General features: G+C 49.7%; 1 protein-coding gene across 1 annotated transcript; it reads left to right on the top strand.

The window, feature by feature from the left end:
* Positions 1 to 63,446: 63,446 nt before the first annotated feature.
* DISP3 (dispatched RND transporter family member 3) lies at positions 63,447 to 121,608 on the top strand. Its single transcript, XM_061161225.1, has 21 exons — positions 63,447 to 63,624; positions 84,401 to 85,502; positions 86,423 to 86,642; positions 100,687 to 100,823; positions 102,053 to 102,187; positions 102,596 to 102,756; positions 103,907 to 104,046; positions 105,631 to 105,779; positions 106,016 to 106,177; positions 107,052 to 107,213; positions 109,415 to 109,528; positions 110,495 to 110,631; positions 111,811 to 111,995; positions 114,474 to 114,604; positions 114,682 to 114,854; positions 115,855 to 115,981; positions 116,702 to 116,847; positions 118,860 to 119,019; positions 119,624 to 119,737; positions 120,160 to 120,326; positions 121,246 to 121,608. The coding sequence occupies exons 2-21, from the start codon at positions 84,404 to 84,406 to the stop codon at positions 121,606 to 121,608; spliced, it is 4,182 nt and encodes a 1,393-aa protein (XP_061017208.1). The 5' UTR covers positions 63,447 to 63,624; positions 84,401 to 84,403.
* Positions 121,609 to 143,215: the final 21,607 nt, after the last annotated feature.

The following is a 143,215-nucleotide window of genomic DNA, read 5'->3' as shown; positions in this document are numbered from 1 at the left end:
CCCTCTCCTGCCTTTCCCCTTTGGTAACCACAAGTTATGAGAAATAAATAAGAATTATTTATTCTTATTTGATAATCTCTCTGTCTCTGTCTGTCTCTTTTGATACATGTGTATCTCTTATAGGGTCTATTTCTCTAGAGTTGTTATTTAGTCACTCAGTCATATCCCACTCTTTGCTACCCCATGGACTGCAGCACGCCAGGCTTCCCTACCCTTCACCATCTCCCGGAATTTTCTCAAGCTCATGTCCATTGAGTTGGTGATGCCATCCAACCATCTCATCCTCTGTTGCCCTTTTCTCCTCTTGCCCTTAATCTTTCCCAGCTCTAGGGTACCCTAAATACATCCCTCTGAACTTTTATTTTGAAAGATTTCAAATTTATTATGTTAAGATGCAAATACAGTTGTGGTGAGTTGATCTCATTAATGACACTCACCTCTCCACATCACCCTCTTTGGAACTGTCTTCCAGCGCTGACTCTGGGCTTGGCCGTTGTCTGTTTTGATCAATAGGCCACCAGTACCACTGATATGAGCAGCTGCTTGGAGGCATGCGATCCGTTTTTCCTTTCTCTCTTGGACTCCTGCTACCACCATGAGGACACTTCTGGGCCAGCCTGCTTGCAGTCCACAGGAGACTGGTAGAGGAGGGCTGAGTTCTGTAAACCCCAGACCAGCCAGGCTGCAGCCCACTCATCAGCTGGTAACAGACTCCTGGGCATGCCCAGCGGGATCTTCGGAACCGCCTAGTCAATGACCAGTGGGCTTGCAAAAAATTACAACTAGCTGCTGCTTTAAGTTTGGGTGTGGTTTGTTAACACAAAGAACAGATACAACAATAAACATTTATCCTTTACCTGGATTTACCTCTTAACATTTTGCCATATTTGCATTATTGTTCTTTTTATACTTCTTCCCAGGAAATATTTGAAAGTTGCAGACCTCATGACTCTTTCACTCCACTTACTTTATTTTTTTTTTTTTTTTATTTTTTTTTACATTTACATAGCTTTTATTATAGTATATAGTTATAGTTGTTCTATTTGATTATTAGCTACTGTTGTTAATCTCAGAGTACTTAATTTATAAATTAAATTTTATCTTAAATATGTATATACAGGAAAAAAACAATATATTTGGGGTCTAGCACTACCTGCAGTTTTACCACACCACACAGCATATGGGATCTTAGTTCCCTGACCAGGGTTTGAACCCATTCCCCCTGCAGTGGAAGCAGAGAGTCTTAATCACTGGACCACTAGGGAAGTCCCTCACTCTAACTACTTTAACGTCTGTCTCCTAAGAACAGGCCATCTTCCTGCATAACCATACAACCACCGAGGCAGTTTATATTATTACAGTAATATCATCTAACATAGAGCCCATATTCAAATTTCCCCCAGTAGTCCTTTATAGCTACTTTATTTATTATTTTAGATTCAGGGTGTAATTAAGACCATCCTAGTGCACTGCCCGCTTCCACAATCTGGTCCCTGTACATGGATGTTGGTATGCCTGGCCCAGCATCCAGCCACGAGGTCAGAGGCGGGGCAGACACAGTGTCTGGGTTCAGATCCCTGTATTGCTACTTCCCAGCTGTATGATCTCAGAAAGCTGCTTCACATTCCTTAGCCTTGGGCGCTGCATCTGCAAAACAAGCGTGTTACTATCATCCACCTCTTAGGGTTCTTGTAAGTATCAAATAAATTACACACAGAGGGGGCTGAAATGGTAAGTCACTGTGTGTGTGTTCACTGCCTTCTCCCCTCTCTCCCTTCCTCCTCCTTCCTTCTTTCAATTTAATTGATTGAAGCTTTCCCCCCTCCATTCCATTTTTTTCCCCATCCCTTTGGAAGTTATAATACATTGCTATTTCTATTCTCTTGTAATTACCCTAGAAAATTTAACCTGCGTATTTAGGTTATAATTGTCATCTCTAATTTTTATCTTCACTCTCCTCCCACACAATTCCAAGACCTTAAAAAGCTTTAACTCTGGTTGCCCTGTAATTTTGAGTTTCTCTTGTTTGTTCGTTTTAACTCTATGAGTTAAACATCTTAAGTCGTCAATGTTTGTTTCAATTTACCCAGATGTCTGCCATTTCTTTTTTTTGCCCACTATTCTTTCTTGCATTTCATACCTTCCTGCTGGGTTCTTTTTCTTTGTTCCTGAAGTTTATTCTTTACAACATCCCTTAGAGAGGGCCTTGGTTGTAAACTCTTGACGGTTTTTGTTGGCCTGAAAATGTCTTTATTTTGTTCTCATTCTTGAAAAATAGTTTCAGAGGTTATAGAATTCTCAGATGACAGTTCTTTTCTCTCCTTTTGGAAGGTGTTACTCTACTGCCTTCCTGCTTCCAGAGTTTCTTTGAGAACTTCTACATCAGTCTATTTGATGTTCCTTTTTAGGTAATCTCTTTTATCTTGGGCTGCTTTTAAAGTTTTCTTTTAGTCTATGATATGCTGTAGTTTCCCTATGGTGTGTTCAGGTGGACATTTCTATTCATCTTGCTTGGGGTTCTCTGAGCTGCCTGAATCTGAGGAATAGTGTCTTTCACAGTTCTGGAAAACTCTTAGCTATTTTCTCCCTGAATTTGATTTTCTATTAGTCTTTCTAACACCTCCTTCTGGAACTTTGATTAGAAACGTGTTAGACCTTCTCATTTTATCTCCCCATATGTCTTAATCTCTTTAAAAAATATTTACAGTTCTTTGTTTCTCTGCTATCTTCTGGGAAAGGTAGTCTTATCCTTTTTCCAGGTTACCAATTCTCTTTTCAGCTGTGTCTCATCGTCTGTTTTACCTACCAATCAAGTTTCTAATTTCAGTTATTAGGCTTCTCACTTCTAGATATTTTATTGATTCTTCGTCAAATCAGCCTGGTAGTTTTTCATCAACTCATTTTCCTTTTTCATACCTTATTTCCTTCTACATTTTAAACAGGCTTACATATTTATTTTATATTCTATATCTGATAACCCCAACATCTGCCTTCTTTGTAGGCCTGATTTGTAGCTGTTTTTGCTGACCCTTGCTAATAGTGGCCTACTTCCTTTTGTGTTTTGACTTTTTAAAAAATTGTGCACCCATATTTCTTAGAACTTCTTTTTGATAGGAATTCTCTGAGGCCTGGGTTTAGAGGTGTCTATTCAGAGATTTGTGCCAGGTGCCACTACCAATGGTGGGCCAATTTTCTGTTTGTGTGGGCTCCTTTTTGAACTCAGATTTTTAAAAATTAACTAATTTAGCTGTGTCATGTCTTAGTTGAGGCATGGGGAACCCTCATCTCATCACTTGGGCTGTCTCGTTGCAGCACACAGACTCTAGTTGTGGTGCCTGGGCTTAGTTGCCCCATGGCCTGTAGGTAGGATCTTAGGTCCCCAACCTGGGATTGAACCCACATGCCCTGCATTGCACAACAGATTCTTAACCACTGAACCACCAGAGAAGTCCCTGCTTGTGTTTTTTTTAGGCCACATGAGTAGAATGAATTCTGGCCCCAAGCCCAAATGAGGGTGAACTTGTGGGTGCAAATTTTCACAGAGAGAGTTTTGTTCCTCTGTATTTTCCCCTTCCTGCCAGAGCGAAGGCAAGTTTTACTTAGTTCTTGTTGGGAAGATCCCACTTTACACAGGGGTGGGAAGACTGAATTCCCAACTTGCCTTGCTCACGCTTTCTCTCCTGTCCCCCTAACACAGTGGGTCAATGTCCAGGCTTTGTTTGACCAGATATCCCCTGGAAAAAACACTCACTTGCTCTTATGGAATTGCATTTCTTGTCCACTCTGAATTCTGAAGGTTATCTTTACTTTCCCACAGATCCATTCATGCATTAAAACTATTTTAAATAATTCATCCTGTAATTTTAAGTTTTCTATATTGGGAAGATAGCTTGAGATTAAAAGTCAGCCATATGGCCCAGTTTTAGTTATTCTTCATTCATTCACTTATTCATGCAACTAATATTTTCTTGAGTACCCAGCCAAGTCCTGGTTTAGGTAAAGGGACTACGGAGATCAATAAGACACATTTCCTGCTTTTGGGAGCTCACCATAATGTAAAGTCCCTTAAAAAGTTAATTGAATGGTGTTTGGAGAAATAATTCAAATTACACAAATAATTTTGCCATTTATTGAGCTCCTAGACTGTCCAGGCACTGTGCCAAGTACTCCATATGAATCATTTCATTGACTGCTCTTGACAACCCCATAGGGGAGGCAGCATTAGGAATCCACTGATGGGGAAAACTGAGGCTCAGAGAGGTTAATTAACTTTCCTGAGGTCACAGTTGCAAGATAGTAGAGCTGTACTTGGAAATCAGGTTGTCTGGATTGGGAGTTGAATCTTAACCTTCATGCTAAGGGATGGTCCCCACCATTCTTCCCTCTTTCCTTAATGACATCCCCTTCCCCATCCTTGCCTCTTCCCTCAACCACCTGGCTCAATAGTGACTTTCTGGCCCTGCCATGAAATCTGGGCCAGATATATGCTGGGGCATGACTCTCTCCCAGGCAGTCCTTAGAAAGACATCTTTCCTGCCAAGAAGCAGCTCTATAAAAGGATACGGTGAGGGCAGCCTCATTAATATTCTTTCCTTCTGTCATTTTGGCAGGAAGAAGTGAGAAACCACGGCAGGAGGGCTGTGTACCTGGCAAGAGGAAGGGTCTGGTAGCTGATTTTGCCCAGCAGAGGGGTCAGACTGGGTGGAAGAATCAGAGCCATTCTCAGAAGGGGGTCCCCAAAGGATGGGAAGATGCCTGGAATAGATGAAGGGTGGGGGGCTGGGTACTCACCCCAGGGGGTCAGAAGCAGGGCCACCTCCCAGCTGGGTCTGACTCCTTAGGACCCACAGGGCTGGGGTGGGGAATATTCTTTATGACCAGCCTGACCCATCCTGTGCTGTGTGCTCATGTCTTTCTCTTATACACGCTCACACAATTGTGCATACCCTAAGGAGGGACCCGGCTTCCTGAGCATGTGTTTGTCCCCAGCACACTTAGCTAAGAGCCTGGCTCCCAACTATAAATATCTGCTGAATGGATCATGACGACAGGCATTTGAAATTTTCTAAAAAAAATTATGTGTATTATACATGAATAAATGCTCATTGTGTGATTAAGCACTAAAGAAGCATAATATGCAAAAAAAATAAATAAATAAAAGGAAAATCCAACCCCTTCTCTTCCCCTCACAAAACCACTGATAGCAATTTGGTGTGTCTCCTGCCAGATGGTTTTCCAGAATGCTTGAATTTGTTCTGTCTCTCTCTCTTTCACACACACACACCACATACACACACAGATGTGTGGGCCCTCTCCACCCCCATCTTTGTTGAGGCACCCACAGATCTTGAAAGACCCCCCCCCTATTCCCACCACTCCCTCTTGCTTGGTCAGGCTGCCTCCAGACCCCTCCAAGGTCCTGGGCTCAGCTGAGATCCTGAGCCAGATGGTGCATGCTGCCCCATTCACAGCCCTCCTCTTCTGCTAAGAGGAAAGGATGAGCCAGGGGAGGCTGGGGAGTGTGGGAGAGGTCCCCAGGAGGGGGTCCCCCAAAGGAGAGGGAGAGAAAACAGAGTGTCCACATTTTCAAAGAAAACCTCTTCTGGGAGGCCTCTTCTCCTTCCCTTTCTCCCTCCTCCTCCTTCTTATCAGCCCTCCCACCCTTTACCCCTACAGGGTCCCAGCCTCTCATCGCCCGCTCTGATCTGGAACCCTGTGCGCGGAGGTCTCGGCTTGCTCTGAAGGCTTGTCATGTCTGCGTTTAATGAAGCTTAATTATCTTCTAAGATTCAATGAATAATTATAAATCTTTTCAAGATGCAATCACACGGGTTCATGCTTCATTAACGGTGGAAAATCAATTGTAATTCGCGTAATTCTTCTGGAGATCAGTCTGTTTGTACACGCTCCCCCTTCTCACCCCGCTTTGTGTCCCCAAGAAGTACATCAGATGCCTGGCTTTTTCCTTCAGAATTGATGACTCCTGGGGGTGGGGGTGCAGAGAGCAAGGCCCAAGGGAAGGAGGAGGGAGGAGAAAGAGAAGGATGGTGCTAGTGGGACATACAGTAGATATTTATATTATTTTAAGAAGTTGGGAGAGGGGCAGGGAGGAGGGAAGTTCTCTCCAAGTCCACGAGAAAGCAGAGTGTTTCTTTACCTTTTTGTTGGGGAGGAGGTATCATCAAAATGTGAAAATCTGATGAAAGCACTGACACCAACCGAAAGACACACAGGCAGAGTGGCCCTAATGGGCCTATTAGGGGTGGGAAGAACTAGGGCAGTCTGCAAGGAATCAGCCAGACCAGTGGAGGGAGCCAAGGGAAATCTTGCAGAGATCCAGGCCCCTCAAAGTGATCAGAGGATGAGGGCTCCACAATCCTCCACTGCTGGTCCACTCTCCTCCCCTGAGATGTAGTTTGAAGTCAGTAGCACTGTTAATGCATTTTTCTGTAATGATGGCAATGTTTTCTCTCACACTGTCCAAGACAGCAGCCACCAGCCTTTTGCGGCTCTTTAAATTTAATTGGGCTTCCCTGGTTGCTCAGATGGTAAAGAATCTGCCTGCAATGCCTGGGTGCGCTCCCTGGGTTGGGAAGATCCCCTGGAGAAGGAAATGGCAACCCATTCCAGTATTCTGGCTTGGAGAATCCCATGGACAGAAGACCCTGGCAGACTACAGTCTATGGGGTCGCGCTGTCGGACACGACTGAACGACTTTCACTTCCCTGGTGGCTCAGATAGTAAAGAATCTGCCTGCAATGTGGGAGACCCAGGTTCGATCCCTGGGTCGGGAAGATCCCCTGGAGAAGAATACAGCAACCTGTTTCAGCATTTTTGCCTGGAGAATTCGTGGACAGAGGAGCCTGGCAGGCTACAGTCCATGGAGTCGCAAACTGTCAGAGATGACTGAATGACTAACACTTTCCACTTGCATTAAAAGAACAATACAGTTTCTCAGCTGCATCAGCCCCGTGTCAAGTGCTCAACCACCATGCATGGTTAAGTGGCAGGCAATTGGGCAACACAAATACAGAGCATTTCCATCTTCACAGAAATTTCTACTGGATGCAGCAGACCTAGGGTCCTCAAGTGTGTTAGCACCCCATTAGCTATCACAAGCTGCCACTAGATTTTATTTTAAACATCTCTGATTTGGCCCTTTATTAGGATTTTATTGTCACTGTAATAAATTACCACAAATTTAGTGGCTTTAAGGAGCACAAATTTCTTATAGTTTGGGGGTTCAGAAGTCTGACATGGATCTCACTGGGCTAAAATCAAGGTGTTGACACAACTGTGTACTTTTCTGGAGGCGTGGGGGGCGGGAGGTGGCAGAAATTTGTTTTCTCATCTTTTCCAGCTATTAGAGGTTGCCAGCATTCCTTGGCAGATGGTGCCCTCCTCCCAACTTTCAGCTTCAAAGTCACCAACATCATGTCTCTCTTGGCACTGCTAGAAAAGGGTCTTTTTAAAGGACTCGTGTGATTAGATTGGGTCCACCCAGATAACCTAGAATAATCTCTCCATCTCAAGATTCTTAATCATATCTGCAGAAACTCTTTTTCTATGTAAGGTAATATATTCATAGGTTCTGGGGGTTAGACATGGACATCTTTTGGGGACCATTATTCTGCCCATCTCAGGTCCCAAACTTTATTTTCCATATGGGAACCCTGAGATCCAAAGAGGAGAGGGCCCCTCTCCAAGGTGACACAGTGTTGTGGGTACTGTGGTGTCTGTCCAGACCCCCTCCTCTGGAGCACAGACCCGCCCCCAGGTGACAGGATTATGAGCTCTGACAACTCACAGCTGTGTCCCTCACGCAGCATTGCCCTTGGTCATAGGGAACTGCCTTGATCAAGGTTACACTCTGTGCCAGTGACTTTCTGATGTGGAGATAATAAAAAGTCTGTCTCCTTGACTGCTTTCAGGACCATTCTAAGGGACCAGACCAGGTCCAGACCCCATGGGATCAGCCCGAGTGTCACTTGCTACTGCATCGTGGGTCGGCTTCTCCCTCTGGCCAGCCCTGCCGTCCTCACTGCCCTTCAGGTGCATCTCCTGAAAGATGCTGTGATCTCTGTCTGCAAAAGTCCATGGGACAAAGCCCAGCTTGGTTCATAACACACTTTATGATCTGGCCCCTGCTGATCCCTCAGCTTCAGCAACTCACATCCGCCCCCCTGCCACATGCTCAAGCCCTGATTAGTCACTTTTAATTTCCCAAATGTCCCAGAACTTTTCTGCCTCTAAACCTTTCCCCATGCCGGTCCTGCTACTTGAGATGCCCTTCACCTCTCAGCCCACTCCTCCTTACTCTTCAGGAGTCAGCTATTATGTCACCTCCTCCTTGAAGCCTTCTCAGATCTCCCTCTCTCCTCCAGTCTCCTCTGCTAAGCTCCCATGGCTCCCTGGATCCACTGCTTGCGTGGCTTTCACCGAAGTCTGCAGAGGGCCCTGTGTCTTATTACTTTCTGTATCTTCAGACACAGCATCTTGCCCAGAGTTGGGGCTCACGAATACGTGTTGACTGACTCTTTGTGATCATTGCTGATCCTGTGAGGGGTGTCCTACTATCCCTAGTTACAGAGAAGGAAAGTGTGGTTGAGAAAGGAGTGAGATCCAGGACACAGCTCCCTCCTTGAGACTTGTTTTTCCAAGAAAAGATGTCCTGGCAGCTTCTCAGACTCCAGCAGGCCATGGCTGGGGGTGGAGCTGCCCACGGATGCCTGGGTATCTGAGTTAGACAAACAGAAGATGTAGCTCCTGCCTATTGAGCGATTGTCTTCCACACATATGTTTCTGGTAATCAATTGATGCATCATTAGCCCAGGGCAGTGGTCTCAGCTCCAAATGAAATGCAAATGTAATTGGTTTCCTTAGGCCTGGTGGGCAGGTCCCTGCCGCATGCAGACTTCCCTCCCAGGAGGGGGCCAGGCTGCCTCTCCCAGACTTGAGAAGGCTCATAATTGCAGGGCTTGCCCAGTGCACTGGCGGGAGGCAGGACCAGGCTTGGGAGAAGTGAAATAATGGGCTCCTGATCACCCAGTGGTTGCGGGCAAGGTGCTGACTCCAAGCTGGGGATTTGTGGAGTGGGGAGGCAGGGAGGACAGCAGTCCTCATTTGCTGCTGGCTTGGGCAGAGATGGGGCCAGGGGGCCTTTGGTGCCTGGGGAGGCCCACTTCCTACCACAAAGCTCACTGGGACCCCTGCTTGCCTCACAAAGAGACAACATGGGCCCATGGCGTCTGGGATCCTCTCCCATCCCCACACCGTCTGCCAGCCGCACCCCTCAGAGCCTCACTTTGTACCAGGGAAGCAACATCATCTACCTTACAGGGAAGTTGTACAGATGATATACGATGTGCCTGCGATGCCCTGTTCAGAGTTGAAATTTCACAAACAGATGTTATGGTGTGGTGATGATAATTGCTCACATTTACTAGGTACTTACCTGTGTCATTGGAAAAGACCCTGATCCTAGGAAAGAGTGAAGGCAAAAGGAGAAGGTAGTGGCAGAAAATGAGATGATTAGGTAGCATCATGGATTCAGTGGACTTGCATTTGGACAAACTCTGGGAGATAGTGAAGAACAGAGGAGCCTGGCGTGCTGTAGTCCATGGGGTCACAAAGAGTCAAACATGATTTAGGGATGGAAAAACAAAAATACCTGTATCAGGCCATGTTCTCTTGTGCATCCATTATTTCATTCCATCCTCATAAAGATACTGTGAATAGATGCTATTATCCTCATTTTACAGATGAGGATAGTGAAGCACAGAGGAATTTGTTTACCTAAGGTCACACAGCAGTAGGCAGTGGTGCCAGGATTAAGGCCCAGGTTGTCTGTCTACACAGTCTGTATTTGTCATCTTTGCTAAGGTACACTGTCTCTGACTGTGGATCCTTGCTCTGGTCCTCCCTAAATATCCCTGCTTACTCTCTGAGACCAACCAGGCTGAAACTTTCTCAGGTCTGTTAACTGCCCTCTGGGAAACAGATTTGACCTTCCCTACCTCTGGAGTCTGGGGAGCTGGCCCCATAAGGGCAGCTTGTTGGTGGGTCACATGGTCTGAATATCAGTCATTTGATTGGTAGAATCTAATTTGTCCCCAGAATCCTAGCTGCAAGGGAGTCTGGAAAATACAGTTTGGGTTGTACAGCTTCTACAGTTCAGAATCTCACACTACAAAGAGGTGGAACCTTGCTTTTGGTTCATCTTATGCAAAGGAACAAAGAATCTCTGCTCCCTCCAGGCTCCTTGACTCTTTGGCTTTCTCTGGCCCTGCCCTACCCCAGCTCTTGGACTTTGAGACTGAGTGTTGCATAGCCAGAGTTCAATCCTGGTTGGCTCTCCCTCTTTCTATCTGTGTGGTGTTGAACAAGTCACCTAACCTCTCTGACCTCATTATTCTTCTCTGTGAAGTGGCAATAATAGTATCCTCCTGGAAGATGTTGTTGTGAAGACTGAATGAGATGTTGTAATGTGAAGGGCCTCCATCAGAGCCAGTCCAAAGCCTGCACATGTGGGTAACCCATGGGTAAACTGGAGAGAGCTTTGAACTGTTTCTGGAGCTGAATTATTAAGTTTTTTACATTTTTTAAATTTAATTTTTAAATTTACTTTTGACCCTTCTAGGTCTTCATTGTTGTGTGTGGGCTTTCTATAGCTGTGGTGACTGGGGGCTACCCTGTAATTGCAGTGCACGGATTTCTTATTTCAGTGACTTCTGTTGTTGTGGAGCATGGTAGAGCTGAATTATTACATGCTTCCCAAGTGGTAACTGTGGATTGAATGAATTCTCTCTCTGCCCCAAGCCTTTCCCCTGGGTGGCTCTTCTACAGGGCAGGGGACAGTGGCAGAATCTATGATGGTTTGGGGAAGGGTAAAAAGTCAGAGCTCTCTGGAATTACTGGCAGTGTGGATCCTTGAAGAAGCTTGGTCCCTAGAGAAGAAGAAGGTTGTTCTGGCTGGTTTAGCAGGTGTTAAAACAAGACAAATTCAATCAGTCTATCTGCTCAGGTGTTTGCTAAGCAACAAACAGAAACACGGATTCTTTCCTCTCTACCTGTCCAAAGTTTTCCTGTCTTCAGGGTTCACCTGAGGGACTGCCTCCTACAGGAAGTCCCACTTGACTGCCCAAACTCATCTCAGGTTTTTGTCTTATTGTCTTGTTTCCTCTAACTAGCACTGCAGTTGGCTTTCCACCTCAGTATGTGGTTTTATTGTGAGTGCATACAAGCAATGTGTCACTAACAACCATGGAAATATCAACCCCTGTGAGTAATTTGCTTTTAAAAAAAATCTAATAGAGTAGATTTAATGTTATCTCTCTAATGAGGTCGCTGTCACTCATCCCTTGTGCTTCCTTGCAGGGAGGCAAGCAGAGGCGTTATATCTGGGAACAGCATGGCCCCCAGGGCTGTCTCATCTCTGCAGCAGCCCAAGGGTCATAAACGGTCAGGGCAATTGTGAGTGATCGTGGGGCATGTGCATTGCGATTTTATAGCTACATCCATTTCCTTTTACAGGCCGGATTTTATTAAACTCTGGGTGAGCTCGGATAGGGGAATTATTGGACTGTTATAATGAGGATGGTTAACCCCTCTGGGGCACTTTCTCACTTGTCCCAGATGCTGCGTTCAGAACTCTGCGTGCACAATTATCTTCTTAATCCTCCCGCAAGCCTTTAAAGCAGGTTCTATTATTCTCCTCATTTTAGAAAGGAAAACCAAAACTCGGAGTGGTTGAGAAACTTGCTCAAGGTCACCCAGCTGGGTGGCAGAGCAAGGATTTGAACCGAGGTTTGACTGAGTCCAGAGTCTGCTTTTTAAAAATTCTTTCAAGATGTCCATTGGGTCCCTTTGTATCCGTTCATTCACCCACCAAGTGAAGGCCAGGCATCATGCTGGGTGCTCAGGAACATCAGAAGAGAGGCTGAGGGGGCCAAGCCCAGTAGCCCCAGGGTTCCCAGTAGCCCCAGGGTTCCCGGCATCCCTGGGAAAAAGTTGCTACCCATCCGATGCCCTGGGGTCCCATCCTTTCTCCCCACTCAAGGTCAGAGCTCCAGTGATTCTCCCATCCCACCCTCTCCTGCATCACCTATTTCCCCTCTCCACTGGGTCATTCCCAACACCATAAAGCGTGCTATTATTTTTCCCATCTTAAGAAAAGAATCTTCTCTATACCACGTCTTTCTCTTCCCTGGCTCCCTATTTCTCTTTCCCTGTACAGCAAAACTCCTTGAAAGAGTTATCATGCTGTCTCCACTTCCTTTCCTCCAGTGCCTTTTGAGTCCACCCCATCAGGCTCTCGCCCCCATCACTCCATCAAAATTGTTCTTGTCACAGTCAGCTGTGACCTCCTTATTGCTGAATTCAATGGTCAATTCTTAACCCTCTTTGTACTTGTCATATGTGCTGTCTTTGACCCCAGCTGTTCCCTTCTCTTTGGACCTGATCTCTTAGCTTCCAAGATACCTCCTCTCCCAGCTCTCCTCCTATTTATCCCTGTTTGCTCACTCTGCCTCTTTTGCTGGTCCCTCCTCGTCAGCCTGACCTGAGTGTGCCAGCACTCCACTTTTAGACTTCTCTTCTCTATTCACACACACTCCCTAGATACTCTCATCCAAGCTCCTAGCATCAAACACCATATAAATGCAGATGCCACCCAAATGTCTATTTCCAGTTCCAATTTGTCCACTGAACTCCTGACTCATATATCCAGCTGCCCACACGACATCATTGCTCAGATGCTAAAAGACACCTCAGATGTAACATACACAAAACTAAGCTTCTGATCTTTTCTTCAAACCTACTCCGCCTCCTTCTTCTTCATCCCCAGCTGATATTAACTGCATCCTTCCAGTTTTCCCAGGCCAAAAATTTTGGAGTCGCTCTCGACTCCTCTCTTTCCCTCACCCTCCATATCCAGTCCATCAGCAAATCTTGTCTGCTTTGCTTCCAAAATATGTCCAGGATTCAGTCTCTTCTTACCACCTCCACGGTTACAACTCTTCGAGCACCCATCATCATTCTCCTAGTTATTGCGGTGGTTTCCTGACCTGTCTCTCTGCTTCTGTTCTTGCCCTTCGCTGTATTCTCTGCTCAACAGCCAGAGGGATCCTGTTAAAACATAGCTCAAATCGTGTGACTTCTAAAAACCCCTCCCATGGCTTCTCATCTCACTCAGAATAAAAGTCAAAGATTCATTATGACCTGTGAGGTTTCACATGACCTGGTCCCTCATTTCTTCTCTGACCACATCTCCTCCCACTTGGCCCTTGTTAGCTCCACACCTGCTTCCTGCTGACCCTCAAACACCCTACACACGCTCCTGCCCCAGGGCCTTTGCACTTGCTGCTCCTGGTGCTTGTTCCCTTTCTCAGAAACCCACTGGTTCCATTCCCTCCCTTCTTTACATTTCTTACTAAATGCTTCTCTTCAGTGAAGCCTTCCCTAGCTTCCTAAAGTGCCCACCCCCACGATCACTCCCATCCTTCATCCATGCTCTACTTTTTTTCTTAGCACTCATCACTAACCCAACACACATGTTGCTTACTTGTGTGCTGACTGCATCTCCCACTGGCATATCATCTCCATGAGAGCAGAGGCTTCGGTGCTTTTTAAAAACACTGCCGTACCCGAGTCTCTGGTACACAGATAAAGTTTAATGAATGAATGAGTGAATGCCCTCTCCTGTCCATCTGAATAGATCCAACTATCCACAGCATCCATGACACTCCCCCGTGGTGTGGGGGTTGCAGAAGAGTATCCCCAGACAGCATGTGGGCCCTGAATACAATGGGATTCTCTAGTTTCTTGAGGAGAACATTAAACAATTTTGCTGGGCCTACTTGAATTTGTATTTTCTTATGCCATTGGACGAAGTGATCAAATATCTGCTTTATAGATCAGTATTTACAAATCAATATTTGATTAGTTTAGTTAAATGCATATATTTAAAAGCATGTATCTAAAACAGGTGCTGGGACTTCCCTGGTGGTTCCAGTGGCTAAGACTCTGTACTCCCAAAGCAGGGGGCATGGGTTCAATCCCTGGTTAGGGAACTAGATCTCACATACTGCAGCTAAAGATTCCACACAAGGCAACAATGATCAAATATCCAGAGTGCTGCAACTAAATAAATAAATACTAAAAAAAAAAAATTTTAAATAAAAAAAATAAGGTGTTAATTCAGAACTGTGGGTTTTTCCATTCAGTGTGTTCCATGAAATTAGTGAATTGCAGCTCCTCTCCAGGGCCCCCCTACCCTTGTCAGGACTGGGGAGTTGCCAGAGCCCTGATCTCAGGGCTCTTCAGAAGGCAGACTTTGCTTCCATCTGGAGTGTCTGAGATCTGATACCTTCTGAGTCTTTGTGTGTTGCTGTCACTGAAATTTTAGCTCAAGTTATAGGCGCCTAATCCCTTCAGAATAAGAAAGTAATTTTGTCATTCATCCACTGGGTGATCACGGCCGGTAATCTGTAGGGAAGATGACTGACCCAACTTGCCTGGACCTTTTAGTCCCAGGAAAACCAGCCCAAGTTGGTCACAATCAATAAAGGGCTAGTTCACAGCCATGTTCTTGCAGTTCCAAGGTCACAGGAACAGGGAATACATTTGGGTTAATTTACCTTCCTGATTTTTATAAGCTGATCCACCAGGAGACTCTGTAAGCATCCCAAGCTAGCTTTGATCAAGGCTAATGTGCTTTTCCTAAAAAGTATTGTGTGGTCTGAGATAAAGAATTGAGAGGGGACTCCAAAATGAGGCTGTTATTTTCATATGACCAATAGCCAGGCGTTCTTAGGGTTGTTGTGGCTTCAACAGTGGGGATTTCCCCATCTCCCACCTCCTTCCCCACTCCCATCCATCCAACGGGATTTAGAGTACATCACTCACTACCCTAGAATGCCCACCCGAGCAAGGGGCAAGAATAATAGCTGCTATGTGTCAGGCTCTGAACATGGTTTCTGCTCCTTAGAGTGACTTATCTCCCTTTCAGAGATGGGAAAAGTGAGGTTCTGAGACTTAGTCAAGGCCCTTTATCTAGTTCATTTGCTGCTCTGCAACTCTGGTGTGGAACTCATGTAAGAGACTCTCCCCACCCCACCGGCCACTGTGTGGGTGACTCAAAGCTTGTCTAGATATACCCTCCAGCTGGCACAAAGCTAAGGTTTTTTCCTAGACGTTTGGCCCTTGGTGTGCGGGCTGTGACCTAACCTCGGACCCTTTACCTTGGGGATCTAGCTCCAGAGGTCCCTGCTTCTGAAAGTCCCATCAAAGAGCAGGGCAGAATAGATAGACGATCTTCATTTAGCTTCTAGTCTCCTGGTCTTTTTTAAGTTTTTGGTTGCACCCCGTGGCATGTGGGACCTTAGTTTCCTGACCAGGGATCAGACCCACATCCCCTACATTGGAAGGCAGAACCTTAGCCACCGGACCGCTAGGAAAGTCCCAGCCTCCCGTTTTCCTAACTGATTCTTGAGTTGTAACTCTCAGCTCCGTGCTTTATATCCACAGCTCACTGGGTCCCTTCTGCCTGGGAGGAGCTGAGAATGGAGAGTCTGGCCCAGCAGCCCCGGGGGGGTGGGGCTGGGGGCTTGAGAACACAGGTGTGCCTGCAAGCCTTTTTTGAGCTCCTAGTGTTTGCCCAGCACTGGCGGGTGACGTAGCAGGAAACAGACATGGACCCCTTCTCCCTCACTCACTCCAGGCAGAAATCCGGGCTCTGTGAGCCTGGGAGGGGCATGAGTACCCCACGCCGCATCCTCCACAGGCCTGATCCTGTTTCTATGCTTTCTCCCTCCCTTGCTGACTCAAATTCTTCCTGCATTTCAAATCCCACCTCCCCAGGAAGCCCTCCCTGACTGACCCAGCTCACAATTCTCCCTCTTGCATCCCTACCACATGATTGGGCAATGAACCAGAGACAGCAGGGGCTCCTGGAGGTGGGGGCTGGTTCACTTCTTCCCTTTATCCCCAGAAGCAACAAGCCTAGGTCTCTGACATAAACAAATTCGATAACCAAAGAATGTCCTTGTTGTTGTTGTTCAGTTGCCAGGTCGTGTCCGACACTTTGCGACCCCATGGACTGCAGCATGCCCGGCTCCTCTGTCGTCCACTATCTCTCGGAGTTTGCTCAAATTCATGTCCATTCAGTCGGTGGTGTCCTAGATGAAGGGAAAAACTGAAGGTCAGAGAGGGGCAGTAACTTGCCCAAGTTCACACAGCAGATTAGCAGCAGAACTAGGACTAAAATCTTCTCTCTAGAGTCCTTTCTGCCTGTTTTGATAATACCCGATCTTTCTTGTGGGGCTTGCCAGGTGGCTCAGTGGTAAAAAATCGGCCTGTGAATGCATGAGATGTGGGTTGGGAAGATCGCCTGGAGGAGGAAATGGCAAACCACTCCAGTATTCTTGCCTGGGAAATTCCACGGACAGAGGAGCCTGGTGGGCTACAGTCCACAGAGGTCACAAAAGAGTTGGACATGCCTTAGTGACTACACAAACAACAGACAGTCGAAACCTTTCTTGTGCACTTTTATTTGTCTGGACCTGTCTAAGCACTAAGACACATGGTCTCATCCAGGCTCTCAACAGTTTTTCAAGAAAAGTACTAATATGATCATCCCCTCCCTGCCTAAAAACACACTATCTGAGGCCCGGAAAGCTCCAGAGTTGGACTTCAGATCCTCCATAGTCAGTCAGTGACGGATCACCATGCCAACCCACGGGAATCATCAAATCCATGCTCTTCACTGCTGCGTCATATTAGTCATATCACAGATTCAAAGTTCATCAGCGGGAGCTGGATAGGCCCTGGGGGGCTGTGACTCTCTGAAAGTGCTTGTGTGTGCATTTTGAGGAGGAGAAAATCCATGGATTTTATCAGATTCTCAAAAAAGTCTAAACCCCCCAAACTAAGTCTCACTCTTGATGTAATATTAGTTGCATGACTACGCATTAGGATGGGGCTGTGTGTTAGTCCCTCAGTTGTGTTCGACTCTTTGGGACCCCATGGACTGTAGCCTGTCAGGCTCCTCTGTCCTTGGAATTCTCTAGGCAAGAATGCTGGAGTGGGTTGCCATTCCATTTTCCAGGGGATCTTTCCAACCCAGGGATCGAACCTGGATCTCCTGCATTGCAGGCAGACTCTTTAGCTTCTGGTAGCGGGGTAAAGAGGTGTGTGTGTGAGAGAGAGTGAGTGAGAGAGAGCTAGGATGAAGGTGGGGGACAGGCGCCCGCTCTCTCTATTTTCTTGTCTTTGTCCCCAGTGTTCCCTATCAAGGGGCCCTCCTGGGCCAGCAGTCTGTGGGTACTGCAGGGCCAGGCTGGGCACACGCGTGTGCTCCCACACACAGGGGTTACACTCAGCGCCCATTTCCACGCCATGTTTCATTTCCCTTCTGCCCATCAGCTGGGCCTCCCCGGGGCCTGATCTCCATGGTTGCTTTATGGAAGATGTCAGCTCTCGGCTCCACTCTCCGGCCTGATGTAGTTATTAGGAACAGTGGCAAGAGGAGACAAAACACCAGGCAAGAAGGCGGGGCCCGGGGTCCCGGAGCAGCTGCCGGGATAGTGTAATCCCTCATTCCCCATGTCGCTGGCACTGACTCCCCACTCCTGCCATCACTTCCTATTTAGAACTGCATAATAACTAGGAGGTGTATCTTGAAACAATTGAAAATAAGCTGCCAGCATGTGGCTAATTTTGCTGGGCCTCAGTGATATCTGGAGGAAGGGGAGAAGGTGGGAGGCAGCCGTGTGAATCATCAGGACCCAAGTGGCTTCTGGCTTGGCTGGTGGTCTTGACCTGAGGCCTCCAGCTTCTCACTGGCCTGGGTCCTGGGCCTGGTGGAGGCACAGAGGGCTCGAGTCACCAACCAAGGCCCTTGGTGGTCTGCTGGCAGGCGGGCTGGACCGGAGGACTCACCTCTTTCAGTGGTTCCCCAAAGCTGAGTCCGTGAACACCCTCCACCTATCCTTGGGCAGTTCCCCTGCCCCTGAATTTCCTGGGGTTCCTGCTGAGTTGGCAGTTGTCTGTTGTTCCAGGACATCGTATACACACAGGAATTGTGCTTCATGAACCATGGAGGTCCTGAGTTTGAATCTTGTCTCTGCCTCCAATTGCCTGGGTGGCCTCAGCTGAATTCCTTTCCTTCTGTTTCCATCACTCTCTCTCTCTGCTGCTCCAGACACAAGAAGATTTCAGCTGTGACCCCAGACAGAGTTGGTTCAAATTTTAGTTCTGCAACTCACTGGCTCTATTATTTTGAGCAAGCCTCAGTTTCCTCATCTGCAAAATGGGGATAATAGTGCCTACCTTTTAGGGGCTCAGAAGCCATTTGTGGATAAACCAATGAAAGCTCGCGATGCTGGGTTGTGCTGCAGAGGCCAGGGGGACAGAATGCCCCCCTTCCCCTGTGCCCTAGGAGCTCATCATGTGGGGAGGGGCAGCCTCTCCACCAGATGTTTGCTCTGTTCCCCTCTCCTGGGGATACATGGTCCAAGGGTGCAGAGAAGGATCTTCATCTTCTTTAGCCGGGATGTCAGGGGCATTTTCTATTGCCCTGCCCTGCAGCCATAGTCGGGTCTACACAGTTAATAAGATGTGACCCAGGAGGGCAGCTGTGCTGTCTTGCTCTGTTGTGTCCTCATGCTCAGCACCTCCTTGGTTCTCAGCAGAGACTTGCTAAGTGAATGAATGGCTCGTCTTTGCCCTGACCTGAGACAACACGAAGGGGCCAATCAAGAGGAGGTGGAGTATTGGCCCAGAACGCAAGTTCTCAGCCTGTAAACCCAGTATGCCCAGGGGGAGGGGCCCATGTGAGCCCTCTGCCCCAGGTGTAAGATGGGCTGACAGGGACTCTGTCGATGTGTATCAGCAGCGAATCCCCCTGAGAACCAGCTGATGTCCCCATTGGAGGGGACAGACCCTTAGACTTGGCTGACCCCAGGGCCAGTTGCCCACTCCACCATGGAGGTGGCCATCCACACTGTACTACCTGGCTGGCAAGTGCCACCCCTGCGGGGAGGTCCCCCTGGGGGCTTTGGGGCTCGTCTGCACAGGTGAGGATGCTCTGCTAATGACTGCTGAGTCAGAAGCAGCAGACTGAAAGGCATGTCATCCACCACGGGCTCAACCTCTCACTCAGGAACACACACATCACCACGTCATCTGTCATCCCCTCTGCCACCTGCAGCTGCCAGCTGCATCCACTCTTCGGGGACCTTCTCCTGTAACTCATAGAGGCAGGTGAGGGGAGCCTATTTCAGCACCCCCCCAGGGAGCAGAGAGGAATTTCCTGGTGGCTCAGTGGTAAAAAAATCTGCCTGACAATGTAGGAGGTATGTGTTCGATTCCTGGGTTGGGAAGATCCCCTGGAAAAGCAAATGGAAACCCACTCCAGTATTCTTGCCTGGACGATCCTGTGGAGAGGAGCCTGGAGGGCTACAGTCCATAGGCTTGCAGAGTCAGACATAGCGACTGAGCACAAACTCGAGCACAAAGGAGCAGAGAGCACATGGCTGGCTGGGATGGCGCAATGATGCTCCCTACGGCTGCCCATCGAGGGCGCTTCCTCTGTCCCTGCCCTGGCCCCCAGCTGACACTGAAGCTGGAGAAGACTGAGGCAACCCCAGCTACCTGCAGCACTGAGCCCAGAGGTCAAGTGCCGGACCACAGTCCCCCTGGGGAGCAGCTGAGCAGGGATCCTGGCTTTCCTCCCAAACAGCTGCAGGCTAAGAGTCTGTCTCCCACACGGAGCCCCCCTCCCCACCTGGCTCCAAGCAGCAGGTGGTCTTTTCTCTGGGCAAGTGGGGCCTGAAGATCACACTAGGCTCTCTTGACACCATTGCCATCATCTGTCCTGCCCTCAAGCGGGGCCTGGCTCTGTGTCTCCCACAGGCAGGCAGGATGTGAAGCTTCCCACCACCCGCCCCAGCCCGGCAGGCTCCTCAAAGGCAATAATTGTCAGGAGAAATTTGCCAGCAGAGTGAAATAAAAAGCCTTGAAGGTATAAAGAGTTGGAGCTGCCGCTAAGAAGCTGTTTTATATAGACTTTCATTCCCCAGATCAGAATGAGAACATGAGTTTTTTTTTTTTTTTTCATCTGTGCCGAAGCCTGTATGCACCAAGAAGGCCAGTTTGGGTGCAAGCGAGACTGACGGTGGGGCAGGCAGGGGCAGAGGGGTCCAGCTCCCCAAGGCGCCCATGGTGGCTGGAGGACTTCCTCTGGGTCAGCTCTGGGCCGTCCTGTGGCTCAGGGCCTCCTGTTCCCCTGCTGCCCTGGATGTACCCCTCCTTGTGTCCACCTCCTCCTGCCCAGTTCCTGAACTGGGGGTTCGGGGCCAGGCAGGCCCAGGGACTCCTCTCCTGCTGCTGCCCCCAGCAGGACATGAGGGATGGAGAGTGATATTCTCTACTGATGCCCTGTGGACCTCTCTTCTTCTCCACCTTGAGGCCCACCTCCTTTTATATAACTTGGCTTAAGTGATATATTCATGGTAGAATACTGAGAGAAAAGATGAGCACAGAGAGAAAAATAGCCTGTGAACCCCATCCCTATGTATTGTGTACTGTGGCTTTCTGGTCCTTTCTCCTTCTGTGTTTGTAAACAGGAGCTCCTACTGTTTATGTTTTTTTTTGTGAGTTGCCTTCTCTCCCATCCCCCCACCTAAGAGTATATCATGAACACATTCTGTGAAGCCTCTTGGTTCAAGGTCCATCCAGTCAACAGGGTCCCACCCGACACTGGCTGTGCTTTTCCACTTGTTGGTTGAGAGCATTCCAGGTGACAACAAGCAACCATGGATCCTTCCAAAGCACACACATGACTTTATCCTTAATCAATCAAGACAGCATCTTTATACCCTTGAAAAGGGTCTTGTGCAGATGGGCAAAATATTTAATCTGTAGGCAACCTGTGAATGTGTATGGACCCTTGTAATCAATCTGTGGTCCCTTAGGGGTCCACAGCTGTCTTGGGTGGGGAGGAGCCGGTAAGCACACCCAGGGGTGTGTGTTGGAGTTCAGAGAGAGACGGGTTTGGACTTACACTGTATCCCACATGTAGACTGAGTCAGTGGAGATGTGATTTGTGATTTGCTGTGTTTGCTTTCAGATCCCCTCTCCCCTTAGAGTCACTTCCTTAGGTTTAGTGCTACCTCTGGATCTCCTGGCACCCCCATCTTCTCCACTCCTTGAGTGACTGGGGCAGGTAACCCATTAACCCCTTGAAGTCCACCTACTTAGGCATCAGCAGAGATGAGTTGCTTAATTAGTTGGCTGGGTATCAAGGAGGTGGCTCACAGGCAATGTCAGTTTTGATGAGTGACAGAGGTGGAAAAGACTCACAGAGGACTGAGGAAGGTCAGCTAGAATGGGGCTCACAGAGGCCACTAAAGTGGGGGCAGCAGGAGAAACTCTAAAGTGAAAGGAGACTTCCCAGATGAAAATTCCCAGCCAGAAATAGAGGTAAGGAAAGCTATGACAAACCTGGACAGTATATTAAAAATCAAAGACATCACTTGGCTGTCAAAGCTATGGTTTTTTTCATATACTCAAAGCTATGATTTTTTCAGTAGTCATGTACAGATGTGAGAGTAGGACCATAAAGAAGGCTGAACGCCAAAGAACTGATGCTTTCAAATTGTGGTGCTGGAGGAGACTCTTGAGAGTCCCTTGGACTGCAAGATCAAACCAGTCAATCCTAAAGGAAATCAACCCTGAATATTCATTGGAAGGACTGATACTGAAGCTGAAGCTCCAATACTTTGGCCACATGATGCAAACAGCTGACTTATTGCATTATTATTCCCAGCTGATGCTGGGAAAGATTGAAAGCAAGAGAAGAAGGGGACAGCAGAGGATGAGATGGTTAGATAGCTTCACTAACTCAGTGGACATGAATCTGAGTAAACTCTGGGAGATAGTGAAGGACAGGGAAGCCTGGTGTGCTGTAGTCCATGGGGCTGCAAAGAGTCAGACACGACTTAACTACTGAGCAACAATAGAGGTGTAAAGATACAGAGGTCAAGCCTTCTTCAATATTTGACCAGGAACCAGCAAGAATAGTAATGCTGTGCTTACTAATATCAACACTTTCCTAGAGAAAAACAAACAAACAAAACTTCTGTGGCCCCAACAGGGAACTGTCCAGCTGGTGATGAAGGATCTTTCTAAAACATAAATCAGACCTTTATCTCCCATTCAATAGCTTCTACAACTCTTGGGCTCAGAAAAACTCTGAACAATAGTTCACAAAACCCTATGAGATCTGCCCTGCCTTCCTCTTCCACTTCATTTTGTACATCTTTCACCTCCCTTTCACCACCCAGCCCCAGGGTCACCTGTCGTTCCTCCAACACACCAGTCTCTCCCCTGCCTCTGGGCCTTTGCACTGGCTGTTCCCTCTGCATTTGCTCTTTCCCCAAATCTTTGCATGGCTACTTTCTTCCTAGTATTCAGATTTCTCCTTACATGTCACCACCTTAAAGAGGCCTGCCCTGTCCAGCCAAAGTAAAGCAGCCAACTGATTTCTTTTGCTCCCATCAGTCTACATTTTCATCTGCTTCACTTTTCACCACCTGAGATATTCTTGCTTTTTAATTTGTTTATATCTTTACCATCCATCTCTCTTCTTACTATAAGAGCTGCTGTGACTGCTCTCTCCCTAAAACTGTGCCTGGCATACTGTAGGTGCTCGGTGAATACCTGTTGACTGAATGAACAAGGATGGAATTCTTATGCCCAAGCAAGGCAGCCCATTACATCTTGGGAAACTTCTATTTGTTAGAACTGACCAGAGATGGTCGGGGAAGGTTTCATTTCATGTATCAGGGCCAACTGATTGGCAGTGGCTGCCTGGAGCACTGGGTTGAGAAAAAGTTTGAAGTCACCTTTGACCTCTGTAGGAGAGAGCAAGAGAACTGTGATTGATTAGTAATGTCTAACATGGTTCTAATGGTAAGACTAGTGGTATGTATGTCACATATCAGCCACCTCTGGATTAGACTAGAAGTCAGCCCCCCTTGAAAGAAGGTGGGGCCTCTTATTCTCTTTTGCAGCCCCCCAGTACCTGGCACACGCTAGGTGCTTGGTCAAGTCTGAGGCTTGCTGGACTGCCAAAAGGGATCATTCAGCTTTGAGGCCCAGGCTGCTAAAGAGATAGGAGAAAACATCTAAGCCAATGGTTTTCAATATACTTTTTTAAACTGCAGTGTTCTTTCTTCAAAGAATGTCTTACAGGAAGCCTGTTCTCTATTAGCAGATGAAAGTAAAGTTGCTCTGGCTGAATCTGGGTTTGGAGTTCAAAGCCACCTCCTTGCACCTTCACTGCCAGGGACACCCCTGAGACATCTTTCGAAAACCTCAATGAGAAAAACCTAGGTCCAGAGAGAGAAAGTGACTTACCCAAGGTCACACAGCAACTAAGAACTGACAAGTTGCCAGTCCCAGGACTCCCAGTTCAGTGCTCTTCCTGCTACATCTCCAGGGTTCCCATGGGGCAGGTGTCCTTAGCTTTGGGCTGGTCTTAAAGCCAGGAAAGGACATTCTCCACCTCCGTGGGGCAGATAGACACCTGAGCAGCCAGCGCAGCCCAGCCCCTGGGAGGGCAGCCTTGGCCCCTCTTGGCATCAGCACTGAGCTGCTGGCTTCTGCTTTGTTTATCTTGCCTTCGGAGCCCCGGGGCACAGCAGCAGAAAGCAGCTCCCTCTCCCTGGCTGTGCTTTATTAATTAAAGCATTTCCCCTCTTTGGTAGCAGCTGCTTCGAAAGAGCTCAGTGAATGTTTAATTCATTGGTTCAGAGCTTGTCCCCCCACCTACCCCCCCAACACCTCCTTCCTTCAAAGTGCTTTCCCGGGAAACCCTCCCGGCATGAGAGCTGTTTCCCAGCTTCACCGCGAAGCTGAGCTGCCTTCCCTGCCGCTCTGCTCCGCTAGCTGAAGATGAGCTGTTATTCTGCTTGAGAACTCTGTGAGGAGTGATCCGGGCTGGGTGCGAGCCTGGGCTCTCCTCCTGGAGATGGTTTAAAAGGCCGCGATGTGTCGAATTACTACATGAGTATTTAATGATTATCTTCCTCGGCCGTTTAGAGGCAAAAAATGAGGGTATTGATTACCCACTGATGCTGACTAAAGGCCTGGTTCCCCAAGGTCTTGTTGTGTATGTGGGGGGGGTTGCTGCTGGTATGAGGTTGTCTCTGAGAGGGGACCGGGGAAGCAACATCTAGGGGACTCTGTCCTCTTTATAGCTGTGTTAGGTAGGACAGAAGGGCCCTGCCGCCCATGGTCTGATGGCAGGCTCACCTCCAATGGGGCCAGAGGGGCCCAGTGTAGGGACGACTTCCTTAGGTGTGACATTTCAGCTCACCGGCCCTTCAGTCCCCAAAGATGGACTTGTCTGCTCATCTGCACACACGCTGCAGCCCCCACCCCACCCCGATTTCCTGACCTCTTGAAAGATCCTGTTTGACCTCGGTGGTTGGATGTATATGAACCCTCCCAAGACTGGAGGAGTGAGCCCCCTGTCCTCCTGCCTGTTAGGCTTGAGAAGAGGAGAGATGTGTATGGCCTGGTTCAGCCCTCCCCTCCTTTGACCCCTCTTCCAGTCCCCTGGGGGCTTCCTGATGGTTTAGAAGAAAAGAATCCACCTGCAATGCAGGAGACGAAGGAGACTCAGGTTTGATCCCTGGGTCGGGAAGATCCCCTGGAGGAGGGCATGGCAACTCACTCCAGTATTCTTAGAGCCTGCTGGGCTACAGTCCATGGGGTTGCAAAGAGCTGAACACAACTGAGCGACTGAGCACGCATGAGCACCACCCACCCCCTGAGATCATGGCTCCATGCACTCCCCCTTCCACAGGTATGTCCCTGGGTTATGTCCAATTTCCCATTCTCTTCCACTCAGGGAAGCACAGCAGATGCGGGGGGAACGTCATAATACCAACCGCGTTTATAACAAGAAGCACATTCTGTGCAAAGCTGGGATCTTGACGGTGTTAGTAGTAGGCTACCTGGGTCACACCTCACTAAGTACAGGGACACAGCAGAGGCCTCCACCTTGGGGTTGGACCCTCTGAATCAGTGGGGCTGGCCCATGGCCCCATGGTCAACACACAAGCTCCCCAGTCAGTCCATTTGATCTATCCACTGGCTGGGCAGGTAGCCTGGCACGGTGGCCCTGCCACCTTTGAAACACTGGGAATTTTTATTAAACATCTTAGAAATGGTCATTTAGTAACTAGATCACCAACAAGGACCTACTGCAGAGGACAGGGAGCAATACTCTGTACAGCAAACTGGACTCTGTACAGCAAAGTATTGAAGTATATGCAACACCCTGTAATAACCTCATGGGAAAATAATCTGGAAAAGAATAGATACTTGGACATGTATGACTGAATCACTCTGCTGTACACCTGAAACTAACACATTGTTAATCAACCACTAGTCAGTTCAATTCAGTCGCTCAGTCGTGTCCGACTCTGCGACCCCATGAATCGCAGCATGCCAGGCCTCCCTGTCCATCACCAACTCCCAGAGTTCACCCAAACTCATGTGCATCAAGTCGGTGATGCCATCCAGCCATCTCATCCTCTGTTGTCCCCTTCTCCTCCTGCCCCCAATCCCTCCCAGCATCAGGGTCTTTTCCAATGAGTCAGCTCTTTGCATCAGGTGGCCAAAGTATTGGAGTCTCAGCTTCAGCACCAGTCCTTCCAATGAACACCCAGGACTGATCTCCTTTAGGATGGACTGGTTGGATCTCCTTGCAGTCCAAGGGACTCTCAAGAGTCTTCTCCAGCACCACAGTTCAAAAGCATCAATTCTTCGGCACTCAGCTTTCTTCACAGTCCAACTCTCACATCTGTACATGACCACTGGAAAAACCATAGCCTTGACTAGATGGACCTTTGTTGGCAAAGTAATGTCTCTGCTTTTTAATATGCTATCTAGGTTGGTCATAACTTTCCTTCCAAGGAGTAAGCGTCTTTTAATTTCACGTCTGCAATCACCATCTGCAGTGATTTTGGAGCCCCAAAAAATAAAGTCTGACACTGTTTCCACTGTTTTCCCATCTATTTCCCATGAAGTGATGAGACCAGATGCCATGATCTTAGTTTTCTGAATGTTGAGCTTTAAGCCAACTTTTTCACTCTCCTCTTTCACTTCCATCAAGAGGCTTTTTAGTTCCTCTTCACTTTCTGCCATAAGGGTGGTGTCATCTGCATATCTGAGGTTATTGATATTTCTCCCAGCAATCTTGCTTCCAGCTTGTGCTTCTTCCAGCCCAGCGTTTCTCATGATGTACTCTGCATATACATTAAATAAGCAGGGTGACAATATACAGCCTTGACGTACTTCTTTTCCTATTTGGAACCAGTCTGTTGTTCCATGTCCAGTTCTAACTGTTGCTTCCTGACCTGCATATAGGTTTCCCAAGAGGCAGGTCAGGTGGTCTGGTATTCCCATTTCTTTCAGAATTTTCTAGTTTATTGTGATCCACACAGTCAAGGCTTTGGCATAGTCAATAAAGCAGAAAGAGATGTTTTTCTGGAACTCTCTTGCTTTTTCGATGATCCAGCAGATGTTGGCAATTTGATCTCTGGTTCCACTATGCTCCCATATAAAACAAAATTTTTATAAAAAAGAAACAATCATTTACTGAACACTTGGCACACATCGGCACTGTGTCGGCTTAGACACATTAGCTCACTGATGGTCACCCTGCTCTAGGAGGCAGGCCATCTCACAGATGAGTAGACTAAGGCAAGTTGAGACTATGTAACTGCTCAGACTCACTCAGCATTAGGAGGTAAGTCTGGGTTTGCACCAGGCCTGAGCCCACACCCACACCACTGACAGGGTTTGCTTCATCACACCTGGCAGGGCCAGGTACGTCACCTTCAGCCAGTGGAGTGGGACCCCGGCTTGTCGTTCCCGGGTGGCGTCAGGCCGAGTGAGAGCACAGGTCTGGGATCAGATTCTGGACGTGTTGCCTAACACCTGTGTGGCTCCTGGGGGGATGCCAAACCTCCTTCTGCCTCAGTTTTTTTGTCAGTAAAGTGATGATAATGATACGGCTTACCTCTGAAGGTCATTGTGAAGATTCCTTTCGGGAGACGATAAACATAGGAGCGCCTCCTTGGTATCAGGGTGGGAGATACACAGATAGAGGGAGTTAATGCTCTGGTGTGTTTAGAGGACAAGAGACAGAAGTGGAGGATAAGAAAGCTCCCGACGGTGGGAGGCAGGGATGGTGTGTGTGTGTGTGTATGTGTGCGTGTGTATGGGTATGTATGTGTGCACATACAGAGAGGCATGCACCCTGGAGCAGCAGGCTGCAGGTTAATGGTGGACGGGGGTCAGGGAATGCTGCATGAAGGGGATGGAGCAAAGTGGGCCAAGCCAGCGTTCAAGGTTAGAAGCATTCTGCAGTCAGAACAACACTGGCTGGGGGAATGCCTGATGTCAGAGGAAGGGCGGAGTGCGTGTTGGCATGGGGGTAGCAGAGACAGTGGGAGGAGGCGTCCTAGGAAGTGTGGGCAGACCCCGTGGCATTGCCGTGATATTCATAGGGACCCTGGCTTTCCTCTAAGCAGAACAGAGGGCCAGTGAGAAATCCAGGTGAATCACTGAGTGCAGGCCCTGGCACACGTAGTGCCTGCTAAATAGAAGGCATTCTTTGTTATTCCTTTTAAAATAATCCTCTTTTCTGGTAACGGGGCTGAGTGGGGTCCAGGTGCAGCCTCGGCAAGAAGCTTCCCACCTTTCGTGTCCCTGGAAACAAATAATCTAATTAGAAGTTTCCCCATTACGAGGGAACTTCTTTTCCTGTCTGTTTGATGAGACTGGCTCCTTTGTCTTGCTTCCAATGGGGGAATGAGTAGATTCAGCCAAGTGAGGGCTCCCTGTGCTGGGGTACCTGTGGGCAGGAATGGGCTGGCAAGAGGGTGAACGGAGGAAGGACAGAAAGAGGAGAAGAAAGAGAAAGAAGAGGAAGGAGGGGAAGGAGGAAGGGGAGGAAGGAGGGCACCCCAGTACAGGGTCAGAATGTCATTCAGCCCTCAGCCAGCCAGGGGGATCCCCGCATGGCTCCCTCCCAGCGGGGCCCTGCCAGAGTCTCAAAGAGGTGGTTATTTTGGGTGGCAGCATGATTGGGAGCTTGAAAAGCAGGAAATTGAGTGGTGATTAAGGTTGTAATAAGTTGACAACATCAAATATCATTACCCCTAGAACATGCAAATGATCCTGTTTTTACCTGGGATTTGCCATGCAAATACCAATTAGCAGAAAAAGTATTTGCCTTGATAGAGGGAGCTGGTTCTTCCAATGCCTCCCTCCTGCCCCGCAGAGGGTAAACAATCAGAAGGGGTATGGTGGCAGGGCAGAGGGGGCTGTGCTTGAATGTCTCAGCCGAGGACAGGGGGTCCACAGGGTGACCGCTGATTTTGTGAAAGGCTGCCAGAAACTCTCACTTCCTTGATAGCTCAGTTGGTAAAGAATCCACTTGCAAGGCAGGAGACCTCTGTTCAATTCCTGGGTTGGGAAGACCCCCTCGAGAAAGGATAAGCTACCCATTCCAGTATTCTGGCCTAGAGAATTTCATGGACTGTATAGTCCATGGGGTTGCAAAGAGTCAGACACAACTGAGTGACTTTCACTTTCAGACCTCCCTGCCACAACCTCTGCCTTTTTCAGGGGCCTCAGAGATTGCTAGAAGTTTCTTGAACCAGCCCCTGGGACAGCAGGTTTCTGCCCCATGTATGTCCCAGCTGGGAGCTGACCTGTGCAGTCTTGCAACCTGGACATCCTTACACCATCAAAAAATTCTTTTCTGCCACTGGGAGCTACATAGCTGATGATGTCCCGCGGAGAAGGTGTCTGCAATGAGCCACTCTGGGTGGTTTTAGGGCCATGGCCCCAGAGCACCGGCACTACTGTGTCTTAGGCATTGACCTTGGAAGTGTCCAGGGCAGATGGCTGAGAGTCACTGAATAGGCCTCTGGCTTTTCCTTTCCTTAGCCATATATTTACTCCCTGCCCCCAGTCAGCTGGTACCGTGGAGGTACTGCCGCTCATACTAAGGAATGTAGCATAGTGTCTACCCTCAAAGAACTTCTGGTTCCATTTGGCAGGTAGAAGTAACTGTTGCCAGAGACGGCAGATAGTGAACAGAAGGTGATCAGCACCAACAGGAGCATCCTAGGCTGTCTGAGAGAGAACTTGTCTTTTGCTGTGATGGCATGAGAAGATGGTACTGAGTCTGGGCTGAGCCTCGAAGGAGGAGGAAGAGAAGCGAGGAAGGAGAGGGAGGGAGTTCTTGGTGGGAAGAAGCGCAAAGCCAACATTTAGAGGTTGGAAAATACATGTTGTGCTCTAGGGACAGTGAGCCTGCCATTTATCCTATCTAACCACCCAGAGTTCCTTCGACCACAAGGAGATCAACTCAGTCAATCCTAAAGGAAATCAGTCCTGAATATTCATTGGAAGGACTGATGCTGAGGTTGAAACTCCAATACTATGGCCACCTGATGCGAAGAACTGACTCATCTGAAAAGACCCTGATGCTGGGAAAGATTGAGGGCAGGCAGAGAAGGGGACGACAGAGGATGAGAAGGTTGAATGGCATCACCAACTTGATGGACATGAGTTTGAGCAAGCTCTGGGAGCTGGTAATGGACAGGGAGGCCTGGCGTGCTGCAGTCCATGGGATCGCAGAGTCGGACATGACTGAGCAACTGAACTGAACTGAACCACCCAACTCTCCAGCCCTAATCTCTCCATCCAAACCATTAAAGTAACACCAACCCATCACCAACCACCTCTCCATGCACCACTCAACTCCCCAGACTAACTGACCCATCCAAGTCACCAGTCCCCCCAACCCCAAATCCGTCCACTCATCACCCAACCTCCCACCCCATAGGTCAATTCACTTCACCATCATGAACCAACTTACGCGCCCACCACCCAACCTACCAGCCCAGGTGAAGATCATAAACTCTGGAGCAGCTGGCCAGGGTTCTTTTAAAGGGGGTGGTGATTAGATAGGGGTTTTTGGAGGAGTCCATGTCGCCTTGGGCTAAGGTAGGTTTAAGGCTTAGCCCAGTGTCTGGATTTAACAAGCAGCCCGTGCATGGCAGAACTTACTATTTAGGTGCATGTGATTTATTCCAAAGCCAACAGGTCTGACTAGTCAGGGGAGCACTGAGGTTGAGCTGAGCTGGAGAAAGTTTAGCCTGCAGGGAGATATAAGTGGGATCAGAGAGGGAAGACCACAGAGCTGGGTGCTCAGCAGGCCATTTGTCCAGACCTAGATCTGGTGTGGGGGGGGGGGGGTGCGGGAGGGATGCTGGGGGCCCTCCCTCCATCTCACCCCTCCATCCTGCCTCAGGCAGGGACCCATTTGGGAAACTGGCACCCCAGAGTTGTCAGCAGGGAACTTGTTCTTATGCTCAACCTTCATGTCTGAAGCTTTTGCTCATGGGCACTTCCCAGCAAGCTGGCCCAGGCCCAGCAGCAGGGAACAGGCTGTAGAACTATAGATCTTGTTGCTCTCTGGAGTCCCCAACTGGTCCATTCCCTGATCCATCCTCCATCCCACCAGGTTCCCTGCAGAGAGAAAGGAAAGCTTCCTGCAGCCTTCATCCATCTAGAAGCTTCCAGTGGCTTCCATACGGCTACCTCCAGAAACACTTTTGATCATCTAAATCCAGGTTGTGTTAATTTACCAGATCCCTTAAACTCGCAGGCCTGTTCTCTGAGGTCTAATGGAAGTTCTGTCCCCAGCTTCTTGGAGCATCATGGAGCCACTTGGGGCACAGGAGGTGGGTGAACATGAAAGCAGCTTCTCAGGCAGAAACTGGCCACCCTCACCATGGCACTTCTGCACTGGGCCCAGCAGCGCAGTTCAGGGATTGGGCTGCCCACCCCGCAGCACCTGGGTGGGTCAGGGCTGACCTGGTGGGTTATTAGCCCCTGGTCGCCGGCTGGCAGAGCTATTACAAGGCACACTGCAATTTCATGCCCTGTTTCCTCCTTCCTTGGTCTGCAGTTTCTGCTCTATTTGTCCAAAATGAACAGAGATGAAGTGAAATGAATTACAGTCTCCTCCTCCCCCCATCTCTGCCCGCTCCTCTCTTTTCCTCCTCGGTATTCCCCAGCCGGCCCCTCAACCTCCATGCCAGCTCCTAGGTCCGGTTTTTCTTCCGCCTTCCGCTTGTGCTGTCTTAGGCTCTGCCTCCCCGCTCTGTGCCTGCCCTGCTCTGTTAAAATCTGCAACTCCATCCTGCTCTTATTCATGCGGACACTCATTAAGCACCAGCTGTATACCTTGGGAATGCGCCCCTGTGCCATTTGTCTGGCTCCCACCATCCTTTCCTTGCCGCTGCCCTGCCTGGGCATGGAGATGTCTCCCCCTCTATATCTCCAGGAGCCCCCAGGAACCCCATTCACTCACTTGGAATAACCTGGAAGGAGGGGTTACATTCTCTAGCTCCGAGTGTCACATCACTGTTTCAGTTCAGATGGTTATGACTGGACAGCTGGCCCTAGGGTACCCCTTAAATGTCAGGATGACTGCCAGCCAAATGTCAGCATCATTTCCAGTGCCAACCGCTTGCCTGGGGACTAACTCCGACCCCAGCCACAGCCTCACAAGGCCTTGGAGGAGATGTGGCCTGGGACTGGTTCAGCCCAGCCTTCTTCAGTGAGAAGTGGACTGTCACCTGGGAGCTCATCCCTGTGTCACATGCTGCCCAGCTACCTGGGGGGAGGGGCAAACCCAGGGTGTGGGTGATGGTCCAGGCTGGGCCCCAAGCAGCCCCCGGCAGAGGTTTGGAGTCGGAACCCAGGTGATTGTACTCAGTCTCTGATGAGCAGACACTTGAACTAGATGTGGGGTGGCCTTGGTGACCACCCCAGGACAAAGGGAGGGCTGGTCTGCAGAGAACAGGAGAAGAACCAAGGGGACCTGCAGAGAGGCGCCCAAGAGCTGGTCCTGCAAGCCGACAACAGGCAGGAGAGCATGAGACAGAGAAGAAAGAGAGACAGACTGATGTCAGGAGAGGCCAGGGAGCAGAGAGAGACACACAGAGAGGAAAGAAGACAGACAGGAGCAGAGACAGACAGAGACTGAAAGACAGAGCCATGAAGGACAGCAAAAGGGACAATGAGGGACAGGCCGATATATATATGGGAAAAGTCACAGGGGAAGTCCCTCAAGTCCTATCATTCAGCCCACGCCCACCTCTCCTGCCCTTGGGTACTACAAGGCCCCTTTCAGACTGTACAATAAAATTCCCCTTTTTGCACAGGTCAGCAGGAGGAGGTGTCTTGATGTGAACCTGATTCCTGCGGACTTGTGCTGGGAAGGCAGCCCAGCTCCTGCTCCCAGGGCCCCTCTGCTGCTCTCCTCCTGTCCTGCTGTCCCCCTGGGGTCCCTCCTCTTATTCTTACCCTACCCCACCCCCACCGCAGCCTCAGCCCTCTCCTCCCCCTCCCCGGGGGTTCTCAGGTTCATGAACCTTTATTCTTCTAAATTCATTTCCACAGGTCCTGTCCAGCATCTTCTGAGGATCTGTCCAGTGAAGAATATGCTGAGCCTGGGGCTTAATTTATTCTTCCCATCATCCCTGTGAAGCTGGCATCATTCCTCTCATTTGCAGAAGAAGAAAATCTGTTCAGGAAGGTTATGTAACTTACCGGAGCTCATACGCTGGTAAGAGGAGAAGCGGGTTTGCTTGTCTTCTCACTCCAACTCCAGAGCTTTTCTCTGTTGTGCTCAAGTTAAGCCCCCACTATAGACGGCACACTGTACAGGACACCACAGCGTCCCTTTATTAGGAAAGCTTTGGGCAACGATCCCCCTCTGAGCTACCTCACCGCAGCCTCAGCCCTGGGTGGAGTTGGGGTCATGGAGCCAGGTGGGAAAATTTGTCCAGAAAGGCAGAAGCTCAGAGGGACACAAGACCTGTCCAAGGTCATCCAGCGTCATCCATCCCCTTTCCAGGGGTCACGGCTCTTGGCTCTTACTCCAGGCTGGAAGGGAGGAAAGTTTGGGGGTGATGGTGGTGGTGGGCAGTCAGGAACCAAATTACTCATGAAAATGTCCAGCAAGACCCAAACATCCCCCCTCATCCTTACACAGTGGCCTCTGGGGCTCTGGCTTAATTTCTGGACAAGTGTGCTTTCAGAGTCAGCTTAATGGGTTGGGTCTTCCCCACCTAGGAAGTGGGTCTGTGGGCAGAACAGGGGATGGTAGGAGCTACCCCTTACCCAGGCAGGCTGCATCTCCAAGATCTAGAGCTAGCCCCCTTCTGGGCTTCTGCCTCCTCTTACCTCTGCAATTCTAACCCTCTTCATCCCTACACTCTCCAATTTCTAAATCAGGAGCTGCAAACTCAATGTCTACGGGTCTCAGACAGGTGATGCAAACGGGTGTGCTAAACGAGGGCATGGTGGGGACTCTGGTTAAGTGGAGATGAATGCCTGTCTCCAGGGGACCACCATCACTCAGTCCAGCCCACTGTTACCACATGGGAGCAGGTCCTACACAGCCACGTTTCTCCATCGTTCAAGAGGAATTCTAAATCAGGGTTATTCTTTTTGTTTAAACTTGGTGCAGGCCAGCCTTTTCAAAGAGGCCTGCAGGCCAGATTTGGCTCAAAGGCTGTCAATTTGTAACTATTATTGTAAGTGCCCTGAGTTCTAAATGCATCAGAACACGCCAGCATGCCAAACTCACCCCTATGCACACTGACGCCCAGGATGGATGGCACCCATTTGTGGGGCTGAAACTGTTTCCAAACCGCTGCCTTCGACAGCAGGGGTGGTAATGACACTCTGACATTAATATTTAAACCACAAACAGAGTTAGTGTGCTAATACCATCCCTGAAGGCTTCGGACTTGTTTAAGTTTTATCCTTGTGAGACCTAATTATTGTCAGCAATGAATCCTGTAAAGCTGCAGGATTAGGGCTGGGGAAGAGGAACTAGGCAGACCCCTGGGACCCGTGGCTTATGGGACTGACGTGTACAGGGCGGGAGGTGGCCCGTGGGCCTGGCTGGATACCCACTGTTCTTGTGGACCATTGGAGAGGCCTAGGAGGAGGCAAATGGATCTTTGTGTCCTCCTGACTGTCTCCCAAACTAGGGAGCTTGCTCTTCATCCTTCCCGCACAAGGATGGGGGCACCTATACCCCGCACTCTGGGAAATTCATGCCAATTTCTGACCTTTTACCTGTTAGCCCAATTGCTATGTGACTGTGGTCAATCACTTAGCCTTGCTAGACTTAATTTCCTCCTCTGTAAGAATTTCTAGGATGGGGTTTGAGGGAGAAAAAATATGAATATAGAGGCTAGCAAGCAGAGAGAACTGAAGAATTGATGCTTTCGAATTGTAGTGCTGGAGAAGACTCTTAAGAGTTCTTTGGACTGCAAGGAGATCAAACCAGTTAATCCTAAAGGATATCAACCCTTAATATTCATTGGAAGAACTGATGCTGAAGCTGAAGCTCCAATACTTTGGCCACTTGATGCGAAGAGCCAACTCATTAGAGAAGACCCTGATGCTGGGAAAGATTGAGGGCAGCAGAGGATGAGATGGTTAGATAGCATCACTGACACAATGAACATGAATTTGAGCAAATGCCAGGAGATGGTGAAGGACAGGGGAGCCTGGCATGCTGCAGTCCATTGGGGACATGACTCAGCGACTAAATAACAACACCACCACGCAGGGAGGACTGGATGAACGGTCACTGCTAATCCTGTTTTATTGCTACTGGCGTCTACCGAGGGGTTCACAGGAGAGATGCTTCACAGGGAGCAGATAGAATGGATTGGGGCCCTTCCCCGTCAGCCCCTGGGTCCCCTGGCAGCACAGGAGCCCCCTCCAAGGCCTGATCCCACGGCTGCTCCCCACACTCCCTGGTTGTATCTCCATGCCTCCCTGCTCCCAGCTTGCCCTGGACAATGGCAGACTGAATTTTCTCAGTTTATTTGGGGGAAAGCAAGGTCCAAGATAAATGCCCTTGGACCAATGTGCTCAAGAAATGAATGGGCTGTAACTAAGCTGAGGCCTCCTTTGAGGGCGGGAAGGAGGATGCTCAGGTTACAGGCTCGGGGTGGCAGAGGCTGAGAAAACTGGGGACTAACCAGAGAATGGGCTGAGCCTCCCCTGACCCACCCTGGCTTGGTTTTCTGGCTTGGGGGCAAGAGTAAGATCTTTTTCAAGGGCACACATGCCAGCACGGAGGACACCAGAGGGGAGTTAGCACCTGCTCCTCCCAAAGCCATGCAGAAGCTGTGTGCATGCTAAGTCGCTCAGTCATGTCTGACTCTTTGTGACCCATCCTCTGTCCATGGGATTTTTCAGGCAAGAATTCTAGAGTGGGTTGCGTGCCCTTCTCCAGGGGATCTTCCTAACTCAGGGATCGAACCTGTGCCTCTTGCGGTTCCTGCAATGCAGGTGGATTCTTTACCACTGAGCCATGTGGGTGGGGATGTCGTGGAGAAGTTGAGTCTGGCTCAATCCCTTAGCACTCTTCCCCACCCCAAAAGGAGGCACTCATGAGCCCTGAAGGCAGCGTCCACCATGGGCCAAGCTGCCTCTTGAGAGGGTGATTAGAGGCATCTCTCAGGGTTTAAAACACACAAATCCTTTGATCCAGCAGTTGAAGTGCAAGAAATCCACCCTGCAGAGATATTTACCCTGTGTCCAAAGGGTGGCAAGCCGGAGGGTCTAGAAACCACGTCATGCCCATAAGTAGGGAGCTAGTGGGATAAATGGTGGCTCAGCCACACAGCTTTCCTTCTCTTTCCTTGGAGAAGGAAATGACAACCCACTCCAACATTTTTGCCTGGAGAACCCCAATGGACAGAGGAAACTGGCGGGCTATAGTCCATGGACTTGCAAACGAATCAGACATGACTGAATGACTAAGCATGCAGTCACATAGCATCCAATGTGAAGTTCAAGAAACAGTGAAGCAGCGCTAATGTGTGAGCAGGGAGTCATTGCCAAGATCTCCTGCTGACAGAAGGAGGGAGGGGGAGAGTGGGCGCCTAAGAAGTGAGACAGCATCACCTAAGGACAAATAGTGTATGATCCCACTTTCCTGGGGCTCGCAGAGGAACTGAATTCATGGAGACAGAAGGCAGAATGGTGGGTTCTGCGGCCTAGAGTAGGAGGCAGGACGGTGAAACGTCAAGGTTCAATGGGGACAGAATTTCAGTTTGGAAAGACGAAAAAGTTCTGGACACAGTGGTGGTGATGGCTGCCCAGCAACATGAAGGCCACTGAAATGTACACTTAAAAATGGTTGAAATGGTAAATTTTGTGTTTACAGATCGTTTACTGTGATTTTAAAAAAAAAAACGGAGGAAAAAAGAAGGGAAATGGGGATATGGTTGAGGGGAAGCTTACTTTTCACAGCCTACTGCTTGATCTTTTAAAAATCACATACTGGGACTTCCCTGGCAGTCCAGTAGTTAAGAATCTGCCTAACAATGGCGGAGGTGGAGGTTCAATCCCTGGTCAGGGAAACTAAAATACCACATGCCATGCGTGGAGCAACTGGGCCTGCAACTGGGCCCACTCGCCACACCTACTGAGCCCCCAACTCCAGAGCCTGCACACAGCAACTAGAGAGTCCGTGTTCTGCAGGGGAGGATCTCATGTGATGCAGTGAAGATCCCATGTGCTGCAACTAAGACCTGACATAGCCAAATAAATAAATAAAATAAATATTAAAAAATCACGTACAGTACATGTATTATAACATTTACTACCAAAAATCTAATTATGTCACAGTGATTCCCTCTTCTGCCCATGTCGGCCAAGCTCAGCACACCCCAACCAGAGTCGAGGGGGTAAAGGTTAGTGTTGGAGCAGTGGGTTTGGAAAAAGACTCACGGTCTTGGCTCATGCAACACTTGCTGTGTGAGCTGGGAAAGAGCAGAGGGAGCCTCTCAGCTTCCCTGGTCCTTATCTGTGGATACAGGCAGCTTGGCCTGGCAGAGCATCCTGGGCAGGGCTGGATGAACTGGCCTTGCACGTCGAGTCCAGCAGCAGCCCTGGGGTGGATGCTCTGAGAAGGAGACAGCCTGAGCCCCCTGCTGCAGTCCCCGGCAGTGCTTCATCCACCTGAGCCCTCCAGCTGACTGCAAGCCCCACCTGTCAACCCCAGACCACGACAGCAGAGGAAGTGAGGCCCTCACCTTCCAACTCCATTTCTGGCCTTCTAGCAGCTCCTGGGCTGAATGGGGTCACCATCAGGGCACCCAGCACTGAAACAGAGTGAAGGAGAAACAGTGCCCTTCCCGAAAACCAGGCGCTTCCAAGGTGTGAGGTTGCCCCTCTTCAGATGGGGCATCTATGGCCCAGGGAGTGGAGCCGTCTGTCCTGGGTGTCTGGGTTCTATGACAATGACGTTAAGCAGGGTCTAAGCTCCCACTCCCGACCCCCCAGGCCAGGTGGCTTCCACTCTGCCAGGACCAGACTCTGCTGAGCAGTGACTGGGTGGGGTGAGTGAGGAGGCGGATGATTCCTGGGCTGGGGGTGCGGGAAGGGACCATGGGGGCAGGAAGATGAAAAGACTCATCACCTGGAGCAGGGAGGGCATGCAAGTCAGAGGTGCTGGAGTTTGCATCCTCCCCTGCAAGGTGGTGAGGGGACAGCTCTGGAGTCAGGTGGGCCTGGTTGCGAGTCCCCAGGTCGGCCTCAGGGTCCCTGCTCCTGAGTGGGTCTATTTCCTCCTCCATAAACTGGTGGTAAATTCACACCCACCACTTAGGGGCCTGTGAGCATTAAACAAGACAATGGTACAAAGCACCCAGCCCCTGCCTGCTCATCAAGGGAGTGCTTGATGGGAGCTCTTATGATTACCATCATTATCATTGTTGTTACCTGAGATGGGGGGCAGATTTCAGCACCTGGAAGGCTGTGTTTTGGAAATGCATTTGGTGGCTCAGACAGTAGAGAATCTGCCTGCAATGTAGGAGACCTGGGTTCAATCCCTGTGTCAGGAAGATCCCCTGGAGAAGAATACTGGCAAATCCACTCCAGTATTCTTGCCTGGAGAATTCCATGGACAGAGGGGCCTGGTGGGCGACAGTCCACGGGGTCACAAAGAGTCAGACACAACTGAGCAACTAACACTCACTTTTTCTTTGGAGGAAAAAGGAAACACAGAAAGGAAGAGCTGGGTAGGGGCTGGAATGGGATAAGGGTGATGGCAGGGCAAGCACAGGCTGGGAGGAAGATGAGGAATTTGGCTCTGGGCTCAAGAGCAGAATCCGTCAAACAGGATACAGGGATCCTCACTTCCTTAGGTGCCCTCCGTCGGCCTTTTTGGCTGCACCCTCAGGCCTCCTTGGGCCTCCTGTCCTGCTTTCTGCAGGCTCCAATCTGCCCTCTTTCCTAGAATCCATCCGTTTACAGGGCGCTGGCTCAATATTCCCCAGGAGAGATTTGAATTGGAGCAATAATTAATTGTGAGAGAGATGGTGCCTGGTGGGCTGTGGTGAGGAGCTGAACAGAAGAACTAACGGACAGACTGACAGCCGCCTGTGGACCTTGTGCTCAGGAGTCCTCAGGGGCCTGGCTGCCTCCCACCCCTGCACATCCCATCTCAACTACAAGAGAGAGAAAACCAAGATCTCAAGAGACCAAAGGTCAGGTTCAAGGCACAGAGACAGAACCTTGGCCTGGGTGGCTGGGCAGAGCAGCTGCTGTGCAGGGTGAAGGAAGGACGTAAGCTCTGGGCAGAAGGCCTGAAACCCTTCGCCATGTGTGCCTTTCTTGGGGATCACAGTGGTTGGGACTGTGTGTTTTGGAGGATGTTGATTGAACTTCTCATGGAATAAAGAAGGGCTGAGCCGTGAATGGCTGGCTCTATTAACATCTCAAATCCTGTTGAATGAATTCATGAATTGAATCTCAGAAAACAGCAGACAGAAGAGTGTGTCATCCTTATCCCTTGATTTGTAGGTGATCAACCCTTGAGAAGGGAATGGCTACCCACTCCAGTATTCTTGCCTGGAGAAGTCTATGGACAGAGGAGCCTGGGGGGCTGCAGTCCATAGGCTTGAGAAGAGCTGGACACGACTGGGAGACTAACACTTTCAACCCTTCTGAGTACGTGCTGTATGCCTGGCCTGTGTGGGCTCTGGATGGGGGTTACCTTCCCTGGACGTGGGGGCACCACGGGCTCCAGCAAGCACTGCACAGACCTGAGTTCAAATGTCACTTACCCTGAACAGGTCATTTCTCATGGAGCTGGTGTGCTGATCAGCACCATTTGACAGAGAGGGAAACCTGAGTCTCCAAGAAGCTGATCTCTTGTCCGAGGGCCCGTGGTCAGCGTGGAAGCTAGGACTTGAACTCTGGTTGATGTGACTCTAGAGCCTGTCCCATTCACCAATACAGCGCTGCCTGATCAATGTGTTCTAAAGCAGGGGTCCACAAACCCTAGCCCACGGCCTGTTAGGAACCAGGCTGCACAGCAGGAGGTGAGTGGCTCCCCATTGCTCTCATTACTGCCTGAACCGTCCCCCCAGCACCCGCACCCCCACCCCACTCCATGGATAAACTATCTTCCACGAAACCGGTCCCTAGTACCAAAAATGTTGGGACTGCTGGTCTAAGGGAAGCTGATGACATCTGTGGCAGAGCAGAGGAGGAGTACGGGGGACTCTGGGTCCCATTGTGATCCTACTCCTGAGTCCAGAACCAAATTCATTGTCCTCTCCCCAGCCTGCCTCCCACACTGTCACCCCGGCCCTGTCCCAGCCTTAGGCTAGCCTCCAGCCCGCTCTGTGCCTCCTCTGATGTGAATCTAGTTTGATACAGGAGACAGCCAGGCATCCTGGGCTTTAGTCCAGGCTGCAACCGTGACCCTGAGTAAGTCGTTTCCTTTTCTGGTTTGTTTTCTCATCTGTGAAGTGGCCTCTGCCCTTGACTCAACCAGGTGGTTCAGACTTAACACTGTGGGAAGAAAACTGACCCAGAGATGCCTCCACCCATTGTAAAGGGCCCAGAGACTCAAAGTAGAAGCCGTGGGGAGTGGGAGGGGAGGGGAGGGAGCTCTCCCTCTACCCCCAAGCTCTGTGGCCTTCCCGGTAGCTCTTACTCCACATCCAGGGAGGGGAGCTGGCACAGGGACCAGCTAATCGTCCCCAGAGAGCCAATCATTCTGGCCAAGTCTGAGGATGCGTTCCACTGTCATTGTTAACACTTGAGTTACCCCTTAATCCTCCAGACTCAGGAGGCTGTCCAGATGAGCCTGCCTTCCCTGAGCAGTCATGGGGAAGAATTCAAAAGGAGCAGGCTGGGGAGTTCAACACAGGCTGAAACGGAGTGCTGGGAGGGGGTCCTGGGGGCCGGGAGGGAAGAACATGGGCTTGGTCCCAGTTTGGCCACATGCTCTCTTGGGCAGGTCCCTTCCCATCTCTGCTGTCCTGGGCCTCTGAGGAGGGCTCCCCCTGCTCCGTCCATCCTGGGCACATATGCAGCCTGAACCTGCATACAACAGACACCCTGCCTATCTAGCTCCTGCTAAAACCCCCGTACCCAGCTCCCAGAAGGGTCCCAGTCCACCTCTGCCTCTGGTGTTCTCTCTCTCCTCCCTCACCTTCCCATCCCATCCCTCGCTTCCCACCTGAACCAGGGTCCCTGTCATCCCTTGTGGTCCGAGCAGAGGGATGACATGTCCACGCTTTGCAGGACTCCATCCTTGGCCAGTGACCCAGGACCCCTCGATGGTATGAGCCCCTGGGCGGGGTGAGCCGTGCATCCGGACGGTGACAGCGGGAGGACCAGACGACCTTACCCAGAGCATCCCAGGCCGTGAGGCTTTAATTTATTTAATCAATTCCGACCCCCAGGCTGGGGAAGGAAAACTGCAGGATATTAAATCTGTCTCTCTCGCCAATCTGTCATAGGCATGTCGGAGCACACTGATTCCCCTCAGTCTGCCTTTATTAACTATCTCCTCCGGGAGCTGCTGGCTCTGCCAGGCCCGGCCTGGACCCTGCCCAGGAGCAGTGAGCAGATTGCAGGTGGAAAGGAGGGGCGTGGGGCAGGGGCACAAGAACCATTCAGGGGACAAATATAACAAGGCAGTGTTTAGCATTGGGAGGCAAGGACTTTGAAGCTCATTTGTAATTTAAGTCCTTCCCTTTAGGGATAAGGAACCCAAGTCTGGAGAACAAACAGTGTCACCCTGAGTACAGCCAGTTGGGGGCAGGACTGGAACCAGAATCCAAGATTCCTGACGCCCAGGCCAGGGTTCTTTTTATTTATTGAGTCAACATATTTTTCCTGGGTGAGTGCTAACTGGTGATAGTATTGATTGTTCAGTGGGCCCAGTATTGGGTTCCAATTACTGCTGTAATGAATCACCACAGCTTAGAGGCTTTCAAACAACACAGATTTAGTATCCTGCAGCTCTGGAGGTCAGAAGTGTGAAATGAGTCTCACGGGCTAAAATCAAGGTGTTGGTTGGGCCATGTTCCATCCTGGAGACTCTAGGGGAGAATCCATCTTTGTGTCTTTTCCAGCTTCAAGGGGCTGTCTGCATTCCTTAGCTTGTGGTCTCCTTTCATGTTCAAAGTCAGCAATGTCTGCTCGAATCTTCCTGACACAGCATCACCTTGACATTGACACTCCCACCTCCCTCATCCACTTCTAAGATCCCTTGTGATTACTTTGGACCCACATGGATAATCCAGCTTAATCTCCACATCTCAGGGTCAACTGATTAGCCACCTTAATTTCATCTGCAAACCTGATGCCTCTTGCCACATAAGGTATCACATTCACAGATTTTGGGGATTAGAACTTGGACATCTTTGGAGGCCATTATTCTTCCAACCATAGACATCCTCATGGATCATGCACCAGGCTGAGAATTTTACATTCAGCACCTCACTTCATGATGATAACTTGATAAAAATCACTGCTAGCTTGTTCCCATTACATAGATGAGAAAACTGAGTCTTGGGGAGGTTGAGATTTGCTAAGCCACACAGCTAGTTAGTGATGGAGCTGGGATTTGGACTTGAGTCCACTTGAGCCCAGAGGCCACTCTCCCCTGTTCTGCTGCTGTTGGGGTGGGTCACATCCAGGGAGAGGTAGTCTGGACTTGGTACTATGGGTCTACATGAGAAGGGAAGACTCAGCCTTGGCCCACAGAGCCAGGTGAAGAAGCCACACTTTGAAAGAGGGGGGATGTGGACAGTACCCCAGACTTTGGGAGGCACTTTTGGTCCTAAATAATTGAGAGTCCTGCCCCGCCTCCTTCCCCCCAGCCCACTCTCTCATATGATTTATTTGCTCACAAAATTGAAGGCCTTCTTCCCTGGTACCATTCTCTATTTAGCTTAGACAAATACTTAGCATCCAGATCTGACCTTAATTTCCCTAAATATCAGGGACCCTGGAAGATGGAGAGCTGGCCCAGTGGGTGAGGGTATCAGTGTATCTGGGATGGGTATGCTGCGACCCCTTACCTGGGTAAGGACCATGTCTGCCTGTGACCAATCAGGTGCATGGCTCCCCCTCCTTCTGTCTACACCTGTCAGGTCTTCCCACCACTGAGGCTGCAGGAAGAGATGGGAGGCAGATGGCAGGGTCCCAGCCACTCTCAGTGCCTGTTGCATTCTGGACCAGGGTCTCTGTCCAGGGGTGATGGGGAGATTAACTATGGAATCCAGTCCCCTGGGACTCCCTCCCTATAGGACGTGGCCTGGGGGAAAGGGGAATGCGGAGTGGCCAGAGAGAGTGAGGGGCCTCATGCTAGCGCTGCCAGGAAGAGGTAAGGGACAGGGGCTGGTGACTCTGTTGTTTTTCTCCTCTTCTGCACATTTGTTCATTGACTCACTTCATTCATTAAGAAATGTTTCCTGTGCTGGGCCTGGGGATCAGAAATATAAGTCCAGGGACTTTTCCCAGTGATTAACGCTCCGAGCTTCTGCTACAAGGGTCACAGATTCAATCCCTGGTCAGGGAATTAAGATCCCACATAATGCCATGTGGTGCAGAAAAAAAAATAAGAAAAAGAAATACAAGTCCAGTGTTGCTTTGTAGGGTCTTGTGTCCCAAAGGTTGGCTGGTGGCAGGAGGTGTATAGAGACATGAATGAGGCGGGGATGGAGGGAAGGGGAGAGGTCAGGCTGTCCTCGTACAAGAAGAGTGACCAAGCTGAGTCCAGAGAATGAGTTACACAGGCTCCCTGCCAGCGGCCACCTGTTTAAAGGAGGACAAGGGGCAGACAGGACGCGGGGCTGGGGATACTGGCTTGGGGGCCTGGACGGTGCAACTGGGAAGCCAAACGGTTGGGCCAGCAGGAGGTTGGGGCCCTGGGGTCCTATTCTCAGATCCTGCCTCTGAAGCCAGCATCAAGGTTCTCACCCTCCTGCCTGCCTCCACCCAGAGCCCATCCCTGCCTCTGTCCTTCCCATTTGAGTAAATGGGTCCCTGTGGGGAGCAAGGCCTCTACAAACCAGGGAACATGGAGGATTGCCGGCCATCCCAAGAAGCTAGGAGAGAAGCAAGGAACAGACCCTTTGCCAGAGCCTTCAGGAGGAACCAAACCTGCCAGCACTGTGATTTTTGGACTTCTAGCCTCCTGAATGGTAAAAGAATGAGTTTCTGTTGCCTTCAGCCACCCAGTGTGTATTTCCTGTTACAGGAAAGTAACACACCCTTGTTACGATGGATGAAGAACTCTGAACGTGCGTCCGCGTACACCATGGTGCTCAGTAACTCCGGCTCCCTTAGGTCTCCTTGGTGCCGAACCTCTGCCTTCACCATCTCCTCCTCCCCTCCTGGTGTCCCCATGCCCTCCCTCTTTGGCTTCTCAGGCCAGGCCTGTCTGAGCTGGGGGTGTGACTCAGGCCAGAGCGATTCCGGCCCCACGCTGAAGCCCGCAACACCTCATTATCAGGCAGAATGTGGTGCAATTTCACCCATGGACTGCGCTGAAAGCCGGGCCTTTGCTGGAGTAATGGATGGGCCGGAAGCCGCTATTGGTGCCTCCCACCCCCTCCTGGGCCTGGCAAATCTCTAAAGCACCCAAGAAGCTGGCACGCACACGCTTCACAGCTGAGGCGCACAGATAAACCTCAACAGAACGCAGGGCTGTTTGGTCCCCGGCCCGGAGCAAAGATCAAGAAATTAATGGGTCTTTCTGTGGGCAGCGCCTCTTGGCCGGCCCCCGCTCCCGCCCCGGGGCCTCACTCCCGCCTGCCATCTCTCCCTCCCAGGGCTTTGTTTTCTTTTCCTCTTTGTTTCCTGTTTGTGATAAACAAGATTCATGCCAGCCCAACCGGGCCCTGTCACCCTGCCCAAGGCTGGCTGTATATCTCAGTGATGAGATGCTCTGGCTGCAGCCATGGCCGGTCACCGGCTCGGCAGTGAGGACCTGACAGGGGGCGAAGGCAGAGGTGATGGGGGGCATCAGGGAGGCAGCAGAGCACCAGGTCTCTGTTCAGGGCTGCCGAGCACTGGGCACCAAGGGGGACACGCAGAAGTGAGGGTGGCCAGGCACCTGGGGATTAACCCTCTCTGCCCTGACAGCTGGAAGTAGTTTGGTTCCTAAGGCTGCTGTAACACAGTATCACCAGCTGTTGTTGTTTAGTCAGTCAATCATGTCCCACTTTTTGTGACCCCATGGACTGTAGCCCGCCAGGCTCCTCTGTCCATGGGATTCTCCAGGCAAGAATACTGGAATGGGTTGCCATTTCCTTCTCCAGGGGATCTTCCTGACCCAGGGATTGAACCTGAGTCCCCTGAATTAGCAGGCAGATTCTTTACTGCTGAGCCACTGCTGGGAAGCTTACAAAACCAGATGTTCTCTCCCAGTTCTGGAAGCCAGAAGCCCAATATCGAGGTGTCAGCAGGGCCACCCTCTCTCTGGAGGCTCTGGGAAAAGATGCTTATTTGCCTCTTCCAGCTTCCAGGGTGGCCAGCCATCCTCAGCCTCAGAGACTACATCACACTAGTCTTTGCTTCTGACTGCACCTGGCCCTTCCCCTCTCAGATCTGTGCCTGCACACAGCATTCTCCTCCTCTTGTTTCTCTTCTCTACTTATGAAGACACCAGTCACATTAGAGTAAGGGTCTACCCCACTCCGGTACACCATCATCTGAGCTAATTACATTGGCAACGATCCCATATCCAAATGAGGTCACATTCACAGAGACTGGGCGTTATGACTCCAACATAGCTTTTAGTCTTTTGACCGTGCTGTGAGGCATGTGGGATCCTAGTTCCCTGGCCAGGGATCGAACCCATGTCTCCTGCGATGGAAGTCTGGAGTCCAAACCACTGAACCACCAGGGAAATCCCAGGATTTCAGCACATCTTTTGGGAGTCATGATTCCACCCATAATAGCTCCCAGGTCTCCCTGAGATCTGGTCCTTGCCTCCCTCTCTGTATTCATCTCTCATCTCAGCCTTCATGTATCTGACATTCACCATCCTGGTAACTCACCATTCCCTAATGGTTACTCCTCTGTATGTGTCGTTCCTCTCCTTGGATGCCTGGCTCATGTCTAGCTGCCCGCCTGTGCCCCCAGGACGGGCCAACCGGTGAATGCCTCCTCATCCATCAAGATCAAGCTCAGCTGTCACCTCTCCCAGGAACCCTCCCTGACCCTGCGCCTCAAGCTCCCTTAATGCCTGTGCTTACCTGCACTGCAGCTTACGGCCCACAGGGTGGTCTTAACTCATCTGCCCTGCCTCCTCAGGCCCTTGGCTTATAGGCTCCGAGTTGGCAGGCTCTGTGTCTCCCCTCTGTGTCCTCAGCACACGCATGCCCAGTGAATCATTGTGTGAAGGATTCTACCCAACAGCACTTACTGAGCATTTATGAAGTCCTAACGCCAGACGCTGTCCTGAGCCCTGTCTTTGTCTTAACCCTTTTAACTCCCACAATAACCCTAGGAGGCAGGTGCTATTGTTATCCCTATTATACAGATGAATAAACGGAACTCAGTGGTTAAGTCACTTGCCCAAGGTGTTTGTTGTTGTTGTTGAGTTGCTAAGTTGTCTTTGACTGTTTGCAACCCCCAAAACTGCAGCACGTCAGGGTCCTCTGTCCTCCACTGTCTCTGGGAGTGTGCTCAAATTTATATCCATTGAGTCAGTGGTGCCACCTAACCATCTCATCCTCTATCATCCCCTTCTCCTTTTGCCTTCAATCTTCCCCAGCATCAGGGGCTTTTCCAATGTGTCTGTTCTTCACATCAGGTGGCCAAAGTATTGGCATTTCAGCATCAGTCCTTCCCAAAGAATACTCAGGGTTGATTTCCTTTAGGATTAGCCCAAGGTCTAATGATGGATAAACTGAAGAGGTGGAGATATGACTCTGGCAGCATGAGGGAGGCCCCTACCCTTCCTTGAAGGGCCACACAGATGGGGAGCAGGAGGACAGCATGTACTTCAGGGTTCAGGGAGACACCCAGAGCATCCGTGTGTGATGTGTCCCTGCACCGAGGAGAAGGTATTCTTTCTGGGGTCCTTCCTCTTATCCCTGAGATTGTGATGACCCCTGTACCTCTCCACCCTGTTCTTTTCTTTAAAATTTTATTTATTTGGCTGTGTCGTGTCTCAGTGGCTGCCACCTGCAGGCTTAGTTGCTCCATAGTATGTGGGATCTTAGTTCCCTGATCAGGGATTGAACCTGGGACCCCCACACTGCAAGGTGGATTCTTAACCACTGGACCCACCTGGTTCTGACAGAGCTCTGCCCACCTCACAGCAGTGGGTCCCTACCAGCTGAGCCTCTGTGCCCTGCTTCAGCACACCAGAGCGGCCAATCAGTGATGCTCAGAGAGAGGCAGCTGAAAAATGCCCCAACTCACCACCAGGAAGAAGGAAAGCTTGGCTTTGGGGTCAGACTGGCTGGTGTTTCAAGCCCAATACTGCCGCATATTAGCTGTGTTACCTTGGCCCAGTCACTCGAGCTCTCTGAGCTCTTGTTTCCTCAGGTCTGCAGCGGTGAAAACAATGAGGGAAGCTGTGACAGACAAGTAGGGAGCAGGCCCAGAAAGCCAACAGGCAGTTGATCGCAGCCATCCCTGCCTGTCCCAGTCTCTTCCTCCTGAGGAGGCTCAGCACCATCCTCCATGGGGTGATGGATGCAGCTTCCATTGCCTTTGCATTTAATTCACTTACTTAAATTTCAACATTTTTTTTTTAAAGAAATGAAGCAAAACACAGATAAACAGCCATTTAGAATCATGACTCCATAATCCAGGAATTCTCCTTCCCATGCAATCTGTTCAGCAATTATTTTGTGAGGTGGTAGGGAGAGCATCATGGGAAACTGCAATATGCAAATTCTGAGCTGAAGGAGAAGGGTGGGCAGGGGAAGGAGAGGAATGCCCAATTTCTCCAGAAAGGTCTTTCTTCCCAGAAATAGGCATGTGTCCTGGTTCGGGAATACAACAATCTGAGTCTCTGTGAACTCCAGTGGAGAGGTGTCTGCATGCCAAGTTGGGGGTGGGGGTGAGGGACAGCCATGTGAGGACAAAGGTTCCCATTAACAGGTAGTAAAATGGCCAGTGGGTATTCTTGGGGCCAGCTATGCTCAGGGGCCCAGGAATTGCCTGGGTCACCCATCCAATGGCCTTGGAAAGAGCTGAGCTTAGGGTAAGACTCTGGCTCTGTTACTTGCTGGCTCTGACAGCTTTGGCCAAATCCCTGAGTCTCTCAGGACCTGTTTCCTTGACTGTAAAACGGTAACAGCAGTACTTAGCAGTACTTGGTAGCTGGGTGGTGAGGACTGAGAGAGAATGAGCGGCAGTGTTCAGCATCACTTCTGGCCCCTGGGGAAGGGGCTGAACTCACAGCAGCCTGGTGCCAATAACCTCAGACAGAGGAGAGACCACTGCCTTGACACACTGCCGAGAGAAAGCAGAGGAAAGAGCCGAGAGTTCTGCACGAGAGGTCGGGAAAGGCTTCCCAGAGGAGACGGCATTCCCAAAGCATTCCCCTGGGAGATGGAGTTTGAGCTGGAACTTGGATGAGGATGAGCTGGATTCCTGTAGCTGGGGGAGGCACAGGAAGAAAAACCTAGTCCTGGAAGCCTCCTGCAAGGACCCTGGGACGGTTAGATGTGAGCTTCCGCACAGAGGGCTTGGTGTTCATGAGCGGCTCAGTGCACGTCGCCTTCACATAAGACATGGAATACAGCCATGTTCAACATACGTCCTCGTCTTCCCTCTTCTCATCCTTCTTTGCGAGCAGGGGTGCATGTCCCCCTTGCTGTACTGCTGCATCCCCCATGGCTGAACGAACAGTAGGTTCTCAGTAAGTGTGGACAGAATGGACCTCACCCCTCCTCCCACCTAGCTGAGCTGATGGGAGGCATGCAGGTGAGCAGAGAGAGCTTCTCCATGTCCTTGGAACTGGCCTTGACATGTGAGCGTGACTAGTCCTGGTGCCTACATCCCCTGCACTCTGGCGTCCGTCATCTGACCACAGTTACTGCCTCCCTAACCCAACCCTTAGCTCCTGGCTGGAGATGCGGGGATGCTGCTGTGGCCTCGCTCCCTGCCTCCCACTTCCCTGGGAAGGAGCCAGGCCAGACAGACTGTGCCAGGCACCAGGACGGGCTGTGCCAGGGCCAGCACTGTACTCTGAGTGACAGAGGATTGGCAGGTGGGAAGTTGGTCGATACACAGTTAAAATGAGGTGCAGAAGATACTGTGACCAGGAGGACGCTTCGCCTCCTTACACAGGGTATCTGGATGTCTCATTCAATCACATTTATCCTGAGCATCTATCCTTACTGAGCTCAGGGCTGGGTGCTAAGGATCCCAGTGGTCCTTGATTTCCAGGGGCTGTGGTCCACCGAGGGAGGCAGATTATAAAGGAGAGGGTAATGCAGGGAAGAAGTGCTCCCATCCTCAGGGAAGTTCAGGTGTCCCTACCTGGGGACAGGGGGTGGGGGGTGGAGGGCGGTTCATTGAGGAGGTGACATTTGACTTGGACCTTGGTGGCAACATAATAAGGTAAGTCCAGAGGAAGAGACAAAGAAGTGTACATGAGGAGAGGGAACAGGCTTTGCAAAATGTGGAAGTGTGAAAGGGTGTGAAGCTGGGGTCACCTGCCTTCCAACACATCTTTGTGGCCCATGTAGAGGCACCAGCTGGTGCCACAGCTTTCTTAGAGCTAGTGGAGGAGGAACAGGAGGAGAGAAAAAGCACCATTTCTAAGGTTTGAGGCCACTGGCCACTGACATAGAGGTGGAGGCATTCTCAGAGATCAGGGAGCATCTGGGTTCACAAAGAGAGTTTAATTTCAGTGTCAACCCAGCTACCTGGGAAGGCTGCACTCGCTGTGTGTGTGTGGGCAGAGAGGGCAGGGGTAGGTGGTGGAGGGTAGTGTTGGGGAATGTGCTGAGAAAAGCTTTCTGGTTAACCAGGACTCAGTGGGAAATAGTGCTGTGATGGATTAGTAATGTCTGCCAGGGGAACCCTGTGCAGGGGTCAGCCTTGATCTGGTCTGGCTCCCTCAGTTTCCACATGTGGAGATGGAAGCCCAAGGACACACAGAGCCTGGGGGAGATGCAAGATCTTCTCTCTCAGTCCAGGGTTCTCTCCATTATACTGCTGGTTCTCGAAATTGAACATGCGTAGGAGTCAGGAAGAGCCTCTTAAGTCACAGATTCTGGGTCCCACTCATAGAGTTTCTGATTCTGAAATTTACATTCTTTTTTTAGATTTTGTTTGATGTGTACCATTTTTTAAAAAAGTCTTTTTACTGAATTTGTCACAATAATTTCTTCTGTTTTATGTTTTAGTTTCTTGGCCAGGAGGCATGTGGGATCTTAGCTCCCCAACCAGGGATTGAACCTGCATACCCTGTATTGAAAGGCGAAGATTTAATCATTGAACCACCAGGGAAGTCCCTGAAATTTACATTTCTAATAAACTCCCAGGGAATGCTTCTGAGGCTGATCTGGGGACCTCACTTGGAGGACCCCTGCTCCACACCCACCTGCTGGGTTGAAAAATGAAAATAACTTCATTTCTGAAAACTGGGGAGAACCACACCCTCCTGAGCTCCTAGGGTTGTAGTGAAGAGAATATAAAGTCAAGTTTGGGAATGTCTCTGTAAAGCAAAAGCAAGGGTAAACCTTGGCTGCACAATTAGACCATCTGCCAGACATTAGAAAGTCCCACCTGAAAAGAAATAGCAATGATGCAGCATGATGGAGGTGTTAGCTAGTGCTACGGTGGCCATTGCTTTGCAATATGTAAGTGTATCAAATCAACACATTGTACACCTTAAACTTACGCAATGTTAGATGTCAATTACATCTCAAAAAAGTCCTGTTGCAATTCGATTGGGGTTGTGAAGATCCTCTGGAGGGGGGCATGGTAACCCACTCCAGGATTCTTGCCTGGAGAATCCCACGGAAGAGGCTGGCGGGCTGCAGTCCTTAGGGTCACACAGAGTTGCACACGACTGAAGTGACTTAGCACTCATGCATGCATCCAGGCCACAGCTCAGACCAATTAAATCAGAATCCCCAGGGTAGATCCAGGCTTCAGGGTTTTCTAAACCTCCCTTGGTGATTCTAACGTGTGGTCAGCCTTGAGGAAGAGTGAGGGACTTGTTGAAAATGCAGCTTCACCTTCAGTAGATCCAGGATAGGGCTGAAAGCCTGCATTTTTAATAAATGTCCAGGTGTTGCTGATGCTACTGGTCCGTGGACCATACTTTGAGAAGCAAAGTCCAGAGGAGAGAAAGAACCTGCTACTATCATCTCTGAGGCTGGGCACATTCAGGCTGTTTTAACTAGGCAGTTAATGGTTCATCCTCAGGTTTGCATCCTCCCTCTCTGTTACCCGTGTTACCAGCAGGCCATCCTGAATAAAGCACTGTTCCCATCATCTCTGCAGCCCTGCCTGTGGGCATCCAGGGACCACTGCAGTGCTCATTGCCAAGTGCAGCCCCTGCAGGCCCCAAGCTGCTCTGTCAGGCAGGAGCCAAGCGCACCATCCGCCACCCCTCATTTCCTTCATCTCCATTCTGGTCTTTAGCAAATAGCGTCAGATATGATAGATTTTTGTTTGCAAACCCAGCCTCAAGGCTGGAAATTGACATCTCCGTTTCTCTGTTGCATCCTTTTTATCTCACTGCCTTTTTGCCCATGATTTCCCCTTGTCAGTTGGCCACATGGTGTTTCAGCCAATCCATGCATTGACTGAGCACCTACTGTGTACAAAGAGGATGACAGTTTGCTCTGTGATGTTGAGCAAGTCTTTTACTCACTCTAACTGTGCAGCTTATGGGTCAGGACCTTTTTTTAGTCACTTAGTGTCTTCTGATCCTAGTACAGTGCCTGGCAAGTAGACTGTTCAACCAGCATTTGGTAAATGGATGCTGCTGAATGAAAGAAGTCAGGACCTCTGAGAGCCTCAGTTTCTTTGCCTGTAGAATGGGAGTGGTAAGGCCTATTTCATAAGGGTGGAGTGAGGCTCATTATTAGTGGGGAGGCCTCCCACTTTGGCCACCTGATGTGAAGAGCTGACTCATTGGGAATGACCCTGATGCTCAGGAAGATTGAAGGCAAAAGGAGAAGGAGGTGGCAGAGGATGAGATGGTTAGATAGCATCGTCAACTCAATGGACATGAATTTGAGCATACTCTGGGAGATAGTGGAGGACAGAGGAGCCCAGCATGCTATAGTCCTTGGAGTTGCAGAGAGTTAGACATGATTTAGTGACTGAACAACAACAAACTGACCCAAAGATATAGAAGAACCAAGACACTTCTTGCTGGAGAAAGTGAAGCTAGAACCCAGGTCTATTACACCCAGAAAACTCCATTCAGTGCAAGAGAACCATTTGCTCTCAAGGAACAGTGGCCAGAGTGGAAGTGAACCTGGATCCAGAAGTCATGGCCAGGAGGAGGGCCTGTGAGTTGGAGAGGAAAAGAGCCAGGGTCAGCTTCAGATCTGGCAGAGGGATGTAGCCCAGGAGCCAGGTCAGCATTTGCATCTTTGAAAATTGTCTTGGCAGGTAGGGAAGCCAGAGTGAGGTGTGAGCCTTCCTTTCCTTTTCTGGAGATTCTGCTCAGAAAGGTTAGCCAGCAAAAGTGGGCACTGATGCCAAGCTAGAGGTTGGCATGCTGGGGCCAGGTCCCTGGTACAGAGGAGTCCAGTCTGGGGCAGGCTTCTCTGCTGGCCAAGTGCAGTTCTTCCAAGGGGCATTCACATTGTCCACCTCTGCCTCTGAGCATCCTTTGTGCTTTCCAGACCCTTGTCTGTGGCAACCTTTCCTAGCATCACTGTCCCAGGCGAGCTCAAACTCCATCTTCTGCTTGGATGAAGGGGTGAGAGGGCGTCTTGTAGGAGCACAGCCATGAAAGGCTATAGGTTGATGTCATTGCTGAGACCAGGAAGCTGGGATTATGCATCTCATTGCAACCAGCCCTCCCGGGGCCAATCTACAGTCTAGTGCCTGGTGCTGCAGGATGTCCTGGTATAGGATAAATGTGCTAACACCAATGCAGGTGCATAAAGACACGTTAGTTATTCCCCTTCTACACACCCATAGCTGTGGGACCCTTTCCTCATTGCTCTAAGTCTTGCTTAATGTCTAAGGACTTTAACTTCCTGAGATTCAATGAATTTATAATTCTAAGCATCCTCAGTTCTAGGTGTCCAAAATTTTATGATTAAAGGGTTCCAAGTTTACTTAAACTCTTTCAGTTCAAGTGACAGAAAATCTCTTCCACCTGATCTCATAGAAGAAAAGTCCAAAAGTAGACTAGGACTTCAGGCGTAGTTTGATCCAGAAGCTCAAGTCAAATCTCTCTCTGTCCCAGTTCATGGTGACATTGAAACACTTTATTCTTGGAACTGACATGGTGGCATTGTGGCTGCTAGTAACACAAAACCAATAGCTTCTTAGTTCCAAGTCCTACAGGAAAAGCAGTCTCTTTCGGGCTTCCTCTAACTTCTCATATCAGGCCCAGCAATTTGACAAAAACCCCAGGACTGAATTCTCACATGGCTGGATTTGCCATGAGTCTATCCTTGAATAAATCCCTGTAGCCAAGAGGATTATGGAATAGCCTGATTGGCTTAGGCCTGGGTCACATGTATGTTGCCCCCACTCAAATCACATGGCCTGAAGGGGAATAGTGGTTCTCTGTTGGAAACCAGTGAGCAGCTAGCAAAAGGATGGTAAACAGATGCAAGAAGGCAAAAATTAAAAGTGTCCCCACACTGAGACTCTGAGGCTATAGAGATGAGTGATCCTATGAGAACCTGACACAAAGATTCTGGGGATCCCTAAAGCTCGCCTCTCAGATTTGGGACAACGGGTGGGACTGGGAGATGGGGGTGAAGGTAACTCTTCACTCTCCCAGGTTAAATGAATTCCATGTCCCTTTATTCTTCTTTACATTCAATTAGTAGAGCCTGAGTATTCTTACATCTCTTCTCCACTGTTATTTTGAAAATAGCATGGCTATGTTTCCTATGGGGAAGGTGGGGAGTGAGCTGAAGGCTCTGTGATTAGTGGCTGTGGGGAAGGAAGCTGGGGTGCCTGTCTGGCAGCTTTGGGGGGCAGTCAGTTATCAGTTTGAATTTGTAAGAGGAAAGGTAGAGTCTTAAGCACAACATAAAGGGTTGAATCAACTCAATCCTCAATCAGCATTGAGGATTGGCTTCAACTCCTCACTCTCCGGATTAGTATTTCACATTCACACCCTTGCCAGGGCTACAAGAGTCTACTTCCTCACCACTTGACCCTGAGCTTGGCCAGGTGACTTGCTCTGGCCAATGGGATGGTAGCAGATACAATGAGAGAAGAGGCTTGGGGTGTGTCTATGTGGCTGTGCTTGTCCTCTTTGCACTCCTGCAATTGCTGGAAAAGGAACTTCACTGGGGTCCCCATGGCCTCCGACATGACACATGGAGACGTGAGCTGGCTCACGACCTGAAGCAGAGCTCTCCAGCCAGCGTCTAGACCCATGAACAACATGTAAGTGTTAATGATAAATGCCACTGAGATTTCTTTTCAGCTGTGCTGGGTCTTCATTGCTGTGCATGTGGCCTTTCTCTAGTTGCAGTGAGAGGGGGCTACTCTCTAGTTGTGGTGCACAGGCTTCTCGTCAAGGCAGCTTCTCTTGTTGCGGAACATGGGATCTAGGTGCTCAAGCCTAGTAGTCATGGTGCACGGATTTAGTGGCCCTACACCACGTGAAATCTTTCTGCACCAGGGATTGAACCTGTGTCCCCTGCATTGGCAGGTGCCTTTTTAACCACTGGACCACCAGGGAAGTCCACCACTGAGATTTTGGAGTGGTTTGTCATGCAGTATTATGGCGATAGCTGACTAATCAAGGTGGCAAGGAGGACAGGCAAGGCAGAAAGGCAAAGCAGGACAGGCAAGAAAGCTCTGGGTGCAGAGAGAGTGTGTGTGCAAAGCCCAGCCCTAAACTGGGACCTTGGGGGCCCCCAGGATTAGGAATTGGGAGCCCAGGATCTACAGTCTTTCTACAAATTGTCATATGATCATGGGAAAGTCAGCCTTCAGTGTGCCTTTGTTGTTGTTCAGTCGCTATGTCATGTCCAACTCTGCAGCCCCAAGAACTGCAGCATACCAGGTTTTCCTGTCCTACACTATCTCCTGGAGTTTGCTCAAACTCATGTCCATTGAGTCCATGAGCCTCAATTGCCCCATCCCTAAAATGAGAAGAATGTCTGCCTCTAACTTCTGAGCTCAGCGTCCAGGTCCTGGAGGAGATGGTCCTAGAACTCCAGGCTCCACAGCTGCTCATGATCTGCCCCTCCCTGCCCCCAGCCCCTGCCTGGGAAGCGCCCACCCTCACCCCTCACAGAGTCTTCACATAACCTCGCACTCTATGCACACTCACACAACAGACTTTTTATAGAAAACAAGTCAGACTGTGACAAATGCAGAAATAGATGTGTGAAATCATTCTAGGAGCAAAGAGGAGAGAAAGTTGAAGACTTTCTGGGGGAAAGGGTGGGATGGGCTGGGGGTGGCTCCATCATAGAAGGCCTGAGTTGGGCATCGAGGATGAGAGATATTTCAGCTGCTGCAGAAGAAGAGAAAGAGGATTTCAGGCAGATGGAAGGTTGTGAGTAAAGGCTGAGAGGCACGAAGGAGCCTGGTGTGCTTGAGAGATGACAGGTTAACTCTTCAACTAGGATCAATTCAGGGCTGCTGAGGGTGAGGAAGGGGCCTACTGGTTGACAGGGTTGGGGAGAGGCCATTGAGAAGAAGGGCCTTGAGGGCCATATGCAGGGTCAGGACTGTGTCCTGCAGGCAATGGGGTGGGGTGGGGGCATGGAAAGACTGAAGCAGCAGACCCTCTTTCAGGGAATATCAAGCATCATCAGGGCTTCCTGCGAGCCTGAGAGCTCTTCTGGCTTCCTCCAGCCTCCCAAATCAGGTCCAGAGGAGTGGAAGGCTTAGATTCAGGGCTTTTGTAGTCTGACCCTGGTCTGCACATATACACAGAGGGACTAGAAGGATGAGAAGGTATGGGGAATGTAACAATTCAGGGAGGGAGATAAAAATCAGCTTCGAGTTTTACAGGAAAAACAAAGAGGAAAAAGCATTTGCCAGTCAATCCACCCAAGGCCAAAGCCAAAAGAGAACAGACCACACCACCTCTGGCCCTCTTGCCTTACGTGTGATGAGGTGCTACTGTCCCCAGCAGGGAGGAGGGACAGGAGAGTGTGGATTCAGAAGTCAGTTGGGCCTTACAAACTCTGATCTCTGAGTCATATTTTCCTCAAAAGGGAGATGATTACTCTCCAAGGGCTATTGTGATGATTAAAGAAGACGGTGCATGTAAAACACTTGGCATGGGCTTGTCACACAGTAGGTGCTCAATCAGTGTTTACTGTGGCCATTATCAAGGGAAGGAAGACGTGTAAAGGAGGGAAAGAGGGGGATTTGGGGATGTTGGGGAAGAGATAGGACAGGAAACAAGGAGGAGGAGTGGGGGGAGGGTAAGGACATGCCATCAGCCTGCATCCCCAGGCACAGCCAACCCTGCTGGCCTGGCCCCCAGCTACTCCCATGTGACCATTAAGACTACTCACACATTCCTTTTGCATCCTTCCTCCACATCTGTCACATGGCCCTGGATGCTGGCAAGAACAGCTGTCCCCAGACATGCAGCTGCAAAATGAGGACCCTGCGGTGTCATGAAGGACACAGAGGCCATGGAGGGGTGGCCAAGAGGACAGTTCTGTCAGGAGGCAAATACACCACTGCAATCCCTGTGCTGGGTGGGCCTCAGTCTCCCCATGGGAAATGAGAAGCTAGGAGATGATGTGGCATTTTGTATCGGGGATGCCAATCCCATGATATGTCTGTAGCCAGAGGCCTTGGCCCCTACATTTGGTCCTGGAAGGTACAGGTAGGACACTGCCCTCCTGGGTCCTGGGACCTGTCCCACTATTTTTTGGGATGGCCCTTCTAGTTGGCATGAGTGAATCTCATCAGACAAAACAATTCTCAGACTGGAATGTGAGCTCTGTCTTAGGATCTCTTCTTGGGTAGATTGGGATCAGAGATAGAGGCAGTGACTTCCCTAGGGATGAACAGGGGGATGAGTGTAGTTGTTTTAGACCTAGAATGAGACTTAAGTGCTACTGTTGGGGTCTCTGAGAGTGGGCACTCAACAGGGACCAAGTTCACCAGGGAGCAATAAACTAGATAAATGTGGTATCTTTGACATCAGGTAAATCTTAGTTCAAATCCTCTTCATCACTGACTCTTTCTGTGACATTAACCAAGTCTTTTATCCTCCCCAGCCCACCAGATTTGAAGAGCCAACTCATTGGAAAAGACCCTGATGCTGGGAAAGATTGAAGGCAGGAGGAGAAGGGGGCAACAGAGGATGAGATGTTTGGATGACATCATCAGCTCAATGGACATGAGTTTGAGCAAACTCCGGAAGACATTGAAGAACAGAGGAGCCTGGAGTGCCACAGTCCATGGGGCCACAAAGAGTCGGACATGACTTAGTGACCAAACAACAACAAAAGATGAGAATAAAAATGTGGTAAAGAACTTGGGCTATGGAATCTAACTGCCTAGGGCTGAGTCTTCAGTACTTACCTGCTATGTGATCTAAAGGAGCTTATTCTCTGAGCCTCAATTTCCTCACCTGGAAATGAGGATAAGAGGATTCATATCCCATGAGGATTCACTTCACGGGGTGAGTTTAAATGGAGTAATGCATGTACGAGGCCTGGCACTCAATAAATGGTAGCCATTCATTATTATTGATGCTGATGTTAGCAGAATCCCTTGGTGCCTAAAAGGTATTTTAACTGCCTGGGCACTAAAGATCTGTCCACTAGCCTTTCCTTCCAGCTCAAGGACCCTGGCCACCAAGTTCTCTGGTACAGATTGTTCCTCGCCCTGCCCACACTGGAAGCACTAGAATAGGAGCTGGCACTGGGGCAGCCCATCAGAGCTGCATAGACTCCTGACTGGGAAAATGCCAGAAAAGCTCTTTTTTGCTGTCACTGCAGAGGCTCAGATGGAACCTGGTGGTCAGGGTTATTAAAGTTGGCCTGCCTCCTGGCGCCAGAGGGCCAGCCAGCCTGGCAGGGGGAGAGGGAGCTGCTGGCCAACTTGTGCCAGGAAGCTGAGACCAGAGGAAACAAAGGAGCCGGGAAGGGTGGGAAGACAGGGTTGGCACTGCATGCTGAGTCATACAAGAGCTCACACACGAAGAGGTGCACCAGGAGCTTGGGCAGCCCCACTGGACACTCAGAAACCCTCCCCAGGTGTAACTGAGCTGTTCTTGAGCCTCAGCATTCCTCACGTTGCGCATCACACCACCTCCAAGTGGCCAAAATGTCTCTCATTGCTTGGCTCCTGCCTCAACAGTGGCTCAGGTGTTTGGAAGAACGGCACCAGCTACTGTCCACGGTCCTGAAACACCATTCAAAGAAAAGGGCTGCACTTGGGGACTTCTACTCAGCCTCTCCCAGGAGCTCTGAATCAGGCAATGATCTTTTCCCTCTGTGTTTGTGGTTTCTTTTACTGATGAAGAACCAGCAGACTCTAGGCTTGACTATGTAACTGGTTTCATGTTCTTTTGGCAGTTCTATTACCTTTACCATTGCTGCCATCCACCCTCTTGAAAACTTGGGGATTCTATATTTCCTACCCACTCTACACTCATTCCCTCCACCTCCACTCTCCTGGAGGATCACAGTTAGAGGGGCTCTAGAGTTCATCTAGGCTCATGCCCTCCCTTGGAACAAGAGGCCAGAGTGAAAAGCACAGCAAGACCACAGTATAAGTTATAGCGAATTTGGGGTCAGCCTCCAGGTCGCCTAACCTGTCACCTACCTCCTTCCCCATTTCCCCACACTTCCACTCCACTGCCAAGGGAAAGAGGACCCACAAAGGCATGGAACCTCTTTCTAGGGCTCTTTCCATACAGAACACAATAGCAACCATGAATTTCCAGCTCACTCTGTGCCACTAGCTGGGCTAATGTGTGCTTCTGTGAGCAACTCCCTCCTTGGGGAGGTGTGGCTGCTGTTGCCAGTTTACAGGTAAAGAAATGAGCTCAGAGACATGAAAGGATTTTCCCAAAGCCACAGTGGTAGTATGCAACTGAGCCAGGATTAAAACCAGAACTTTTGGGGGCATTTCTGACCTCTCTCTTTCAAGCCAGTTCTAACAAAAAACCTGCAGGGAATCTACTTAAAACCATCAACGTGGAGGTTATACTTTTTCCTTCCACAAAATGAGACCGTCTCTGGCTAATGCCACACTGTACATATCTCTGGCAGGGTCCTGCTCTGCCCTGCCAGTGCTTCAGCCCTGCTTTGTGCACTGCCCCTCGGGATCTCAGCCCTCACTGACTTTCACTTCTGAAGTCCTCTACTTGGTCTTCTCCAGATGCTGAAGTCAGAGCAAAGGCCCCTAGAAACATGGATGGGGAATGAGGGGACCGTCGTGTTGGGAGAGGATTATGTGGCAGCGTGAATACTGATGATGCTGTAATTGGTTCCTTCTTTCAGAGCTGGGGTGTCTGCAAGCCCAGGCGCTGGGACTAATTGTTGCAGGCAATTAATAACTTGGATTGTATTCACTCTGGCACAGGCTCCTCCTTGGAGGAGGCAGGCAAGGCTGGGAAAGGAGTGCTAAGCCTGCTGCTTGCTGGATTCTGGAGGAGGCAGGAGGGAAGGGCTGCCATCTGTCTAGCCTCCCCAGGCCCTGTCTGCAGCACCCCCACCCCAGTCTGGCCCTATCACCCTTCTCCAGACCCCTTTTTTGCCTTTTGAACTATTTGCCCCTATACCCTCTTCTCCCATAAACTCACACTCACCTCTTGAATAGAACTTCAGGGAGAAGGGGACTGGTGAGTGGAAAGGGTGTCTTGGAAGAAGCTCGAGACTGAAACCTGGAGGCCTGGGTCCTACCCAAGCTCTTCCACTGGCTGGCTACGTGACCTTGAGTCAGAAATTCATTCACTATGAACTTGGGCATGTTTCCTGAGCTCTTTTGCATCCATTTCATCACATGATGTGCAATCAACCTTGAAAGTCATGGAAACAGGGATTGATCATTCTTTCTAGCATATGGCTCTCTAACTATATATAACTATATATATATGACTAATTATCAAATTGTTACTTATAAATCTGTGCTCCATCTCTGCTGAAAAATAACTGCAGGCATATTATAGGCAGAATTCATTATTACTCCCACTTTGCAGTTGAGGAAACGAGTCTCAGAGAAGTGAAATGACCTGTCAAAGGCCATACAATTAATAAAAGACACATAGGAAAATCAAACTCAGATTCCTAAATCTAGAACTCTTTAAGCACAGCCCAGTTCACTTACCTCTACCCAGTGGCTTCCTGGAGAAGGTGAGATTAGAGGGAAATCTCTAATTTCTTTGGATTGGGGCCAAACTCAATGTGTTAGCAGATTGAAGACAGAAACATGTACAAATGTAGTTACTCTATTCCTTCATGTGGGGACAAAGGAGAAACTGCTTTAATCTATTGCATATTTTAGAATAAACACCCCCATCCCTCTGAATATACTCTTCTTATCTGCTCAGCCATCTAGTGGGAGGACTTAATCTGTACATATCCCCCCCCCACCACCAGGGTCAGGATGAAGAAGTAAGAGGTATTATGGTCACCTGTAGGTCACTCTTGCCCAACAGGTAATAAGGAGAAGCAGCAGCAGGAGGTCGAGACGGAGGGGGAGAGAGGAGGAAGAAGCAGCTAATATTTAGAGCTTAGTTTGTGCCATGCACTGTGCTAAGTACTATTTTTGCACTGAGATGATCTCATTTAGTAAAACTTTTTATCCACTACTGTGAGATAGGTACTTTTATCACCCTCATTTTATAGATGAGATGATTAAGGCTCAGCAAAGTGAAGCGACTTTCCCAAGGTCACAGAGCTGGTAAGGGATGGAACAGAAATATGGCTTTACTGAGGATGGTGGTATCAGAGGCTGGCTCAGAGGCCCTGCTTCAGACACTGTTGGAGAGAAAATAGAAATAAAGGGATGAGAGCTAAGGACAAAGCAGCCCTTTATGGCTCCGTCTCCTTACAAAAGAAGGCTTTTCAATTAGTCGTGAAGACAGAGAATAGGGGAAGCAGCTTATTGGCACTGAGAGGCATTTAAATCAGACCTGGAAGAACTTTCAACTGCCAGGGCTAGAGTTGGGGGGGGGGGCGCAGAGCGGGCAGAGGAACATCAACCCTCATTCTCTGTAGCCTTGCGGTTGGGTGGGTCATCTGACTATTGGAGTCATCTTTAAGTAACACCTGGAGTGAAAGAAGGCTTCAGGGAGTTGCCCTGACACTGGGCAGGGATCTTTGGGTTCAGCATTCCCAGGCTCCTGTAAAGAAGCATCCTCTCCTGGAATAGAGGGAAGGGCGTCTGAGGATGAGGCTCCAGGAGGGGATTCTCATGACTTTCCACACCAGCGCCAGCTCCCGCTGCCACCACCAGTTCCACTTTATGGCAGGCATATTTCAAAGGCCCGGTTCCATTTGCATTTTTAAAACCCCGCTGATGGCCTGAGAAAATTGCATCTTTCCAGTGTTCCTGGGTACCACACTCCCCACCTCCTCCTCCACTCCACTGAGCCTCTGCCTCTGTACCTCCTGTTTGCAAAGGATCCTCCATCTAGGGCTTAGCAAACCCAGCCCCCACTGCAGATCACCTGGAGGTCCTAGAATGCCAGGGAGGGGTCTGAGGAGGTGTGACTGAGGTGGCCACGGCTGTGCCCAGCTAGACAGCATGAAGATAGGACCCAAATCTGCTAAAATTAGTTCCGAGGGACGTGAGGGCTGTGTCCCCATGCAAGGGCTGAGGGTGGAACATGGGGTGCATCAATGTCACTCCCTGTGGACTAGTCCAACTGGGAGGAACAACAGTGCCACAGGCTTGGAGAACTTTGAGGAGGTTCCTGGAAGCAGCTGTCAAACCAGTGGAAAAGAGTAAGCCATTCACCCAGCAAAGAAAACCCTTTGCTCTCAGCTGGGCTTGGGAACACACTTTGTGTCTCCCCTAGTGCTCCCTTAAAAACAAATCTTTTACTTGTTTTCCTTCCTCCCACCCTCTCCCATGGCACCGTGTTCTCTGCCTCCCCTCTGGGATGTGGCTAGAGGGACCAGACATTTGCACGGCTGTGCTAAGTCTGTTCTTCTGTGCACATGTGTCAGATCTGGCCTCTGAACTGGGGGCTGTAACACACACACACTCTCCACTTCTCGGGAGAGGTCTCCTGTCTGCCCGCTCACAGCTCAGGGTGGCACCCTTAAAACAGGAGCTTTCCTAAACCCTAATGTCTTCAAGGACCACTGTGAGTTCCCTGATAGCCTTGGCCAGCCTGGCAATGACTCTCACGATGATCCTGAGTACACAGGGAGTGAGTGCTGGTGTAGGGACACCGGCTTGGGCCATTTGCTTTTGCATAGATGAGCTCTCAGGGCATCCAGAATCATAAATACCAATGTGTCCAGTTGGCAGTCAGCCAGTGGGTACAGCTGGAAGGCTGCACACCAGAGGGACAGAGCAGGGGTGGCAGGTGAGGAACAAACAGAAGCTCCACTCAGCCCTGTGGCATTAGAAATGCTACCAATTTGGTTGTCTTCTTTTAAAAAGAAGGGCTGTGGAATGGACATGGGTTGAGCATCTACCTGTGGGTATGGGCTCCCTGGTGCTTCATTTTAGAATTCAACCCTGTTTCTATCTGCCCCATAAGCTAGGAACTTCCTAGAGGCAGCCTGGGTTGGGAAGATACCCTGGAGAAGAAAATGGCAACCCACTCCAGTATTCTTGCTTGGAGAATTCCATGGACAGAGGAGCCTGGCAGGCTACAGTCTATGGGGTCGCAAGAGTCCAACACGATTTAGCGACTAAACCACCACCACTTCCTAGAGGCAGGGGTTGCGTTTCTCCCACCTCTGCATTTCCTGTTTTGCTCTCAGCACACACTCAGGGGATGTATGATAAACACCTGGCTCACCCCTCATACAACAGAAACAATGGCTTCCCTTCTTTCGAGCTTCAAAAAGTAAAACACCTCCAGCCCACCGCTGGGGGCTGGCAGCGGGTCCTCTTTGGAGGCATCCCCCTGCCTTGGTTGTCCCTGGGTGGCCCCAATGCCAATGTCCTTTGAGTATTTCTCTACTGATGGAGAGAAATGAGCCAGGCAATAAGCCTGGCCCCTTCTCCTTATGGCCGGTGAACGAGGGGTACAGGCAGATCGTGTACTAAAGCTGGAGGGAAGCCCGGTCCGGGAGCTGGCATGGCTCTGGGCTCTGGTGCCAGAGGGGTGAATGGAGGAGGGAGGAAGGGACGGAGCCAGGAGCTGGGCTTGGCAGCTCCCTCTGGAGAGGACCTGGGGATGCCCTCGAATGTCCAGGAGGCTGGTGACCTGCCAAGACTGGGCGGACGGGGAGAAGAGTGCAGGCGGGCAGAGAGGTAGGAACCTAGGAAAGCGGGCAGCGGCCAGGCAGGAGGCCGGGTCTGGGCCCTTTGCAGAGGCGAGGATTGACCCACAGGGGTCGCTGCGCCTCTCGCAGCCCCCTCCAGCGGTTTTTGGGAGCCCGGCTGTACCACCACGCGGCTCTCGCAGGGGGAGCAGCAGCCACGGCGGCGCCTGGCGGCCGGCTTCGGAGACAGCAGCGCGCGGTGGAGCGCAGGCCCTCGTCGGGTACTGACGCAAAGCCCGGCGGCGCGGAGGCCTGCGGCGCCAGGGTCTTGGGGGCGGCGCGGCACCAGAGCCTGCCCTGCACACCCCCGCGCCCGGTGGTAGGAGCCCGGACCCAAACAAAGGCGGGCGGCGAATAAAAGGCGGCGGCAGCAAGCAGAGCTCCAGGTTGCGCGCTGGGGAACGAGACGCAAACCCGGCAGTGCACCGTCTGTGCGCTCTGGAGCGGAGCAGGGAACCCCGGCCTCTCGCGGCTCTTAAGAGCTTCTCTCTGCGACTCCCGCGACGGGACAAGTCCGCACGGCAAGGTGGCTGCAGCCCTGGGCCCCTCCGGTGCGCCTCCCTCCCGCGCACGCGGCTCAACCAGCTCAGCTTGGCCAGCCGAGGTGAGTGCGACGGCCGCTGGGCACCATCCGGCTCGGAGCTGGGGAATGCATGGCTCGGAGCGGGGGCGGTGTCATCCGCGCTGCCCCCACCCCGGCCTGCGCGGGTCTGTATGTGAAGTTCTCCCGCTGTCCAGCCAGGCTAGGAGGAGGGCCTCGGACCCTCCGGGAAAGCCGGTTGGTGGGGGGCAGAGCCCAGAGCTAGCCCTCGCCCCTCGCGGCCGAGCTCCAACTCCGCACCAACTCCCCACGGGACCCGAGCACCAGCCAGGTTTACGTCCACAAACAGCGAGGCTTCCGACCTCTAGTCCCCGCGGGAGTACAACTGATTCCAAAAGTTAATCATCAGCCTGAAGCCGCCGGGGATCAGGCTCTCACCCCAGTTGGAGCTCACGAAGGGGGTTGGGAAAGGTTAATGACCTCCTTTCCATCCACTTTCTGCCAGAGCGCACTCATGCTCTCGGCGGGACATTCCCGGAGTCCTCGGGCCCAATTAAACTGGCCACAGGTCCAGCCCGGAGCGCGGGAGCTCTGTGGCACACCTGACGGGCGTTGGAAGCTGAGCGCGAGAGGGTTTGCGGTCCCTGCCGAGAACGTTAGTGAGGGTGGAGATGGGGTAAGCAGCCGGGCCGTGGTGGTGGAGCTGAGGGCCTGGGAAAGATTCTCGGCGCGAGTGGCGCCCACTCTTGTGAGCCAACCCCGCCGTGGGAGAACTTTTCCCAACTCCCCGGGAGGCCCTCAGCTGGGCTAGGAAGGCGCCTCTTAGTCCTTTCCTCGGCTCCTTCTGCTTCACGGTTTGACCCCAGGTTCCTCTTGAGCCTGGGCGCAGGTCCCGCCCGTACAGGCCCGGGGTCAGTACCGCGGACAGCGCCTGGAGGCGGCCTTGGAGACTCACAACCCCGCCTCGCGCGCCCACGGACTCAGGCATACACCAACGCAGAGTCCATGCACACATGCACACCCGCATCTACCCTCACATCTACCCACAAACCACACACCTGCAAACAATCCACGCACAGATTCATAGTCCACTCACGCAATGTACATCCACCCACACTCCACACAGTCCTCACACACAGGGAAGATCCACCAGCACATGGACACACACATTTTCTCACAAGCACCAGCAAGCGGAGAAATGTCTTCACTCAGGTCCTGCTGTTTCCGGACATCTAAGCCTCAGACTCCAGATCTCACCTCTGGCTACTCACAGGGATGCCCAGCGATCACAGTCTCCCTCCTGCAGACACTGCCCCGCATCCCCACCCCACAAATGCACACACACCCTTTGGGGGAAAGCAGCAGGTCACAAAGCATGCTCCCCCCTTCCCCCTCCCCCAGTGCAGACCTGGTCAGGAACCAGGGCATCTGCTGAATGGTGGGAGTAACCTGGCCCAGTGGAAGCTGCAGACGAAGCCCAGCCTTACAGAATCTTGGTACTGGGTTCAGAGTCCATTTTGCTCAGCTCACCACCTTCATGCCTGCTCCCCTTTCTTACTCCAGACAAAGCTCCTGCAACCAAGGTCCACACCCCGTCTCCCTGCATCATTCTTTGTTTGCACTTTCTGTCTCTTTGTTTCCGTGTTCTGTTCTCCTTCCCTGTGTTTATCCACCCCCACCCCCACCACCGCTCCCTTTGTCTTTCCCAATTCCTCTTTCCCAGCTGCCTTCACTCTCTCCTTAACTTTCCTGCAACCTGGGCCTGATCCAGTCAGTCTTTGCTCCAATGCGGAAACAGCTGGCCCTTAGGGGGAGCTGACTCCATTCTCTAAGTGGACTCCATGCCCCCATACCTCTGACCCCCCTCCCCATGGGGAGTTCTGCTCCCTCCCCAAGGAAATCCCCAGGGTCAGACACCCCAGATCCCTCTCAGTCTCCAAGGGGCCAGGATTCTTCAATTCTGGAATCACAGCTGCTGCTGCTGCTAAGTCACTTCAGTCATGTCTGACCCCATAGACGGAGGAATCACAACAAGTCCCTTAAAATCCAGAAACTGAGCTGAGAGAGGAAGAGTCCACGTGAAGTGGTGGAAGGAGTAGAAGCAGGGGGCCAGTCCTAAACTCAGCTTGGCCACAGGCTCCCATTGTGTCCCTGCGCAAATGCCCTTCTCTGAGCCTCAGGCTTCCCCATCTGTTCAAGGACAGGGCTGGTTGAGGTGACCTTCAAGCGTCCCAGTTTGGCCCTAATAATGTGGGCCACTGATGTTTCTCTGAGTTTCTTGAGTATGGGTGGGACTGAAAATTATGATTCTAACCCCAGACTTTATGGTACTTTCCCCCTTCCTCAGAGCATCCACCACCAGTGAAGGCATTCTGTCCCCTGAGCAACAGATGTAGGACCAGAGATGGCAAGTAACATTCATGAGGTCACACCACTGAAGTGCCAAGCATTGTTTCTACTGTCACTTTATCCTCTGCATAAACCCCTGGTTCTGCTGGTGGAAGATTAGTGAATGAATGAATGAATGAATGAGTAGAAAAGTCAGGACTAAAACCTGGATCTCCTGACCCTCAGGATCTTGGAATTTTGGTTTAAACCCTTTTCCCTGATAGTTTTGGAGAAGGAAATGGCAACCCACTCCAGTATTCTTGCTCGAGAAATCACATAGACAGAGGAGCCTGATGGGGCTACAGTCCTTCGGGTCACAAAAGAATCGGATACAACTTAGTGACTAAATGACAACCCTCATCCCCTCTTTTCCACTGACACTCGCCTGGTCACTCAAAGGCGGATGAAATTGTCTGAGACCCTTCCTCCCTTAAGGCAGACTCTAGACTGGTTGCAAATGACCACAGAGACGGGACTGACTAGCTGGGAGCAGCTTTAGAGCCTATGCCTTGTGGGTAGAGGCTTGGCTGTCAGCTCCAAGTCCCAAAGATTCTACCAAGTAGGCTGTCCATGGGCAGCTGGCCAGGATCTGCAGCCGGGAGGGAAGACAGTCATCTCTACCATTTGGCTGAGCAACCCCTTCTCACAGCCCCATGAGCTGGGGACTGCAAAAATCACCTTTACAGACGCGCAAAGCGAGATGCTGAAAGATGAGGTGGTTTCCCTAAGGGCAATCAGTAAGCCCACTCTTAGTCACAAAAATAGGCACCCCCAAATGGTGGTGGTGGTGGCAGTCATTGATACTGATGTTATTGGTATTGATAATGTTATTAGCTTTATGATGATTAGAAACTCTGATTTGGCTATTTGGTCCCCTTTACCCCCTCCCCTCTTTTCTCCCTACCTAAACCTCTTACATTCTTCCCCCACCCACATATGGAGAAGCTGAGGGCTGGGACGGTGAGGCAGGGGTATCTGATCGCCTGTTACTCTCAGCCAAGGCAGAGGGCTCATCATTTGAAATCTTCCTCCTCTTGCCCACCCTCCCCCCACCTGAGCGTGTCTCCTGCCAGAGAAGCCTGGAGCGGTGTCAAAGTCTGTCAAAACACCCCTGCGAGCTGGGTTCCAAATGCAAAGCCCAGGGAAAATAAATAAAGAGGGCAGTGTTGGCCCGAAATAGAAACACGCACCAACTCACAAATACGCATGTTTTCCAAAAGTCGCATTTCACAGGCAAGACAGTGCGATGCATGCTCCAGCTGCTCGACTAAGGCTAGAGGCAGGGATGCTGCCAGGACTGGTCCAGAAAAGGTGGCAGAGCCTCCCGCAGTGAGCTCAACTCTCTGCCTGGCCATGGGGGAGACCAGACGGCTGCTCCCGCTCTGCACCAGCTGGAAGGTAGATGGGTGGGAGGACTGTGATGGATGTGTCTGTGGTAGTCAGGACTCTTTGGAAATGAGCACCAAACAGGACTGATGGCCTTGCTTCCTCTGCTTTACAGTGGGCGCGGCAGACTTGTAATAGCAGTCCCGATAATAATAACTGCCTTTCATTGAGTATCTACTGTGTGCCACATGCTAAGTGTTATACTCGATCTGTCTCAACCTCACAACAATCTCATGGCATATGGATTGTTATCCCCATTTAATATGTGGGGAAACCAAGGTTCAGAGAAGTGAAGAGGTTTGCTTAAGGCAAACCTAGAAGGGGCTAACTTGGGGTCAGATTTTCATCTGCATGAACCAAGAACCCCTATTTTGTCCAGTACCCTTCATTGTTTTAGGGCTTCCCTGGTAGCTCAGCTGGTAAAGAATCCACCTGCAATGCAGGAGACCCTGGTTTGATTCCTGGGTCGAGAAGATCCACTGGAGAAGGGATAGGCTACCCACTCCAGTATTCTTGGACTTCCCTGGTGGCTCAGCTGGTAAAGAATCCACCTGCAGTGCGGGAGACCTGGGTTTGATCCCTGGGTTGGGAAGATCCCCTGGAGAAGGGAAAGACTACCCACTCCAGTATTCTGGCCTGGAGAATGCCATGCATAGTCCATGGGGTTATAAAGAGTCGGACACGACTGAGCAACTTTCACTTTCTTCCTGCATTGTTTCTGCTATTCATTCAATATATATATAGTCAAGAAACCCACGAATGTGATGGTTTTCAACCAGAGGAATGTAGATTCCTCTGCCGGTTGGGTCAGGTGTAAGGGTGGAGTTTAGCTTTGGCCATCGTAGGCTCGGTACTCAGGGCTTCTGGACTGGGGCTGGGACTGGGTCTTAACCTTTACATCTTGGACTCTGTCCCCAACCATGAGAGCCCAGGCCTGTCTGCCTGGGGGATGGGCTCAGGCAGGAGCCCCACTGTGAAGCCTGGACTATGAAAAACGATTTAACTCCATAAGAGATTAGGGCTGCAAGAGGTGTCGTAGATGGGGAGTTACATCAGAGAGGGTTAGTGAATTGCCCAGCATCACACAGCGTGTTGGCAGAGCCTGAATCTCAGAATCCCAGGCTTGTGTGCCATGTGGCCAGGCTAGACTCCTTGAGTGTGTGGGAAGCATCCAGTGAAGGGGGTTGAACAGGTACAGGCAGTTAACATAACATTCCCCTTCCAAGCACAGAGGTGAGATGCAGCTGGTTTTCACTGCCAAGTATTCTGCTCCACATCCCCCCAGATATCAGGACTAACCCTGCTGACCTGCCCAGGTGCCTGCATTCATCCATGTGAACAATGGCACCAGAAGGTACAGAATATTTGCCACATGCCAGGCACTCTGCTAAAAGCTTTGTTGTTGTTTAGTCACTAAGTCATGTCTGACTCTTTTGCAACCCCATGGACTGTAGCCCTACAGGCTCCTCTGTTCATGGGATTTCCCAGGAAGAAATACTGGAGTGGGTTGCCATTTCCTTCTCCAGGGCATCTTCCCAATCCAGGAACTGAACCTGAGGCTCCTGCATTGGCAGGCGGATTCTTTACCTCTGAACCACCAGGGAAACTTGTCATGGGCTAATTGATGTAATCCCCACAACAACCCTGGAGGTAGGTATGCTTATTCTGCTTTTCAATTGAAGGACCCAGGCTTGAGAGGTTGACTTACTTGCCCAAAGCCACACAGCTAGGAAAGAGGCAGATGGAGCCCAGCAGAGGCCGCACTAGCTGGTTTATTCTGGTGGTGAGAGGGAGAAGGTTTGAAATCAAAGTCATGGGGAAGGAGGAGCTGATGGGCAGCAGCAGGATATTTATGTTATACCTCCAGGCTTTGTCATGCTTGCTGGCATTAGTGCTGGCAGAAGCTGAGCCTCTGCCAAAACCTGGAAGGAAGAAGCCCAGCAGAGGGTCCTGGGACCAGTACCTGGGATATTAGTGAAGTGGAGGGTCTGGGTATGTTTCTCCTTGAACTCAAGGGAAGGAGCCTGCTAGGCATGTGGGACCCCTGTAGACACCCTTAGTTCTGACATTCTGCTTTCTCTCCTTGCTCCTCCCTCTGAGGGAAGTAGACTGAGAACCTGGGAAATTTGGAAAGGGCCATTGGGTGGAGATTAGGGTCTTGCTGTATCAGTGAACTTGACCATTGGGAATGAGGAGGTGGTGGGGACAATGGGAAGGACTGGCTTGAATTTAGATGCCAGCAGATGCCATTCAAGTCTCTTATAGGAAGCATTCCTTGGAATTAGGAAATGATGACCTGGGAGACAGTGTCCAGAGGCTTAAATCTCCTCTACCAGAAAAAGCCTTCTCCTTAATCCCCCATCCCACAAGTGTCTACCTGAGCACCCCACTGTGTGCCAGGCATGCAGAAGTGGAACAACTTCAGTCTCTGTCCTTGCAGAGCCCACCACAGTCTTCCAGGCCTGCCCCAACATCCCCTGCCTCGACCAGAGGTGATGGGTAGGTGAGAGCTCACCCAGGTCCCCCAGCAGAAGTGGAAGAGGGGCCCAAGCATCCTTTGGGGCTCAGAGAATGTGATCCAGGCAAGTGGTCGCTTCACAGTGAGAAGGAAATTTCCTGTGAGTGGCATCTGGGTGCTCTCCCCAGCTTGATGTCTTGGTGGGAGAGGGGGTGTGGTAGGGAAAGCTCATTCCCACCCAGCCATCTGCTCGAGGCATCCAATACACATACTGGCACCTGGATGATGCGTCCTTTGCCAAACCTTGTTAATAGAGGAGACATGACTGCCAGCTGGAAGCCACTCCTATCATGAAGGAGAATGTGGTGATCTTGTTGTCTCAGGGGAAGGCAGCTTAAATGGGGCTCGGAGTTTGGAACGGTTGTAGCAGACTGGTGTTCCTAGGATGTTTGGGGGAGGAGTGTTTCACCCCCTTCTCCCCATGGTATCGGCCTTTGCACTGTCCTGGAGGATTTCTCCTGTTCTTAGTTTGGAGAGTTCTGCAGGGTGATCACCTGGTGATAATGACAATTATAATAATGGTCAACATATTTTGACTGTTTACTGCCTGCCAGGCCTAGGGCTTTGTAGGTATTACCTTAGTGCATCCTCACACCTGCTCTATGAGATGCAGGGCTGCTGCTGCTGCTACTAAGTCACTTCAATCGTGTCTAACTCTGTGTGACCCCATAGATGACAGCCCACCAGGCTCCCCCGTCCCTGGGATTCTCCAGGCAAGAACACTGGAATGGGTTGTCATTTCCTTCTCCAATGCATGAAAGTGAAAGTGAAGTCGCTCAGTCGTGTCTGATCTCTTAGCGACCCCATGGACTGCAGCCTACTAGGCTCCTCCATCTATGGGACTTTCGAGGCAAGAGTACTGGAGTGGGGTGACATTGCCTTCTCCGGAGATGCAGGGCTAGGTCTCTTCAATTGTGTCCTACTCTTTGCTGCCCTATGGACTGTAACCTGCCAGGCTCCCTTGTCCATGGGATTCTCCAGGCAGGAATACTGGAGAGGGTTGCTGTGCCCTCTTCCTAGGGGATCTTCCCAACCAAGAGATCAAACCCAAGTCTCTTAGGTCTCCTGCATTGGCAGGCGGGTACCTTACCACTAGTGCCACCTGCTCTGTGAGATAGCTACCATTACTATTCTATTTTAAGGATGAGAACTGTGAAGAACAGAGACTAAAGAGATTGCCAGTAAGCCTCAGAGACAGGACTCAAACCAAGGCAAGCTGGACTCAGTACCACGATCATGACCACCATAAAATGACTGAGGCTCACACTTTGGCCTTGATTTGGATCCTTGCAGATGGGTAGGACTGAAATCAAACTACCTTTTGGATCCTTCAGTAATCTGGGTAGTTTGTACCTGTGGGCTCGGGCTGAGTCCTGGTTGACAGGGTGACATGAATTGACCATTTGCTCCTTGATGGCCAACTCACTGAGTGGATCACTTTTCAGAGATCCAGATGCAGGCAACATCTGGCAGACTGGCAGGGTTATTCTGGCTTTCATCCAGAAGTTTCCCCTTTTCATCCCATGTCGATACAGCTGGGACTTGCATCCCTCTGGACATAATCATATGTGCGAACTTTCTGTTTGAAGTATTGTTTGCTGGTTTTTAAAACATCATCTTGTGACTTCACAAAGGCAGGATGTTGGTTTTGGTTCTTCTCTGCAATCCGGGCCTGAGAGACATTCAGCTAAGCTAGAGAGAAGTCAGGCTTTGATTTCTCAGCAGCTAGAGGGGGGAAAAAACCCCTTTCCTTCTCCAACTGGAGAAGCTGGGAAGAGACTGGCTGCAGAAGGGCATTACAGGTTAGTAGCTGCTGCATGTTCCCTGCAAGGGTTCCTGACTTGGTGACCTGCTCTTCCAGAGGCTTTGAGTGGGTGATCTCAGAGTAATGGAGTTAGGAATTTGTGGTGAACAGGGATGTGTCAGCCGAGGGCACTCTTGGGCATTAATGAGTGTGAAAATAAATCTGTGGTGGGAAAGTTCCTGGAGCCTTGGGGAGGAAAGGAGTTCAAGACGTCCCAGAGTGAAGATAATGATGGTTTAACAGAAAGTCCTTATAGCAAGCACCAATGAGTGAGCAAATGAGGATGATGAATGAATGAATGAGTGAATGAATATGTAAATGTGTTCATGATAAGTGGGGCTGATGGACTTTGACCTTGGCTTGGATTTGGCAGGATCTGACTCCAAGTACTGACAAGGCAAAGAATACTGTTCTTGTCCACAGGAAGACCCTTCAGCTCAGGTTTAGGCAGAGGGAGTCTGTCTGAATCCTTGAACCTTGCCCTCTCACTACACACCCCGCCCCCACCCTGTTCTGCAGGACCCTCTGACCCCTGGGCTCCTCTAGTTCCCAGCTGTGGCAAGGACTGGAACTCAGGAGACCGCAAAGCTGATGGAGGCTGCAGCCCCAGCACCCCCAAAAGTCTGCAGCTCTCTTCACCTTCCCAACTGCTCCCCCAGCCCTGAGACAGCCCGTTTTCTCTGTTATCACAGTTCTGGGTCCTGGCTTTTTGAGGACTCCAGAGTGAGAGAACTAGGAAATAACTGAAATCTCATTTGGTCCAGCCCTCCCATTTTACAGAAGGGCAAACTGAGGCTCACGAAGGACTAAAGACTAGTCCCAGGTCACGAGTGAAAAGGAGACTGATCCTTGTTATTGTGGGAGGACTTGAGGAAGGTTCCTGTGAGACCTGGGATAACACTGCACCATTGAGTGGGGTTGGAGGGGGACAGAAGGGGCTGGAGATTCTGAGGCTTGGGTGACTTTGTCAGGTTTTTCCTGGCCTCTGGTGCTAGGAGCAGCAGTTCTGAGTTCCTGGGACCTTGAGTCTCCCAAATGTTTCATGGGAGAGGCAGCAGAGTTGGGGAGAGGTGCTACTTGGGGGTCTGCTCTCATCTTGGACCCTCTGCTCCAGCAGTTCATCTCCAGCCCTCCATTCCTGTCTCCACAGGCAGCTGCACCATCATGGCAGGTGGGCTGAGGGCCCGCATCAGAACCTCCCCTCCCACGCTGCCAGGGCCTCTGTGCTGGTCCCAGGTGTGGAGGGTACCAAGTGTACCTCCCTCCCCACTATACGCACCTGAGCTGTCAATCAGCAGGGTAGCCAGGAAGCCCTTCCCCTGTACAGGCACGGAATGTATGTTTCCATCTGGACACCCAAGATGGACACATGGACAGAGGAGCCTGGGGCTACAGCCCCTCGGGTTGCAAATGGTCAGACACAACTAAAGGGACAGCACACGCACCCAAGATGGTGAGGTTGGGTGTCAGCCCGGGGTGCTTTTTCTCTCCTCCCTTCCCTGGAGCCAGGGTTGTGCCTGTGGTCAGAATGACTCCTGGGGACAGACACTGGGGTGGAAGGTGGGGGGATATGCGCCTGCACCAGTGGAGATTGGGAAGGCTGACTCTAGAACTCTTGAGAGTTTTCCAACATGTGAGACTCAAAACCTAATATAGTGAGATTGGGACTGAGCCTATCAGAAATCATGTTCAAATAACTCCCTTTACTTCCTTTAGCCTCAGTTTTCTTGTTTGCAAATTGGAAATAGTTCCTGAGACGAGAAAACCTGTGTGAAAATCATCTACAAGCTGTAAGTTGCTGCAGAGATGCAGCATCATTCAGTCCCTCAGGATGAGAGGATCAAGGCCAGGATCAAGGCTGGGAACGTGAGCGCCCCGGTGGTTGCCAGTATCTCCTTGATGTGCGCTTTCATCGGGTGCTGGCCTCCTGGGCTTTCCCCAAACCCTGGCAGCAGGGGCTAGGGGTGCCCCCAGTGCTCAGAAGGGGAGGTTCCTCCTAAGGTTCCTCACTTTCTTTCTGAGCCATGAGGCTGGGGGTAGAGCCCCTTCCTAGAACTCCATCCCTAACTAGATGTAGTGTCCCCCATTCCCTGCCATGGGTTTGAGTACTTTGCAGTGTCTGCTTTCAGCTTTCAATTTACCCTTAAGCTTCTCTTTCATGGTATGGGGCCAAGAAGAGTCTTTGCAGTGTCCCCAGACCCACAGATGAGATCTGGGTGTGTATGGTTGGGGGAAGACGGGGTAGTGGTCTCTGGAGCTTTCCCCAGAGCTAGGAACTGGCAGGTTACCACCTACTATGTCCCAGCAAAGCTGACGGCATCCAGCCAGCACAAGTTATTTGGCCTTTCCTGCTTCTTGGCTTGATGTTTTATCAGGACCCCACAGTGTGCCCCCACCCAGTTATACATTAACTTCTGAATAGGGATGAAGGGGACCCCCCTCTCCTCTCTCTGCCTCCCTGTCTTGGGCAACAGCTAAGAATCAGAGGGTTTAGAGAGCATTTCTCCCTACCCACCATCTGACAGACTGGGGACCACCCATCCAGAGATGTTCAGTCACTTGTTCTAGGTAACGCAGCAGGCTGGTGGCAGGGCAGGTCGCACTGCTCCCGCCCCAGGACCCATCCCCTGCTGACACCTTCTCCCGTGTCCCTGAGCTTCAGCTCACAGGAAGTGCTGGCTGGAGCTGGAAAGGAGACACAAGGGGAATTGTTTTACATATTTGTTAATCGGGTCTCAGAGAGAGAGAAGGGCTCTGAGCTCATCAGCCAGGAAGGAATCCAATTTGGCTTTTATGGCCATGGTTATTAGTTGTATTTTGTGGGGATCTTTTTATTTTTTATTAATCCAGCAGTCTGGGGGCTGGGGAGCCGACTGGTTGCTGGGCCCCACGGGCCCTCCTGCTCTCTCGGAGTTCCAGGCAGCAGCCAGGGGGAGAGGTGGTGGAAACAGCAACCTCAACAGTTGGGTCCAGGCATGCAGTGGGGGTTTTCAGGAACCTTCTGATCCTTCAGGTGAGGGGTGTCTGGGGGCCTGGCTGTATTTCACAGGTTCTGTAAGTATTGCTGGTTTTATTAAGCTTTTATTGCCTTTTTCTCAGAGATGCAAGACTGCTTGGTGGGCAGGCCTGGTAGGTCTGGGCCTTAAGACCTGAGCTGTGCAGGCGGAACAGAGTGGGGAGGGAGGGACAAGAGTGGGTCAGTGGGTGAGATACTCTGAACAGTGGAGCTCAGTGGCTAAAAGGACGGGCTCTGACTTGGGCCTGCAGAGGCTCAGATCTCAGCCCCGCTCCTGAAAACTGCCTTACAGAACTGAGGCTGGGTCAGATGAGGAGTCCACAAGCAAAGCACCAGTGCCAGCACACAGTAGTGCTTGGTGCTGTGCCAGCCCCTTGCACAGGGTCTTCTATTTTCTTTTGCTGCCTGGACCCATCAGGAAGAGCTGGATGGCAGATCTGAATGCCATCATTTCTTCCCTCCCATGGCCAGAGGAAGGAGCATTTGGTTGGAGGACTGAGTCCTGGCCAGAGATCCAGGAGCCTAAGTCCATCGCCAGAGCTGGGGGCGGGCAGGACAAGCCTGAGGAGAGGCTAGTGTGAACCCCAGAAGGGGGAAGGCCAAAGGCAAAGTCATCTGATGGAGGAAGCCACTGGGAACTGGGAGGGTGGCCAAGGCAGCAGCGTATTGCACAGAATAGTCCTGAACCACCTACAAAAGAATCATGTGGGAGGTGGTGTAAATGCAGGTCCCCAGGTACCACCCCCTGAGCATCTGATTGATGGGATCTAGTGCCTGGCCCAGGAGTTTGCACTTTAACAAGCCTGCCTGGCTTCTGATCCATATTAAAGCCTGAGGCTGATGTGTGTGTGTGTGTGTGCATGTTAAGACACTTCTGAAGTGAAGTGAAATCACTCAGTCGTGTCTGACTCTTTGCGACCCCGTGGACTGTAGCCCACCAGGCTCCTCCATCCATGGGATTCTTCAGGCAAGAATACTGGAGTGGGTTGCCATTTCCTTCTCCAGAGGATCTTCCCAACCCAGGGATTGAACCCAAGTCTCCCGCATTGCAGGCAGATGCTTTAACCTCTGAGCCACCAGGGAAGTCCCAAGACACTTCTAGTCATGTCCAACTCTTTGTGACCCTATGGACTATAGCCCGTCAGGCTCCTCTGTCCATGAGATTCTCCAGGCAAGAATACTAGAGTGGGTTTCCATTTCCTCCTCCAGGGGATCTTCATAATCCAGGTAGGGATTGAACACTCCTGCATAGGCAGGCAGGTTCTTACCCACTAGCACCACCTGGGAAGGAGGGCCGATGTAGCAAAGAATGAGTCAGTTCTAGCTGACTTGCCAACCTGCCCATGCACATGGGCCAGGTTTGGGGCACTTCTCATCTTTGAGAAGTGACTTCTCATCATGACTGTGACTCAGCAAGCAGGGTGTCATCACCCCATTTTACAGATGAAGAAACTGAGGCTTGCCCAAGGCACTCAGCTAGTAGCAGAGCCAAAGTTTGAACTCAGGACTGTTGCTGCCCTTTCCCCCAAAAAACAGGCCCTGGTGCTTAGTTCCAGACATCCCTCCTTCTGTTGGGGGACCTGTTCTGTTCCACTGAGCCCACCAGAGAGAGAACACGTGGAATGGGGGAAACCTAGGCTGTTGTGACAATTAATGTTGGTTTCTCTGGTGCTGGTATGTTTCCCCGGGTGATATATTGATGTGATCAAAGCTTGTTTGCCTGATATATATTGAGCTGTTGGGCTTACGAGTCAGTACCCGCAGTTTCCTCACCAGCTGTCAGCCTGGGGAGCCCAGCCGTCCTTCATATGCTCCATCTTTGCAGCCTGGTCTTCTCTGAGAAATGAGGGGTCTGGACAGGCTCCCCCTAGAGCCCCCCTCCCAACCCTCTTCCCTCTCCCACCCCCACCTGGGCTCACAATAAATAAGCCCAGATTTTCTTTGGGGAAGAAGCAGTTGCTCTGAGTTTCCTGCCCTCTGCTGGCACATTTAGCCAATGAGGATGGTGTTTCTTGGGGGGCAGGAGGTCTGATGGGGAGTAAGTAGGTGCAGGTGTTTGCTTCAGCTGCAGCTGCAACGCCAGACTTCTTCAGGGCTGGGGCAGGGAGGATGGGGGTAGTAGATTTAGGGTCTTAGGGGAGGGGCTCAGAAAGTCACCCAGCCACACTCTTTCTTCTGTGGATTTGGAGGACCTTTGCTAGCTCTGTTCCCATTTTTGTCTAAGATTCTGGGTAGGACTTGGGGCTTCTTGAGAGAAGTTTCTAGGAGGGTCATAGGATCCAGCTGCTACAGTGGGGCTCCCTGCTTCACTCACACTTTCCCTCTAGGGAAATTATATTAGTGAGTGTTCTTCAGAGAAGCAGAACCAATAGGATGTAGGTTAAGTAATTAGGTAGGTAGGTAGTATTAGTTGCTTAGTTGTGTCCGACTCTTTGCGACCCCGTGAACTACAGCCTGCCAGACTCCTCTGTCCATGGAATTTTCCAGGCAAGAATACTGGCGTGGGTTGCTATTCCCTTCTTCAGGGAATCTTCCCTGCCCAGGGATTGAACCTGGGTCTCCTGCATTGCAGGCAGATTCTTTAACATCTGAGCCACCAGGGAACCCCCGATATGTAGGTAGGTAGGTAGGTAGATAGATAGAGAGATAGAGAAGTTGAGACTTCAAGGTCTGCAGTTGGCAAGCTGGGACCCAGGAGAGCTGATGCTGTAGTTCCAGTCTGTTTTCAAAGGTCTGAGATCTAGGAGAGCTGGTGATGTAACCTTCCATCTGAAAGCCAGCAGACTCGAGACCCAGGAGGAGCCTGTGTTTCAGTCTGAGTTTGAAGGCTGGAAAAAACCAATGTCCCAGCTCAGGCAGTCAGCAGGGAGCATTCCCTTTCACTCAGCCCTTTTGTTCCATTCACATCTTCAACTGATTGGATGGGGCCCACCGCGTTAGGGAGGATCATCTGCTTTACACAGTCTGTACATCCAGAATCATGTTTGGTCAGATGCATGGCATCCCATGGGGCTTTCCAGGTGGTGCTAGTGGTAAAGAACCTGCCTGTCAATGCAGGAGACATAAGAGACATGCATTTGATCCCTGGGTCGGGAAGATTCCCCTGGAGGAGGCCATAGCAACATACTCCAGTATTCATGCCTGGAGAATCCCATGGACAGAGGAGCCTGGCGGGCTATAGTCCATGGGGTTGCAAAGGATTTGAAGCGACATGGCTGAAGTGACTTAGCATGAACACACTGGCATCCCATGGCCCAGTCAGGGTGACATGCAAAATTAACTGTCACACCCATGCTTTCCTTGAAGGGAAGGCCAGGCTTCCAAGACTGCTGGAGCCTTCCTTTGCATCATGCCCTGAGCTGCCTGAAACCTACCAAAGAGTGAATTGGTGAGACCTGTGTGATTCCAGGTCTTATGGGGATGTTGCAGTCTTACTAAAAGGCAATGGGTTTCTTCAGTGAGAACTGACACCTCAGTTCTAAAGGAACTCCAAGGCTGCTTGGAATGGTAAACAGAACACAGGCTTTGGGATTGGTAGACCTGAGGTTCGAATGCTAGTTCCACCCCTTATTAAGCTTTGTGACCACAAGAGAGTCACTTCACCTCTATGATTGTTTATTACTCTGTAAAATGGGGAACTTATAAAGCCTGCCCTGTGGGGCTGATATATGAGAGAGGATGTTTGCACATAGTAGATGCACAGCTAATTATGTTACGATTCTCTTCCTGGGTGTCAGTTTCTGTATTGAGCTAGTTGGACTTTCAGCTTCACTCTATCTGTGTGATTTTGACCCAGTTCTGCCATCATGTCTGCAGTGTATCTGCAGCCTCCCTGCCTGAGATGGAGTATCCAGGTCTCTGAGAACAATCTGGAATTCTGGATGGCAGGCACATAGCTGGGGCACATAGAGGGTGGCAGACTCTCAGAAGATGGGGTATTAGGATTTAGGATAGTGGCACCAAGGAGGGACCAAGTCCTCCTCTTTCCTTTCATCTTTTTCCCACCTCAAATGAGCTGAATTCACTAAAGGGGAGATCCATAACCAGGGAGTGGAGAAGGGTACAATGTCCTCCCTTCAGCACATCCAGATAAAATGGAGCTGTTCAACTCAAAATATCTCATTTTGAATTTCTGCCCGAATCTCTCAGCCCAAGAGTAAGAGAATCAAAAATCCCAAGATGTTTTCAAGGACCAGGGAGGCAAAACACCCCGAGACAAGAAGAAAAAGCTGATTAGCTCCTAATTGCCGTTAAATTATATATACATATACGTGTTTTAAGTCGAATCTGCATGGCTAATGTGATTTTTTGATTACATTTTAATAGTCTGGCTGGGATGGGGGAATGAAGAAGGAAGGGTTCTGTCACCCTTCGCCATGTAAACAGGGATACAGGCAGGCTTGGGGGTGGGTCCACAGCCCTGGGAGCCTTTCTGGAGAAGAGCAGGGCGCAGCAGGGGGCTGGGGATGTCTTTGAGGCAATACCGCTTCCCACCCTAAGTCCCATTCTGTCCAGATGGGGAAGTCCATCTGCCTTGTGACTTGACAAAGGCCTCTTTTCTAGGCCTTAAAAACAGCTTCCCTGTCTTGGCTCTGGGTCCCCATGTCATCTTCCCCAGGCCTGGTTGTTCTCTTGGACTGCCCAAAACTCCCCCCACCCCACCCCTGAATTTGGTGATGGGGCAGATAGAGCACTCCTTTGAGCCAAGGGCCCTAACTCAGCCACCGTAACATGAACTTCAGGGGACTTCCCTGGCAGTCCAGTGGTTCAGACTTCACCTGCCAATGTAGGGGGTGCGGGCTCGATCTCTGGTTGGGGAGCTAAGATCCTACATGCCTCATGGCCAAAAAAATCCATAACATAAAACGGAAGCAATATTGTAACAAGTTCAGTAATGACTTTTAAAATGGTCCACACCAAGAAAATCTTAAAAAGAAATACAACCTTGGATAAGACTGTTTGCTGGGCTTCATTTCTAAGCTGTGAAATGAAGGAGTTGGACCAGTGCTCTGAACCCTTCTGGGTCTGATAAGCCAGGATCTCCTTCCTGGTCATTTTAAAGACCCACCCCCTGTCCATCTCAGGGGAACAGAAGACTCCACAGTGACTCACTCACTGGGCATTTACCACCTCCTGCTCTCCCTAGGTCCTTCTGCTTTCTACCCAAGGTCTCTCTTGCTGCAATGCTCCTTGTTTCTCTTCTTGGAGGACAGAGCCCCACCTCCTCCCATGCCTATTATAGTAACTCCTCAAAGAGTTGAAGGCTGTTAGCAAAATCTCTTCTACACACATATACACATGTTCTATTTTAAACATGTTTTTAAATAACATTTTTTCTATAATTCTAAAAGGCAGGCTGTACCTGATCATTGTAGAAATATTGGAAAGAGACAAGTATAAAGAAGAAAATAAAAATCACCCATAATCCTCCTAGTCAGAGATAATCACTATTAATGGGTTTTTTAAAATGCATATATATGATTTTTTTTTTCCTGTTTTAAAATTGGGATTAGGCTGCAAATGTGGCCTTGGCTTGCCTCAGGCTTGGCCCTTGAAACTGGACCAGGTTCTTTGTCTCCAAGGCTCCCCAGTGTCTGCCGTTCCCCTTTAGGTGGCTGTCTCATTTGCCTTTCCCAAGAGGAGGGAGACCATGTTCCATGGATGTGTGTCCACCTTGGTTCATGAGATCCCAGGAGTCCCAGAGTTTAATTCTGACTATCTCTGAGTGTGTGTGTGTGTGTTTGTGTGCATGTGCGTGTATGTGTGTGTGTGTGTGTCTGACAGAGACAGATGGAGAGGCAGGGAGAAAGCACACACGCAGGTCACTGAGCAGGAACACCCTAATGGGATATCAGACAGGCAGGATCACAGTCCCTGGTGATCACAGTCCGATTTCGGGCTCTTTGTCTGAGCCAGTGACAAATATCAAAGAAGCCATCCTTATCTCCTTTCCACGGAGCAGCTGGAGCTCTTCAGTAAGCTAATCAATTCCCATCATTTGAAAAAGGAAAACAAATTTGTGATTTGTTGCCCATCCTGGGAGCGGGTGCTGAGAACAGGATTGCCAGCTGAGGCATTAGTGTCAGACCCTAGCTGCTAGCTGGGTTGGTGGAGACTCTCAGATTGTACCCATCCCCCCTTGGCCTGCAGACTAGGGCTGCTCAGAGAGTCTGGGGATGTCACAGCTGGAGGGACCTGGGCTTTTACCATTCCACTGCCAGATGGGGGAGACAACATTTCCCATCTCCCAGATGGGGGAGACAACATTTCCCATCTCCCAGACAGGGGAGACAGGGCACCAAGAGGGGGCTGGGACATGCCCAGGGCCACATGGAAAGTTGGAGGCTGAGCTGGGTCTGGAGCCATGTGTGGTATCCCACATGGCAGTTTTTCTTCTCAGGAGTAGACTGAGAAGGAGGGCATGGCGGTGGATGGGGGGAGGGGCGTGACAGTAAAAGAAACCATCAGGTCTACTTCCTGCTCATCTGTCTCATCCTCTCCAAGATCCTTCGCACCCAAGACAGAAGAAACTACACTCTCTGCACTATGTTTATATTGTTTGGTATCTGACTGTCCTCTGTCCAAGGAGAGTCCGGGGGTATTTCTACCTAATATCTAACCCAGATGCTTCTGCTGCTTCTGAGATTCACTTTCCTTCCTTCATTTAACAAATACCTGCTAACTACTGACACACACCCCAGCCCCCAGGCAGGAGTATTTTAGACCATGTGAACCCAGCAGGGAACATGACAGTGAAGTCCCTGCTCCCTTGGAATTTATGTCCACTGGGCTGTGGGGCTCTCACTGGGAGACCAAATGGCTGTGCTCAATTTTCTGATCACTTAAATCTAGCCAGCGCAGACTGCAGGACACAAAGTCATGTGGGACAGAGTTCTATTGCAATTGTTCACTTACTATTGCTATGGAACAGCTAACCCAAAACCTAGTGATGCATGGCAGCTGATATACTATGTTCATGGATTCTGTGGGCCAGAATAGAGCACAGGAGAGGGTGGCTTAGCTCAACTCCACAGTTCCCGAGTCTCAACTGGGACAACTAGAAGGTTGGGTATTACTTGGTGGCTAGGGGCCCAGAATCACTGGAGACATTTTCACTCATATCTGGTGGTTGATGATGGCTGTCAACTAGGTTGTCAGCAGGAGCTCCTAAGTGTAGTCTCTGCATGGGCTAGTTTGGGCTTCCTTACAGCATGGTGGCTAGGTTCCAAGGATGAATGTCCCAAGAAAGCCAGGTGGAAGCTGCATCTCCATTTTAACCTAGCCTCAGAAGTCACAGAGCATCTAGATTCAAGGGAAGGAATGAAGACATAACTGCTTGGTGGGAGAAGTCTTACAGTCACATCATGAGAACATGTGAGATGGGAGACATTGTTGTGGTCATCTTTGGCAAATACAATGGGCCACACGGATGTTTTAGGAGCTCACAACCTTTTGTGAGGAAGCAGAGTATAAAAGAACAGCGGCTATCATTTCTCACGCACTTATACCTCCTAGGCACTGTGGTCAGCCTGCTGTTTGTATCATCAAGCAACCTCTGTGGTGAGCACTGTTAGCCTTGTCTTGCAGATGGAAAAACTGAAGTTCAGAAATATTATACTGCTTGCCTAAGTCATACAGCTGGGATTTGCATCCAAGTCTGTCTGCCTCCCAAATCATGGTCTTTACCACTGCTACAGTGCCTCTCCCTCCCTGTCCTCGAGTAAATTTTTATCCCAGAAGTGTGGTGAGAAGCTTGGACACATATCTCGGAAGGGGTGGGGGTAGCTAGTGTTCAGATCTGGGAAGTCTTGGCAGAGGTGACACTTGAGCAAGGTCTTGAAAGATGTTTTAAACTTGGACTTCTGGAGCAGAAAGTAGCATTCCTAGTGAAGTAACAATGGGCTAGCAGGATCGTTCGGGGAGTGCTGACAAGACCCAGAATCCTGGTCTTAGACCCATTCACATGCCAACACATTGAAAACTGTACCCTGGGTAAGGGGCTGGGGGCCAGTGGATGGATTTAGTCCCCAGAAAAAATGCAAGCATCCCCTGTCCCTCTCCACTGTACTGCCATCAACTTCCTCCTTCAGCAGTTAGGGATGAAGGGGAGGCTCCCACATACAACCCCCACCTCCACGTGCAGATTTGGGTTTGCCCTTTGGAGATGGGGTGAGCCTGAGCTGCCTCTGGTTTATGCCCACAAGTTTCTGCTGATGCAAATTGAGCCTCAGAGCAGGTAGCATCCCCTCAGGAGGCTAGCTTTAGGACATCAGAAATGAGAGGTTTAATTATTGCAACTGTAGGAATCTTGCATATTTCTGGAGCAGTTCCTGCCCCTTCCAGTCTCTCTCCCTTTCAAGTCTTCCTCTCTTATCCACACTTGGCACCCTCTCCCTCACTCTTCTGTTTTTCTCTTATTTCCCTCTTTGCATCTATCTCCAACCCCTGCCCCCTAACTCCACTCTCCTGTCTCCTGTTTTCATTTTTCTCTGTCTCTCATCTCTCCCATGTCCTGTCTGTCTTTCTCTCTCTGTTTCCCTCCTTCCCCTCTCCCTCTCTTCTTCACTTTCTTTGGGATGATGGCAGCCTGTTCTCTTCCCGGACAGACCATCTAATTGAAATGGAGCATTCTAGAGAATGTTAATAGGAAAAGCAGCATTAATTAGCCAATGCTGGCATAATTAGCTTCCTCATCTCACTGCCTGGCGTCTAACTAGATAATGAGTCTCTTTCCGTTCAAACAGAGGGCAGGCAGGACAAGGGGGCAGGCCATGCCTGGGGACACCGGGGGGCCTCCTGCCTTTGGGCCACCCTGCTGGAGTCCTCAGACTGCCCTCTCCTGCCAGGCCCTCCTGCTGCTTGTGCCCACATCTTGGGGAGACAGATGCCCGGCCCCTGTCTGTGCCCAAAGTTTTGACGTCCCTGGAGCTGCATATTAAGTGGTCTGAGCCGGACAAATAGTGGCTGCAGCTGCAGCATCCCAAAGAGGGGGTGGGAAGCTATTGAGAGTTCTTGAGGACTATGACAGGCATCTAGTGCTGTCAGAGCCACGTGGCAATGGCTGAGCACATTACAGTCCCCAGAGAGGAGCAAAGAAATGTATTCATGTGATATATAATAACAAATATACCACACAGACAGCAGGGTGCTTCTTCCCTAGAGGAATCGTGTGGGAAACGGCCACAGATTCGGAGGTTCACTGCCTTGCCAGTGTTCACACTACCAGGACCCAAATAAGGGTTCAATTCCAGACAGCGTGTTCTTTCCCTTCTGCCCCGATACTTTTGGACAACTTCATAGTTGCTCATTAAATAAAAGTGATTGCGACAAAGTCACACCTCACATTGGCTTTGAGTTCTAAAATCAGAGAATGCAGCAAAAATTGGGAAATCATACATAACCAAAATTCCCCTCGAATATCCCTTCCTTGTGGAGGAACATCTCTTCCGTTTGCAACTGGGCCCTGATTCTCATTTTTCAGTGGCCTTGAAAGCCCTGATCTAGTTGGGAGCTGTGATGGGCAAATAATAGGATTTTTTCTTTCTGTTTTGTACACGTGTGGCTGAATTCAGTTAAGTGCAGTTAAGTGCCTGTTTGATGCGATTCCATTGTAGTATCTGTCTTAGTTATGAGTGGGCAAGGTTAACACTCGGGGTGGGCAACTGCAGCTATGGGAGCACCATCCTCTCCTTCTCTGTAGCCTGCTCACCCTCTCCCTCTCCTGTAGGCTATGGACTCAGAGGATGACCCCTTGCTGCAAGATGTGTGGCTAGAGGAGGAGCAGGAAGAGGAGGAGGAAGCAATGGGTGAGGCCTTTAGGAGGGGCCAGAAGAAGCCGGGGCCCCACGCTGGGGCAGGGAGGCAGTGTTGCTGGCGGCGCTGGACCTTGCCATCCCGGCCCCCAGCCTCAGGCTTCTGGAGTACCCTGGGCTGGGCCTTCACCAATCCGTGCTGTGCAGGGCTGGTGCTCTTTCTGGGCTGCAGCATCCCCATGGCCTTGTCAGCCTTCATGTTCCTCTACTACCCGCCACTGGACATCGACATCTCCTACAATGCCTTTGAGATCCGCAACCATGAGGCCTCCCAGCGTTTTGACGCCCTCGCGCTGGCGCTCAAATCCCAGTTTGGGTCCTGGGGGCGCAACCGGCGCGACCTGGCTGACTTCACTTCTGAGACACTTCAGCGCCTCATCACAGAGCAGTTGCAGCAACTACATCTAGGGAACCACTCGCGGCCGGCCGCCCGAGCCCCACACACGGTGGTCGCTGTAGCCACCCAGAATGGCTTGTTGTGGGACACCGCAACCGCCCAGAAGCCAACAGGCAATCGAAGCGGGCGTCTCCGGCGAGAGGCTCCACCCCTGGAGAGGCCAGCAGCCAACCAGAGTGAAACACCGATAAACCCTGGGCCAGACAAGAGTGGGCAGCGCCCACCCAGTGCCCCGCCCCCCACAGCAGCCGCGGCCAATCAGAGCCGTGCCCGCCGCGGCGCCTCGCGCTGGGACTACTCACGCTCCTATGTGAGCGCCAACACCCAGACACATGCGCACTGGCGCATTGAGCTCATCTTCCTGGCACGCGGCGACGCTGAGCGCAACATTTTCACGAGTGAGAGGCTGGTCACAATCCACGAGATTGAGCGCAAGATCATGGACCACCCGGGTTTCCGGGAGTTCTGCTGGAAGCCCCATGAAGTGCTCAAGGACCTGCCGCTCGGCTCCTACTCCTACTGCTCCCCGCCCAGCTCGCTCATGACCTACTTCTTCCCCACTGAGAGGGGTGGCAAGATTTACTATGATGGCATGGGCCAGGACCTGGCCGACATCCGGGGTGAGCAGCCCTAGGTGTGCTGGGGTGGGGCCTGTAGGGACCCAGTCTGAAGGACCCTGGAAGAGGGGCTTTTAAGGGGTGGAGACTGAAGATAGGTGGGGCTTGGGCTGAAGGGGCATGGTTAATAAGATGGGGCGGGGCTTAGAGGTTAAAGGAAGGCTTGGCTCTGCAGTGCTCTGCAGGTTGGTAAGAGGATGCAGCTGGAATTGGCTGTGAAGTGGAGTCAGGCCGGAGCTGAGTGCTGGGCAGGCCTGCAGGCCATTGATTGAGGAAGGGCAGGGACAGGGTTGGATGTGAGATGGAATCTGAGGGAGGCAAGGAAGGAGGTGCATACCTAGATTGATGGAGATTGGGAGTTACGCTGTGCCCAGAGTTAGATAAAGCTTGGGCTGGGGCTTGGGCATGACATTGGTCATGTGGTTTCAGAGAACTGGACATTTGGAGAGAGGCTGAGGTTGCAGGAAGATCAAGGTGGATTAGTTTGAGGTACATTAGGGATGGGACTTGAGAAAGAATGGGGAGGGGACAGAGGCTGGCTGTGGGGGCCGGGCTTCAGTATGTCTTTTAAGGTGGACATGGCAGGATTCTAAGCAGATGAAGGTGGGACTGGGATGGGAAGGAGTTACAGGACTACAGAGACTGAGCCTTAGTATTAGGTGAAGTTGAAGCTGAAGTGAAGGTGTAAACTTAGTGGGAGCCACCTGAGCAGATCCTAGGGGCTGCTCTTTTGGGGCAGCAGTGATTTCTCTAAACCATCCCTCTGTCCTGTTAGAGACAGTTGGAGGCAGCCCAAGCTGGAACAGTTTTCCATTTCCTTAAAAAGGGGGTGAGATGTTGAGGAGGGCAGGATGACCTTGATGGAAGGTTTGTGGGAGCTGACTTACTGAGCTCCTTGGACCTCTCGACCCCTGCCCCTGCAGGCTCCCTAGAGCTGGCCATGACTCACCCAGAGTTCTACTGGTATGTGGACGAGGGCCTCTCCGCAGAAAACCTCAAGAGCTCCCTCCTACGCAGTGAGATCCTCTTTGGAGCACCCCTGCCCAACTACTACTCCGTGGACGATCGCTGGGAGGAGCAGCGGGCTAAGTTTCAGAGCTTTGTGGTCACCTATGTGGCCATGCTGGCCAAGCAGTCCACTAGGTAGGCAGTCCAGCTGCATCTGATGTGTGCCTGTCCTTATTTGTACCAGGAAAGGGCTGTATTAAGGTAGGGAATTGGTTTCCAGGTGGTTCTTTCTCATACATCCCAGATCCCGTTCTGCAACCTTTTCCCTGGAAGTCTTTCTTTTCAAATCAGAGCCAGAACCAGATACATCCTCATCATCACTCTGACAGATGAAAGGATGCTTTTCCTGGTCAGTGCTAATGGTTAGTGAACATGACAGCTTTGGAGAACTTCTGCCCTGGAGGTCTTGGGTATTGATTTTCTCCTGCAATGGTGCTAGAAGGCTTTCTGGAAAGAGTATTAACCAGGGAGTAAGGAGTTCCTCTCTGCCTTTACTATCCAGGGAGATAGTGGGCAAGTCACTTCACTTCTCTGGGCCTCTGTTACTGCTAAAATGGGAATGATGAGTCCTGCTACCCTTCTGCGGTCATTAGAAGGAGATGAGCTAAGAAATTTGACAGAGCTTTTTGGCAGTAGGTGCTCTGATTGTCCTCTAGTCCTTGGGGTGTGTGTCTGAGAAACAACTGGGCCCCTCCCCACCAGGTAAAAGCATTTGATAGTTCATCTGTCAGTCCTGCAGGGCAATAACTCCAGTGCCTTTCAGTCTCTTGCCCTGACAAGTCAGCCCCTGGCACAGGAGGGATCATTCTGTCTGAAATACCCTCGTTCCTTTATTGAACAGCTACTGTAATAATCAAAGCTGACGTTTATTGTGCTTGCCCTGTGCCACATACTATCCTAAGCCATTTATACACACCATCTAACTTAATTCTTACACCATCCTGATGAGAGAGGAGCTGTTATGATTTTCTCCATCCTACAGTTGAGGAAACTGAGGCACAGTACAATTAAGTAAGCTGTCGAAAATTTTGAGGCTCATAAGTGGTGGAATGGGATTAAAATCTAGGGTTTCTAATGCAGTGCCCTAGCGCTGTGTGTTTTTACAGCAGTTGCTGTACTGAATCTTCTTGCAGCTGTGCTTCATTGCCAGGCAAACCCCTGTTCAGCTACTAAGATCTAACCTGGCTATTATTTACTTGAGATTGCATTAAATTATCACCCTATCCATTTCCGCAGACCTTTGCTTCTCCATAAGACAGGCAAGAAAGAGCAAACACAGGCTCTGTAGTAAGATATATCTGGGGTCAGATCCCAGTTACTCCACCTAATTGTGTTTCAGTGAGTTATTTCACCTCTCTGAGCCTCAGTTTCGTCATAGTGCTTGTCACTCTGTGTTTTACTTTTTTAATTCCTTGTAATTCAAAATGCAGCTCGAATCAGCATTAACATCACCTGGAGACTTGTTAAAAATGTAGAATATCAAGGCTTTTCCCAGACCTATAGAGGTTGCAGATGACTTATTTGGATATATAAGTCTGAAAAAGTTCTGGTTTAATTATTTCTCAGCAGAGTGTGAGTTTGTTGAGGACTGGGATTGCTCCTGCTTCCTTTCTGTAGGCATAGCCCCTAGCACAATTCCTCTTTGTCTGAGGAATGAATGGATGGATGGCTGGATGGAGATGCCTTTGAATATCTAAGGGAAAGGGAAAGGTCCTTGGCTGGGTTGGGAATATGGGAAGGGCTGGCTGTAGAAGGAGCTTCAAGATTTTAGATACCAACAGTTAACTTCTGCTTAATACATTCAGCTGCTGAGACAAAACCCGTGTCCTGGGTTAAAAAAAAAACAATTCTCTTCCCCTTACCATCCCCCTAGAGCTTCATGGGAATTGTGATAACCAGGGCCTCTGTAGTCTTGACGTTAATGCCTTCTTTTAGATCAATAAAATCTTTTTTTTTAATCAGTCTATTATTTGTTACCTGAGAAATGACAACCTACATCTTGACTTATTACAAAGAATACTACAAATTATCACTTTTACTGCTTCCCTGATAATACCAGAATCTTAGAACTCATTCATTGCATTTATGCCCCTTCAGTCTTTTGCCTTATTGTTACATGCATTTTAATTCTACATACATTTTAAACCTCATAAGACATTACATTTTTATTTTACTCAGTCAGAATCCATATTTACTCACATATTTATGTTTTCTGTTGCTCTTCATTACTTTCTACAATTTCATGTTTCCCTCTGGGATCATTTTTCTTGTATCTGAAGAATTCTCTTTAGTATTTTTTTTTTTAGTGTAGGTTTGCTAGTGATAAATTCTCTGTTTGTCTAGAAGGCATCTTTATTTTACTTTCATTTTTGAAATATATTTCTTCTGGTATAGAATTTGCAGTTATTTTCTTTAATACTTTAAAAGATATCAGTCCATTGTGTTTTGACTTTCATCATTTTGAGGGGAAAGTCAGCTGTAAATCTTTTTGTTGCCCCTTTGAACAATTGTCTTTTTTTTCCCCTGGCTGCTTTTAAGATTTCTCTTTGTTTTTGGTTTCAACAATCTTACTATTGTATTTTGATATGGTTTTCTTTGTATTTGTTCTGCTTGAGGTGCACAGACCTTGAATCTGCTGGTTTATAACTCATCACTTTTAGAAATTGCTGGGCTATTATGACCTCAAATACTGCTTCTACCCCATTCTCTGTCCTATCTCCTTTAAGGATTCTAACTACACAAATGTTAGATATTTTCAAAGTCGCATGTGTTTTCTTTGATTTTTGAATATGGTAATAAAAGGTGGGAGCTGGAAAGATAAGCTGAAGAGTCTGGGTAATCAGCATGCTACTTTCTTCATTTTAAAAATTTAATTTAAAAATTTTAATATAATTTTAAAAGTTATACTCCATGTACAGTTATTGCAAAATATTGGCTATATTCCCTATGCTGTACAATACATTCCTATGGCTTATCTTATATGAATCCCATGTGTTCTCAGTCCTCTTTGCCAGGTTTTTCTTTGCTTTGCATGTTTTGGTTTAGATATTCCAATTCACTGATCCTGTCTTCCGTTGTATCTAATTTGATGTTTAATGTCTCTTGAGATTTCAAGGTTAATGTTTTTCTGTTGAGGACTTCCAATAATTCTTTATTATAGATCTAAATCCTTGGTGAAATTTTTCACCATTTAATTTATTTGGTTCATATTCTCCTCTGTGTTCTTAAGCATATTAAGTTATGTTATTATGGATGAAAGTAAAAGTAGCTCAGTCATGTCCAACTCTTTGCAACCCCATGGACCATACAGTCCATGGAATTCTCCAGGCCAGAATACTGGAGTATTCCCTTCTCCAGGGGATCTTCCCAACCCAGGGATTGAACCCAGGTCTCCCACATTGCAGGCGAATTCTTTACCAGATTAGGTTATTGTGGATATCTTTTGATTTTTTTCCCTGTGGTCTGTTCTTTCACTTGGTTTTTGGTCATGTGGTCCTGCCTGTGGGTATGCTTGGTAATTTTTACTGAGTATTGAATATTGTCTGTAAAAACATAGAAGTCCAGATGATGTTATTTCTTCCAGAGGAAGTTTTTCTTTTCCTCCACTAGGCAGGTGGAGTTGTGGCTGATCACCTTAAACAAACAGCAGTTACACAGAGTTGAGGCTGGTTTGTAGTCCTGAAAAGCCACAGCATACCTCTAGTTTGCCCTTGATTCTCTAGGATTTTCAACTGAGAGCCTTGTGTCTTCTGCAGAGCCCGTTTCCCCTGACATGTTCCAAACCCTAAGCTTTGTCTCTCAAAAGAGCTAAAAATATCTCTCCTCTGGTTTTTCTGAGGTTTTCTGCTTAAGTTTGTAGCCTCAAACTCCAGACTGCCCTAGTATTTGGCAGAAGTGCTGCCAAAGGAACTGGCTTTATGCTTTGCTGGTCTGCAAGTCTCTACCCACAGCTCTGCTAGTTTTTCTGACTCCATGCCTAAATTTTCAGCCTCCTGCCTGTGTTCGGAATCAGCAGATACCTCCAGGGTAAACAAAGCGTGGAAGGGAAGCTTATCTTTTGTAGGTTCTTCCCTTTCTGGAGTCTCAGCTCTCTAGTTTCATTGCTTCAGGAAATCTCTAATGTCATCAAATAGATGATTTCTCAATTTTATTTGATTTCTTAGTAGTTCTAAGCAGGAATATTGGTCTTGCTTGAGCTATTCGTTTCTACTCAAGAGTAGACGTTTGGGCCTATGTCTTTCTATAGCTGGAAACTAAAATAGGACCCAGAACCTAGAAGATGTTCTATAAATGCTATACAAATGAATGAATGAATGAACAATTGACCAACCTTTCAGTTTTCTATTCTAATGAAAGCTCAATTAACCCTTTGTTGAATTTAATTCAAAAAAGTAGTCAATTCAAAGATCTCTTCTACATTTTTTGTAAATGTCCTGTTTGACTTTTAAAAACAGCTTTGAGTTGATATACACTAGCTGCATATATTTAAAGTTTACAATTTGATTAGTTTTGACCCATGTATACACTATGAAACCTTTATCACGATCAAGTTAATGAATGGATCCATCACCCTCAGAAGTCTACTCATGTTCCTTTGACAGTCACTCCATCCTGCCTCACCTTCCTTCCCATTTCACCCCAGGACCACTTTCTCTTTTCTATCACTATATATTGGTTTTCATTTTCTAATTTTGTATATATGGCATCTTTTTTTTTTTTTTCCAGTGGGTTTTGTCATACATTGATATGAATCAGCCATGGATTTACATGTATTCCCAATCCCGATCCCCCCTCCCACCTCCCTCTCCACCCGATTCCTCTGGGTCTTCCCAGTGCACCAGGCCTGAGCACTTGTCTCATGAATCCCACCTGGGCTGGTGATCTGTTTCACCATAGATAGTATACATGCTGTTCTTTTGAAATATCCCACCCTCACATTCTCCCACAAAGTTCAAAAGTCTGTTCTGTATTTCTGTGTCTCTTTTTCTGTTTTGCATATAGGGTTATCGTTATCACCTTTCTAAATTCCATATATATGTGTTAGTATGCTGTAATGTTCTTTATCTTTCTGGCTTACTTCACTCTGTATAATGGGCTCCAGCTTCATCCATCTCATTAGGACTGGTTCGAATGAATTCTTTTTAATGGCTGAGTAATATTCCATGGTGTATATGTACCACAGCTTCCTTATCCATTCATCTGCTGATGGGCATCTAGGTTGCTTCCATGTCCTGGCTATTATAAACAGTGCTGCGATGAACATTGGGGTGCACGTGTCTCTTTCAGATCTGGTTTCCTCAGTGTGTATGCCCAGAAGTGGGATTGCTGGGTCATATGGCAGTTCTATTTCCAGTTTTTTAAGAAATCTCCACACTGTTTTCCATAGCGGCTGTACTAGTTTGCATTCCCACCAACAGTGTAAGAGGGTTCCCTTTTCTCCACACCCTCTCCAGCATTTATTGCTTGTAGACTTTTGGATAGCAGCCATCCTGACTGGCGTGTAATGGTACCTCATTGTGGTTTTGATTTGCATTTCTCTAATAATGAGTGATGTTGAGCATCTTTTCATGTATTTGTTAGCCATCTGTATGTCTTCTTTGGAGAAATGTCTGTTTAGTTCTTTGCCCCATTTTTTGATTGGGTCATTTATTTTTCTGGAATTGAGCTGCAGGAGTTGCTTGTATATTTTTGAGATTAATCCTTTGTCTGTTTCTTCATTTGCTATTATTTTCTCCCAATCTGAGGGCTGTCTTTTCACCTTACTTATAGTTTCCTTTGTAGTGCAAAAGCTTTTAAGTTTCATTAGGTCCCATTTGTTTAGTTTTGCTTTTATTTCCAATATTCTGGGAGGTGGGTCATAGAGGATCTTGCTTTGATTTATGTCGGAGAGTGTTTTGCCTATGTTCTCCTCTAGGAGTTTTATAGTTTCTGGTCTTACATTTAGATCTTTAATCCATTTTGAGTTTATTTTTGTGTATGGTGTTAGAAAGTGTTCTAGTTTCATTCTTTTACAAGTGGTTGACCAGTTTTCCCAGCACCACTTGTTAAAGAGGTTGTCTTTTTTCCATTGTATATCCTTGCCTCCTTTGTCAAAGATAAGGTGTCCATAGGTTCGTGGATTTATCTCTGGGCTTTCTATTCTGTTCCATTGATCTATATTTCTGTCTTTGTGCCAGTACCATACTGTCTTGATGACTGTGGCTTTGTAGTAGAGTCTGAAGTCAGGCAGGTTGATTCCTCCAGTTCCATTCTTCTTTCTCAAGATTACTTTGGCTATTCGAGGTTTTTTGTATTTCCATACAAATTGTGAAATTCTTTGGTCTAGTTCTGTGAAGAATACCGTTGGTAGCTTGATAGGGATTGCATTGAGTCTATAGACTGCTTTGGGTAGAATAGCCATTTTGACAATATTAATTCTTCCAATCCATGAACACGGTATGTTTCTCCATCTGTTTGTGTCCTCTTTGATTTCTTTCATCAGTGTTTTATAGTTTTCTATGTATAGGTCCTTTGTTTCTTTAGGTAGATATACTCCTAAGTATTTTATTCTTTTTGTTGCAATGGTGAATGGTATTGTTTCCTTAATTTCTCTGTCTGTTTTTTCATTGTTAGTATATAGGAATGCAAGGGATTTCTGTGTGTTAATTTTATATCCTGCAACTTTACTATATTCATTGATTAGCTCTAGTAATTTTCTGGTAGAGTCTTTAGGGTTTTCTATGTAGAGGATCATGTCATCTGCAAACAGTGAGAGTTTTACTTCTTCTTTTCCTATCTGGATTCCTTTTACTTCTTTTTCTGCTCTGATTGCTGTGGCCAGAACTTCCAACACTATGTTGAATAGTAGTGGTGAGAGTGGGCACCCTTGTCTTGTTCCTGATTTCAGGGGAAATGCCTTCAATTTTTCACCATTGAGGGTGATGCTTGCTGTGGGTTTGTCATATATAGCTTTTATTATGTTGAGGTATGTTCCTTCTATTCATATAGAATGCACAGTTTTGACTGATCTCATTCACTCAGCCTAATTGTTTTGAATTGTATCCATGTTGTTGCATGTATTGACAGTTTATTCTTTTTAAGTGCTGGGTAGTATCATTGTGTGGAGATGCCAACTTTTGTTCATCCACTCACTTGTTTATGGATATTTGGGTTATTTCCAGGTTTGGCTATTGTAGATAGAGATGTTACAAAGCCTTTGTGTGAACAAATGCCTTCATTTGTCTCAGATAAATATCTGGGAGTGGTATGACTAGGTCATATGATAGGTGTATGTTTAACTTTTAAAAAAACCATGAATGTAGTTTTTTAAGATTTTTTTTTTAATGTGGATCATTTGTTTAAAATCTTTATTGAATTTGTTACAATACTCCTTCCGTTTTATGCTTTGGTTTTTTGGCCGCAAGGTCTGTGAGATTTGAGCTCCCCCATCAGGGCTTGAATCTACACCCCCTGCACTGGAAGGCAAAGTCTTAACCACTGAACTTCCAGGGAAGCCCCCATGTGAGTTTAACTTTTTAAGAAACTGTCAGATTGTTTTCCAAATTGATTGTACCATTTTACATTCTCACCCAGTATAAAAGAATTCCAGTTCCTCCACAAACTCTGTAACAGTTGGTATGGTCAGTTTGAAAGTGAAAATGTTAGTCACTCATTCCTGTCCAACTCTTTGTGACCCCATGGACCATAGCCCACCTGACTCCTCTCCAGGGGTTCTTCCTGACCCAGGGATTGAACCTGGGTCTTCTGCACCACACGCATATTCTTTACCATCTGAGCCACCAGGGAAGTCCATGGTCAGTTTGAAAAGTCTAAATTAGCCATTCTGTGTAGTGATATCTCACTATAGTTTTAACTTGGATTTCTGTACTTCCTAGTGATGTTCACATGCTTATTTGACATCCATTTGTCTTTGTTGGTGAACTATTTAGATTTTTTGACTATTTTAATACTGGCTTTACATTTAGTTCTGTGATATTCCATTTTTAGTTCATCTTTGTATATGGTGTAAGACATATACTGCATATACTTTATATGTAGCATAAGGTGCTGGTATTTATTATTTTATATGGATATCCAGTTGTTCCAGCATCATTTATTTAAAATATCATTCCTTCTTCACTGAATTGACTTAGAATCTTGGACAAAAGTCTTTTGTCCATATATATGTGGGTCTGTTTCTGGACTCTGTTCTGTTCCATCAACCAATTTTTTAAATTTTATTTACACATTGGTATTACACTGTCTTGATTATGGTAGCTTTATGCCATGTCTTGTCCAAGTGTTGGCCTTCCAACTTTTTGTTCTTTTTCAAAGTTATATTAGTTATTCTGGGGCCTTTACGTTTCCCTTTGAATTTTATTTTATTTATTTATTGTTTCTTAATGGTTGGTTCATTTTCTTTCTTTCTTTCTTTTTTTTTTTTTTGGCCATGCATGCAGGAGCTTAGCTCCCTGACCAGGTTGGAACCTGTGCCCCCTGCAACGGAAGTACAGAAAACTAACCACTGGACTTCCAGGGAATTCCTTTCCTATGAATTTTAGAAGCAGCTTATCCATTTCCCTAAATAAAAGTCCACTGGGATCCTGATTATGTTTATGTCAAATACTTGGATCAATTTGAGGAGAAATGACATCTTAACAGTATTGAGTCTCATGATCAAATTAACCCGATGAATCTGATATCTTTTGTCAGATTTGTCCCTATTTCACATTCTTATTCTACTGTAAATGATATTTTTAAAAATTTCCTTGTTAGTTGAAAGTATACCAGTTGTTAGTTGCTTCTATTGGGGTGACCAAAAAGTTCTTTGGGGTTTTTCCATACCATGTATGGATGTGAGAGTTGGACCATAAAGAAAGCTGAGTGCTAAAGAATTGATGCTTTTTAACTGTGATGCTAGAGAAGACTCTTGAGAGTCCCTTGGACTGCAAGGAGATCAAATCAATAAATCAAAAAAAAAAAAATCAACGCTGTATATTCATTGGAAGGACTGATGCTGAAACTGAAGCTCCAATATTTTGGCCACCTGATGCAAAGAACCGACTCATTGGAAACGACCCTGATACTGGAAGGATTAAGGGCAGGAGGAGAAGAGGGTGGCAGAGGATGAGATGGTTAGATAGCATCACCAACTCAATGGACATAAATTTGAATAAACTCTGGGAGATAGTGAAGGACAGGGAAGCCTGGTGTGCTGCAGTCCATGGGTTCACAAAGAGTCAAACAAGACTTTGTGACTGAACAACAACAATACCATGGAAATCCCAAATGAATGTTTTGGCCAACTCAACATATAGAAATATAATTGACTTTGGGTCCTGCAACCTTGATAAGCTCCTTTATAAGTTCTAGAAATTTCTTCATAGATTTCATTTAATTTTCTACATAATCAATCATGTCTTTTGCTAATAAAGACAGTTTTACTTCTTCCTTTCCAATTTGGATTTCTTTTACTTCTTTGTCTTGTCTGAATGCACTGGCTAGAACCTCCAATACAATGTTGAATGAAAGTGATGAGAATGGACAACCTTTCATTATCCCTGACTGAAGTCTGTAGGTGTATTTGTAAATGTCTCTTATCAGATTAAGGAAGTTCCCTTCTATTCCTAATTTGCTGATAAGTTTTTTTTTAATCAGTAATGAATATTGGATTTTTCCCAAATATTTTTCTGCATCTAGAGAGAGAACATACATTTTTCATTTTTAGTTTAATATGATGAATTATATTAATTGAGTTTTAAAGTTTAAACCATCCTTGCTCTCTTGGACAGATTCCCCTTGGGATTATCCTTTTTATATAGTGTTAGATTCTATTTGTATTCTTTATTCATTGGCATGTTAATGATGGATACTGGGCTGTAGTTTTCTTGTAGTATCTTTGTTTGATTTTGATATCAAAATGTCTTCCAGAATGAGGTGAGAAATATTGTCTTCAGTTTTCTGGAAGGTTTGTATGGAACTGGTATTACTCTTCCTTAAATGTTTGGTAGAATTTATCAATGAAACTATCTGAATCTGGAGTTTTCTTTAGGGGAAGGTTTTAACTACAAATTCAATTTTTTTTTTTAAATTCAAAAAATGTTTTGGGCCATGCCATGTAGCATGCAGGATATTATTTCCCAATCAGGGATCAAACGTGTGCCCCCTGCAGTGAAAGTACAGAGTCTTAACCACTGGATTGCTAGGGAAGTCCCTACAAATTCAATTTTTAAATATATGTATAGAGCTTCCCTAGTGGCTCAGACGGTAAAGAATCTGCCCATAATATGGGAGACCCAGATTTGATCCTGGGGTCAGGAAAATCCCCTGGAGAAGCGAATGGCTACCCACTCCAATATTCTTGCCTGGAGAATTCCATGGACAGAGGGGCCTGGCAGGCTGTAGTCCAGCCTGCAAAGAGTTGCAAAGAGTCAGACATCACTGAGCAACTAACACTTTTGTAAGGCTATTAAAGTTATTTCTATATTCTTACACAAGCTTTGGTAGTATATTTCATGAAATTTGTCCACTTCATTTAAATGGTAAAAATTTGTTGGTGCAACGTAATTCATAATAAATATTCCCTTATTATCTTTGAATACTTACTTAAATTGTAGTGGTATCACCTCCTTCATGTGTGTCTTATCTCCTTTTTTCATGACCAGTCTGGCTAGAAATTTATCAATCTTATTGGTCCTCTCAAAGAGCTAGATTTTGGTTTCTTTGATATTTATTGTCTGTTTGTTTGCTTATATACTTATACTCTGATCTACATTATTTCCCTTCTTCCACTTACATTATGTATAATTTTCTCTTGTTTTGCTTTCTTGCAGCAGAAGCTGAGGTCATTGATTTGAAAACTGTATTCTTTTCTAATACAGGTGTTTATTGCTATAAAATTCCCCTTAAGCATCATTTTAGCACATCTCACACATTTTGACATGTGCTTTTATTTTCACTCAATTCGAAATACTCTCAATTTTCCCTTTTGATCTCTTCTTTAATCCTAATATTATTTAAAAGTTTGTTAGTCTACAAATGTTTAGGAATTTCCCAGGTAGTGTTTTGTCACTAATTTTTAATTTAATTCCATTGTGGTCATAGAACATACTTTTTATGACTTAAGTTATTCTAAATTTTCTGGGTCTTATTTTATGGTCTAGAGTGTGGTTTGTCCTGATGAATGTTCCCTGTGCACTTAAATGTTTTCTGCTGTTGTTGGGTGGAGTGTTCTGTAAATGTCGATTAAGTCAGGTTGGTTGATTGTGTTGTTCAAGTCTTCTGTATCCATACTGATCCTCTGTCTAATTGTTCTAGCAGTTATTGAGAAAGGAGTTTTGAAATGGCCAACTATTTGCAGGTTTGTCTATTTCTTTTTTCATTTCTGTCAGTTTTTGCTTCATGTATTTTAAAGCTCTGTTATTAGGTCCAAAGCAATTAGTATTGTTGCATTCTTTTAACAAACTGAGCCCTTTATAATTTTTAAATGACTTTCTTTATTTCTAGTAATATTCTTTGCCCTGAAATTTATTTCATTTATTATTAATGTAACCACTCCGGGTTTCTTTTGATCCATGTCAGCATGGTACTTTTTTCTGTACTTTTATTTTTAACCTATTTGTGTCAACATTGAACATGAGTTTCTTGTAGGCAGCTGGGTCTTGATTTTTTAATCTAATCTGACTGCCTCTGCCTTTTATTTTGGATATTTAGACCTTTTACAAGAGGCAGTGATCAAGACCATCCCCAAGAAAAAGAAATGCATAAAGGCCAAATGGTTGTCTGAGGAGGCCTTACAAATAGCTGAGAAAAGAAGAGAAGCTAAAGGCAAAGGAGAAAAGGAAAGATATACCCATTTGAATGCAGAGTTCCAAAGAATAGCAAGGAGAGATAAGAAAGCCTTCCTCAGTGATCAATGCAAAGAAATAGAGGAAAATAATAGAATGGGAAAGACTAGAGGTTTCTTCAAGAAAATTGCTTTTTCAGTGGTCATGTATGGATGAAGAAAGCTTAGCCCCAAAGAATTGATGCTTTTGAACTGTGGTGTTAGATAAGACTCTTGAGAGTCCCTTGGACTGCAAGGAGATCTAACCAGTCCACCCTAAAGGAAATCAGTTCTGAATATTCATTGGAAGGACTGATGCTGAAGCTAAAACTCCCAATACTTTGACCACCTGATGCGAAGAACCGACTCATTGGAAAAGACCCTGATGCTGGGAAAGATTGAAGGCAGGAGGAGGAGGTGACGACAGAGGATGAGATGGTTGGATGGCATCACCAACTCTATGGACATGAGTTTGAGTAAGCTCTGGGAGTTACTGATGGACAGGGAAGCCTGGTGTATTGCAGTCCATGGAGTCGCAAAGAGTTGGACACGACTGAGGGACTGAACTAAACTGAGACCTTTTACAGTTAGTATGTTGTTAACATGGTTAGACTTAAGACAGTTTTATTTCATTCTCTTTTCCCCATATATTCTTAGTTCCTTTTTCTTCTCTTCTGCCTTCTTTTGGACTGAGAATCTTTTATTGTTCCATTTTATTTCCTTTGGTTTTTTTAGCTATAAATATTTAATTTAGTGGTTGCTTCAGAGTTCATCCTTAAGTTATCAGTGTACCTTCAAATGATGTTAAACCACTTCAGGTATAGTGTACACTATATATGAATAGCATACCACCATTTCCTTCCTCCTGACCTTTATACTATTGTTGTCATATATTTTATTTTCATATATGTTATAAACCCCACACTACATTACTATTATTTCTGTTTAAATGGTCAGCCATCATTTTAAAAAATTTATGTAATGTGAAATTTTTATACACTTATTCATGTTGTTACCATCTCTAGTCCTTTTTATTCCTTTGTGTAGATGTGTATTTCTGTTTGTAATAATTTGCCTTCTCCCTGAAGGATTTCCTTTAACATCTCTTGTAGTGAAGGTGTACTGAAGGTGAATTCTTTCCGGTTTTGTATACTGAAAAAAAAAATCTTTATTTTACCTTTGTTTTTGAAATATACATTTCAAATTCTAGAATTCTGGGTTGACTTTTTTCCTCCATCGGTGAAGGGTCTTGCCCCATTGTCTTCTCACTTGCGTTGTTTCTGAAGGGAAATTTCCTGTCATTCTTACTTTCGTTCCTCTGTGCATAATGCATCTTTTTTCCTCAGTCTGCTTTTAAGATTTTATCTTGGTCACTTATTTTGAGCAATTTGATTATGATGTGCATTGTTGTTTTATTTATGATTTTTTGTGCGTGGGGTCTGCTGCTCAAGCTTTTTGAATCAAGGGGTTTATCATTTTCATCAAGTTTGGAAAACTTTCATGCTCTTTTAAGATGTCTGTTAACCCATATATTGCTTGCTCATTCACTCATTTGTGTCTCTTTGTGACCCCATGGGCTGTAGCCAGCCAGGCTTCTCTGTCCATGGAATTTTCCAGGCAAGAATACTGGAGTGTGTTGCCATTTTGTACTCCAGGGGATCTTCCTGACCCAGTGATTGAACCTGTGTCTCTTGTGTCTCCTACATTGGCAGGCAGGCTCTTTTCCATTGCACCATATATTAGGATGTACCAAAGCCTGGAAACTTTCTCAAGCCAGTAAGTCAGAGTGATCACAAAGTCCATATTATTTCTCATCTCTTAGAGATCACCATTCTTTGTTGTCATGTCCAGAATCTTTTTTTCATGTATTCTCTCTCTCTTTTTTTTATTGTTAGTTTCACAGGAGAGGAAATATAGATGTCATCTTGTTACTCCATCTTGACCAGGAACAGATCTCACCCATCTTGGTATTTTAAAAGTCAACTTCACCAACTTGGTTAAGTTTTTCTAATAGCTTTTGTTAAATGGACACTGAATAGCACTGTAAGACTGAGTATCTGGAAGCTGATTTGAATTTAGAATTTTGCTGTGAACAATTGAGAATTGAGGATAATTGAGAATGACATAGAATTCAGCTATAATTGACTATTGTCTGTGTGGAGCAGCAAGCTCAACCTCACTGATAATTCAGTCCCACCCGAGACATGCTAGTTTCACTTGTCTAGAGTATGACCTGGACATCAGGATTCTTGAAAGCCCCCAGGTGATCATAATGTACAACCAAGATAAAGAGCCACTGAGGAGGTGTATGGTTCGTGGTCCTCCTCCATCTCTGATCCACTCTGTCTTTCCTCCCTCTGTGTCCTCCCTCCCCAGCAAAGTCCAGGTCCTGTATGGGGGCACAGACCTCTTTGATTATGAGGTTCGCAGAACCTTCAACAACGACATGCTCCTGGCCTTCATCAGCAGCAGCTGCATCGCGGCTCTCGTCTACGTTCTCACCTCCTGCTCAGGTACAGTTTCTCCAGCGGCCCCACGTGGAGCCAGCCCCTTCGTTGCTCCCAGAGTGCTTCTCTCTGGACAAAGCCTTCCTGCTCAGGAATGCCAGAAATGGGCTTGAGTCCACTGTCTCAGAGCTGGCGGTGGGACAGCTGCTCAGACATCACCTTCTAACCCTGGGCAGGGAGACTGAGATGCAGAGGCAGACTGGGCCATGCCTCAGGGCCCACTCCCCCAACACCTCCTACAGTTGAACTTTTCTTTGACAGTCTTTTTCTTGTTGATAAGTTCTGTGGAGTCTGGAGTATTGGACACTTTATGGATCATTCCTTAGCCTGTTTATTATTATTATTTAGTATTTATTTATTTGACTGTAACAGGTCTTAGTTGTGAACCGTGGGATCCTCATTGTGTCACGCGGGATCTTTTGTTGCAGTATAAATTGTTTGCTGCAGCTCACGGGCTTCTCTATAGTTGTACAAAGGGCTCTCTAGTTGATGGTGCATGAGCTCCAGAGCGCATGGTCTCAGTAGTTAACACACACCGACTTAGTTGCCCTGTGGCATGTGGGATCTTAGTTCCCCAACCAGGGATCAAACCTGTGTCCCCTGCACTGGAAGGTAGCTTCCCAAGTGCTGGACCACTGCCAGGAAGTCTCATCCTTAGCCTGTTTTAAAGTCTCAAGTGAGCTGCCATTAGACTCCCAGTTCACTTTTCTACCGCCCCTTCCCCATGCACCCTAGCTGCTTCTTTCTGCATATATAGAGGTACTCTTCATTGGCCAAGTGAATGAGAGATTGGTCATACCTTCAAAAATGGAAAAGACATTCACTCATCCACATAACAAATATTAACCGGGCACCAACTATGTGCCAGATGCTCTCAGGTGCCAGTGTTCTAGTAGTGAACATCACAGATGTACTTCCTCCCTCCGTGGAACCTCTAATTTATTGGGGTGACAGATGTTAGAAATATAATAATTTCCTACTAGCATGTGAAGTAAGCTCTGAAAAGATGAGGGCCCGTGAACAACCTGACTTAGGCAACAAGGGTTCATCTGCTACTCAGGCCTCCTGCCCGGCACCTTCTCTGGGATGGAGAACTATGCTGGGCTCGGATGGGGCGGTGAAGGTGCCCCTGGGGATGAGGGTATATGAGGCAGGGCCCATCCGGGGCCAGAGACACTGAAAGGCTGTGTTCTGTTGGGTCCCCCGCTCCATCCCCCGTGGCTTGCCCTGCGCAGTGTTCCTGTCCTTCTTCGGGATCGCCAGCATCGGCCTCAGTTGCCTGGTGGCACTCTTCCTGTATCATGTGGTCTTCGGTATCCAGTACCTGGGCATCCTCAATGGGGTGGCTGCCTTTGTGATAGTGGGCATCGGTGAGTTGATTCTCTTGCCACGGATATGGGCCTCCCACTTGGGAATTTGACCCCCAAAGGGCCTTTTACAGGATGCAAAAGTCTGGCTTCCATGGGGGCTCTCAAAAGTCCTCTCTCCAACCTCAGAGCCTTGGACTTGGGGTGGAGGGTGGGTAGAGTGTGAGTGGTGAGTGATTCTCGGCATATGCTGGGTGGAACCCCCCAGAGGTGGAAGGAGTGGGTGGATATGCTGGGTGAAGGTTAAGCATGGTGGGAAAGGCGAGGGGTGGTGAAGATTTGGAGGAAGGGGTCTAGTTCTGGTGAGGGAGGGGGCCATGCAGCATGAGGGTGGGGCTTGGGTTCATGGCCGAGGTTGGATCTGACCTTGAGACAGCAGAGTAACCCGGCTGGCCTGGCCCCCTCCTGTAGGCGTGGACGACGTCTTTGTGTTCATCAACACCTACCGCCAGGCCACCCACCTGGAAGACCCTCAACTGCGGATGATCCACACCATCCAGACAGCGGGCAAGGCCACCTTCTTCACCTCGCTGACCACGGCCGCCGCCTATGCGGCTAACGTCTTCTCCCAGGTGGGAGCCGGCCCTCCAGCCTGGCCTGGCGTCCCCTGCCCCCCGCCCCCGCCCATGCATAGCTGGACCCTGGTCTCCGCTCTTCCCACCCACCCCTTCTCTTGGGGCCACGCAGCCTCCACCTCAAGGTACTTGCCACGTCCCTAGAGTCCATTTTTGTTACTAATCACCATCACCAGAACTTAACAAATGGGAGGATTCTAGTAATACAAATTGTGTTTCTTATTGATGCTTATTACTGATAAGCCACCCTCGGCCCTGAAGGGCATTTAGCAGTTGTTTCCAAAGGTCCCCCAGCTGATACATGGTAAGCCTGACCATGACTCCTGACCCCAGTCCAGCGCCCTCTCCACCCACCAGCTGCATACTGCATTGTTATCCCTCATATGCACTTTCCTCTCGCTGGCCCCACACTCCTTCCTGTCTGAGCTGGGCTCAGGAGAAGGATCCTAGGCTAGGTCCTGGGTGCCAACAGAGCCTGAAATGCAGTGAACCTGTCTGAGTCTGAGAGGTCTTATGACCTGGGCTAAGGATCCTGTCTAGAAACCACTAGATGCTCTGGAGATGCTTTACTAGAGAACCACGCCCAGAAAACAAGCTGAGCTGGGTTCCCCTCCCTCCTCTGCAATTTTCTGACTGTGTGACCTTAGGCAGCTTGTTTAACTTCTGTGAGCCTCACTCTCCTCACGTGTGGATCATCAGAGACTGGAATGAGATGCTTGTGAAAGTGTCCCACAGACAGTGAAGGAAGGCCTGTCTGCTTGTTGGCTGCAGCTTCCTTCTGACTGCCACACCCTGCTCAGGTCCCCCTGACATTCCTGGGGCTCACCCTGTGGCAGCTTTCTCTCCCGTCCCCTCTGCTAACATGTGCCCTGCCCTGACAGTGTGTGTCTTCCTCTGTCCTTCCTGTAATGAGTTATAGAAAGCTTGCTCTGTGCCGGGCACTGTTCCGGGCAGAGAGCTGCAGTGTCGACCAGAGGCTGGACTCTTCCTCTGACATCCTCCTAGGCCAGTGCCTTCATTCCAGCAACCTCAGCCTCCGCATCCTGCCTCAGTCTGGGGGTGGTCAGGGCCCAGTGCTGCAGAGTCCCTGGGCTCCTTGGGCTCCAGGCCTGATCCCCTCCCATCGCCCCCACCTTTCCATCGCCAGATCCCAGCTGTCCACGACTTCGGCCTGTTCATGTCTCTGATCGTGTCCTGCTGCTGGCTGGCAGTGCTCTTCACCATGCCCGCAGCCCTGGGCATCTGGAGCCTTTACATGGCACCGCTGGAGAGTGCCTGCCAGACCAGGTAAGCCGGGCGGGTGAGGGAGGCACAGGGGCTGTGTCCTGCTCTCACGGAATAGCCATAACAGGCCCTTGGCGGGCCATTCAGCACACCATCCTCTCTCCCAAAAGCCTCGTGATTCACTACTGGGCACCTTCTGTATGCCCCATCCTCTGCTGGGCACTTCTGTGCACTCTTGTCTAATAGTTACATTTGGTCACCTACTGTGTACCAGGAAGTGGGCAGAGTGCTTTTGTACAGATCTTACTGCCATCCCGAGGGACCCTACGAGCTGGGTCCTCTTATTTTGCCCATTTTACAGACAAGGAGGCAAAGGCTTGGAGAGGCTGGGCAGCTTTCTCAAAGTCACCCATTTAATAGGCAGCAGAGCCAAGATTTAGACTGAACCGAATCTGACTCTGGATCCCATACTAGCCACCACGTTAAATGTCCTCTGGGTCCTCATCTTGAAAGAGGAACAGTATTTAGACCCAGTGAGCCAGGTGCGAAGTTGATTGGATCAGTCCAGAGCTGCTGCAGCTGAAGGTAGAGAGCTTAGAGTCTTGTGGGCCAAGTCAGCAGGGTCAGGGCAGGGGGCATGGTGGTCAAATGGAATCCGGCCTGAGTGGCTGTCTGGGTTGGGAGTACTAGGGACTGATAGAGGGTCTGGCCTTGATGCAGGGCATGCAAATGCAGGACTGTCAGGGGTCCATGACAGTGTCCACTTGACCAGGGTGAGACGAGGGGCAGGAAGGAGATGAGAGGCCAGCAGGGAACTCAGATTAAGGCCTAGGAAGGACTCCTTAGCTCTCCCACGCATACCTTTGCTTCAGGGTCTCTATGTATGGTGGTTCAGGTTGGGCACTGCACAAGAGCCCTCTAGCTGAGGCACAGTCGTCTGCACTGTGGTCATTCAGATTTGACTGTTTCTATGACAGTTTTGTAACATAGAAGCAAAGTGTCTTGGGTAAAAGGCTCCTTTTTCCTAATTTCTACAAAGACACCAACTAAGCCCACCCTGTCCCTTCCCCCAGTCTGGGGTAGGGGACGCAGCCTCAGCCTCCTTGCCCAGGAACTGTGGACCTCTGGACATGTAGCTTAACCTCTCTGCACCTCCGTTTCCTGTTCTATAAAATGGGTACATACAACCCTGTGGGGATTAATGAGAGAATCCATGAGGAGCTCTAGCTCACTCTCTGGCACATTTGCCCTGTGTGCTGTTCTTGTCCCCAGTCTCCAGGTTGAGCCTTGGTCCCCCACATTCACCTCAGCTTCACACTCAGCCCAGCCCCGCTTCCCCATCCCCCTGGTCTCAGGGCCCCGGGCACTCGACAGCACAGGCGTGATCCCCCTGCTCTGGTCACCTCGATGCTTGGACAGCTGCGTGCCATCATCTGCTGTCCCTAGTGATGGCTACTGTCACCATTTGTCTCCCCAGAGGAACTGTGGTACCCAAGGGCCCTGGGGGAGATGACACTGGTGAGAATTCAGACACAGGCTCCTGGAAGCCTGTGAGGCGTGTCCTGTGGGTTGTCAGCAGCAGTGTGATGCCTGGTTGACATGTAGCCTGGATTCCCAGGACTCACCCTTCCCCCACTCTTTCCGCAGCTGCAACCAGAAGTGCGGCCGCAGGAGTTCCCCACACTTCCCTGGGGATGTGTTCACGGCTCCTGAGCGGGCTGGGGGTGGGCCCGCACAAGGTCCCATGCCCTACCTGGATGATGACATCCCCCTGCTGAGTGTGGAGGAGGAGCCAGGTGAGAGGGGGTGCGGGCCTGCTGCTGAACCTGGGGGACCCAGGCGCCACCTCTGCCAGGGGAAGTACCTTGACTAGCTGGTGTGAGGACCAGCTGGTCCTGAGGTGGGGGCGGGATGAGACACCTGGGAGGACCCCCGTCAAGCATCTGAGCTTCCCTGGAGGGGGTGTGGACCAGGGGGGCTTTGACCCACTTCTGGGCCAGCCCTCTGACAGGCCGATGCTCTGCCCTGGCAGTGTCACTGGAGCTGGGAGACGTGTCCCTGGTGTCTGTGCCCCCCGAGGGCCTGCAGCCAGCCCCCAACGGGAGCAGCCGGGGGCAGCTCATTGCCCAGCTGCAGGAGCTGCTGCACCACTGGGTCCTGTGGTCGGCCGTCAAGAGCCGTTGGGTGATTGTGGGTAAGTGGGCTCTCCACTCTCCTTCCCCCATCTCGCAGTGTCTCCCAGTGCCTGAGATGTGGAGAACAGACTCCCCCCACTGTTTTCTCAAAGAACATGCAGGTCTTGGGAGCCCACCTCTTGTCCCACAGATGAGCTCGAGTTCAGAGACCTGGGCTCAGGTCGCTCACTCTCTCAGAGCCTCACCCCTTCCCTGCAGAAAATAAAGCCGGTCTCATGATAGCTGTTGCTTACTGAGCACCTCCTACGTCCCGGTCATCATGCTAGACCGCAGAGCAGAGTGCCCAGTGATTGGGCTCTGGCATTAGACCAGTTTGGCTAATTGGGAGCCTGACTCTGCCACGTTCTGGCAGTGTCACCTGGACTGGGGCAGTTAGTCTGTGCCTCAGTTTCCTATCTTATGACTGAGGAGAAGAACACTCTCTAGTAAGGCTGTTGTAAGGAAACCACAGTATGTGTAAAGGATTTAGCCCAGTGCGAGGCATGCAGTAGTGCTCAATGAAAGTTAAGTGCTATTATTATTATCGTTGTAAAGATTTAGGTCTGTGTAAGACCAAGTGGATGTGCCGGCTCTTTATAGACTGTTCAGGGCTCTAAGATGATGACTGCTTCTTGTCCAGGAATGTGAGCTGGAACTTGGAGTCCTACCCCTGGTGACATGCATGACAACCGGCCCCTACCTTCAAGGGAGTGATCCCCAGCAGCCTCACCCACAGGCTGGCGTGCTGGGTCTTTGCCCACTCCCTTGGGTACCTGCCCTCCTTTCCCCCATAGTGGGAGCAGCTCTTTCCTGGGGCTCTGGAGGCCCCAGCTGTGCATGTGTCCCCCCACCCCGGGCCCCAGCCCTGCCTACCGCAGTGTCCTTTCCTCCCAGGGCTCTTTGTCTCCATCCTCGTCCTGTCCCTGGTGTTTGCCAGCCGGCTCCGCCCCGCCAGCCGGGCCCCGCTGCTCTTCCGGCCCGATACCAACATCCAGGTGCTTCTGGACCTCAAGTATAACCTGAGCGCTGAGGGCATCTCCTGCATCACCTGTTCAGGTGAGGTTTCCTGCTGGGGTGTACCCTTTGGAGTCCAGATCCCAAAGACTAGAGATGCCAGGCTCCCCATCACCGTGTGAGCTTAGGAAATCAACTCCACCTCTAAAAATGTTAGTCACTCAGTCATGTCCGACTCTTTGCAACCCCATGGACTGTAGCCCCACCAGTCTTCTCCATCCATGGGATTCTCCAGGCAAGAATACTGGAGTGGGTAGCCATTCCCTTCTCCAAGGGATCTTCCCAACTCAGGGATCAAACCCAAGACTCCCACACTCTAGGCAGATTCTTTATCATCTGAACCACCAGGGAGTCTCTGAGTCTCTGTTTCTACATTTCATTAAATGAATACTTCCTGGGTGCCAGCCGTGCTGCTGCTGGGGAGGCCGCAGTGGGCAGGACAGGCTTCCCAAGCTCAGGAATTCACTCCACTGCTGCAGAGGCCATGTAATAGTAGATCTGAGCTGTGGTGGATGAAAAGTAGGGTGCCTGGGGAGCTCAGTGTCATAGAGATCTTCCTGGAGGAGGTACCATCTAAGCCAAGACTCGTGGAATGGGAAGGACTTAGCCTGGCTGGGAGGGGACAGGAGGGAAGTGGTCTAGGCAGAGGAGAGCACCAGAGGTGGGAGAGACTAGGACCAGGTTTGAGGGAGGTAGTTGCATGAGCCAAAGCTAGCCACATGGGCCCGGTGGGCTACAGTGCAGAGTCTGGATTACATTGTCATTGTCACTGGAAGTTAGTGGAGCGCTTTATGCAGAGGGGCCAGGTGCTGTGTGGTTAGAGGGCTGTGTGGAGCATGGCTGGGAGTCCAGGTGGGAGGCTGTGTAGTCATCTCTACAAAAGACTGTTGGGGCTGGGGCCAGCGTGGTTGATGGTGGCAGTGAAGTCAAGAGGTTTTTAGGAGGTGACATCCACAGGACTTGGTGATGGAACGTGTGCCGGGGATGAGCAAAGAGGTGAGATAAAGATGTCTGCTTGTCTTAGAGTTAGTCTGATGAGGTCCAGGGTGGGGCGGGGGAAGTCAACCCAAGGTCATACCGCTTTGCCGGGTAGTTAGAAACCAAATGAGAAGACGCTTGGGTGAACTCTCCCAGCTCCTAGGGGAAGACCCGCTGACGGCTGTAATTGCCTTCATGTAATTAGGGCGGTGTTCAGATTAACCTGGCCTTCCCCTTGGTGATGGCATGAGCCGAATGCATGATAATCGGCGGAGGCTCAGGGAGGTGCCTGAGGATCCCCTCTTGAATTGGCGGCGACCTGGCCCCGTCCCCTCCTTCACTGCCGCTGCCGGGCATTGAATTCCATTCCATTCTCACTGCCCCTGCAAGGCCTCCCGCCATCCCTTGGGACCTGGAGGCAAAAAGCCACATCTGCTCCCATTTCACAGATGGACAGACTCTGGGATGATCCCAAAGTTCCTGGAAACATCTGGAGAAGGGCCAAGACCCCAGCCAGAGTCCAGCCCATGGCCCCTTGTATCTCTCAGCCTCTGAGCTGCCTCTTAAAGAGGCCCTTCATGTTGTAGCAAAAAAGCTTCGGCTGTAGGGGCAGACAGAACCTGTCCTGCTGGGCTCCGCCTCTCACTTCCCCTACAGGTCATGTAACCTCCTCGAACCTCTGCTTGCTTCTCTGTCAAATGGGGTTAATAATAACCACCTCCTAGAATTACTGCGAGGATTGCATTTTTTAAGGTGTAAAATGTAGCTCATTAAAAAAACAAAACCAACAAAAAATTCATCTACAATGCTTGGGGCAAAACAGGCAGTCTCCCCTCATCTCTGCTGTTTCTAATTATTCCTATTTATGGAGCATTCAGCATGAGCCAGACACGTTGCTAAGTCCGTGAGATACAGTGTCCCCTTTGGTCCCTCAGCCACCCTCTGGAGGTAACCCTTGGGGGTGTCATCCCATTTGACAGAGGGGGAAAGTGAGGCAAGGTGAGGGTGAGTAGGGAAAGCTTCTGAGTATCTTTCTCTAGGTAAGGCTGGCGGGTACCTTTCTTTTGCCTTAAGATTCTTATGCATTTGGCATTTTTTCAGTTCCCCCCTTGTTTGTTTTAGAAAACACCCTTTCCTCAGACACCCTGACACCACCCCCTTTTCTGAGGGCTCCAGGGCCCGTGTCCCTGGGATTGTCACTGTCCCAACCTTGGCCAAACCCAGCCGGGGAGGCCCTCCTGTCCCTGACACAATGCGGGGGGTAGGTCTATTCCAGGAGAAGCCCCACAGCCTGCAGAACAACATCCGGACATCCCTGGAGAAGAAGAAGCGGGGTTCCGGGGTGTCCTGGGCCAGCCGGCCTGAGGCCACCCTTCAGGGTCAGTGGGGAATGTGGACTGGCTGGGTGGGGGTGTTGGGATGTCCTGGTAAAGGGTGTGGGGGTCTTGCAGGGAGAGCAGATAAAAACCCCTTCTTTGATTCTCCTTCAAGAACAACAGGGTTGGGTGGGGTGGGGGTGGGGGAGTGAACTTGAGGCCCTCGCCCGGCGTCCCACCAGCTCTCCTCGGCCAGAACAAAGCGATCCCCTCCTGCCACACCACAGCCTGGCCTGTGCTGTCCCAAGAACCCGCCTCATGTGCCAGATCCATCCTGATTTGGGGGAGGGGGCCTCCTGAACACTGGAGCCTAGCTTATCGCTTATTGCTTCTGGGGTCCCCATCAGAGGGGGGATGCTGGGATACATGTGGGAATTACTCCCGGCTTGGGGCAGTTCCACATGTCCTTGTCACCCCATGACCATCATCACCTCCTCTGTGCCCACCATCGTCATCACCAGTCTGGCCCCACCTTGCACACTGTGCTCCCATCATTGGCATCACTCCACTTCCCTAGTCCATACTGGCACATCTCTACCATAGCTTCCACCCACACTGTCATTTCCTCCAGCCCTGCCACCTCCCCATTCAGTGTCCACCACCACTCCCCTCCATCTATGCCACCTCCCACCCCAGTGTCCACCACCACTCCCTCCATCTATGCCACCTCCCACCCCAGTGTCCACCACCACCTCCCCTCCATCTATGCCACCGTCCATCCCAGTGTCCACCACCACCTCCCCTCCGTCTATGCCACCTCCCATCCCAGTATCCACCACCACCACCTGCCCCCCCACCACCACTGCTGTGGGCTCGGTCCACTATATAGGAACAGAGCCAGCACTTGGAGACCAGCCCGAGATGAGGCTCAGCTCCTCGGTCAGCAGAGCAGAGGCTGGGCTGCTGCAGGGTCAGGGGACACCAGCCGAGGTGATCGTCCCCCCTCCTCCACCCCTCGTTTGTCCCTAGACTCCCCAGGCACCGTGTACATCTCCAAGGTGAAGAACAGAGGCCACCCGACTGTCTACAGGTTCTCCCTCAACGCCAGCCTGCCTGCTCCTTGGCAGACCGTGTCCCTTGGGGACGGGGAGGTGCCCTCCTTCCAGGTGAGCCTGGGCTCTCGTGAAGTGAGCTGCCACAACCAGGGAAGGGGCCCTCCCTGCTGCATTGGTGGGCACTGGCCACGTGGTGGTAGGGGCAGGGTCTGCGAGGATGGACCCGCTCCAGGCAAATGAGGACCCTCTCCTGCCATCAGCCAGGCCCGTGGCAGGAGCCTGCAGAGTGATGAAAGCAGGGCCGCTGAGTCAGCCAGGCCTGGGTTCGAGTTCTGGCTGTGCCATTTATAACCTGTGTGTCTTTGGGAAGATTACTTCATCTCTCTGAGCCTCAGTTTCCTCATCTGGGTAATGGGGGTATGAAAGGTACCACTCAGGCTTGCTGGAGGTACTTGAGGCAAGGCCTGTGAGTTCTGTAACACCTGGAATGTAGTAAGCACTCAATAAACGGGAGCCATGAGTTAGATTGTTGTTTTCAGCCTCTGTTCTAACACCCCCAGTAAAGGGTCTCCCGGGGCCAACCCAGGCCTCTGATTTTTTTCCTCTCAAACATCACTGGTGTTTCATGTTACATCTCCAGAGTGACAGTACCCATGTCAACTCATGTCAACTCATCTGATCAGGGTTTGTATGTCCATCTGAAAGACAGAGTGTGTGAGGTGTTTCCCTGGCTCTGACCTTTACACTAACCTTTACAAGGTGATTCCCACTGCCTGGAGAGCCTGCCTTCCAGCTTAAAGCACGGCTGGCTCCCCATTCAGGTTTCTCAGCATAACGTCACCTCCTTCTTGGGCCATGTCCTGGAAATAATTCTCAGTTCACCCTCCTCTTCCACTGCCCCATTCCTCTGGGTCTTATCATCCTAATATTTAAGTCAAAGCCCTTAAAAGAATCTGAAGCCATCGTCACTGGCAGCTCTAGGAGGGCAGGGACCAAGCCCATCTGGTTCCGTCTCTTATTCTCACAGCCCAGCTCAGGGATGGAAGAATCCTCAGTTGAAGGAAGGACCGAGGCTCAGAAAGAGAGAGAGGGAAGGGTTTGCCCCACCTTTAAACTCGAACCCAGGCCTCCTGGGCTCTGCCCAGAGCTCTTCCCCCGACTCTGGGGGCTGGAACAGGGGCGGGGGGCGGGGAGCTCTCCTAGGCGGGAGGGGACCCAGCCTGAGGCCCGGCCCAGGCAGAGGCAGCCTCCCAGAGTCACCTGTCTTGTCTCTGTCAATCCACTGCTTAGGTGTATAGAGCGCCTTTTGGTAACTTCACCAAGAAGCTGACCGCTTGTATGTCTACAGTAGGGCTGCTCCAGGCGGCGAGCCCCTCCCGCAAGTGGATGGTGACGACCTTGGCCTGCGACACCAAGCGGGGCTGGAAGCTTGACTTCAGCTTCTACGTGGCCGCCCAGGAGCAGCAGCACACCCGGTAAACGGAGCCTTGCAGACCGGTAACCACTCGTTTGCCCCTCCCACCAGAGATGTCAGCAGGCCCCTTGAAGCAACCCCAGTCCAGGCACTTCCCTGGTGGTCTGGTGGTTAAGACTCACCTTCCAGTGCAGGGAGTGCAAGTTCGATCCCTGGTCTGTGAAGCTACAGTCCCACGTGCCTCAGGGGCATAAAACCAAAACCTAAGACAAAAGCAATATTGTAACAAAGTCAATAAAGACTTTAAAAAGTGATCCACATTAAAAAAAAAATAAATCTTTTTTTTTAAAAGAAACCCCTGCCTATTTCCACACATGTGCTTAGACAGTCTTCCCCACCCAGGGCTGGAGGTGGGGGAACACCAAGATGCCAGGCCCATAGTTCTCTCCCCCATCTGCACCTTATCCTCTGAATGGCTCTGTGAGAGATGCTGTCTGCCTGCCCCTTGGCACACCAGGCAGTTCCCAGCTCAGAGCTCCTGCATTTGCTGTTCCCTGGACCCATGGTGCTCTTCCCCAGCTCCTCCAGAAATGGACTTTTTTTTCCCTGGCCGCACCACATGGCATGCAAGATCTTAGTTCCCTGACCAGGGATCAAACCGACGTCCCCTGCGGTGGAAGGCAGAGTCTTAACCACAGGACCATGAGGGAAGTCTGTGATTGACTCCTTCTCAAGATTTAGGTCCTTATCCAGATACTCCCCACCCACGGCTGTCTCTGACCAGACTGTCCTCCCCTAGTTGAAACAGCCACACATCTGTCCCCATACATCACCCAGCTGCTCTCTTTCTGGCTCCCATCACCGCCTGGAATCATACTGACAGCTGGTTCATTACCTGTGTTTGCTCAGGAGAATGTAGGCCTCCTGCCATATCCCCTTACCTGGTCTAGGGCCTGGCACGTAGCAGGTGCTAGGGAAACACTTGGTGGGTAAATGAGTGAAGGAAAGAATGAGTACACTCTGCCTGCCTCTCCAAGGCTCTATCCACACTCTCAGTGCATACAGTTAATTCAGAAGTTATTTATTTAGTGTTCTCCCTCCCTGAAGAATCTGCCTGCAATGCAGGAGACCCGGGTTTGATCCCTGGGTTTGGAAGATCCCCTGGAGGAGGGCAAGCAACCCACTCCAGTATTCTTGCATGGAGAATTCCATGGACAGAGGAGCCTGGTGGGCTATAGTCCATGGGGTTGCAAAAAGTCAGACACAACTGAGCGACTAATGCTCCCTAAGACGTAAGGTGACAGGAGAGAGCCTGTGTCTGTTGTCCTTATCTACTATATACACATGCCCTGCCTAGCAGCTGGCATGAAGTCAGTGCCCCCAAATACTTATGAGCAACTGTGTGCTGTGCCTGGGGGTCTCCAAGCCAGCTGGGGGCATCTTTTCCCAGGTTCCTCCCCCACGTTCTGACCATTGAGGCTGTGTTAGCTGAGGACCTTACTCTCTCTCATCCATTCATTCATTTAATAAACCTTGAGCACTGACAGTGGGCCGGCATGTGGCTAGTGCTGGGGATGGTAAACAAGATAGATGTGACTCCTGCCCTCGGGCTGACTAGCAGGAGACAGCAGCTAGCAAGTCAAGCGCAATGTCATTACAAATTACAATACGTGCTCCGAAAGGAAGAACCTACTTCCGTCGCAGTAAACGGCAGTGCAGGGCCTGCGCTGCTGACACCAGGGACCATGGTCTGTTTGTCAGGGCCTGGCCTTGGGGCAGCGAGCACCCACATGAGGCTGGACTCAGCTTGGGGCCGGGAGGTAAACAAGATGGGCTCACTGAGCCGTTCCAGCTTGGCCCACCTGGCTCGGGAGGTGGGGGGTCCTTCTGCTTGCCCTCTAGGGCTAGGCTCCCTCTGCAGATACACAGTAGCCACTGGGGTCACGCTGCCTGGATGAGCTTAGAACATTCTAGAAAGCACCTGGAACTACATCAAGAAAGTATGTTAGTCGCTCAGTCGTGTATTACTCTTTGTGACCCCATGGACTATAGCCAGCCAGGCTCCCCTATCCATGGAATTCTCCAGACAAGAATACTGAAGAGGGTTGCCATTCCCTTCTCCAGGGGATCTTCCAAACCCAGGGATCAAGCCTGGGTCTCCTGCATTACATGCAGATTGTTTACCACTGAGCCACCAGGGAATCCAAAGCTATATCAAGTCCAGTGGTAAATAAGCTGACTGTGGAATCCTTTCTTCAAATAGGATCTTGATGCTCTGTAACTATTCAGTTTAAGGTGGGGCTGGGGGCTTCTGATCAATGACCCCAAGGCTGGCCCTGAGGTCCTTGTGAATTCTTGCTCCCCTGGAGGGCTTCCCAGGTGGCGTTAGTGGTAAAGAACCCGCCTGCCAATGCAGGAGACATCAGAGATGCTGGTTGGATCCCTGGGTTGCTCTTCCAGCCTCTGCACACCTTTGCCTCTCCTCCACAGCCCCTCTTGGCCTTCCTGGCCTCAGTCCCGGCCTCCTTTGCCTCCACAGGAAGCTGTATTTTGCCCAGTCCCACAAGCCCCCTTTCCATGGGCGTGTGTGCGTGGCACCTCCTGGCTGCTTGCTCAGCTCCAGCCCCGATGGGCCAACCAAAGGCTTCTTTTACGTGCCCAGCGAGAAAGGTATGTGCAGGGAGGCTGCCGTGGGGCCTTGGGAGGCTGGGCCTGGCCTTCCTGTACAGCTATGCCTCCCTCTGCAGCACCCAAGGCCCGCCTCTCCGCCACCTTCGGCTTCAACCCCTGCATAAACACGGGCTGTGGGAAGCCAGCAGTGCGGCCGCTGGTGGACACAGGGGCCATGGTCTTCGTGGTCTTTGGCATCATTGGCATCAACCGCACACGGCAGGTGGACAACCACGTCATTGGAGACCCGGTACGTGCGCCCACATTGGACAGCTGCCAAAGGGCCCTACCATAGCAGGCTTACGAACAACTACCAGTGCAGGGACCACCAGCCCAGCTCCCCACCTCCACCCTTAGCTCCTTGACCACTCACCCAGCCCAGACAGGACCTCCCCGGGCCCCTGGGGCATCATTTCTCTTAAGGATGGAGCAGGGTCAAGCTTTTAGAATCACCCAGGAATCTGGGTACTGTGGGACCTAGCCAGCCACCCTGCATCACTAGGGGTGGAAAGCAGGTAAGGGAAACAGGTGTGTAAACCCTCCCTGTCCTCCTGCAGGGGGCACCTCCCCCACCCTATGCCCATAGCCCTTGTGTGCCTCAGCCAGGGTGCCCTTGCCTGGGGTAGTCTCCCTCTTTGTACATGTTTGTGCTGGTGCTGGGTTCTTGGGCGCTGGAGGAGAAAGGATCTGACAGAGAGAGGTGTGACTCAGTCTGTGCCTGGCACATGATGGGGGCTGAGACACAGTGGAAAGGACTGTGGATGTAGGTCTCGTTGGTTGTAACCCTTGCCTCAGGAGGTCAGCCTAGCCGGGTATACAGGGCTTCAGACACAAAGTAATTCAAGAGCCAGGTGGAGTCTGAGGAGTTGTATCCAGTCTGGGCCATGAGCCTGCAGGTGTTCAGAGGAGGGAAGGGGAGGTGGGGAGGAGAGGAAGCAGGTGATAGAGGGCAGGTGGGACTCAGCTATATGGAGGGAGAGGGGAAAGCAAGGGGCTCAGGTGAGCATGCTGTGAGTAAAATCAAGGAAGGGAGACTGAGGGGGTCCGTGGGGTTGGGCAGTGATGGGAGCAGAGGTGCTGCTGGGGGTGGGGAAGAGTGGGCTCAGGCAGGACCATGGGCAACCAGGCCGAGGGTTTGAGCGCTGGCCAGGATGGTCGCAGGAGCTGCCGGAGGCTCCTCCCCGGGGTGGGGCCAGGACTGAGTCCCTGACTCACTGAGCAGCTACACTGGCTTGTGTCTCTTGGGAAAGGGCAGTGTCGTCTATGACAGCAGCTTTGACCTCTTCAAAGAAATCGGGCACCTGTGTCGCCTCTGCAAGGCCATAGCGGGGAACTCAGAGTTGGTGAAGCCGGGCGGGGCCCAGTGCCTGCCCTCAGGTGGGTGTGAAGTCCAAGGTGGGGACAGCCCCCAGGACAGTGTGGGGGTGTCTGCGGACTCGCGTCTGTGTTGGTGTGTGTCCATCCGGGGATGGGAGCTATGCGAACCTTCCAGATGAGAGGAGGCTCATGCCTGAGGATGAATTGGCACAGAGTCCACAGACCTGGGGATGTGTGCGGTGTGCAGGGCACACCTGTGGGAGGAGCTTTCCCAAAATTCGGGGTGAGGTCTGGGGCCAACCCCTCAGTAGCAACCTGAGTCAGACTAGGGTTCTTCCTGAAAAGGCATGCATGTGCTGCGTGCTAAGTCACTTCAGTCATATCTGACTCTTTGCAACCCGTGGACTGTAGCCCACCAGACTCCTCTGTCCATGGGATTTCCCAGGCAAGAATACTGGGGTGGGTTGCCATTTCCCCCTCCAGGGGATCTTCCCGACCCAGGGATTGAACCCTCGTTTCTTACGTCTCCTTCACTGGCAGGTGGGTTCTGAGAAGGCACAGGATGTCAATTTCTGCCCCAATGGCAAACGGGTATTGTAGGTTTCCCAGTGACATTGCTAGTAGTTTCAGACATTTTTTAAACTAGGAGGTTGGGGGGAAAGCATGTGCCCCTGGCTTGTACACCCTTAGATGGGTGGGTACACATGGGTGGGTGGGATGGTGGAAGAGGTTCTCCTGTCCCGGGTCCCCACCCCGACCCCCTCTCCACTCTCCCTGCAGGCTACAGCATCTCCTCCTTCCTGCACATGCTGCACCCCGAGTGCAAGGGGCTGCCCGAACCCCACCTGCTCCCGGGGCAGCTGTCACATGGGGCCGTGGGTGTCAAAGATGGCCGCGTGCAGTGGATCTCCATGGCCTTCGAGTCGGTGAGCCCTGGGCGGACCAACTGGACATGGGGCAGTGTGCCAACCTGCCAGAGTGCAGTGTCTCTACTGATCTCCAGTCCCCGTCCCAGAGCAGAGCAGAGGGGTGCTCCTCAGAGGGGAGACTGAGGCTGAGAGGGATGAAATTGCTTGCCCAAGGTCACGGGATTCATGAGTGCCAGCATGAAGTGCAAAACCAGGCTATCTGACCCCCAGGCTGGGCCTTTCTGCCACACAGAATGCCAGGCAGCTCTCACCTTCCTTCTTCCCCAATGGCTCAGGGTTCACATCGTCCCGTGGGGGCACGTGACAGTCCAAGACGCTCCCCTCTGCCACTGGGAGGGGCCAGGTTCTGGGCCACAGAGCCCCTCTGCTGGGCCCACCCAGGAGAGATGAAGCCAGGGGACCAGCCATCCCCACACCCCGCTGCTTCCTCTCTCTCACCCCTAACGCTCCCTGGTCTCCTCCAAGGAAGCACTCACATACACACACCCATATACACACACCCGTGTATACCCACCTATGCACACACACATGCACATCCAGACCTGGGCATTACAGGCCTGGCCCTGGCACCTGGCGCTCTATGAGTCTTGCCTCGTGCTGAGCCCAGAGGCCCACCCTGGCTCCAGTCTTCCTGTGCTCTGCGTCCTTGAGCGGCACACTTGTCCCCTCCAGCCTCCAGCTCCTCCTCTAAAGATTAAGGTTTCAGTTCCCTGCCCACCTGCTGGCAGTCATTAGGAAGCTAGGGTCTATCACAGACGGGAAGGCATCAGGGAATGAGAAGAATATGACAAGGTGACAAGCCAGCAATTTTTGTTCTCTGGCCCCTGCCCTGCTTTCTGTCCCACCACCTGTTCCCCTCAGTGCATCTACAGCCTCGCCGCAAGCCACAGGGAGGAAGACCCAGACCCCCTCCAAGCCTTCACGGGGCCCCAGGCTAATGCAGAAGGCACTCAAAGCCCCAAGTAGATTTTTTTAAATTGCAGTATAATATGCATCATAAAATTGGCCCTCTTAACCATTTCTAAGTGTATAGTTCAGTAATATTAAGCACATTCACAGTGATGCAAATGTCACCAACGTCCATCTCTAAAATCTTTCATCTTGAAAAAGTGAAACTGTTCCTGATAAATGTGGACTCCCCAGGGCTCCCCTCCAGCCACCACCCTGCTTCTGTCCCCATGGATTTGACCGCGCTCATCCCTCACACAGCACTGGCTTTTTGTGATTGGTTCATTCCACTTAGCATAATACTCTTCAGGTTCATCTGTGCTGTAGCCTGTGTCCAGATTTCCTTCCTTTTTAAGGCTGAAGCTGCAGACAGGTTGAAGAATCCCTGCTCAGGTCCCTCCATGTGACAGGACATCACTTCCCACCCGACCAGCACTCAGACACACACGTGCGCACAGACTCACTGTGAACTGGTTTGTGCTCAGGGAGGGCAGAATTGGATCAATGAAGTAACATACATGAAAGTTCCAGAGCTGGGCCCTGTGAACCAGACAGGCCACCTGCCCTCCCAGACTCACAGTCCAGCCAGGAGAGGGTGGGAGCAGCTTGCTGACAGTGATGAGAACAAGGATGGGAAAGCACCAAGGGCTTAAACAGCCCAAAGGATGCCTGACTTGGGGCATCAAGGAAAGCTTCCTGGAGGAGACGGAACCCTACTTGAAGGAGGGGCAGAAGCCGGCTGTGCAGGCAGAGGAAACAGCATGGGCCGAGGGTGGGACTCAGAGCTGGGGGCTCTGGGAGTTGGAGATGGTCCTGTTGGAAAGGGGCAGGGACTTGGGTTGCTTTGGGACCTGCTGCCACTGCTGTGAGTCATGTGCATCCGAAGGCTGGTGGGAGGTGGCCTCGGATGGGCTCACCCTTCACCCCCCCCCCCCCCCGCCACACTCCGTTTGCAAGTGTCCAGGGACCAGCTGCAGCTGTTATAGAGCTGACTGGCCATCGCCAGGGCAGCGTAACAGGCTTCAGCCATGCACCCGTCTCACTGGCTCGTGTCCCCGCAGACCACATACAAGGGCAAGTCCTCCTTCCAGACCTACTCAGACTACCTCCGCTGGGAAAACTTCCTGCAGCAGCAGCTGAAGATGCTCCCCGAGGGCTCGGCCCTGCACCATGGCTTCCAGACCTGTGAGCACTGGAAGCAGATCTTCATGGAGATCATAGGCAAGCGGCAGCCCCTCCCGCAGGGTCCCAGCACAGCAGGTGGTGGCAGGTGACCCGGACCAGGGAGGCTATGGCCTGGCCTGTCTGAGCCATGCTTGTCTTCTCAATTCTGGCCAAGAGCCCTGGAAGAACTGGAATGACACAGGGGCCACCAACACCGATTGGAGACCAGAGTTTGGGTCCCCTCCTGCTTGGGGGCATCTGGCCACATCCTCTGATCCGAGTTTGCCTGCTTAAAAAGAAATGGTAATGATGGTAATGGCCATCACAGCCAGCAGTCATTACCATTACCAGTGACTGCTGTAAGCAGCCATCTGTCATTAGGAGCCCTTCTCGATGCCAAGCCCTGGCTGAGGCCTGGCCCGTGTTATCTCTTTGAACTCCAAATGAGGCCCAGGGAGTAGGTACTGTTATTATCCCCTTTCACAAATGAAGAAATGGGGATTCAGAGAGGGCATGTGGCTGAAAGCCACCAGAGTGCACAGCTGGCTGTGGCAGTGCCAATCTGCGTGACCCCCATACCTCTGAACCACGAGGGTGAGGGGGCTGTGGGTGCCCCGTTGTGGGTGCAGCCCAGCTGAGGGCCCTCGCTTCTCCCTTGCAGGGGTGCAGAGCGCCCTGTACGGCCTGGCCCTGTCCCTGCTCATCTGCGTGGCTGCTGTGGCTGTGTTCACCACCCACGTGCTACTCCTGCTGCCCGTGCTCCTTAGCATCTTGGGTAAGTGGGCCGGGGGCCAGGAGTGGGCAGGGGGTCTCACTGGCAGTCTCAAGTTTCTCTCCAGCCTTAAGTCTCATTTCTTCAGTGAAGGTTTCCCGACACACACACAGCCCCCACCGCAGGCAAGAAGAGCCTCTGTGACAGTTGTCCGTAGGGCTGTGCACCCAAGAGGAGCCAGGTGGCACTAGCTGGCACCAGGTGGCAGGTCTCAGCCCAGGGACATGTTGCTGCCCCCTCTGTCACCTCTTTCAGGCCCCCTCAGCCCTCTCTGGCCCTGTCCCTCCTCATCTCGCCTGTCACCTGAGCTGGGGGATCTACCGTAGACTTCATTGCCTTCCCCAGAGACCCTCTGAATTTGCCCAGCCCTCTTCCAGGACTGTATGGGTGGGACCAGGTCCAAGCTACCTCCCCGCCCCCTGCAGGCATCGTGTGCCTCGTGGTGACCATCATGTACTGGAGCGGCTGGGAGATGGGTGCCGTGGAGGCCATCTCCCTGTCCATCCTCGTCGGCTCCTCCGTGGATTACTGCGTCCACCTGGTTGAGGGCTACCTGCTGGCTGGAGAGAATCTGCCCCCCCACCAGGCTGAGGTGAGCCCCCCACCTGCCCCACCCGTCCCCAAGGGATCTTCTCCCTCCCCAGTGCCACTGATGAAGGCCCCCAAGTGTAGCTGGACACCATGGTGTCCGATTCCCAACCAGGATGTGCTGCAGGAGCCTCCGTTTCCAGGGCCATTCTCCACACCAGGGGACTCGAGTTCTCAGGCAGCTGCACCCAGCATGACTGTGGGCAGTGGATGGGTCCACCCCCCAGCTCTGTCTCCCTAAGTGAGCATGAGGGGTTAGACCAGCCGCTGTCCAAGGGCCCTTCCTGCTTCTCGAGTCCCTGATTCCCAGTCTCATTCTCAAGCCCAGGAAGCAGGTCTGAGCCCTTCTAGTTGTGACCCTGAGGCCACCCCGCCCTCGCTGGACCTTGTGGCTTAGGGAAGACATACCCACGTACTCAGTGCCAAAACCAGCTCCGGGTCTCAAAGATTTTGGTTTTCCCCAGTTTGGAATTGTTTTGATGTGAAAAATTCATAAATACATAAATTAAATCGGTTATACATTTAGCTGCTCTGGGTGGAAAGAAGGAATCAGTTCCAATCAGGGCTCCCAGGTTCGAGGACCCACTGTGCAGATCATCAGTGTTCTGGTTGTCATAGCGATGTTTAACCTGCCCCCGCTGTGTGCCCTGCGCTGGGCACTGCTGCAGGGGAGCGGGTTTTATGTCCCCGCAGAGCCAGCGGAGCAGGTGCTGTTATTACCCCCCTCACCCCCCACCCCCCCCCCCTCAACACACACACACACACACACACACACATTTATTAAGGTGGAATCAGAACCCTGCAGGGTCAAGGCTAGCCTTGGACAGCATGTGCGTGTTTCCTCAGGGCCCAACCCCCCATCCCAAGCCCCAGGCAGGGAGCGATCCCTTCCAGGGCCCCAGCGTTCTCTCACTTATGCCCAGGACGCCCACTCGCAGCGCCAGTGGCGGACGCTGGAGGCGGTGCGGCATGTCGGCGTGGCCATCGTCTCCAGCGCCCTCACCACGGTCATCGCCACGGTGCCCCTCTTCTTCTGCATCATCGCCCCGTTTGCCAAGTTCGGCAAGATCGTCGCCCTCAACACAGGCGTCTCCATCCTCTACACGCTCACAGTCAGCACAGCTCTGCTCGGCATCATGGCGCCCGGCTCCTTCACGCGGACCAGGACTTCCTTCCTCAAAGCCCTGGGCGCTGTGCTCCTGGCGGGGGCCCTGGGGCTTGGCGCCTGCCTTCTGCTCCTCCGGAGCGGCTATAAGATCCCCCTGCCCAACGGGACCTCCCTATAGCCCTGGCACTACATCTGGACTTGCACACCTTTGGTCCAGTGGGTGGGGGACGAGATGCTTGTTCTCTGCGCCCAGAGGCACTTTATTCGCAGCTCGGCTACAACTTCTTATGTTCCCAGGCCTGGGCCAGACGTCACCCACCTGTGTGACCCACACTGCCTTCATCGCAGTGCCAGCCCCTGCTGGGTGGTGAAGCTGGCTGCCGCTCCCCACTGCTGGACACTGGCAGCTGCCCTGCATCTCCCCCACTAGGGGAAGAGACCAGCCCTCCTTAACCTGGTTAAGGGGTCAGGTGATTTTTGCAGGGGGCTTCCCTCTGCAGAATTTCCGCACTGCCTCAGTGCTCACAAGAACTTTCTGGTGTGGTTGTTACAGGGCCCCCATTCTATGGATGTGAAAACCAAGGCATCAGAAGACAAAGTAACTGACCTGTAGCTGGGTCAGTGGCACAGCCAGAGTGGCCTCCCTTGGGGACTCTGCAAGAAGAGCACAGAGGGTTCAAGGGCAGGGCCTCGCACCCCCTGCCCCCTCCCTCCCCATCAGTCTTACGGCGGCCAGTGCAGGGTGGTCCTGTGGTCCTCCCTAGGCCTTTAGATTAGGTCCTGGCCTGGGAGGACGGAAAGACCAGCCTGGGTTACTGCATGTCCTATCCCCGGCCCCAGACTCAAGGGGATCTGCTCTCTGGAAAGCCATGGGGCCCCAGCACAGCCTTCCTCACAGATCTGAGCCCCCCACCTCCCCCACCTGACTCTGTGGGTGGAATTTAGGGGAGGGGGCAGCCCCTGGGACGGGGAGCTGGCCATGCCTGCTGCCTGCTCACAGCAGATGGTTCTTATTAAAGTGAAATGAAACTGCAGACCGCCGCCATTAACACGAGCATTTTAAGCATTGCTGGCTCCATTGTATTCTTCAAATTGAGATAACTAAGTGTTCACAGGGTGCCATTGGGTGCCTGGCTCGAGGCAGGTGCTGGGCCTGGAAGGAGATGGAGGTGGAGTGGAAGGGGCAGGACCTTCTGGAGAACAGGGTCACAGAGTACTCTGGGAACCCAGAGTCAGGCTGGGGAAGTGTTGGGGGGCACCACAGGAGTGGGGCCCATCCGGCTCCCCACCAGGACACATTAGCCCCTTCAATGTTACCAGTATCATGCTGTGACCTTCTTCCTTGGGACAGACATTGGCCCAGGGCATTAGGAAGCTGGACACAGACTGAGCTGGGACTGACCCGTTAGGGTGGGTGGATGGTCCCCAGGTGAGCTCGCCTGGTCATCTGTAAATATTAACAGGGAGGCTGGGCATGCAGGATAGACCTCTACATCCTGTCACCACCTGGTGCGTGCCTGGCACCCAACAGAGGCTCAGTATTTGCTGAGGGAGCACCAGCTCTTGGTTCCCACTCTCCATGGTGAAGACAGATACCAAACACGGGGTAAATGGTATAAGCTGACACATAGCTCTTACCATGCCAGTTGCTCTTCTTAGAGTCTGTCTTAGTAACAAAGTGCTTCAGACTGCGTGGCTTCTAAAGACAGGGATTTATTTTCTTGCGGTTCTGGAGGCTGGAAATCTGATGGAAGGTGTAGGCAGAGAGGGTCGTTCTGGAGGTTGAGGGGGACTCTGCTCCATCCCCCTCTCCTGGCTTCTTTCTGCTGGTGGCTGGCCATCCTTGGCGTTTGTTGGCTTGTTGAGGCATCACTCTAGTCTCTGCCTCCATCTTCACTTGCCTGTCTTCTCTCTGTGAAGGTCATATTGCCTCTTATAAAAACATCAGTTGTATCAGATCCTAATGACCTCATCTTAATTTGATCACCTGCAAAGATCCTATTTCCAAATAACCTCACATTTGGGACTTCTCTGGTGGTCCAGTGGCTAAGACTCTGCACTCTCAAGGCAGGGGTTCAATCCCTGGTCATGGAACTAGACCCCACATGGTGCAACTAAGGAGTTCACATGCCGCAACTAAAGATCCTGCGTGGTGCATCCAAGATCTAAAATCCTGTGTGCCACAACTAAGACATGGCACAGCCAAAATAAATAAAATATTTAAAAAACAAAACAAGCTCACATTCATGGGGACCAGGGTTAGCCTCCACATATCTTTTGGGAGGAACACAATTCAACTCATAACAAGGCTCAACATGCATCAGCTCAGTTGTTAATCTTAGGAAGTGGGTGCTTGGACCCATTTTACGCATGGGGAAACCAGTGCTCGAGAGATTGCCTTGTCAGGCAGCTGCTGGTGGTAGAGCCAGAGTTTGACCCCAACCAGCCTGTCCCTGGTGGTTCAGACAGTCAAGAATCCACCTGCAATGCAGGAGACCCAGGTTCAATCCCTGGGTCAGGAAGATCCCCTGGAGAAGGGAAGGGCTACCCACTCCAGTATTCTTGCCTGGAGAATCCCACGGACAGAGGAGCCTGGCAGGCTACAGTCCATGGGGTCGCAAAGAGTTGGACACGACTGAGTAGCACACACACAGCCTGTCCCAGAGTGTGTGCTCATCCCTGAGGGTGTGCAGCCTCTCGGGGAATTGCAACAAAGGGTGGTGATGGCACAGGGGCACTCTTATCAAGTGGCTGCTTCTTAGAGAATCTGGATGGAAACCCTTCAATTTGCACAACACTTCACCCCTAAGAATTTCCCCATCAGCCTGTCTGAAACCTGAGCCATCAGAGGCCTGGCAGAGAGCACTGTGGCTGAAGGAGCTGGTCAAGGATTCAGGTAGGTCAGCCGGGGCTCCAGCAGCACTTGTAGGGGGTGAGGTAGAGGGCAGAAGGCCACTACTGCAGAGCTGGACATCTTCCAATGACAGGAAGGAAGGAAAAGGCAAACTTATAGGAAAAGGCCAGGTGGGAGGGGGTGGGGCAGGGAGGGAGCTGGCAAGTTGACAAGACGTTCCAGAAGGTGCTCAGAGAAAAGACTGCCATCTCCACGTCCTTGTCCTGAGACCTTCCCAATAATCTAGTATTAACGTGTGGAGGTATGGTCATTTGCATGTCATTTGCATGCAGTCCAGGTCAAGCCCATTTGTCAGGAAACCCTCACTCAGACCATTTCCTTGCTTTTAAGAAACAGCTCCTCTTCCTTCCCCTTGGTTTTGATCTTCACAGGGTGCTCTGGGGGTGTCAGGCCAGCAGGTCAAGGGTGAAGGAGGCCAGGCCCTGATGTCACTGTCACCTCCCTCCAACAGGTGACTAGGGCTCCTCTACATCAATACAACTCTCTCATGACCCTCACGGTGCTCCTGAGAGTGGGGTTCCCATTTTACAGATGAACACTGTGAGCCCCAGAGGAGACAGTGACAGTGCATGGCCAGGCTGCCTGGGTCCCTGCCCGTCTCTGCTTCCCTGCCGGATCCACTCTCTGTGGATGGTATTCTTTATCTTCTCATCATATGTCCTGGTTCCTCAGGCCAGCATGGCACTGCCCTGTCCAGCTCTGGGTCAGTACTCTCTCTTCTTGGGGCAGAGGTGGAGCAAGGCTGGGGGAGGGACATGTGCTCAGTCGTTTAGTCGTGTCCAACTCTTTGCAACCCCTTGGACTGTAGCCTGCCAGGCTCTTCTGTCCATGGAACTCTCCAGGCAAGAATACTGGAGTGGGTTGCCATGTCCTCCTCCAGAGGATCTTCTGGACCCAGGGATCAAACCGGTGTCTCCTGCATTGGCAGGCAGATTCTTTACTGTCAGTCACCCGGGAAACTCACAAGGGGAAGGATGCTGGTGACTATTTGGGAGCTCCGGGGAAACTTAGCCACACCCTTCACCACCTACTTGGCTACAAATAATTCCCCTTTCATCTTGTTTGCAAATATTGGCTCCACAGGGTCCCAGAGGCAGTAACTCCCGTGAAAAGGACCTTGACCTTCCTTCACCCACTAATGCACAGCTCGCGGTCTTAATGAGCTTTTGCTGAGCACTAATGAGATGCCCTTCATTAGGTCGGGCACAGCAGTTAGTCTGGGATCTGCGAGGATGTGCAGGCATTCAGCGGGCTGGGGAGGGGCAGAGGGCCTGAGGGGAGCCCATGGAGAGGGGCCCCTGTCACTTACAAAGGTTCCCTGTACCCCTGCTTCTCTCTTCTTCCCTTGGAAGCCAGGAAATTGACGAGAGCCAGTGCTTTAAAGTGCTGGCCATGTCCCAGGCCCCATCCATTCACCCGGGAGTTCTTGCAGCATGCCTCAGAAGGGAATGTCTTTGTCCCATTTCACTGCGAAAAAAGAACCAAATCCCAGGGACTTTCCTGATGGTCCAGTGGCTAAGACTCTGTGTTCCCAATTCAGGGGGCCTGGGCTCACTCTCTGGCCGGAGAGCTATATCCCACATGCCACAACTAAAGATCCCACGTGTGCATGTGCTGTTTCTTCAGTCACGTGACTCTTTGCAACCCCATGGACTCTAACCCACCAGGCTCTTCTCTCCGTGGGATTCTCCAGGCAAGAATACTGGAGCGGGTTGCCATGCCCTCCTCTAGGGATTTTCCCAACCCTGGGATCAAACTCCTGCATGGGGAGGTGGGTTCTTTACCTCTAGCACCAATTGCGAAACCCTAAAAGACCCCTATGCTGCAACTAAGATCCTATGTAGCAAAGAAAAAAAAGAACCCCAGAGACATGAAGTAACACAGCTCTAGTTATAGAGCTAACAGCTCCTGAGTACATGCCCCCTCTAACACAGCCTCACCTGCAAACAGATCCGATTCACAGAAGCAGCCAGCCCCAGGCCAGCTGGGCAGCCAGGGTCCTCCCTCCTTCATGTTCGTCCACCTGCTTGCTTCTCTGAGAGGAAAGAGCACCAGACTGAGAGTCCAGCCTAGGTGACCTGGAGCAAATCACTGCACAGTTTCAATCCCCTGGAAAGTGGGGAGGGGACAGCATGACATCTAGGGCTCTGCCTCCTCCCACTTCTATGCTGCCGGATTTGAGTCTCCTTAAGTCAATCTGCCCCGGGCCCCACGCTCCGTGGCCATCTTCTCCTCTGAGCCTCTCCTGTCTCCTCACTGTTCACATCCATTGGAGCTGTTGTCTGTTCAACAATGATTAACTGAACACGTACTGTGTCACGCACTGTTTCAGACCTCGGTGATCCAAGGTAACACAAAAACAAACCCAAATCTGACTCCATGGACCTTACAGTTGAGATAGGGAAAAATCTCTTTAGTAAAAGAACCCTCAAATATGTAACCACAAACTAGAGGGCTGTGAGGGAGAACAGTGAGGGGTAAGGGCCCCAAGCCTTGTGACAGGGACTCCTGGGGATGTGGCTTTTGCACAGAGATTTAAAGGATGAGGACCATTTCCCCTGCTCTGAGGGGGTTGTTCCCTCCAAGCACAGGCCTCCTTGAGCCACAGAACAGCCTACTGCAGACTGATGCTAAGACCTAAAAGGACGGATTCATTGTATCTTAAAGGTCAAGGCTGGAGCTTTTGCAGACAGGGAAAGCGGGGACAGGCTGAGTCAAGAGAGCGTCTGGCTATTCTAGGAGCTCAGAGTCACACACCCACACCCCACCCAGTGACCGGAGAGGGAGGTGTGGAGTGGCCCTCTACACACGGTTCTCAGACCAACCTCAGTCAATGGGAGGAGGGAGGGATGAGGGGAGGAAGGAGGGGAGACGGGGAGGGAGGGAGGAGGGGAAGGGGAGAAGGGGGAGGGGAGAGAGGGAAGAGGGGAGGGGGGAGGGGAGAGGGGGAGGGAGGGAGGAGGCGAGGTGCCCAGGCAGAGAAAGGTGCCCAGGCAGAACCGAGACTCCTTTTCCTGCTGGGGCCTCCAGAGGACTGCAGAGTGGCATTCCTGCCCACTCCAGCTGGCAAAATACCATTGCCTTTGGCATTCAAGGCTCGGAGGAGCCCTGTGAAAAGCAATCCACTCTAAATAGACTTAATATTAGCCCAGAAGCCAGAAGCCGTGAGTGCACACACCACCATGCCTTGGGGGCTCAGGCTGGTGTAGGGCCTGAGGTCTTTGCCCAGCCCTGCCCTCCAAGGCTGCATGGATTTGCCTGAGACTGTTCAGTCGTGTCGACTCTTTGTGACGCCATGGACTATAGCCCACCAGGCTCCTCTGTCCGTGGAATTTTCCAGGCAAGAGTACTGGAGTGGGTTGCCAGGGTGGAGTGTAAACTGGCCCTACTATCGTGGAAGGGAATTTAGCAGTAACCAATAAAATCACAATGGCACGATCCTTTTTTTTTTTAATTTGACTGCACTAGGTCTTAGTTGTGGCATGTGAACCCTTAACTGCAGCATATGGGATCTAGCTCCCTGCCCAGGGATCAAACCCAGGGCCCCTGCATTGGGATAGAGGAGTCTTAGCCACTGGACCACCAGGGGAGTCCCGGCATGATCCTTTTGATCCAGCAATCCCACTTCTGAGAATTTATCCTGCAGAGAAACTTACACTGGACAAGTTTTTCACAGAAGCCTTGTCTGGTATATCCAAGGACTGGGAGCTCCTCCATGTCCCTCAGCTCAGTAACCAATGAAATAAGTTACAATCAGTCTTTTTAGACAATAGGATACTCTGTGACTGTCAACAAAGAATAAGGAAGATTTGTAAGTGCCAGTATGAGAAAAATGACAAAGCTCTATTAAATGAGAAGAAAGTTGCAAAAAATGTGTGTAAAACACCTTGAAAAATGGGTGGGAGAGAGAAGGAATGCTCATTTTGCTTGTATATCTATAAAGAAACTAGAGGAAACACACAAAAAAATCTAAGGCAGTGGTTACTTGTGGGAATTGGGATGTGGGGACTAGGCAGATGGCAGACAGCCACGGGAGGAAGACTTTTATTACAAATCTTTTCACACTCTTGGATTTTTTGACTACAGGAATATATTACCTGGATTTTTTTTTTTTTTTTTTTAAGCCTAAGAGAGACATAGTCTTTATTTGCTTCTTAGAGAACTTACTCTTACTGCAGGGCAGAGGATGCACTCAGGAGGGTGGAGGGGGGAAGGAGAGCAGTGAGGAAAGAAGGAAGGAGTGCCCCCCCCCCAGAGAAGACATCAATAAACATCACCTGAAGTTCTCTGAACCCAGACACTGCCAGGATCCGGGAGGGGTGTGGGCAACAGCAGGCTCCCTGCTACCTTCTCTGAGTAGAGCTGTGGACCATCTCACCCTCTGGTGATGTTCCAGAGCCCCTGGAGTGCTCAGGAATGTGGCATTGTCTGATGCTGCTCCCTCACCCCCTTGTAGTTGAGCCGGAAGAGGGAATGCCTGGAAGGGAGCAGCACTGGGTAATAGAGCACAGAGTTGGGCTCTGTGATCCCCCTGGTGTGGCGTTCTAGAAATTGGGATTAGTATCCTCATTTTGCCTCCATTAACTGTGTGGATTAGAGCAAGTCCCTCCCTCTATTTTAGCCTGTTTGCTCACCCATTAAATAGAAAAATAATATCTACCATGCATGGTTGTTGTGTTTAAATGCGGTAATATACGCCAAGGGTTTGCGCATAGCGATAGCTGCTAAACCACCATCATTTTCATTGTCATTAGAACAGAGTTCTCCCAACACAGGATAGCATTTATGTGCTTGGAGTATCAAAGCACTTCAGTAAATAGGAACTATTCCCTCTCCAATTCGTTTCTCTCAGACTATGGGTGGAATACATCTTCTTGTCCCATTGATGTTGGGTCTGGCCATGTGACTTACATTGTCCATTGGGATGTCAGCAAGAATCAAGCAGGCAAAGGCTTGAAGCATGCCCATCCAAGGGGACTTGCTCTCTGCGCTTCTGCCTCTCCATGGGACGAGCATGCCCAGCAGGTTGAGAGACACATGGAGCAGACCTGACCCAACGGTAGTTTGGAGCCAAGCCCACATGACCCTGGCATGGCTCCCCCACCTCTCAGCTGACATCAGCTAATGATTGTTTTAAGCCACAGAGACTGGGGAGATTTGTTACACAATATTATTGCAGCAACAGCTGGTGGAAGCATTGTTCATTGCATTCATAATAAAGTTGATTCTGTCTACAGCCTTCACAGTCCTTTCGGATCTCACTGATACTTTCCTGTTTCTACTGCACGCCACTGCCTCCTCTTTGCATTTCGGGCTTCAGCCAAACCAAGCTTCCTTCAGTTCCTGATTACCCAGGCTTCGCACATGCTATTTTCTCTGCCTAGATGCTCCTCCTCTCCTTCCGGCATCTTCATGAAAGTGTTAGTCACTCTGTTGTGTCTGACTCTTTGTGACCCCATGGACTGTAGCCTACCAGGCTTCTCCATTCATGGGATTTTCCAGGCAAGAATACTGGGGTGGGTTGCCATTTCCTTCTCCACGGGATCTTCCTGACCCAGAGACTGAACCTGTGTCTCCCTCAGGGAGACTCTTTACTGTCTGAGCCACAGGGAAGTCAAGCACCTTCCTAGTTCCTCCTAATCCTTCAGGCCTCAACTTTCTCCTAGAAGCCTTGATCGGTGCCTCGAGTCTGGGCCAGTTGTCCTGGGATGTGACCTCACAGCACTTTGTATTTCCCATGCCCTGGTTGTTTCCTGACCTCCTACTTGCCTCTCTCCCCATTTGGACACACTCCCTGAAGACAAAGCCCGGTTCCTGACATACAATGTGTTCATTGTAAATGTTTATTGACTGAATGAATTTCCTACCCTTTCAAGCCTCGATCTGCCCACCTGTTAGAGGGGAACAATCACATCAGAACTGGGGCAGAGGGAGTTCCTTGGCTAAGACTTCACCTTTCAATGCAGGGAGTACAGGCTCAATCCCTGGTTGAGGAGGAAAGATCCCACATGCCTTGTGGTCAAAAAACTAAAACATAAAACCGAAGCAATATTGTAACAGATTCAATAAAGACTTTGAAAAAGGAACTGGGGCAGAGTGATGCCTGTACCTTGTTTTGCTACAGGGGGAGAAGTTAGCAGGTACCTTATACTCTCCAGAAACTTGCATCCATTCCTCGCTTTCAGACTCCTTCCCTGCCTCTTCTCAAAAGGACTCAGGGTGAAAGACACAGATTGTCGGTGGAAGATCAATGAAGCCTTTGTTCTGCACACCCTAACAGAGATGCTGCTTGTGCTCACTTGGCTTGATCGGGGAGAGGAGAAGTGCTTCTCACTGGGTCGTCCCTACTCACTCCACTCTGCCAGCTGGAGCATCTTCAGGACTGACCTGCCTTGTCCTGTGAGAACAGGCAGAAACAGGGCAGGAGAGAGAAGGATGGAGGGAAGGAAGCTGAGACATAACTGGGTCTCCTCTAATGCCTTCTCTCCACCCATGAGCTCATTGCAACTCACCTTGGAAGGAAGGTGTGTCCCCAATTCTCAGAAGAGAAAGTGACTCACCCACCTTCCCGTGGGCAGTGGGAGTCTAACCCAGACTGGCGACTCCAAGGTCAGTTTCTACGACATGCAGCTGCCCCCACGGAGAGCAGTGACCTGGAGCACCTTGGTGTTGCAGGTGGTGTCAATGAGGACAGAGAGCACCAATGACTTTATTACAGTAAAGAGACACTTCCTAAACTGTGTACAGCCCTATGAAATTCACAAAAGGCTGCCACATTCAGAATCTCATGGGTTCCTCACAACTTTGCAAGGCAGGCTTATTACCACCCCGTTTTACAGAGGAGAAAACTGAGGCTCAGCAGAGTGAAGTGGCTTCTCCCAGGGTCTCAAAGCAAATGGTGAAGCTGGTGTAACACTCCTCTCACCTTGTCTTCCGAGTCACTGAATCCCAGAGATCCCACCTAGTGGCTTCCCGGGTGGCTCCGTGGTCAAGAATCTGCCTGCCAGTGCAGGAGATGCAGGAGATTCAGGTTTGGGATTGGGATTCAGATTCTGGATTGGGAAGGTCCCCTGGAGAAGGAAATGGCAACCCATTCTAGTATTCTTGCCTGTGGAAGAACAGTGGAACCTGGAGGGCTACAGTCCATGGGGTCGCAAAGAATCAGGCACAGCTGAGCACGCATGCACACACGCACCTAGTAGGGCCCTTGTCCCAGGGAGACTTTGAGGAATCTGACACCATGGGACACATCCTTTCCATGTGGTGTGGCAATATAACCATGAGGATGCTATAGATATACCATCTATACCTGTGCAACCTTGTACAAGCCACACATTCTCTCTGAGCCTCAGGATACTAGTTATTTATTGCCACCTAATAAACCACTTCAAAATCCAATGACTTAAAACAATAACCATTTATTTAGCTCATGATTCTGTGGACTAATTAAATTAATCTGGGCTCATTGGGTAGTTCTTCTGATCCTAGAGGCCTCCCACATGTGTGTAGTCAGCTGTGAGTTAGCTGAGTGGTTTTGCTTTAGGGGTTGGCTGGTGTCAGGCTAGGGGAGCAAGGGTCACAGGCCACATGTCACTCACCAGGCTTGTTCACAAAGCAGTGTCAGCTTCCTGGGGAATGAGCGACTGTGCACAAGACCTCCTGTTACGACTTGAACTTCATTCAACCCTCCTGTTACGGGTCGAATCCCAGAAGACAGGATTATCAAGCTTCGTTTCAGAAAAAGAGAGAAAGCAAGGGGGGGAAGGGAGAAGGAAGGATACACACATTTGCCAACCCCAAAATGCAATTTATAAAATGAAAATCTGGTGTGACATTCAACTAAATGAACAATTTATAGATAATTCACAATGCTCATACCATTAAGCAAATGCACTTTAAATTGATTTCAAATTAGTAAGCTAATGATTTCCCCAGGTCCAGTCTCTGCCAGCCCCCAGTGCAGTGTTTTTAATAAGAGGTAGGTGTGCAGTAACAGCCTCTTTATTCCATAATTGAAGCCATAATTGAACTTGAGGTCATATTCAAGGGCCCTATTGATCTACATAGAGAAGGAAAGTGCTGACAGTGACCATCTTTGGGCCAGAGGTGTGGGGTGGGCCACGACAGAATCCTGCAGCTGTAGTAGGTTTGGAGAACACTTCCTATGTGACCTGCAGGGAGCCTTGATGGCTGGTGGGGATGTTAAGTAAACTTGAGATAGACAGGGCTCTCAATCCCAGTCCTGTAGGGGCTCCCTAAAGTCACGTCAAGGATCCACATGCACCTTCAGGGCCCCAGGGTAAACACTGCACCCTCTTTTGTCCCACCATGCCTATCTGACCCCCAACTCTCCAGGCCAAGGGCATTCAAGCCGAGGTACAAGCACAAATGTGTTCTACTTTCCCTTTTCATCCTAAGGGTCAAGTCCTTGAACCCTCAGTCTAACCAAGAAAGGCAAGGTGGGGCTTCCCTGGTAGCTCAGTGGGAAGAATCTGCCTGCCAATGCAGGAGAAACAAGTTCGATCCCTGATCCCGGAAGCAGCTAAGCCTGAGTGCCACAACTACTGAGCCTGCGCTCTACAGCCTGGGAACCGCGTTTACTGAAGCCTGCACTATCTAGAGTCTGTGCTCTGCAACAAGAGAAGCCACTCCAATGAGAAGACCATGCATCTCAACTAGAGAGTAGCCCCTGCTTGCCACAACTAGAGAAAAGCCCACCCAGCAACGAAGACCCAGCACAGCCAAAAATAAGTAAATAAAAATAAACATTCAAAAACAAAATAGAAAGGCAGGGTGGAAGGTCTTTGGTTCTTATTGGCATAACCCCAACTGCTCTCATTTCATGAGGCACAAACCATTATCCATCTCTACTGCTGTCTCTGAAGAGATATGAGAAGCTTTGACTCATCTCAAAAGGACATTAAAGCCTCATTTTATTCTTCACCAGCCATTTTGGCTGCTCTAAATCCAGAGATCTTCTCTCCAGAGAATATGCCAGACAAGCGGAGGTTGGAGGAGAAGGGGAGAGAGAGAGAGAACATTCACAAGGGTGAGTGGGTTGTGGACACTTGTTCTCCTAATGAATGGATCAATGTTTAGGACAATCCATAAAGTGCTCCCTCTGTGCCCTTGAGATTGTCGAGCTGTCTATAATACAGTTCAAATTTGAACCCTAAATTATTTAAACACTGTATATTAGCAGTAGGTATAAGACTCCAAAGTCTCATAAAAACTCATAAAATTGGGAAAGGCAAGAGGGGAGCAGAACAAAGGAGAAGGAGCTTGGTCTTTTCCTGCTACCTGTCCCCCTCCCATTCTTGGAGCACAAAGCTCCTTATAGATTTTTCAACTGGCCTTTGCATGTATACTGCATCCAGGATTTCTCCACTGGCACTGGGGGTCAATTCCATGCTCCTGACTCTCCTTGGCCAGATCCTTCTCTCAGATAGGTTGCGGCCTGGGGTGTGGAGGAATAAGGGAAAATTATTCATCTTAAACTTTGCATCACCTCATTCAGATTCCATTACAGCAATCAGTCATGGTGATAACCAAAAAGAAGAAGGGTTTAAGGGAAGAATGTCTCTAGTTTCTAGAAAGAGATTAGTAGAGAATAGTCATCTAATCAATACTGATCAATAAAGTGTCCCAGAAAAATCTAAAGCCACATTACTTAAACAAACCTTCCCTAGAACATCTCTGTCAATCAGAGAATGCATAAAAGGCAAAATCAGGAAGGAGGGATTAATGTCTTATTTTTTTAGTGACTGTAAAGTAAAACAACCACTATGGCCAGCAATTCAAATCCTAAGTACATACCCAACCTAAATGAGTACTTTGTCCTCAAGGGACACGCAAAAGAATATTCATGGCTTTATTCACAACAGTCTCGAACTGGAAACAACCCAAATGTTCTCCAGCAGTAGAATGGATCAATCAGCAGTGCTTTATTCACACAAAACAATACTATACAGCACTAAAGAAGAATGAACTACTAACAAGCAATAACATGGATGAATCCTAAGACACCATGCTGAATGAAAGGAGCCAGACACAGTAGAGTGCCTACTGCATGATCCCATTTATATAAAATTCAAGAGCAAGAAAAACTGGTCTATACCCACAGGTGTCAGAAAAGAGGTTATCCTTAGTGGGAGTTAACACAGGGAGGTGGTGCTGGAAATGTTATTTATTTTCATCTGGATGGCGATTACACACACACATACAACATATTTTAAGCTGTATATTTCAGATTTGTGTACATTACATGTTACACCTCAAAAGTTTTAATTTATCTTAACAGTAATTCTTAACTGTTAGTTTTTATAATTTTATTTATTTCCTTATTTAATTTTGGCTCTGCTGGGTCTTTGTTGCTGGGAGGGCTTTTCTCTAGTGATGAGAGGCTGCTACTCTCTGGTTGCGGTGTGTAGGCTTCTCATTGTGGTGGCTTCTCTTGTTGTGGGTCGTGAACTCCAGGGCACATAGGCTCAGTGTTGTGATTCCCTGGCTCTATAGCACAGGCTCAGTAGTTGAGGTGCATGGCCTTAGTTGTTCTGCACCATGTGGGATCTTCCCAGATCAGGGATCCAACCTGTGTCTCCTGCATTGGCAGGCAGACCCCTTACTACTGGGCCACCAGGGAAGCCCACTTCAAGATTTTTAACAAATATTTTTAAATCATCACAGCATCACTCAAAAATTTAAATTATCATGTGTCCTTCACTTCTAGAGGGTCACAACAGGGCTTGTCCTTTACTTTCTATCTTGAGGGAAATGGTAACATACCTGTCCATAGCACCAATGAGGATGCAGAGGCATGGAATGCACTATTACAGGCCATGCAGTACAAGGTCAGGTGGATAGGTGTCATGGTGAGTGCAGACAGTGATCTGTGATCTGTACCATGTCTGTACTTTCTCATGGCATTACTGATGTGATTCACAGTTGAGGCTGGATGCACCCCTTCCAGTTGCAAGAGGACTCACCATCCCATTGCCCTGCCACTCTCCCTGGAGCAGAGTAGGGTGGCTTTTACAGCAGCTCCAGGATGAACTTTTGAGAGATGCCAAATGAAAATTGAACGAGAGCCCAGTCTTGTGGTTTCCAGCAGCTATCATTGCAGTGTGACCCACCTGTGTCAGGGCATGGTGACCACAAGCTGCCAGGCAGCTCCCAGAGGCTGTTGCAACACCTTGGATAGAGGTGCCCCCGCATGAAGTGCAGGCTCCCGGCTGAGTCTATTGTTTCAGCACCAGGGACAGCGGCTCGCGTATTAAATAGTTCCGGAAATAGACTGGGAGGGCAAAACGTATTTGCAGAAAGCACTCTTCCCACGATTTGCTATTTACACACAACGCTATTGCTTCCAGCTTTGTATAACAAATTAAATTCTGACAGCATTAAAAATGTGTGTGTGATGAGGAGATTGGTTTGGAAAACATGCAACATTTACCTCCCTTCCACCCCTACCTCCTTCCTCCAATCCAGGTGTTCCCCAAGGGAACTGCTCTTCAGGGAATGCCCAGGTAAGTGGAGTGTCTCATATTCAGAATTGTCTGTGGAGTACCTGGGTAAAACAGGGCCCCTGGGATCCAACTTACTTTCCTTCTGAAACCTAGATGCAAGAATACCATTCACTCTGAGAGTGAAAAGGGGGGTTATTTAGAAACCTTTTCTTTAAAATATGTGTACCATGAATTCATTCATTCATTCAACTAATATTTATGGAAAGCCTACTGTGTGCCAGGCTTTGTGCTAAGCACTGGAAAATGCAACAATGGACCAAATGAAGTCCCTGCTCTTGCGGAGTCTACATTCTTGTAAGAGGTAACGACCATAAACATATCAATAACTAGGATAATTTTGCTGGTAGTTCAGCTGGTAAAGAATCTGCCTGCAATGCAGGAGACCCCAGTTCGATTCCTGGGTCAGGAAGATTCCCCTGGCGAAGGGATAGGCTAACCACTTCAGTATTCTTGGGCTTCCCTGGTGGTTCAGATGGTAAAGAATCCACCTGCAATGCAGGAGACCTGGGTTTGATCCTTGGGTTGGGAAGATTCCCTGGAGGAGGGCATGGCAACCCCCTCCAGTATGGGCTTCCCTGGTAGCTCAGTTAGTAAAGAATCTGCCTGCAATGCAGGAGACCTGGGTTCAATCCCTGGGTCAGGAAGATCCCCTGGAGAAGGAAGTGGAAAACCATTTCAGTATATTCTTGCTTGGAAAATCCCATGGACAGAGAAGCCTAGAGGGCTACAGTCCATCGGATTGCAAGAGTCGGACATGACTTAGTGACTAAACCACTAAACCAGGATAATTTCAGTTTGTTGCAAGTTCCAATGAAGAAAACAAAGTAGTGGACTATATAGTGACTGAGAACTACTCTAGCCAGGATTGTCAGGAAAGGCCACTCTGAAGAGATAACGTTTGAGTTGAGACCTGAACAATGAGAAGGAGACAGACTTGTGAAGACCTAACAGAAAGGCATTCCAGCAAAACGGTGCAGCATCTTCAAAGGTGCTGAGGTAGAGACAAATGTGGCATGTCCAAAGGATGGAAAGGAGGCTAGTATGGCTGGGGTATAGTGCATGAGGATGAAGACATGGAGGAAATAAGCTTGGGAAGGTAGGAAGGGACCATGTCACGTGGAGCTTGTAGATCATATAAGGAGTCTGGATCTCAAGAAGTGAGATGGTCTGATTCATGTTTAAAACCATCTGTTTTTGGTTTTTGTTTTTTTTGTTGTTGTTGTTGTTGTTGTTGTTTTACCTGCTATGTGGAGAATGGGCTAGTTAATGGGAGGAGAAGCTGGAAGACCATGTTAAGCTGTTGCAATGGTCCACTGAGAGATGATGGTGATGGAAACCCCTCCTTACTTCTCTACATGTGTAATTTGATCTCCAAAATTAAGGATGCCTTTCTCTGAGTCACCCATGCTTTCTTCGTCCAGTCCCTCCTCTAACCAATGCCATACATTTGTGAGATATTATGAGAGAACATTGTTCATGGGGTTCATGAACAGGACTTGGGGTTCATGAAGAGGACAGGGAAGCCTGGCGTGCTGCAGTTTGTGGGGTCACAAAGAGTTGGAAATGATTTATCAACTGAACAATGAGAGAACACACATGGAATCACATATTATATCCTATTTACTGTTGAAAGGGGCTTCTTAAGTGGCACTAGAGGTAAAGAACCTGCTTACCAATGCAAGAAATTTAAGAGACACGGGTTCGATCCTTGGGTCAGGAAGGTCCCTTAGAGGAGGGCATAGCAACCCACTCCAATATTCATGCCTGGAGAATCCCATGGACAGAGGAGCCTGGTAGGCTATAGTCCATAGGGTTGCAAAGAGATGGACACAATTGAAGTGACTTAGCATGCATGCACACTGTTGAAAGAGTGAGTGAAATGATACTTCAGAGCTACTTGGCTCATCTAGAAATGAAATCTATTGCCTTTTTTATGCCAAGTCTTCCCAAACTCTCAGTTCATGGGCTGCCACTTTGGGAGGAAGAGTATACAGAGCACTTAATCCACTCCTCATGGCTCATCACCTGAGAAACAAATCTCACGTGATGGGATGACCATGGGAGAGACTATATACTATCAATTTTGTGGTGAACAAAACCGTTAACATATACGATATTTAAAGCATTACTACAACAGGGATACCCCTTCCCAGACTAGCTAGAAGGCCCAAAAAGACCACAAATGCATAATGGGCAAGACCAACTAGGCTCACCAACCATAAATACCTTGGGAATTTGCACCCATACAAACACCAGGAAGGGAGCAAACTGAACAACGAGAAGAAAAACAAAGATCAGTTTGCTAGCATCAGAGCCCATGGTGCTTGGTCTCATCTCATTTACTAACTCACTTGAGGATATTAGGCAAATCCCTTTATTTTCCTGGGCCTCATTTTTCTCAGCTGTAAAATGAAGTGGTTTGTTTGAACTCCATGATCCTCTAGCTCCAGCAGTTTGTAAATCTGTCAGTAATGACCTAGGACCTGAATTTCCCATTTTCTAGATCTCGTTTGGTCCTCTCAAACCTCCCCCCACCCACCCCCCAAAAAAAGTAGAGAAAATATGTTATCATTGTGCCCACTTTTCAGGATGGGAAAATTGAGACCATGAAATCACCAGGACTAGTCGCAGATTTACAAATTGAGTTAGAGGGGGTCAGTTTCCTTTACAAGTCACTCAGGGAAAGCCTAACTCTTCCCAAGGGACCTGCCAGAAGCTCACTCTGCAAGGGCTTATTCCCCTCACCCCATTTAAGCCCTGGCTCTCCTGCAACCCCTCCGTTCATCCTCAGGAGGTGTGCTAGGACCTCAAAGGTGCTTGTGCTCCACACAGCCTCTCCATATGTATTCTTATTTGATTTCATGGCCAAGCCCTTCCACTGGGCTCATAATTGGAATCTGCCAGCTCATTAGCATGGGGAAGGGGAGGAAGGCACACTAGCCTTTATCCACCAGTCCTGATTTAGTAGGTGTTCCCTTTTGCAGCTCTTGGGCCTTGGAGGAATCTCTGTGCGCCTGTGTTTGTTATGGAAATTACCACTCACCCATACATATAAATCTGCAAGAGAGCCTCTTGTCATCTCTAATAGTTCCACAGGCTGCACTGAGCGAAGCCCCGGCAGAGCTGAGGCTGTTTTGGAGACGCTGAGACCTCCATTCTTATACTAACAGCAGAGGAATCTTGACCACTCAAAGAGCTCAAGTCACAGTTTTCAGTCTCCAAGAGTTTGCAAAAGTGCCCAGCACTGTGCTTGGGGTTCCCTATGTACCGTCTCATTTAATCCTCACAATAACACATGATTTCCTTATTTCAGTTGAGAAAACTGAGGTTAGGAGAGATTTAAGGGACTTGTTTAAAATCATAAGAATGAGAAGTAGCTCCCCTTAATTAGCCCAATTCTAGGACATTTCCATGATTTTTGGGTTCTTTGGGGAATAAAATCATGGTGGGAGGAGAGGAAGGAATGGGAGTGTTAGACTTCATGGAGGGAAGAGACCCCCACAAAGCAGGCCTGGAAACTGTTCTGCCTTCCTCTGGAGGAATTTTCTCCCCCCATAGAATGAGATTGGGGGCTCAAAATCTTGGCCCTCTCGCTTATACCTTTGAGATATAGTCATACCTCCCTGCCCCACCCTCCCCAAGCTCTGTTGTTAAGAATCCTTTCATTGTGTCAGAAACATGAAATCCTGGACAAGACCTGGTTGGGGGCATGACTCTACCCATAGCAAAAGCAATATTGTTAGAACTCTGTCTCTCTCCAACTCTAAGCTCTGCATGTGTCTGCTTGGAATCATTCTGCAAATAAGCTTGCTGCAGCTGGCAGCAAACAAGGTTAGCCCAGACCCAGAATCTCATCCTTCCAGAAAATTCCTCTCCCAAATACATAGATCAACACCTGGAAGAACTCTAATGACCCTGCTTGGGTCGTTATCTACCCTTGAACATTTCACTGTTGCCAAAGGGGATAGAGTATCTCATTAACCAGCATAGATGGGGTGACCACTCCTGGGGAAAAAACAGGCGCACCATAATCAACAACCACACCGAGACTGAGTATATGTGTATTATGTTTTTCCCTACATGGCCTTTGCAATAATTCCCATCTTACACACTCTTTTAGAATGTGATATTGAGACTCCTCCTATCTGTGGTTGAGTTCATGTTCCTTCCCCTTGAATCTGGGCAGACTTTGTGTCTGCCTTGACCAATGGAATATGGCAAAAATGACACTGTCCTCATTTTCAAGTTCAGCCCTTAGAAACTGACAGCTTTCACCTCTTCCCTCTTGAGACACTCACCTGTGAAGCCCTGGACCTCCATTTAAGAAGTTAAAGGTTGTCATGTTGTGAGGAAGCCCAGGCCACCTGGAGAGGCCATGGGCAGGTGTTCTGACTGCCCCAGCAGTGGTCTTAGAGGACAACCAACATCAACCATAGACATGTGAGTGATGATACCTCAAGAGGATTCCTGTCCCTGGGTTGAGCCCTCCTAGGTGAGGCCCCTGATGTCATGCAAACAGAGACAAACCACCCTGTTGTACCCTTCCCCAAATTCCTCACCAAAGAATCTGTACTTTATGCACATAATAAAATGGTTGTCTTAAGTCACTGAGCCTGGGGGTAATGGGTTCTGGAGCAAAAGATAATTAGAACACATATTTGTGTGTATGTGTGTAGGCATATGTGTATGTGTGAGAGTAGTATGTTGGGGAGGTTGTTTCCCATAGGAATTAGAATAAGGGGGATGGGCAAGCATGTAGATAAGCACTCTATCTAACACCTGCAGGACTGCCCATGGTACCCACCATTTTTAATATACCAACTTTTATTAGTGGGAGGAATAGTTGTGTGACATATTTGATGCACAAGTTGGCATGTTCCAGGTACTGAGCCTCACATTGTGCAGTTAGCTTGGCAGAGTGTTAGAGAACTTCTTGCTCTTGTCTCTTTCTGTCCAGTGAACTGCTGCTCATCTAAGTGAAGTGTCCCCAAGCAGCGTCTCCATGCTGCCCAAGTCCAGGCTTTGCCGCTTATCTCGTCTTCCTTGTAAATGGTGCCCTTGCATTGCAACACCTCAGGGGCATTAACCTTGAGGTCCCCGTACCTTTCACCCACCAGACCCAGGCCAGTCATTCTCATAGCCCCTCCAGCCCCTCCCCAGGCTCCTCTCACTCCCCTGTCCCCCCTGTAGCCTTTTGGATCCTCATTCAGGAGCACACTCTAAACTCTGCACCTCTTCTTTTTCTTCTGTCCTTATTCCTTTCAAGCTCTGCGAAGCTATGCTGCCTCTGAGGTTTTTCTTTCCTCTTTTCTGAACACCCAGCTTCTCCAGAAGGCCCCAGTTTCTTCCTCCTCTACTTGCCAGAGTCATCAATCCACTGCCTCCCCCGGCCAGTACAGCATTGAGACTAAGCGTGTAAGCTCCAGATCAACCTTTGGGTCAAGCTCTGGGCTCTACCACCTGCCAGCTGGGCACCTTTTGACTCACTCATCACTCTTACCGTATCTGCTGTCCCATCTATGAAAGAGAGATGACAATAGCTCCATCTTCTGTGGTTGCTCTGAGAATTAACAAGATAACCCGGGTGAAGCGTGCTACACTTCACTTGGCTCCTCTTAATCGAAATGAGACAAGAGCTCTAAAACTCCTCCTTCAAACATGAATTCCAACAGCTCCAGGTTCTGTCATTCACATGGGAGAAGAGGCAGAGCTTACCACCCTTCTCTGGTTTCACAAAGACACTCACAAATGGAAAAATCCATTTAAACATTATTACCTAGGTAATAAATTCATTAAGTAGAACAATCAGAATTGTGGGGTTTTTAATAGTAAAAACTGTTTTTAAAACTGTTTTAAAAAAATAAACTTTAAAAACCACAGCAATATTCACAGTAGTCAAGACATGGAAACAATCTAAATGTGCATGAACAGATGACTACATAAAGAAGATCTGGTATGTAAGTATGTAAGTGGAATATTGCTTGAGTGCATGCTCAGATGTTCAGGTGTGTCTGACTCTTTGCAACCCCATGGACTATAGCCCACCAGGCTCCTCTGTCTGTGGGATTCTCCAGGTAAGAATAATGAAGTGAGTTGCCATTTCCTACTCCAGGATATCTTCCCAACCCAGGGATCAAACCAGTGTCTCCTGCATTTTCTGTTGGCAGGCAGATTCTTTACCACTTGTGCTACCTGGGAAGCCCACAACAGAATACTACTCAGCCATAAAAAATATGAAATAATGCCATTTGCAGTAACATGGATGCAACTAGCAGTTCTCAGACTGAGCAAAGTAAGTCAGAAAGAGAGAGACAAATACCATATGATATCTTATATGTGGAATCTAAAACGTGACATGGACTTCCCTGGTGGTCCAGCGGATAAGAATCCATCTGCCAGTGCAGGGCATATGGGTTTGATCCCTGGTCTGGGAAGATTCCACCTGCCTCAGAGCAACTAAGCCCATGTATCACAACTACTGAAGCTCTCACAGCCTAGAGCTACACACTGCAATTCCTGAGCTGTCTTGCCACAACTACTGAAGCCCAAGTGTCCAGAGTTTGTTCTCTACAACAAGAGAAGCCACCACAATGAATAGTAGCCCTTGCTTACTGCAACTAGCAAAAGCCTGCTTGCATCAACAAAGACTCAATGCAACCAAAAATAAATAAATATAAGATATAACATAAAGGAATCTATCTACAAAACAGAAGCAGACTCATGGACATAGAGAGCAGACTTGTGGTTGCCAAGGGGGACAGGGCTAGGGAATGGGAGGGGTGAGAGACTGAGGTTAGCAGATGTAAGCTGTTATATACAGAATGGATAAACAACAAAGTCCTACTGTTTAGCGCAAGATACTATATTCAGTATCCTATGATAAACCATAATGGAAAATAACATTTAAAAAATAATGTGGAAATATGTATAACCGAATCACTTGGCTCTACAGCAGAAATTAACACAACATTATAAATCAACTATACTTAAATAAATAGTGTAAAAACTGTTTACCATGGAGTATTGCAACCATCTCTGAGGTCAGGGTGCCATATAAAACTCTTTTGTTAGGAATAACATTTACAAGAATGGGCTTTTGATGCAGAGTAGAATCTGCTTTCCTATAGCTGCAGGGAAAATGGAAAGGGTTTTGTTTTTTTTTTTAACATCTTATCTTGCTGAGATTTCTTTCACCAGAAGTTATAGAACATACAGTTTCAAGAATCAATATTGGAATTCTATTAGTCCACATGGAGGGGGGATAAAAAGCAAGCTTGAGGAGGTCAAAACTTTCAATATGAAAGAGAAGATGATAGACTGGTGTTATTAAATGAAATGCAGGGTAC

The sequence above is a fragment of the Dama dama genome, chromosome 14 (genome assembly GCF_033118175.1).
Source record: "Dama dama isolate Ldn47 chromosome 14, ASM3311817v1, whole genome shotgun sequence".
Lineage (NCBI taxonomy): Eukaryota > Metazoa > Chordata > Mammalia > Artiodactyla > Cervidae > Dama > Dama dama.
Note: the sequence above shows the minus strand (reverse complement) of the source record. Positions and strands in the feature narration are given on the sequence as shown.

Bases quoted from the DNA above. Each gene is read 5' to 3' on its own strand.
- DISP3 (XM_061161225.1), top strand. From the start codon at position 84,404: ATGGACTCAGAGGATGACCCCTTGCTGCAAGATGTGTGGCTAGAGGAG. The intron at 85,503-86,422 runs GTGAGCAGCCCT...CTGCCCCTGCAG, and splicing joins GGACCTGGCCGACATCCGGG to GCTCCCTAGAGCTGGCCATG. The intron at 104,047-105,630 runs GTAAGCCGGGCG...CTCTTTCCGCAG, and splicing joins GAGAGTGCCTGCCAGACCAG to CTGCAACCAGAAGTGCGGCC.